Below are 139,660 nucleotides of genomic sequence, written 5' to 3' on the forward strand. Positions count from 1 at the left end.
TGCTCCAGGTGGGACAAAACTGGTAGCAAATGCTAAGGTGTTTTCTACAGTGCATTAAGACAAATGCATATGAAGGGGCTTGCATATATAAGAAATGAAATGCTGCTCCTTGGTGCCTGTCTTTTCATATTAGACACAATGTGTGCATGGAGCTCCATCACAGAGGCAAGCTGTGAGCTTTTCCCTGCTGGAAGGGACAGGTATTCTAGAATTACAATACACTTTGTACATGTACGTAATGTAATATAGAGAAACGGGCTTTATCATGGAATGAACATATGTTAGCATCACAATACAATTTTTATATGTATGTAATGTTATATAGGGAGATGAGCTTTATTATAGAATGAAAATATGTAATAGAAAAGGTTGTTTAAGTGAAAAAGTGAGATTCTTCCTATTCAACTGGCTTGGTGCTCTTGAGAGCTCACAAAAAACTATCGTTTGCTTGATACTCTTGAATTTACTTGTACTGCACGATGAATCAGCTGCAGTCAGGTATTTTGCAATGGGCACAACCTGTTGCTTTCAGCCTGTTCATTTCCCAGAGACTGTCCCTCTGGTATTAAAGGGAAAGCAGGAGGAACAGCTGCAATCTTGAATTTACTGTTTGATAACTCATTTTAAAGTATTTCTTCACTTGAGAAGATGCCTTGTATTTTTTAGAAATGTCTTGTTTGAATAAAATTTCTTAAACAACAAGTTTATTTGCAATTAACCAACATAAAAAACATATTTTATTAAGATGTTTAAACAAGTACTTTTCATTTATTTTTTGAACCTTGCAAAATGGAGATGGTTAGAACATGAAACATTAAAAAAAAAAAAAATAAAAAAAAATGAAGAGTCCCTTACACATGGTACTTGCTTTTAACTGGACAACATTTTACTCAGCTAACTCTAATGGGATCTGAGCAATTTTTCGACATCCAGAGGTGTGCTATAGCTGCGATAATCCAGAGGAGCTGAATCCCAGCCTGGGTGTCTCATGTTGCAGTGGGTTGCCTCAGCATCTCTGCCTTGCTCCTGAAGACAAGCGTTTACTACTCATTTGTATCTCAAAGCTGACTAGAGGTGTTGCCAAACAAGATCTCCAGGATCAGCTGACACACGCAATGGGGAAAAGCAAGTTTTTCTTTGAGGAAGAGCCTCATGGAGTGGGCTGTGGCTATCCCTGCTCACCTGGGACTGAGGTGCTTTGGGAACACCCAGGGAGTTCTTGGAGAGATTCTTCTCAAAAACTTGGGTGCTGTCAACGTCTGTGTGTGACAGTTCAGCTGGGAAGGCTGTACTGTCCCTGCGGGGACATGAAAGCCTGGGAAATTCCTGAATTTTGTGAAAGATCATTTCACAGTATCAGAGTATCACAGCATGTTTGGGATTGGAAGGGACCTCGGAAGATCATCTAGTCCAATCCCCCTGCTGGAGCAGGAACGCCTAGGTGAGGTCGCACAGGAACATGTCCAGGCGGGTTTTGAATGTCTCCAGAGAAGGAGACTCCACAACCTCCCTGGGCAGCCTGTTCCAGTGCTCTGTCACTGTTACTGAGAAGAAGTTTTTTCTCGCAAGTGCTGGGCAGGGACAGACCACCTGCCCTGAACCGTGGCTATTCTGGTCTCTGGCTGCAGGGAGTGCCAGAGCCTGCTGCTGCTGCCAGGGGAGGGAGGCAGCATTCCACCTGCGCGAGGTGTGAGCAGCTACAAGATCTGCTCAGCATGGTCACGAACCTTAAGGAGGAAGTTGAGACTCTGAGGTCCATCAGGGAGTGTGAAAAGGAGATAGACTGGTGGAGTAACTCCCTAGCATGCCAGTCAGAGAGGCTCCAGGGGGATTCCCCCAAAAGCTGATGGACCCCCTGCTCTGTCAGGCAGAGGGGGGAGACCCGAGACAGCCCCTGCCCTGTTGCTGTCAGGCAGAGGTTGGGGACCAAAAAGATGACGAGGGTTGGAAACGAGTTTCAGTTTGGCACCACGGGCAACCCCCCTCCCTACCTGCTTTGCTTCCCCAGGTGCCCCTCCATAATAAGTTTGAGGCCCAGGATCTTGAAGGAGAGGTAGGTGATGATGTGATGCAAGACCTACTTATAAGGTCACATAGAAAGAGGGGGTTGACTCCACACCTGAAGACTGGCTCTGATAAGAAAGAAAGAATGGTAATTGTAGCAGTCAGTTCCCTTCTGATAGGGACAGAAGGCCCAATATGCAGAGCTGGCTCTCGTCATAGGGAAATATGTAAACTACCCGGAGCCCAGATCAGGGATATCACCCGGGCACTCCCCAACCTGGTGCACCCTAGAGACTGCTACCCACTGCTGATCTTCCAGACAGGTGGAGAGGAAGCTGCATCTCACAGTCTGAGGGGAATGAAGAAAGGTTTCAAGGCATTGGGATGGATGGTGAAAAAGTCGGGGGCGCAAGTGATTTTTTCTTCCCTCCTTCGATTTTCGGGTGTTGATGTGGGACAGAATAGAAAAATTCAGTACATTAATGACTGGCTACAAGACTGGTGCTGCACGCATGCCTTTGGATTCTTTCATAGTGGTTGGTTTATAAAGCACCAATCCAGACAGTGATGTGTGTGAAAGGTTCATCTCACAGGGGCAAAAAGATGCTGGGACAGGAATTAGCAGGGCTCATTTGGAGAGCTTTAACTATATTTGAAGGGGGATGGGGTAGTATCTGGGCTTGCACCAGTGGGGCAGCACTCTAGAATTGATGAAGGCTGGGAGGCCTCCCATACCCCTAAGGAGAAATCAGTGTGCTCAGCTCGCTCTCTGAAATGCCTGTTACACCAATGCGTGCAGCATGGGGAATAAGCAGGGGGAGTTAGAAACCTGTGTTCGGGCAGGAGATTATGATCTGGTGGCAGTTACAGAGACATGGTGAGACAGCACACATGACTGGAATGTGGTCATGGATGGCTATGTCCTTTTCAGGAAAGACAGGCCAGCCAGGCAGGGTGGTGATGGAGTTGCTCTTTATGTGAGAGAGCAACTACAAGGTATTGAGTACTCTCCAGGCATGGATGAGGAGTGAGTTGAGAGTCTCTGGGTGAGAATTAAGGGGCAGGCTGGCAGGGGTGATACTGTTGTGGGTGTCTATTACAGGCCACCAGATCAGGGTGAGGAAGTTGATGAGGCCTCTACAGACAGCTGAGAGCAGCCTCACACTCACAAGCCCTGGTTGTCGAGGGGGATTTTAACTTCCCTGGTGACTGGTGGAAGGTCTACTCAGCCAGCCAGGCACAGTCCAGGAGGTTCCTCCAGTGCACTGATGATAACTTTCTGATGCAAATGGTGGAGGAGCCGACTAGAACAGGAGCACTGCTGGTTCTCATCCTCACAAGGAGGGTCTGATGAATTGGGTGGGTTGTGGCAACTAGAAATGGCGCACACCGGGATGCAGACAGAGACGCACAGGCACAGAGTTCTTGTTAGCAGCGAGAGCAGAGCCAGGCAGAGCTGAGCTCTCTTTTATTAACAGTTCTCAATTTATATATTTACAGATAAAGGGCTGGAACAAGACGTTAGACCGTTTTTTCAAAAAATGTTATTCTAAACACACCACACTCGCATTGTGACCGTTCTCAGTCATGTTCCCGTGCATATCATGCGGGCGGTGTTCCGACCCACTCGTTCACACGCCCGGGCCCAACATTCACACATCATACATATGGGGATGGTTTTCCCACCTGAGATACCATTCTCACTGGCCTGGGCTGTCACTCCTTACACTCATAAAAAACATACTTCTGTAATACCTGTCCAAGGCCCTTTACCTGGAACTGCTCCCCCTTCTTTGTCTTTGAACATCTGGCTCACAGTGAGCACAGCAAGGACCCTGGCTTTATTCTTCTTTTCATTCTGTATCATTCTCCAAATGATTCGGAAGACTACAAGTTTTTGAGTCTAATCACTTTGTGCTATTAGATGATGTTAGCAGTGTTAATTCTTGCAAATCATGCAGTGTTTTTTTTCAGACCACTGGCTAAACCCTAAATCAGGCCCTGCACATTAGCTCAGACTGTTCTTTGGATGTTTTTTTTTACTTGATTTCACTCATAAACACTATAATTAAATTTCAATGGTATTACCCATATTTAGCACTCTGATGACATAAAATACAGGTTCAGATATTGGCTAAGGAGATTATTTGAATACAATAACATAAGAATAATGAGGATACACAACGAGCCTGTAGTCACAAGAAACAAAACTAGCAGCCTCTTACTTCAGGGTACTCACAAGAAATAATCACTCGCCTAGGTTAGGTGAAGACTCATTCAGGGATACATCCAGTAAATAATCACTCACCCAGATGAAGAGGTGAGGTGTTCTTAATCCCAGGAAGTCTCCTTAGACGGTGTTCCTATCTAAGGAAAGGACTAGTCTCCTCAGATCAGATGGGATTCATCCTTCTAGGGAGAGCAAGAGGACTATAGCCCATAAGTTGGCAGGGTTGATCAGGAGGGCTTTAAACTAGGTTTGAAGGGGGAAGGGATTGAAACTGGGCTCTCCAAAGGTCAGCCTAAGGATGGAAAGCCCGAATTAAGAGTGAAATCAGCAGCCCACTTGAAGTGCATGTACACTAATGCACACAGTATGGGCAACAAACAAGAGGAGCTGGAAGCCATCGTGCAGCAGGAAAACTATGACATGATTGCCATCACAGAAACATGGTGGGATGACTCTCATGACTGGAGTGCTGCTATGTGTGGCTACAAGCTCTTCAGAAAAGATAGGCAGGGTAGGAGAGGTGGAGGGGTGGCTTTGTATGTTAGAGAGTCACTTGACTCTGTTAAACTTGAGGTCAGCAGTGACAAGGTTGAGTGCCTGTGGACCAGAATCAGAGGGAAGTCCAACAAGGCTGACATCCTCGTGGGCGTCTGTTATAGACCGCCCAACCAGGACGATGAAGGAGATGAATTATTCTACAAGCAGCTGGCAGATGTCTCAAAATCGACGGCCCTTGTTCTTGTGGGTGACTTTAACCTGACGGATATCTGCTAGGAGCTCAATACTGCACAGAAGAGGCAGTCTAGGAAGTTCCTAGAGTGTATAGAGGACAATTTCCTTCATCAGCTGGTAAATGAGCCTACCAGGGGCAAGACCCCGCTAGACCTACTGTTTACAAACAGAGAAGGGCTGGTGGGAGATGTAGTGGTTGGAGGCCACCTGGGGCATAGCGACCATGAAATAGTAGAATTTTCAATACTCAGAGATGCAGGGAGAACCATTAACAAAACCTCTACGCTGGACTTCCGGAGGGCAGATTTTTGCCTATTCAGAGGTCTAGTTCAGAGCATACCCTGGGAAACAATGCTTAAAAACAAGGGGGCGCAGGAGGGTTGGACATGCTTCAAGCGGGAGGTTTTGAGTGCACAGGAACAGGCTATACCAGTGTGCCGAAAGGCTAGCTGGTGGGGAAGACAACCGGCTTGGCTAAACAGGGAGATTCTGAATGAAATCAGAAATAAAAAGAGACTTTACCGACTGTGGAAAAAAGGGCTGGCTACTTATGAAGAATTTATGGAAATAGCTAGATCATGCAGGAAAAAAATCAGGGAAAGAAAAGTGCAATTTGAAGTTAACTTGGCCAATTCTGTCAGGGATAATAAAAAGTCCTTCTTCAAATATGTTAACAACAAAAGGAGGGGCAAGGAAAACCTCCATTCTCTGTTGGACTTTGAGGGAAATATAGTTAACAAAGATGAGGAGAAAGCTGAGGTACTTAATACCTACTTTGCCTCAGTTTTTACCAGTAAGACAGGTGGCCCTCAGGACAACTCATGTCTGGAGGTGGTCGACAGAGATAGGAAGCCAAACAGGCCCCTTGTATTCCAGGAGGAAATAGCTGGTGATTTACTGAGCCATCTGGATCCTCACAAGTCTATGGGACCAGATGGGATCCATCCTAGGGTGATGAGGGAGCTAGCAGAAGAACTTGCCAAGCCGCTCTCCATCATCTTCCAACAGTCCTGGCTCACTGGGGAGGTCCCATATGATTGGAAATTGGCCAATGTTACCCCAGTCCACAAAAAGGGCTGCAAAGCTGACCCTGGCAACTACAGGCCTGTCAGCCTGACCTCGGTGCCTGGCAGGGTTATGGAGCAGATCATCCTGAATGGAATCACACAGCACCTTCAGGATGGACAAGGGATCAGACCCAGCCAGCATGGGTTTAGGAGGGGCAGGTCCTGTCTGACCAACCTGATCTCCTTCTATGATCAGGTGGCTCACCTGGTGGATGAGGGGAAAGCCGTGGATGTGGTCTATCTAGACTTCAGCAAGGCCTTTGACACTGTCTCCCATAATATACTCCTGCAAAAGCTGGTAGCCCATGGCTTGGACAAGTGTACTCTCTGCTGGGTTAAGAACTGGCTGGATGGCCGGGCCCAGAGAGTGCTGGTGAATGGGGCTGCATCTAGCTGGCGGCCAGTCACTAGTGGTGTCCCCCAGGGGTCAGTGTTGGGTCCAGTCCTGTTTAACATCTTTATTGATGATTTAGATGAAGGGATTGAGACCATCATCAGCAAATTTGCTGATGACACCAAGTTGGGAGGGAGTGTCGACCTGCTGGAAGGCAGGAGGGCTCTGCAGAGGGATCTGGATAGACTGGAAAAATGGGCTGATTCCAATGGGATGAAGTTCAATAAGGCCAAGTGCCGGGTGCTGCACTTTGGTCACAACAACCCCCTGCAGCGCTACAGGCTGCGCGCAGAGTGGCTGGAGAGCAGTCAGACAGAAAGGGACCTGGGGGTACTAATTGACAGGAAGCTCAACATGAACCATCAGTGTGCCCAGGTGGCCAAGAAGGCCAATGGTATCCTGTCCTGTATCAAAAATAGTGTGGTCAGCAGGACAAGGGAGGTGATCCTTCCCCTGTACTCTGCATTGGTGAGGCCACACCTAGAGTATTGTGTTCAGTTCTGGGCCCCTCAGTTCAGGAAGGACATTGAAGTGCTGGAGCGGGTCCAGAGAAGAGCAACACAACTGGTGAAGGGACTTGAACATAAGATCTATGGGGAGAGGCTGAGGGAGCTGGGGTTGTTTAGTCTAGAGAAGAGGAGGCTTAGAGGTGACCTTGTCACTCTCTATAACTACCTGAAGGGAAGTTATAGCCAGGTGGGGATTGGTCTCTTCTCCCAGGCAGTTAGCAATAGGACAAGGGGGCATGGGCTTAAACTCTGCCAGGGGAAATTTAGGCTGGATGTTAGAAAGAAATTCTTTACAGAGAGAGTGGTCAGGCATTGGAATGGCCTGCCCAGGGAGGTGGTGGACTCGCCATCCCTGGAGGTTTTTAAACTCAGATTGGACATGACACTTGGTGCATTGATCTAATAAATGGACTAGAGTTGGACCAAGGGTTGGACTCAATGATCTCTGAGGTCTTTTCCAACCCAGTGGATTCTGTGATTTTGTGATTCTGTGACTACAGTTTACAGACCCGCAGCTCCAAGAAGACCATTCAAAGGGTGTCTTCGGTGGGAACCCTGCTTTATAGTGTGGTCAGATGTGGCTGCAGGCATTACAACATAGTCCAGAAGCTTCGCAGCTTCTCTGGGCACCTTCTTTGTTAAGGACTCTGTCAATTGACCGAGGGTCCCACCCCTCCTGCCCCATCAGTTGGTAGAGGTGAAGTCACCCTGACCCGAGGCAGGGGAGGATGTGACTGACAGCACCTTGGTACCACCCTATATGTGTACTTAGGGACAGGCACAGTGGGGCACAACAGGTGCTAAAGAGCCATCAACGGCCCCATTGAGGTCTCCAGATCTCAGGGGAATGTGCAACTGCCACACAATTCACCCTGTGACCACAGTCATTGACAGACTACTTTGGAGTGCTGATGGAGTCACCTCTTGCTTCCAAAGTCAAAAGTGGGCATTTTGTTGGTGAGTTTGAATCCCCACTGTGGATCATTGTACCTTATGTGTCATTTTCCTGTTATAGATTGTCATTACAAAACAACCTACAGTAGAATAGAATAATGCAAATTACAACAATTACAGTTATTAACAAATATTGGAGAAGGCTGGTTAGTCATCCTGATAAGGAAAACAAATGCTTTGAAAGTGTTTTTACCAGTTAGTCCCCAGTCCAAATAATGTAAATCTGTATCATTCTGATATGCTAGTGCCTCTTCCCTTGGTCTCTTCTGTTTCGTTGTTGCCCTCTACTACAGGGACAGACGCCGTATCTCTGGCATTAGGTCCTGCGTCGTGTTTGTCCAACTCATAGTCAGGTTTAACATTATTTTGCAGGAAGTCACTTCAGTCCTGTTGGGATAAGAACACACACATATCCCCTTCCCCAGGTAATTAACTCTACAGGCCCTTGCTATTCACTGTTGTGCAGGGGATCCTGATACATAACATTTGGTCTCTGAGATAGTGAACCTGGAACACAAAAGTGTTTTTCCACTGCTGTGGTAGAGGAGGGAGGCTTAGTACGATTCAAAAAATTTAAAGTATATATTACATTGTCTAATTGTTCTTGAGGCACCATATTGCCCCTTTTTTGTTTTAGTAACATCTGCCTCAGTGTGGAATGGACCTGTTCAATAATAGCCTGTGCAGTGGCAGAATGTGGAATACCTGTGACGTGCGAAACACTCCATTGCTGTAAAAAATGTTGCGTGGATCTAGCAGCGTATCCAGGACCATTGCCAGTTTTAATCTGTTGTGGCACTCCCAGCATTGCAAAACAGCAGGTCCAGTGACGCTGAACATCTCTGCTTTTGTCACACGTAGGAGCAGATGCACAAAGCATACCTGAAACAGTATAGAAATATATAAATATATACCGTAGTGATTAATGTGGCCACAAATAAAATTTACTCACCTGTCGGATTGTGTGGTCGCCGCCAAACGCACAGCTTGATGAAGAGCCTCCAGGGGTCACACACTCACATGGGGCACCATTTGCGGCGATTAGAAACCACGCACACCGGGACGCAGACAGAGATTCATGCACAGACAGAGATCTTGTTCAGGAAGGAGCGCAGAGCCGGGCAGAGCAGAGAGCTGAGCCAGGCTGAGGCTTTCTTTATTAGTCAGTGACAATTTATAGGATTTACAGATATGGACCTGGACTAAGATGTTATATAAGGTGTTTTTCCAATAATTGTTACTAAAAACACACCACACTGATGTTATCTTTGTTTCAGTTATGTTCCCACTCATTCACAGACCTGGTGCAAGGACATTCACACATCATAGATTGGGGGGGAGTTCTCCGACCCGAGATATCATTCTCACAAGTCTGAGCTATAACTCTCTACAATTATGAGAAACGTACTTCAACACAATCTGTCCAAGGCCCTTTCTATTTTGCTATCATCTAATTATGTTAGCATTATTTCTTTGACCGTCCAGATGGTCATGTTAGTATTGATCTTCCTTTATCATCCAGGTGGCTGGAACTGCACATCTTGCTTTCCCACAGTGCTGTGCCCAGCTCCAAGGTGCAGCACAAAAGTGCCTTTGACACAATCACAGCACTTCAGGCTCTAATACATGGGGGCTTTTAAGAGTAGATCACATGCATGTTACACAGTAAGAAGGTCTATTTTATATATATTATATATATATAGTATATATATATAGTGTTATGTTGAAATTGGACAGATTTGGGGTCCCAATGCGTTTTGAGTATAGCAAAAATTATGCATCCAGTCTGAGACACCAAAAAAACCAGCCTGATTTACAAAAGTATAGATGTTATATACCTCCTACTGTCAAGAAAATGTCAGGTACTTTTAGATACTGCTTTCGGATTCAAAAGTCAAACAATATACAGCTATTCCAGAACTTACTTTAAATTACATTTTAAAGCCTACAAATAAATAAACATAATTTTTCAAATTTCAACATCCAGATTTTGCCCTGAGGAAGCACTTACAGTTGAGTTCTGAAGGTTTTAGCTAGCTTTCCTCTGAAACAAAGCGGAATGTAGACCTAATTCAACATAATACTGATATGAGTAAAAAAACCTCACATATCGCTTGCTTCTTTCACAGAAAGTGGCAAAAAACTTTTTACACCTATTCACCAAGTAAATTCAGAACTAGGTGAACAAGAAGCAAAGTGAAAAACAAAAGAAATAAATATGTTCTGCCTAAATGTCTAAAATCTTGGCAGGCAACACGCGCGACACCGATTTCATTTCATCATTGTTGAGTTCTCCCACCATGACTCAAAGTCGACATATTAGCCTATTATTCCTGACAGTGATTAACCAAAGAAGAGACTCATCAACAGTTAAATCAATGTGTTTGGGAGTGAACCTTTTTTCAGACTCTAGTAAAATTCAGAACAACAACAACAACAAAAACAGGTAAAAACATTTTTTACCTACCAAGTGCTCGATGATATAATACAGGAAGGATGTTATATGATACATTATACATTTCAGAGACAAATTCTATCTGTATGCTTTTCAAAAAATCACATATTTATCCTCATTAGATAAAAGTAATGAAAAATAAAATTAATTCAGTTTCAGAAATAATTTCATTAGAAAAACAGGACATGAAAAATAAATACATTCCAAGAAATGCATAATATTTAAGAAGCTCTAAGAGACACAGAACACCAAAAATTTCTGGAACTACATTTTAAAAGACAGAGAAAGATAGAGAGAAGTAAAGACAGACATCCACAAGAAAGACTTAGGTACAACTGAATAAGAAAACTCCTTTAGAAAAAAAAAAAAGTTTTCCTTCCTTCTGGTGACACAGAGAAGTTGACAGCCCCAAGTTTTTGAGAATAGTCTCTCCAAGAACTTGAATATCTCCCTGGGTGTTCCCAAAGCACCTCAGTCCCAGGTGAGCAGGGACAGCCACAGCCCACTCCATGAGGCTCTTCTTCAAAGAAAAACTTCCTCTTTCTCATTGTACGTGCCAGCTGAATCCTGGAGATCTCTTTTGGGAAGACCACTAGTCAGCTTTGAGATAGAGTAGTAAGCGCTTGTCATCAGGAACAAGGCAGAGATGCTGAGGCAACCCACTCCAACATGAGACACCCGGATTGGGATTTGTCTCCTCTGGATTTACGGAGCTATAGTGCAGCTCCGGATGCTGAAAAATTGCTGAGATCCCATCAGAGATTAATGAGCAGTTAGAGATACCCCCATAAAAAATTGTCCGGTTAAAACAAGTACCACGTGTAAGGGACTCTTCTTTTTTATTTTTTTTTCTTTACTATTTCATGTTCTAACCTTCCCATTTTGAAAGGCTCAAGAAATACAAGGTGAAGTACTTCTTTAAACATTCTAATAAACGATGTGTGTCATGTTTGCTAATTGAAAATAAACACTTGTTATTTAAGAAATTCTATTAATACAAGACATTTCTAAAAAATACAAGGCATCTGCTCAAGTGAAGAGACATTTTAAAATGAGTTATCAAACAGGAAATCCAAAGATACAGCTGTTCCTTCTGCTTTCCCCTAAATTCCAGAGGGACAGTCTCTGGGAAATGAAAAAGGGTGAAAGCAACACGTTGTGCCCATTGCAAAATACCTGACTGCAGCTGATTCAGTGTGCAGCGTTAGTTTACCACTGGAGTAATTTCAAGAGCACCAAGCATACCATAGGTCTTTGTGAGCTCTCAAGAGCTCCAAGCCAGTTGAATAGGAAGAATGTCACTTTTTCACTTAAACAACTTTTCTATTACATATGTTCGTTCCATAACAAAGCCCGTCTCTCCCTATTACATTACATACATGTACAAAGTGTATTGTCATTCTAGAATACCTGTCCCGTCTAACAGGGAAAAGCTCACAGCTTGTCTGTGTGATGCAGCTGCATACACACATTCTGTCTAATAGGGAAAGACAGGAACTTGCTTGTGTGTTAATGCGATATGGAAATCACCTTAGCATTTGCTACCAGTTTTCTCCCACCTGAAGCAAATGCCTTCACAAGTCCACTTCATTGCCTACATACATAGAGCAATTGGAATGAAGTTTCTGCTCATAGTAGCCACAGCACAGAAGTTTGGACTCAACCAATTGCAGTTTGCTGACAGCCTGGGAAGAGGTGTGTTTGCAGCATGTCACCAAATGCAGTTGCCATAACCCTTGCCAGTGACAGTGAGCCTAAATCCAGCAGCACGGCTTCTTCCATCTTGCTGGATCACAGGCTGCTTGATCTGCACCTCAAAAGTGATATGTGACTCTCATGCATATGTCATGTCAAATGAGTAAGAAGCAATCACAAAGAGTCAGAACATAACATGACTTCTTTTGAAAGAATGTACACAGGATAGATTAGGTCATCTCTATCAACATTTGTCTAATTTGAGATAAAGTATCCCAGCTTCCTCTGGAAAGAAACGTGAAGAATTGTGGAGAAATGCAGCTTCTATTCAGTCTCTAGGTGACAGCGCAACAGCCATAAAGAACACTGGAAATGCCTCAGAGAATACAGATTCTGAAAATCTTTGGAGGAAAACACCACAGCGGTCATACCACACCATCGATGAAAATGAGTGAAAGGGAGTTGATTCAAGGATATCACTCCTCCAAACTCCCAGCGATGTCATGGACAGTTTGGTGATCCTTCAACTAGCTGATGATGCCAGCACAACATGACATCCCATGGACCTCCTCTATGCAGTACACAGCTACCGAGAGTAGAAATCAACTAACTAACTAACTAACTAAAGCTCTCATCACAATGCAATAAGAAAAAAATTTCTGAAAGCCACAAACACGTATGTGAAATTCATGTGTTCACTACACGGCTACATACAGTGCTACCGGGACACCCACAAAAATAGGGAGGGACCGACTGCGGATGGCAACGGTACAGGCGTGAAGCATCCCAGGACACATTCACACACACTCGTGACCCAGAGTGGAAAGCAACGTGGCACAAAAGGTCCAAGCATCCTGCTGGACAGCAAGTTGACCAGGAGCCACCAAGGTGCCCTTGCCCCCAGGTGGTGGCAAGTGGTGGCCTGGGCTGCAGAAGGCAAAGCACGGCCAGCAGCTGGAGGGATGTGACCCTTCCCCTCTGCTCAGCACTGTCAGGCCAGACCTGCAGTGCTGTGCCAAGGGCTGGGCTCCCCAGGATGAGAGAGACATGGGCAGCACGCTGAGAAGAGCCCCAGTGCACCCCCCCTGCCACCCCAGCGGTTGGAATGGTCTGTTGTGTTGACCCAGCGTTGGCCCGGCAACGCTTCTGTGCCAACACGGAGCCGCTGGAGAGACCAGCTCTTGCCCAGCAGCTCTGACCGGCACAGGGACGCCCGTTGGCAGCCTGTCTGCAGCCAACTGGGCACTATTTAGAGCAACACCCCAAAGCACGTCCCACTGCAGGTTTCTACTGCACTTGTCGAGATGGGCCAAGTCAACTGCTGCCGCAGCTTCAGGTAGGCTCCCTCTGCATCTCAGGGACACCCTGGCACAGCTGGTCCCGCAGGCAGCAGACGTTTTTTTCATCCCTGAATCCATCTGCTTGGCAGGGATGACCCTGAGCGCGCGCAGCGGTGCATGCCCATCTCGGCATTAGAAGAGCCACTGCTCCGGCAGCAGGTGCAGGTGACTCTGGGCCGTGCGACCAAGAAGAGGGACCTCCTCCTCTTCAGCCGCAGCTTGGTCATCGCCAAGCCCCAGTAAGACTCACACACCCCAGCTGCCTTTCCTCCCAAGCCCTGCCCCTGGCACCAGGGAAGGGACAGCCCAGGAGCAGCCCCAGACCCCGGCACCCTGCTGCTGGATGCACCCATGGCCGTACCCGTGGCAGGCAGACGCCAGAGGGGAGCCAGCGGGCTCGGCACCGCCAGGTCACTCCCTGCCACTCCTCTCTGCAGACGTGGCAGCGACCCGCGCCCGCAGCTCTGCCTGGCCCTGTGCCGGCTGCAGGTGCTGGGCAGCGGGAAGGGGGCAGCCGGCGATGCCGCTGAGGAGGAGGAAGGCGAGAACACCAACTCCCTCGTCCTGGTCTGGCCCTGCAGCTCCTGCATCGTCACCTTCTGGTGAGACTCTGTACCACGTTACACTGCAGGGACAAGTCCTGCCCCACAGAGCTCTGTCCTGCCTCTGTGGTCATCCCCATAGGGCAGGGCTGTGCTCGCGCCCACCTGCACCCGCAGGCTGGGGAGCAGCATCACTCAGGCTGTTTCTCCTCTCTTTCTGCAGCTGCCGGGCAGTGAAGCAGCTCTGGCTCAGCACGCTCCTTGCGTAAGTCCAGCTGTGTCCAGACAACATCTGCCCAGCCCCGCCCTCCGCACTGCCGCGGCTCTCCGCTCCGTTGCCCAGTGGTGCCCAGCTGCTTCACTGCAGCTTTGAAGTGCTGCCTGGGCTGGCAGGAGAGAGGCAAGCTGGCCTGGGTCTCACACAGCTCTTTCTTTGCCCCTTCCCTTCCACATACACAGACCACCAGAAGGAGTGGAGGGAGCCCGTGTCACCCAGCTGCCCTCCTTCACGCTGCTGCTAAAGGAGCTGAGGGGCCGCAATGCTGTGAGTGTCCCTCCTGTCTCCATTCTGTCCACAGAGGCAGCTCCAGCTCTGCAGCAGGTGCAGCACTTCTCACCCTCTGCTCTTTTCCCTTGTCCAGGCCATGACCCTTGACACCACCAGCCTGGAACAGCTCCTTGAGGACCAGGCAAAGGTCAGGATTACCAAGGGTGCAATCTAGACTGTCGCAACTTTCACACATAGCAAAGGGCCAGTGCTGCTCGTTGAGCACCCTTTCTGCTGCAGGACTGTTTGGTGAGTGCAGTGTGTTTCTTGCAGGCTGGTGCAGAGCAGCAGCCACCACCCGGCGTCCCCTCTGGCAGCCCAAGTGGAGTTGGCCACTCGGCTGGTGAGTTTAAGGAAGACAGGGGCAGGATGGCGCTTCTCTCCTCCTTTGGCAGACGGGCACTCGTGCTCCACTGGGGCTGCTGCTGCCCCTCCCGCAGGGCATGTCGATCCCCATAGCTCTGCGGAGGGAGAGAGCTGAGCCCCTGGGGTCACTCGTTCCAAAATGAATCTTCACCCACATGCTCAGTGGTGGGGGAACAGTCCTGAGGGGCTCAAGGAGATCTGGCTTGCCGATTCTCCTCCACGGCTCATTGCTCTCTTCTCCTTTGCAACAGGCAGGACAAGCACGAGGAGGAGGGGGCTGCCCAGGCCCTTCCCGCGCCGAGTGATGCCAGGCTGTGTCCACAAGGGGCTTCTCTTCGGCCGGCCCCTGGCAGCTCTGTGCAGCCAGGACGGCACGCTGCCCCAGCCCATCCAGGTAAGCAAGTCTGGCCACCTGGTCTCCATTCCATGGGCTCCTATGGAGAGGTGGTAGCCCATCAGAGAGAGCCCACATGGGTGTTGGGGACAAGGCTGGCTCCTCCACACATCACCCACCTCCAGCCACCGCTTTCCTGCCCCAGTGACAGCTGCACACCCGTCCACGCTCCATCCTGCCCTTGAGGAAGGTTCACTTATCCCAGGGCCTGTCTCCAAACCAGTAATGATCTCTTCTGTCCCCTGCAGGACCTGCTGGCTCTCCTGCACCAGCACGGGCCATCCACAGAGGGGATCTTCCTCGTGACGGCCAGCGAGCGGGCCACCCAGGAGCTCCGGGAGGCCCTGGACAGCGGCGCAGAAGTCCACCTGGAAAGCCAGCCGCTGCACCTCCTGGCCGTCATCCTGCAGGTGAAGCTGCTGACCTGGAGCCCGGCAGCTCCCGGCTCTGGCGCTGCTGATGGGCCCCTGCCAGAGCAGGAGCCCAAAGCCAGGAGCAGCTGCTCAGCCAGAGGCCTGGCCTTGCTGCCTGTGCTCCCGGCGGCACTGCTCACAGCCTCACGCGCAGCCCTTGCCATTGCAGGACTTCCTGCGCAAGATCCCCTCCCAGCTCCTCCAGGCTGAGCTCTACGAGCAGTGGATGAGCGCCGTGCTGAAGACCAGCAGGCAGGAGAGGATGGCTGGGCTCAAAGAGTAAGTGTGGACAGCAGCTCACTTGCTCTGCAGGCACTGGCAGAGCGCGGCATTTGCCTGCAAAGGCACAGCCTGCATGAAAATGCTTTCTTTTTGGCCAGCCACCACTTGCTCCTGTTGCTACTGTGAGGTCACGTTTTGGGGGAAAGTGGCACAGAAAAGCATTTCTTTCCTGGGAGCACTGCCTGCAGACACTGGGCTTGCTCCACTCTTGCCAGAAGGAGGTGGCTGCATCTCAGCCAGGGCACACATTCTGCTGTAAACCAGCCATGGCCAGGGAGCCTTCTCTCGCCTGGCCTTGGCTGAGATCAGCCTGGGACACCTGCCTTGACGACATCTCCTTTCTGAACATTGTGTTCCTCTTTCCTCAGGGTGGCCAGCAAGTTGCCCAAGGCCAACCTCCTCCTCCTCAAAGACTTGCTCAGCCTCCTGCACACCATCTCCAGCAATGCCACCACCACCAGGATGACAGCCAGGAAACTGGCTGTCTGTTTGGGGACAGTCCTCCTCAGCCCACCCGAGGAGGACATGCTTCCCGTGGATGTCCTGGTGGAGGTGATGAAGGTACGTTGCATTTACCAGCCGGCTACAGCCTTCCAGGCCCAGCCGAGGTTTGCTGTTCAGAGGTTCCAGTCTGCCTCCTCAGTTCAGCAAACGCTGCTGGGGGAGCTGCTGGCAACAGCAGCCCCATAGCTGCAGCTTCTGAGCAGAAGCCAGGGTGGGGAGTGGGAGAGGCCCTTGGACCTGGTTGCAGCCACCGGGGCAGAAACCAATGGTTTTCTGTGTGCAGGTGACAGGGCTGGTGCAGCTCCTCATTGAGCACCACGGGGAGCTCTTTGAGGAGGAGGAGGAGCAGGCTGGGCTTGACAGTGCGTCGGCTGAAGAGTTGCCAGCACCAGAGGCAGACACCAAAATTTCAGAGGTATGTGAGGTCCAGAACCAGGGTTAGATCAAAAGCCTCTGCCCTCAGAAGTTTGGACTGCTGACACAGAGACAAGCAAAGTCATCCAGCTCCCAGGCACCCAGTGACCATGCATACGAGAACGGTTCTCTTCTCCTCACCTCTCCTCTCCTGTCCTCACCTGCTCTTTCCTTTGCATTTTCTCGAGCGTGCCCCTGATTCTAAAGGCAGCAAGGTATGACTGTGAATTTGGCCTTGGCAAAATAAGTCTAAACTACCCACTGAGAAAGTGTCAGGTTTGGGGGCTGAAATGGTTTTCTGTGTGCAGGTGACAGGGCCGGGGCAGCTCTTTGAGGAGGAGGAGGGCCAGGCTGGAGAGTCGTTAACACCAGAGGCACCCGCTGAAACTTCAGAGGTATGTGAGGTCCAAAAGCAGGATGAGAACAAAAGCCTCCCCACCTTAGAAGTTGGGACTGCTGCCACAGGGACAAGCAAAGTCATCCACCAGTTGGAGCTCTGCCAGAGTGCAGAGCCTGCTCTCCATCTTTTGAATTGTAACACGGCTCTGAGTACAGGAAAGGTTTCTGAGTCGATCAGAGAGGGTCCCATAGAGGTTGCATGCACCTGCCCTTGGGAGAACATGTCTGGCAGGAGGAAAATTCTTACTGTAGCTGTATACCGGCCTGGACATTGAAGCAGAGATTTGTATAGCTTTGGGTCAAAAGCCCTTGTATACAGGGAGACCTCCCCAAACTTCCACAATCTCAATCGTTATTATAGTAACACCAAACCCTAACACCAGCTCTCAGGAGTCCTGTAGAGGAGAACTAGGAATGGATATTGGATTTCACATGAAAGCACAAGCTGCTGCTTCTCCTCTCAGCCTTGTCCCTAATGCCTGTCTTTTCCCCCATCTTTCCCCAGGCGGTCTGAAGTGATGGTTCACGATGCCTCAGATTGGACCTCATTCTTTTTGCACAACATGACCACTTAGTTAGATAGTTAACATGTTTGTTTGTTTGTTAGATAGTTAATTAGTTAGTTAGTATTTTTGTAGTTAGCTGTTTTTCTGACAAGAGTTTGAGACAGTTAGTTAGTTAGTTAGTTAGTTAGTTAGTTAGTTAGTTAGTTAGTTAGTTAGTTAGTTAGTTTCTACTGTAGGTAGCTGTGTACTGAATGCATGTTTTTCACATACATGTTTGTTACTTTCAAAAATTGTTCTTTTCAGCCAATATGGCAAGAAAGTTAGTTAGTTAGTTAGTTAGTTAGTTAGTTAGTTAGTTAGTTAGTTAGTTAGTTAGTTAGTTAGTTGATTTCTACTGTAGATTGCTGTGTACTGCACAGAGAGGTTCCATGGGTCATCATGTTGTGCTGTCACTCATCAACCAATTGAAGGATCATCAAACCATCCATGACATTGCTGGGAGTTTGGAGGACTGATATCCTTGAATTAACTCCCTTTCACTCATTTTCGTCTATGTCGTGGTTTGACCGCTGTGGCATTTTCTTCCAAAGATTTTCAGAATTTTTACCATCTGAGGCATTTCCACTGTTCTTTATGGCTGTTGCGCTGTCACTTAGATACTGAACAGAAGCTGCATTTCTCCAAGATGCTTCATGTTTCCTTTTAAACAACATGTAACTACACTGTCTGTAGGAACCTGGGATACTTTCCCTCAAAAGCTTACAATCCGTTTAATGATCACAAGTTACTCTATTGACAAGTACTGATTCAGTCACCTAATCTATCCTGTGTACATTCTTTCAAAAGAAATCATGTTATGTTCTGACTCTCTTTGATTGCTTCTTGCTCATTTGACATGACATATGCGTGAGAGTCACATATCACTTTTGAGGTGCGTATCAAATGGCCTGTGGTCCAGCAAGCTGGAAGAAGCTGTGCTGCTGGATTGATGCTCACTGTCACTGGCAAGGGTTATGGGAACCACATTTGGTGACAAGCTGCAAACACACCTTTTCCCAGGCTGTCAACCAACTGCAAGTGGTTGAATCCAAACCCCTGTGCTGTGGCTACCAAGAGCAGAAACTTCCTTCCAAAGGCTCCTGTCACTGCACTTTTCCTGTTACCCAGTTGCACGTGCTGCAAAAGGCTCGTGATGAGCTGCAAGAATTTCCTCTATGTATGTAGGTAATGAAGTGGACATGGGAAGGCATTTGCTCCAGGTTGAAGAAGACTGGTAGCAAATGCTAAGGTGATTTCCATATTGCATTAACACACAAGCATATGGATGGGCTTGCACATATAAAAACTGAAATGCTGCTCCTTGGTGTCTGTCTTCCTGTATTAGACACAATGTGTGTATGAAGCTCCACAACACAGGCAAGCTGTGAGCTTTTTCCTGTTGGACCCGACAGGTATTCTAGTATGACAATACAATTTTTATATCTATGTAATGTAATATAGAGAGATGAGCTTTATTATAGAATGAAAATATGTAATAGAAAAGGTTGTTTAAGTGAAAAAGTGACATTCTTCCTATTCAACTGGCTTGGTGCTCTTGAGAGCACACAAAGATCTATTGTTTCCTTGGCACTTTAGAAATTACTCCAGCCAGGATCTAGTACTGCACACTGAATCAGCTGCAGTCGGGTATTTTGTGATGGGCGTGACCTGTTCCTTTCAGCCTGTTAACTTCCCAGAGACTGTCCCTCTGGTATTAAAGGGAAAGCAGGAGGAACAGGTGCAACATTTTATTTCCTGTTTGATAACTCGTTCTAAGATATTTCTTCAATTGAGCAGATGCCTTGGATTATTTAGAAATGCCTTGTATTAATGCAATTTCTTAAATAACCAGTGTTTATTTGCAATTAACAAACGTGAAACACTTCCTTTATTAAAATGTCAAAACCTTGTTTAAATAAGTACTTTGCATTGTGTTTTTTGAACCTTGCAAAATGGAGATGGTTAGAACATGAAACAGTAAAAAAACAATAAAGAAACTAAACTAAAGAAAAAATAAATAAAAAAATAAAAGAAGAAGGAGAAGAAGAAGAAAAAGAAGAAGATGAAGAAGAAGAAAAGAAGAGTTCCTTACACCTTGTACTTGTTTTTAACTGGACAGCTTTTTACTCAGCTGTCTCTAACGGGATCGGAGCAATTTTTCAGAATCCTGAGGTGCACTATAGCTGTGTAAATCCAGAGGAGCTGAATCCCAAATACTTAGAATATAAAGAATTCAACAATGTGTCATCTCCTTCCAAAGGCCAAGCTGTTGTGCCGTTTTGACAGTGCAAAGCAGCAGATCTGGGGATGAGCACAGAGAAACAGGACCTGCCCGTTGACCCTATGGCAACAGAAAGCTTATCAGTTCTCACCGCCTGAGTAGGCACCCACTGTTGTATTTAACACTGCACTAAACATTTGCTTTTAATATCTGATTTGTGATACCCTTGGTAGTCCTGGCTGGATTTACTGACCCAGCTACAATGGTATGAACCACCACCACCTTCAGAGATGGCCATCCCTGCAGCCCTGAGGTCCGTAATGCAAACACACCATGACGTACTCTGGTGAAACCATCTTCCAACATTTATGGGTTTTTTTTTTCTTCCATGTGCCTTTAGTCACCACTTTTTCTAGCAGCACTCAAGTGTAATACAGGAAGTTGTTTGCACACGTGCCAAAAAAACACCACCACCACCAACAACAAAAAACACAAACAAAAAACACAAACAAAGAACACAACAAACAAACAAGAAAACAAGCAAACAAAAACCTACCAAAACCTTGGCCTCCAGTTCTTCGTCACTGACATTTGTGATTAATTAGGTTTTCATCCAAGTACCCTAAAGTACTCAGGTCCTGTGTCCTATTTCATACATTTAGATGACACCACAGAATAACATGCAGCTGAGTTTCCCTCAGCTTTTTTACCCATCGCTTTTCTTGAACCTTGCAAAATGGAGAAGGTTAGAACATGAAACAGTAAAAAAAAAAAAAAAGAAAAAAAAAAAAAAGAGAGAAGTGTCCCTTACACCTAGTACTTGCTTTCAATTGGACAACGTTTTACTGAGCTATCTCTAATAGGATCTGAGCAATTTTTCAACATCCAGAGGGGCACTATAGCTGTGTAAGTCCAGAGGAGCTGAATCCCAACCTGGGTGTCTAATGTTGGGGTGGGCTGCCTCAGCACCTCTGCTTTGCTCTTGAAGACAAGCGTTTACTATTCAATTGTATCTCAAAGCTGACTAGAGGTGTTCCCAAACTAGATCTAGGGAGTGCCAGAGCCTGCTGCTGCTGCCAGGGGAGGGAGGCAGCATTCCACCTGTGTGAGCAGCTGCAAGATCTGCTCAGTATGGTCTCGAACCTTAAGGAGGAAGTTGAGACTCTGAGGTCCATCAGGGAGTGTGAAAAGGAGATCGACTGGTGGAGTAACTCCCTAGCATGCCAGTCAGAGAGGTCCCAGGGAGATACACCCCAAAACCTGATGGAGCCCCTGCTCTGTCGGGCAGAAGGGGGAGACCCGAGACAGCCCCTGCCCTGTTGCTGTCGGGCAGAGGTTGGGGACCAAAAATATCACGAGGGTTGGAAGCTAATCCAGTTTGGCGCCGCAGGCAACCCCCCTCCCTACCTGCTTTGCTTCCCCAGGTGCCCCTCCATAATAAGTTTGAGGCCCTGGATCTTGAAGAAAAGGTAGGCGATTATGTGGTGCAAGGCCCACCTAGAAGGTCACATAGAAAGAGGGGGTTGACTCCATACCTCAAGACTGCCTCTGATAAGAAAGAAAGAAGGGTAATGGTAGCAGTCAGTTCCCTTCTGATAGGGACAGAGGGCCCAATATGCAGAGCTGGCTCTCATCATAGGGAAGTTTGTAGTCTACCTGGAGCCGGATCAGGGATATCACCCGGGCAACTCCCCAGCCTGGTGCACGCAACAGACTGCTACCCACTGCTGATCTTCCAGACAGGTGGGGAGGAAGCTGCATCCTGCGGCTGGAGGGGAATGAAGAAAGATTTCAAGGCATTTGGAAGGATGGTGAAAGAATCTGCGACGCAAGTGATTTTCTCTTCCCTCCTTCCATTTTCAGGTGTTGGTGTGGGATGGAATAGAAAAATTCAGTCCATAAACGATTGGCTACAAGACTGGTGCTGCACGCAGGGCTTTGGATTCTTTCATAGTTGCTGGTTTTACAAGACACCAGTCTGCACAGTGATATGTGGGAAAGGTTTATCTCTCAGGGGCAAAAGGATGCTGGGACACGAATTAGCAGGGCTCATTTGGAGAGCTTTAAACTAGATTTGAAGGGGGATGGGATAGTAGCTGGGCTTGTCCCAGTGGGGCAGCACTCTAGAATTGATGAAGGCTGGGAGGCCTCCCATACCCCTAGGGTGAAATCTGTGTGCTCAGCTCGCTCTCTGAAATGCCCATGCACCAATACACACAGCATGGGGAAAAAGCAGGAGAAGCTAGAAACCTGTGTTCAGTCAGGAGATTATGATCTGGTGGCAGTTACAGAGACATGGTGGGACAGCACACATGACTGGAATGTGGTCATGGATGGCTATGTCCTTTTCAGGAAAGACAGGCCAGCCAGGCATGGGGTGGAGTTGCTCTTTAGTGAGAGAGCAGCTACAATGTATTGAGTACTGTCCCGGCATGGATGAGGAGCGAGTTGAGAGTCTGTGGGTGAGATTTAAGGGGCAGGCTGGCAGGGGTGGTACTGTTGTGGGTGTCTATTACAGGCCACCAGATCAGGGTGAGGAAGTTGATGAGGGCTCTACAGACAGCTGAGAGCAGCCTCAGTCACAGGCTCTGGTTGTCGAGGGGGATTTTAACTTCCCTGGTGTTTGCTGGAAGGTCTACTCAGCCTGCCAGCCACAATCCAGGAGGTTCCTCCAGTGCATTGCGATAACTTTCTGATGCAAAGGGTGGAGGAGCCGACTAGAAGAGGTGCATTGCTGGACCTCATCCTCACTACCAAGGAGGGTCTGGTTGAAGCGGTAAAGGTTGAGGGCTGCCTTGGTTGCAGTGACCATGAGATGGTGGAGTTCACGATCTCATGTGGCAGGAGCAGGATAGCAAGCAGAACTGAAAGCCTGGATTTCAGCAAGGCAAACTTTGACCTTTTCAGACAATTGCTAGGGGAAATCCCATAGGCAAGGCTGCTTGAAGGTAAATGGGCCCAAGATAGTTGGTTAGTGTTCAGGGAATGTTTCTACCAGGCACAAGATCAGAGCATCCCGACACGTAGGAAGTCAAAGAAGGGAGCCAGGAGACCTGCGTGGTTAACCAGGGAAGTATGGGTAAGCTCAAGTGGAAGAGGAGAGTTTATAGATCATGTAAGCAGGGGCTGGCCACTTGGGTGTAGGGTGTAGGGAGGCAACTAGGAAAGCTAAGGCCTCCTTAGAATTAAACCTGGTGAGAGGGGTCAAGGACAACAGGAAGAGGTTTTTTCCATACGTGGCAGATAAAACTAACACCAGAGGCAGTGTAGGCCCACTGATGAATGAGGTGGGTGCCCTGGTGACAGAAGATACAGAGAAGGCAGAGTTACTGAATGCCTTCTTTGTCTCTGTCTACTCTGCCAGAAGCTGTCCTGAGGAGCCCTATACCGCTGAGGCCCCAGAGGAAGTCAGGACAATGGAGGAATTTGCCTCAGTTGATGAGGACTGGGTTAGGGAGCCCTTAGGCAATCTGGACATCCATAAATCCATGGGTCCAGATGGGATGCAACCGGGGGTGCTGAGGGAGCTGGCTGTGGTCATTGCTGGACCACTCTCCGTCATCTTTGCCATGTCTTGGGAAATGGGAGAGGTGCCTGAGGACTGGGGGAAAGTAAACATCACTCCAGTCTTCAAAAAGGGCAAGAAGGAGGACCCGGCTATCTATAGACCAGTCAGCTGCACCTCCATCCCTGGAAAACGGATGGAACAACTTATCCTTGGTGCCATCTCAAGGCATATCAGGGATAAGAGGGTCATTAGGGGCAGTCAACATGGCTTCACCAAGGGGAAGTCATGCTTGACCAACCTCATTGACTTTTATGAGGAGATAACAAGATGGATGGAAGATGACAGAGCGGTGGACGTGATCTACCTTGACTTAAGTAAGGCATTTGACACAGTCTCCCACAGCATCCTTATACCTAAGCTGAAGGAGCGTGGTCTGGATGACCAGGTAGTGAGGTGGACTGCGAACTGGCTGAAGGGAGTGCCTCAAGGGTCAGTACTGAGGCCTATATTATTGAATATATTCATCAATGATTTGGACGAGGGAATAGACAGTACTATCAGCAAGTTTGCTGATGATACTAAGCTGGGAGGAGTGGCTGACACGCCAGAAGGCTGTGCTGCCATCCAGCGAGACCTGGACAGGCTGGAGAGTTGGACAGGGAAAAATTTAACGAAATATAACTAGGGAAAGTGTAGAGCCTTGCATCTGGGTAGGAAGGACAGGGAACTGACGGACAGAGTCCAGCGCACGGCAACAGAGATGATGAAGGGAGTAGAGCATCTCCCCTATGAGGAAAGGCTGAGGGAGCTGAGTCTCTTTAGCTTGGAGAAGAGGAGACTGAGTGGTGACCTCATTAATGTTTACAGATATATAAAGGGTGAGTGTCACGAGGATGGAGCAAGGCTCTTCTCCGTGACAATCAATGATGGGACAAGGGGTAATGGGTTCAAACTGGAACACAAAAGGTTCCACTTAAATTTGAGAAGAAACTTCTTCTCAGTGAGGGTGACAGAACACTGGAACAGGCTGCCCAGGGAGGTTGTGGAGTCTCCTTCCCTGGAGACATTCAAAACCCGCCTGGATGCCTTCCTGTGTAACCTCACCTAGGTGTTCCTGCTCGGGCAGGGGGATTGGACTAGATGATCTTTTGAGGTCCCTTCCAATCCCTAACATTGTCTGATTCCACGATATTCAGCCAGCCAACTGGGAAAGGTGCCCTCCTAGACTTTTCATTTGTAAATAAGGGACTGGTAGGTGACATGATGGCATGTCAGGGACCATACTTTAAAGATGTCTCAAAATTAATTTGCTCCCTTCATGCCACAAGCAATGACATCACCCCCCAGGAGCCCACCCAGCAACAAACCACAGGCGTTTTCGAGCCTGCCCAGACACGAGAACTTTGCCTGGTCCTCAGGGACCCTGCCTGTTGACAGCCAATGAGACACTTGTCTGGCCAAGGACAAATCACCTGCCACCTCCAAAGCACGACTGAAGCGGCAGGGGACCGGCACGCCAGGATCAAGGGGCAGGGGGCACATGCCAAAAGTGTCAAACCAAACATTTTAAAAGGAACGCACGACACGCGTGCTGTGGCCCTTGGAGACCCCCAGCATGGACCGACACCATGTGCACATGGCCCAGGGACGTGAGGGGCTGCACCTCCTGAGCGAGGGACCAGCTGCCCTCCTGGGACGCACAGACCCGCCTGCTAGAGCAGCCCATTGGACCCTGTGTCCATGGTGGTAACTTTCCTCTCAGCAGCCTGTCCCCTCTCCATGCCAAGTTTCCTACTTTCCTGATCTTCTCGGTTCCCTCCTGTCCTATCGCTACTTTCTCTACCAACTTTCAATAAAGTTCCCCAGTTAAGGGGCCATCTGACCTTGTTTGTGTCCTAATCTCACTGTGGGCAATATCAAACAATGTCTGTGGCTTGGGGCTTCCCGGAATGGACCCTAACATGGTAGGAAGCTGTCTGGGGCACAGCGATCACCAAGAGGTTGAGATGAAAACTTGTGGTTCAATGAGAAGAAAGGTCAGCTGAACTGCTACCCTGGATATCAGGAAAGCAAACTGGAAGCTACAAAGGGAGCTACTTGGCAGTGTCCACCAGGACAAAACTACTTTTGAGGACATAGGGGTCCATGAAGGGTGATCACTTTGAAAGAGCCACCTTTGAAAAGGCCAGGAGCAAGCAATGCTCTTGTGCTGCATGTCAAGCAAGTGGGGAACAAGACCAGCTCTGCTGAACAGGGAACTCCTCTTTGAACTCAGTTGGAAAAAGAAATGGGGTGATCTCTAGAAGCAAGGTCAGGCTTTGCAGGAAGACTACACAGCTGTGGGTCATGTATGGAGGGAGAAATCACAGAAGTCCAAAGCTCAACTAGAGTTGAAACTGGCCAGTGTTCTGTCAGACAACACAAATGTCTTTTTGAAGTGTGTTAATTTTGAGTGGATATCAAAGGAAAGGATCAGCTTTATAAAGATGGTCACCTGACAAATGTGGATGAAGACAAAGGCTCAATTCTATGCCCAGTTCTGTTCCATATTTTTAATCAATGACCTGGATGCAGGAGTTGAATGCACCATTAGAAAGTGTGATGACGATACTAAACTGAGAAGTGCTGTTGACGCTCTGCAGGGACAAGAAAACTTGCAGAGAGATCAGAATTGCTTCAGACTAGATCTTAGGAAGGATTGCTATACCTGGGGAGTGGTCAAACACTGGAAGAGGCTTCCTAGAGAGCTGGTTGATGCCTCATGCCTCTCACTGTTCCAGAGGCATATGGACAGTGCCCTTAAGAATAGGCCTGACCTCTTGGTCAGCCCTGAAGCTGTCAGGCAGGTTGGACTAGATGGTCATTGTCGGTCCCTTGTGACTAACTCTTCTCATCTGTTCACACTTGATCCCACAAACAGCAAAAGCTGTGCTCATGCTATAGCCAAGCAGTCTCCTCCATATACCCACACACAATTATTATCAGAGTTAGACCAAATAGACTTGTCTTCTTAAATGGCACCTGGGAACTTCCTCACTTCAAGTCCATTCCAGGTCTTGGCCTGCTCAGGAGGGCAGCTATCAATGTCTGCACACACAGGCTACCAAGCAACAGAGACCCTGTCTAGACACAGGTGTGATCATCCTTTCACCTCTTCTATCTTCCCATCGAGCCCTCTGCTCGATGTGGAGTGACAAGAAGGTCCAGACTTGTGCCTGGGTCCTGACTGCAATGTTTCCATTAGCTTGCAGCATTGAGTGGTGACGCTTGGCTTTGAAGCACATGAAGTACATGTCACTCCAGCCTTCAAAAAGGGCAGGAGGGAGGACCCAAGTAATTATAGACCGGTCAGCCTCACCTCTGTCCCTGGGAACGTAACTGAACAGCTTATCCTTGGTGCCATCTCAAGGCATATCAAGGATAAGAGGGTTATTAGGGGCAGTCAGCATGGCTTTACCAAGGGTAAGTCATGCTTGAACAACCTCGTAGCCTTTTATGAGAATGTAAGAAGGTGGATGGATGATGGCAGAGCAGTGAATGTGGTCTACCTTGACTTCAGTGAAGCCTTTGACACACAGTCTCCCACAGCATCCTCACAGCTAAGTTGAGGAGGTGTGGTCTAGACAATGGAGTAGTGAGGTGGGTTGCAAACTGGCTTAAGGAGAGAAGCCAGAAAGTGGTAGTCAATGGTGCCGAGTCTAGTTGGAGGCCAGTATCTAGTGGAGTGCCTCCGGGGTCAGTACTGGGGCCAATATTATTCAATATATTCATTAACGATTTGGACGAGGGAATAGAGTGCACTATCAGCAAGTTTGCTGATGACACTAAGCTTAGAGGAGTGGCTGACACGCCAGAAGGCTGTGCCCCCATCCAGCGAGACCTGGACAGGCTGGAGAGTTGGGCGGGGTATAACCTGATGAAATTTAACAAGGGAAACTGTAGAGTCCTGCATCTGGGCAGGAACAACCCCAGGTTCCAGTATAGGTTGGGAAACTACATATTAGTGAGCAGTGTAGGGGAAAGGGACCTGGGGGTCCTGATGGACAGTGGGATGACCATGAGCCAGCACTGTGCCCTTGTGGCCAGGAAGGCCAATGGCATCCTGGGGTGTATTACAAGGGGGGTGGTTAGGAGGTCGAGAGAGGTCCTCCTTCCCCTCTAGTCCGCCCTGGTGAGACCTCATCTAGAATATTGTGTCCAGTTCTTGGGCCCTCAGTTCAAGAAGGACACGGAACTGCTGGAGAGGGTCCAACAAAGATGATTCAGGGAGTGGAGCACCTCCCTTATGAAGAAAGGCTGAGGGAGCTGGGTCTCTTTAGCTTGGAGAAGAGGAGACTGAGGGGTGACCTTATTAATGTTTATAAATATATAAAGGGTGAGTGCCACGAGGATGGAGCAAGGCTCTTCTTGGTGGCAAACAATGATAGGACAAGGAGTAATGGGTACAAGCTGGAACACAAGAGGTTCCACTTAAATTTGAGAAGAAACTTCTTCTCAGTGAGGGTGACAGAGCACTGGAACAGGCTGCCCAGGGGCCTTGTGGAGTCTCCTTCGCTGGATATATTCAAAACCAGCCTGGACATGTTCCTGAGCGACCTCACCTCGGTGTTCCTGCTCCAGCAGGGGGATTGGACTAGATGAGGTCCCCTCCAATCTCAATTCCCTCCCCTCCTCTCCTCTCCTCTCCTCTCCTCTCCTCTCCTCTCCTCTCCTCTCCTCTCCTCTCTCCTCCTCTCCTCTCCTCTCCTCCCTGCCTTGCCTCGCGTCGCCTATCCTTGCCTTCTTTTCTTTCTTTCCAACAAAAAGCCAAGACAAGATCACACAACAGCTTGGGGTTCACTTTTTAGCTTCTACTTTCTCTGCTAAATAGATTTCGAGCCAAAAAGACAACAGGACAGGCTAGAGCAGGCACAAGGGCAGCTGTCTTCTCTCTGCCATACACCTAAAGCACCACAGGAAGACCAGAAGGAACGCAGGACACGTTTGCAACCCCCTCGGCTGCCCTATTCTGATCTGCTATGCTTTTTGGACTTTACGCTCTCTGCATTCTTGAGAACTTGGGCTTGATCACAAACGTGGTGCTGGCATCCTGCAGGACAGCAAGTTGACCAGGAGCCAGCAAGGTGCCCTTGCCCCAAGGCGGTGGCAAGTAGTGGCCTGGGCTGCAGAAGGCAAATCACAGCCAGCAGCTGGAGGGAGGTGACCCTTCCCCTCTGCTCACCGCTCTCAGGCCAGGCCCGTGCTGCTGTGCCCAGGGCTGGGCTCCCCAGCATGAGAGAGACATGGGCAGCATGATAGGGAGAGCCCCCAGTGCACCCCCCCCGACCCCGGCGGTTGGAATGGTCTGTTGTGTTGACCCAACGTTGGCCCGGCAACGCTTCTGTGCCAATGCGGAGCCACTGGGGAGAGCCAAGATCTTGCCCAGCGGCTCTGTCCAGCACAGGGACGCCCGTTGGCACACTTTCTCCAGCCAACTGGGAGTCTTTGGAGAACCAGCAGAGAGAGTTTCCCACTGCAGTTTTCTGCTGCACTTGTCGAGATGGGCCAAGTCAACTGCTGCCGCGGATCCCGGTAGGCTTCCCCCACGTCTCAGGGACACCCTGGCACAGCTGGTCCCCCAGGCAGCAGACGTTTTTTTCATCCCTGAATCCATCTGCTTGGCAGGGATGACCCTGAGCGCGCGCAGCGGTGCATGCCCATCTCGGCATTAGGAGATCCACTGCTCCGGCAGCAGGTGCAGGTGACCCTGGGCCGTGCGACCAAGAAGAGGGACCTCCTCCTCTTCAGCCGCAGCTTGGTCATCGCCAAGCCCCAGTAAGACTCACACATCCCAGCTGCCTTTCCTCCCAAGCCCTGGCCCTGGTACCAGGGCAGGGACAGCCCGGGAGCAGCCCCAGACCCTGGCACCCTGCTGCTGGATGCACCCATGGCCGTGCCCGTGGCAGGCAGATGCCAGAGGGGAGCCAGCGGGCTCGGCACCGCCAGGTCACTCCCGGCCGCTCCTCTCTGCAGACGTGGCAGCGACCCGCTCCCGCAGCTCTGCCTGGCCCTGTGCCGGCTGCAGGTGCTGGGCAGCGGGAAGGGGGCAGCCGGCGATGCAGCTGAGGAGGAGGAAGGCGAGAACACCAACTCCCTCGTCCTGGTCTGGCCCTGCGGCTCTTGCATCGTCACCTTCTGGTGCGTCTCTGTGCCACGTTTCACTGCAGGGACAGGTCCTGCCCCACAGAGCTCTGTCCTGCCTCTGTGGTCATCCCCATAGGGTAGGGCTGTGCTTGCACGCGCCTCTGCCCGCAGGCTGGGGACCAGCAACACTCAGGCTGTTTCTCCTCTCTTTCTGCAGCTGCCGGGCAGTGAAGCAGCTCTGGCTCAGCACGCTCCTTGCGTAAGTCCAGCTGTGTCCAGACAACATCTGCCCAGTCCCAAACTCCGCACTGCCGCGGCTCTCCGCTCCGTTGCCCAGTGGTGCTCAGCTGCTTCACTGCAGCTTTGAAGTGCTGCCTGGGCTGGCAGGAGAGAGGCAAGCTGGCCTGGGTCTCACACAGCTCTTTCTTTGCCCCTTCCCTTCCACATACACAGACCACCAGAAGGAGTGGAGGGAGCCCGTGTCACCCAGCTGCCCTCCTTCACGCTGCTGCTAAAGGAGCTGAGGGGCCGCAATGCTGTGAGTGTCCCTCCTGTCTCCATTCTGTCCACAGAGGCAGCTCCAGCGCTGCAGCAGGTGCAGCACTTCTCACCCTCTGCTCTTTTCCCTTGTCCAGGCCATGACCCTGCACACCACGAGCCTGGAACAGCTCCTTGAGGACCAGGCAAAGGTCAGGATTTCCAAGGGTGCAATCTAGACCGTCCGCAACTTTCACACATAGTAAAGGGCCAGTGCAGCTCGTTGAGCACCCTTTCTGCTGCAGGACTGTTTGGTGAGTGCAGTGCATTTCTTGCAGGCTGGTGCAGAGCAGCGGCCACCACCCGGCGTCCCCTCCGGCAGCCCAAGTGGAGTTGGCCACTCGGCTGGTGAGTTTAAGGAAGACAGGGGCAGGATGGCGCTTCTCTCCTCCTTTGGCAGACGGGCACTCGTGCTGCACTGGGGCTGCTGCTGCCCCTCCCGCAGGGCATGTCCATCCCCATGGCTCTGCGGAAGGAGAGAGATGAGCCCCTGGGGTCACTCGTTCCAAAATGACTCTTCACCCACATGCTCAGTGGTGGGGGAATAGTGCTGAGGGGCTCAAGGAGAGCTGGTCTGCCGCTTCTCCTCCACAGCTCTTTGCTCTCTTCTCCTTTGCAACAGGCAGGACAAGCACGAGGAGGAGGGGGCTGCCCAGGCCCTTCCCGCGCCGAGTGATGCCAGGCTGTGTCCACAAGGGGCTTCTCTTCGGCCGGCCCCTGGCAGCTCTGTGCAGCCAGGACGGCACGCTGCCCCAGCCCATCCAGGTAAGCAAGTCTGGCCACCTGGTCTCCATTCCATGGGCTCCTCTGGAGAGGTGGTATCCCCATCAGAGAGAGCCCACATGGGTGTTGGGGACAAGGCTGGCTCCTCCACACATCACCCACCTCCAGCCACCGCTTTCCTGCCCCAGTGACAGCTGCACACCCGTCCACGCTCCATCCTGCCCTTGAGGAAGGTTCACTTATCCCAGGGCCTGTCTCCAGACCAGTAACGATCTCTTCTGTCCCCTGCAGGACCTGCTGGCTCTCCTGCACCAGCACGGGCCATCCACGGAGGGGATCTTCCTTGTGACGGCCAGCGAGCGGGCCACCCAGGAGCTCCGGGAGGCCCTGGACAGCGGCGCAGAGGTCCACCTGGAAAGCCAGCCGCTGCACCTCCTGGCCGTCATCCTGCAGGTGAAGCTGCTGACCTGGAGCCCGGCAGCTCCCGGCTCTGGCGCTGCTGATGGGCCCCTGCCAGAGCAGGAGCCCAAAGCCAGGAGCAGCTGCTCAGCCAGAGGCCTGGCCTTGCTGCCTGTGCTCCCGGCGGCGCTGCTCACAGCCTCACGCGCAGCCCTTGCCATTGCAGGACTTCCTGCGCAAGATCCCCTCCCAGCTCCTCCAGGCTGAGCTCTACGAGCAGTGGATGAGCGCCGTGCTGAAGACCAGCAGGCAGGAGAGGATGGCTGGGCTCAAAGAGTAAGTGTGGACAGCAGCCCGTCTGCTCCGCAGGCACTGGCAGAGCCCGGCATTTTTCTGCAAAGCCACAGCCTGCCTGAAATGCTGTCTTTTCCGCATGCCACCTCTTGCTTCTCCTGCTACTGTGAGGTCACGTTTTGGGAGAAAGTGGCACAGAAAACATTTCTTTCCTGGGAGCACTGCCCGCAGACACTGGGCTTGCTCCACTAAGAGACTCTTGCCAGAAAGAGATGGCTGCATCTCAGCCAGGGCACACATTCTGCTGGAAACCAGCCATGGCCGGGGAGCCTTCTCTCGCCTGGCCTTGCCTGAGATCAGCCTGGGACACCTGCCTTGACAACATCTCCTTTCTGAACATTGTGTTCCTCTTTCCTCAGGGTGGCCAGCAAGTTGCCCAAGGCCAACCTCCTCCTCCTCAAAGACTTGCTCAGCCTCCTGCACACCATCTCCAGCAATGCCACCACCACCAGGATGACAGCCAGGAAACTGGCTGTCTGTTTGGGGACAGTCCTCCTCAGCCCACCCGAGGAGGACATGCTCCCCGTGGATGTCCTGGTGGAGGTGATGAAGGTATGTTGCATTTACCAGCCGGCTACAGCCTTCCAGGCCCAGCCGAGGTTTGCTGTTCAGAGGTTCCAGTCTGCCTCCTCTGTTCAGCAAACGCTGCTGGGGGACCTGCTGGCAAGAGCAGCCCCATAGCTGCAGCTTCTGAGCAGAAGCCAGGGTGCGGAGTGAGAGAGGCCCTTGGACCTGGTTGCAGCCACCGGGGCAGAAACCAATGGTTTTCTGTGTGCAGGTGACAGGGCTGGTGCAGCTCCTCATTGAGCACCACGGGGAGCTCTTTGAGGAGGAGGAGGAGGAGCAGGCTGGGCTCGACAGTGCGTCGGCCGAAGAGTTGCCAGCGCCAGAGGCAGACACCAAAACTTCAGAGGTATGTGAGGTCCAGAACCAGGGTTAGATCAAAAGCCTCTGCCCTCAGAAGGTTGGACTTCTAACACAGAGACAAGCAAAGTCATCCAGCTCTTCTCCCAGGCACACAGTGACCATGCATACAGGAATGGTTCTCTTCTCCTCACCTCTCCTCTCCTGTCCTCACCTGCTCTTTCCTTTGCATTTTCTCGAGTGTGCCTCTGATTCTAAAGGCAGCAAGGTATGACTGTGAATTTGGCCTTGGCAAAATAAGTCTAAACTACCCACTGAGAAAGTGTCAGGTTTGGGGGCTGAAATGGTTTTCTGTGTGCAGGTGACAGGGCCGGGGCAGCTCTTTGAGGAGGAGGAGGAGGGCCAGGCTGGAGAGTCGTTAACACCAGAGGCACCCGCTGAAACTTCAGAGGTATGTGAGGTCCAAAAGCAGGATGAGAACAAAAGCCTCCCCCCCTTAGAAGCTGGGACTGCTGCCACAGGGACAAGCAAAGTCATCCACCAGTTGGAGCTCTGCCAGAGTGCAGAGCCTGCTCTCCATCTTTTGAATTGTAACACGGCTCTGAGTACAGGAAAGGTTTCTGAGTCGATCAGAGAGGGTCCCATAGAGGTTGCATGCACCTGCCCTTGGGAGAACATGTCTGGCAGGAGGAAAATTCTTACTGTAGCTGTATACCGGCCTGGACATTGAAGCAGAGATTTGTATAGCTTTGGGTCAAAAGCCCTTGTATACAGGGAGACCTCCCCAAACTTCCACAATCTCAATCATTATTATAGTAACACCAAACCCTAACACCAGCTCTCAGGAGTCCTGTAGAGGAGAACTAGGAATGGATATTGGATTTCACATGAAAGCACAAGCTGCTGCTTCTCCTCTCAGCCTTGTCCCTAATGCCTGTCTTTTCCCCCATCTTTCCCCAGGCACTCTGAAGTGATGGTTCACGATGCCTCAGATTGGACCTCATTCCTTTTGCACAACATGACCACTTAGTTAGATAGTTAACATGTTTGTTTGTTTGTTAGTTAGTTAATTAGTTAGTTAGTATTTTTGTAGTTAGCTGTTTTTCTGCCAAGAGTTTGAGACAGTTAGTTAGTTAGTTAGTTAGTTAGTTAGTTAGTTAGTTAGTTAGTTAGTTTTTACTGTAGGTAGCTGTGTACTGAATGCATGTTTTTCACATACATGTTTGTTACTTTCAAAAATTGTTCTTTTCAGCCAATATGGCAAGAGAGTTGGTTAGTTAGTTAGTTAGTTAGTTAGTTAGTTAGTTAGTTAGTTAGTTAGTTAGTTAGTTAGTTGATTTCTACTGTAGGTTGCTGTGTACTGCACAGAGAAGTTCCATGGGTCATCATGTTGTGCTGTCACTCATCAACCAATTGAAGGATCATCAAACCATCCATGACATCTCTGGGAGTTTGGAGGACTGATATCCTTGAATCAACTCCCTTGCACTCATTTTCGTCTATGTCGTGGTTTGACCGCTGTGGCATTTTCTTCCAAAGATTTTCAGAATTTGTACCATCTGAGGCATTTCCAGTGTTCTTTATGGCTGTTGCGCTGTCACTTAGATACTGAACAGAAGCTGCATTTCTCCAAGATGCTTCATGTTTCCTTTTAAACAACATGTAACTACACTGTCTGTAGGAAGCTGGGATACTTTCCCTCAAAAGCTTACAATCCGTTTAATGATCACAAGTTACTCTATTGACAAGTACTGATTCAGTCGACCTAATGTATCCTGTGTACATTCTTTCAAAAGAAATCATGTTATGTTCTGACTCTCTTTGATTGCTTCTTGCTCATTTGACATGACATATGCGTGAGAGTCACATCTCACTTTTGAGGTGCAGATCAAATGGCCTGTGATCCAGCAAGGTGGAAGAAGCTGTGCTGCTGGATTGATGCTCACTGTGAGTGGCAAGGGTTATGGGAACCACATTTGCTGACATGCTGCAAACACACCTTTTCCCAGGCTGTCAACCAACTACAAGTGGTTGAATCCAAACCCCTGTGCTGTGGCTACCAAGAGCAGAAACTTCCTTCCAAAGGCTCCTGTCACTGCACTTTTCCTGTTACCCAGTTGCACGTGCTGCAAAAGGCTCGTGTTGAGCTGCAAGAATTTCCTCTATGTATGTAGGTAATGAAGTGGACATGGGAAGGCATTTGCTCCAGGTTGAAGAAGACTGGTAGCAAATGCTAAGGTGATTTCCATATTGCATTAACACACAAGCATATGGATGGGCTTGCACATATAAAAACTGAAATGCTGCTCCTTGGTGTCTGTCTTCCTGTATTAGACACAATGTGTGTATGAAGCTCCACAACACAGGCAAGCTGTGAGCTTTTTCCTGTTGGACCCGACAGGTATTCTAGTATGACAATACAATTTTTATATCTATGTAATGTAATATAGAGAGATGAGCTTTATTATAGAATGAAAATATGTAATAGAAAAGGTTGTTTAAGTGAAAAAGTGACATTCTTCCTATTCAACTGGCTTGGTGCTCTTGAGAGCACACAAAGACCTATTGTTTCCTTGGCACTTTAGAAATTACTCCAGCCAGAATCTAGTACTGCACACTGAATCAGCTGCAGTCGGGTATTTTGTGATGGGCGTGACCTGTTCCTTTCAGCCTGTTAACTTCCCAGAGACTGTCCCTCTGGTATTAAAGGGAAAGCAGGAGGAACAGGTGCAACATTTTATTTCCTGTTTGATAACTCGTTCTAAGATATTTCTTCAATTGAGCAGATGCCTTGGATTATTTAGAAATGCCTTGTATTAATGCAATTTCTTAAATAAGCAGTGTTTATTTGCAATTAACAAACGTGAAACACTTCCTTTATTAAAATGTCAAAGCCTTGTTTAAATAAGTACTTTGCATTGTGTTTTTTGAACCTTGCAAAATGGAGATCGTTAGAACATGAAACAGTAAAAAAAAATAAAGAAACTAAACTAAAGAAAAAAAAAAAATAAAAGGAGAAGAAGAAGAAGAAAAGAAGAGTTCCTTACACCTTGTACTTGTTTTTAACTGGACAGCTTTTTACTCGGCTGTCTCTAATGGGATCTGAGCAATTTTTCAGCATCCTGAGGTGCCCTATAGCTGTGTAAATCCAGCGGAGCTGAATCCCAAATACTTAGAATATAAAGAATTCAACAATGTGTCATCTCCTTCTAAAGGCCAAGCTGTTGTGCCATTTTGACAGTGCAAAGCAGCAGATCTGGGGATGAGCACAGAGAAACAGGACCTGCCCATTGACCCTACGGCAACAGAAAGCTTATCAGTTCTTACCGCCTGAGTAGGCACCCACTGTTGTATTTAACACTGCACTAAACATTTGCTTTTAATATCTGATTTGTGATACCCTTGGTAGTCCTGGCTGGATTTACTGACCCAGCTACAATGATATGAACCACCACCACCTTCAGAGATGGCCATCCCTGCAGCCCTGAGATCCGTAATGCAAACACACCATGGCATACTCTGGTGAAACCATCTTCAACATTTATGGGTTTTTTTTTTCTTCCATGTGCCTTTAGTTACCACTTTTTCTAGCAGCACTCAAGTGTAATACAGGAAGTTGTTTGCACACGTGCCAAAAAAACACCACCACCACCACCAACAAAAAACACAAACAAAAGAACACAACAAACAAACAAGAAAACAAGCAAACAAAAACCTACCAAAACCTTGGCCTCCAGTTCTTCGTCACTGACATTTGTGATTAATTAGGTTTTCATCCAAGTACCCTAAAGTACTCAGGTCCTGTGTCCTATTTCATACATTTAGATGACACCACAGTATAACATGCAGCTGAGTTTCCCTCAGCTTTTTTACCCATCGCTTTTCTTGAACCTTGCAAAATGGATAAGGTTAGAACATGAAACAGTAAAAAAAAAAAAAAGAAAAAAAAAAAGAGAGAAGTGTCCCTTACACCTAGTACTTGCTTTCAATTGGACAACGTTTTACTGAGCTATCTCTAATGGGATCTGAGCAATTTTTCAACATCCAGAGGGGCAATATAGCTGTGTAAGTCCAGAGGAGTTGAATCCCAACCTGGCTGTCTCATGTTGCAGTGGGTTGCCTCAGCATCTCTGCTTTGCTCTTGAAGACAAGCGTTTACTATTCAATCGTATCTCAGAGCTGACTAGAGGTGTTCCCAAACTAGATCTAGGGAGTGCCAGAGCCTGCTGCTGCTGCCAGGGGAGGGAGGCAGCATTCCACCTGTGTGAGCAGCTGCAAGATCTGCTCAGCATGGTCTCGAACCTTAAGGAGGAAGTTGAGACACTGAGGTCCATCAGGGAGTGTGAAAAGGAGATCGACTGGTGGAGTAACTCCCTAGCGTGCCAGTCAGAGAGGTCCCAGGGAGATACCCCCCAAAAGCTGATGGAGCCCCTGCTCTGTCGGGCAGAGGGGGGAGACCCGAGACAGGCCCTGCCCTGTTGCTGTCGGGCAGAGGTTGGGGACCAAAAATATCACGAGGGTTGGAAGCGAATCCAGTTTGGCACCGCAGGCAACCCCCCTCCCTACCTGCTTTGCTTTCCCAGGTGCTCCTCCATAATAAGTTTGAGGCCCTAGATCTTGAAGAAAAGGTAGGCGATTATGTGGTGCAAGGCCCACCTAGAAGGTCACATAGAAAGAGAGGGTTTACTCCATACCTCAAGACTGCCTCTGATAAGAAAGAAAGAAGGGTAATTGTAGCAGTCAGTTCCCTTCTGATAGGGACAGAGGGCCCAATATGCAGAGCTGGCTCTCATCATAGGGAAGTTTGTAGTCTACCTGGAGCCAGATCAGGGATATCACCGGGGCACTCCCCAACCTGGTGCACGCAACAGACTGCTACCCACTGCTGATCTTCCAGACAGGTGGAGAGGAAGCTGCATCCTGCAGCTGGAGGGGAATGAAGAAAGATTTCAAGGCATTTGGAAGGATGGTGAAAGAGTCTGCGACGCAAGTGATTTTCTCTTCCCTCCTTCCATTTTTGGGTGTTGGTGTGGGATGGAATAGAAAAATTCAGTCCATAAACGATTGGCTACAAGACTGGTGCTGCACGCAGGGCTTTGGATTCTTTCATAGTTGTTGGTTTTACAAGACACCAGTCTGCACAGTGATATGTGGGAAAGGTTTATCTCTCAGGGGCAAAAGGATGCTGGGACACGAATTAGCAGGGCTCATGTGGAGAGCTTTAAACTAGATTTGAAGGGGGATGGGGTAGTAGCTGGGCTTGCACCAGTGGGGCAGCACTCTAGAATTGATGAAGGCTGGGAGGCCTCCCATACCCCTAGGGTGAAATGGGTGTGCTCAGCTCGCTCTCTGTAATGCCTGTACACCAATGCGTGCAGCATGGGGAAAAAGCAGGAGAAGCTAGAAACCTGTGTTCAGTCAGGAGATTATGATCTGGTGGCAGTGACAGAGACATGGTGGGACAGCACACATGACTGGAATGTGGTCATGGATGGCTATGTCCTTTTCAGGAAAGACAGGCCAGCCAGGCAGGGTGGCAGAGTTGCTCTTTAGTGAGAGAGCAGCTACAATGTATTGAGTACTGTCCCGGCATGGATGAGGAGCGAGTTGAGAGTCTGTGGGTGAGATTTAAGGGGCAGGCTGGCAGGGGTGGTACTGTTGTGGGTGTCTATTACAGGCCACCAGATCAGGGTGAGGAAGTTGATGAGGCCTCTACAGACAGCTGAGAGCAACCTCAGTCACAGGCCCTGGTTGTTGAGGGGGATTTTAACTTCCGTGGTGTTTGCTGAAATGTCTACTCAGCCAGCCGGCCACAGTCCAGGAGGTTCCTCCAGTGCATTGACATAACTTACTGATGCAAAGGGTGGAGGAGCCGACTAGAAGAGGTGCATTGCTGGACCTCTTCCTCACTAACAAGGAGGGTCTGGTTGAAGTGGTAAAGGTTGAGGGCTGCCTTAGTTGCAGCGACCATGAGATGGTGGAGTTCACGATCTCATGTGGCAGGAGCAGGATAGCAAGTAGAACTGAAAGCCTGGATTTCAGCAAGGCAAACTTTGGCCTTTTCAGACAATTGGTGGGGGAAATCCCATGGGCAAGGCTGCTTGAAGGTAAAGGCGCCCAAGATAGTTGATTAGTGTTCAGGGACTGTTTCTACCAGGCACAAGATCAGAGCATCCTGACACATACGAAGTCAAAGAAGGGAGCCAGGAGACCTGCGTGGTTAAACAGGGAAGTATGGGTAAGCTCAAGTGGAAGAGGAGAGTTTATAGATCATGTAAGCAGGGGCTGGCCACTTTGGGGAGAATATAAGGCTGTTGTCAGGGGATGTAGGGAGGCAACTAGGAAAGCTAAGGCCTCCTTAGAATTACACCTGGCAAGAGGGGTCAAGGACAACAGGAGGAGCTTTTTTCAATACGTGGCAGGTAAAAATAACACCAGAGGCAATGTAGGCCTACTGATGAATGAGGTGGGTGCCCTGGTGACAGAAGATACAGAGAAGGCAGAGTTACTGAATGCTTTCTTTGTCTCTGTCTACTCTGACAGAAGCTGTCCTGAGGAGCCCTATACTGCTGAGGCCCCAGAGGAAGTCAGGACAATGGAGGAATTTGCCTCAGTTGATGAGGACTGGGTTAGGGAGCCCTTAGGCAATCTGGACATCCATAAATCCATGAGTCCAGATGGGATGTAACTGGGGGTGCTGAGGGAGCTGGCTGAGGTCATTGCTGGACCACTCTCCGTCATCTTTGCCAAGTCTTGGGAAATGGGAGAGGTGCCTGAGGACTGGAGGAAAGTAAACGTCACTCCAGTCTTCAAAAAAGGGCAAGAAGGAGGACCCAGCTATCTATAGACCGGTCAGCTTCACCTCCATCCCTGGAAACCGGATGGAACAACTTATCCTTGGTGCCATCTCAAGGCATATCAGGGATAAGAGGGTCATTAGGGGCAGTCAACATGGCTTCACCAAGGGGAAGTGATGCTTGACCAACCTCATTGACTTTTATGAGGACATAACAAGATGGATGGAAGATGGCCAAGCGGTGGACGTGATCTACCTTGACTTAAGGCATTTGACACAGTCTCCCAAAGCATCCTTATAGCTAAGCTGAGGGAGTGTGGTCTGGATGACCAGGTAGTGAGGTGGACTGCGAACTGGCTAAAGGGTAGAAGCCAGAGAGTCATGGTCAATGGGGCAGAGCCTAGTTGGAGACCTGTATCTAATGGAGTGCCTCAAGGGTCAGTACTGGGGCCTATATTATTCAATATATTCATCAATGATTTGGACGAGGGAATAGACTGTACTATCAGCAAGTTTGCTGATGACACCAAGCTGGGAGGAGTGGCTGACACGCCAGAAGGCTGTGCTGCCATCCAGCGAGACCTGGACAGGCTGGAGAGTTGGACAGGGAAAAATTTAACGAAATATAACTAGGGAAAGTGTAGAGTCTTGATTCTGGGTAGGAATGACCCCAGGTTCCAGTATAGGTTGGGGAATGACCTGGGGGTCCTGGTGGACAATGGGATGACCATGAGCCAGCACTGTGCCCTTGTGGCCAGGAAGGCCAATGGCATCCTGGGGTGTATTAGAATGGGGGTGGTTAGTAGGTCCAGAGAGGTTCTCCTTCCCCTCTACTCTGCCCTGTGAGACCACATCTAGAATATTGTGTCCAGTTCTGGGCCTCTCAGCTCAAGAAGGACAGGGAACTGCTGGAGAGAGTCCAGCGCAGGGCAAGAAAGATGATGAAAGGAGTGGAGCATCTCCCTTATGAGGAAAGGCTGAGGGAGCTGGGTCTCTTTAGCTTGGAGAAGAGGAGACTGAGGGGTGACCTCATTAATGTTTACAGATATATAAAGGGTGAGTGTCACAAGGATGGACCCAGGCTCTCCTCGGTGACAACCAATGATAGGACAAGGGGTAATGGGTTCAAGCTGGAACACAAGAGGTTCCACTTAAATTTGAGAAGAAACTTCTTCTCAGTAAGGGTGACAGAGCACTGGAACAGGCTGCCCAGGGAAGTGGTGGAGTCTCCTTCTCTGGAGACATTCAAAACCCGCCTGGACATGTTCCTGTGCGACCTCACCTAGGTGTTCCTGCTCCAGCAGGGGGATTGGACTAGATGATCTTTTGAGGTCCCTTCCAATCCCAAACATACTGTGATACTGTGATACTGTGATCCTGCAGGACAGCAAGTTGACCAGGAGCCAGCAAGGTGCCATTGCTCCAAGGCAGTGGCAAGTGGTGGCCTGGGCTGCAGAAGCCAGCAGCTGGAGGGAGGTGACCCTTCCCCTCTGCTCCGCACTGTCAGGCCAGGCCCGTGCTGCTCTGCCCAGGGCTGGGCTCCCCAGCATGAGACAGACATGGGCAGCATGATGGGGAGAGCCCCCAGTGCACCCCCCCCGACCCCGGCGGTTGGAATGGTCTGTTGTGTTGACCCAGCGTTGGCCCGGCAACGCTTCTGTGCCAATGCGGAGCCACTGGGGAGAGCCAAGATCTTGCCCAGCGGCTCTGTCCGGCACAGGGACGCCCGTTGGCACACTTTCTCCAGCCAACTGGGAGTCTTTGGAGAACCAGCACGGAGAGCGTCCCACTGCAGTTTTCTGCTGCACTTGTCGAGATGGGCCAAGTCAACTGCTGCCGCAGCTCCAGGTAGGCTCCCTCTACGTCTCAGGGACACCCTGGCACAGCTGGTCCCGCAGGCAGCAGACTTTTTTTCATCCCTGAATCCATCTGCTTGGCAGGGATGACCCTGAGCGCGCGCAGCGGTGCATGCCCATCTCGGCATTAGGAGAGCCACTGCTCCGGCAGCAGGTGCAGGTGACCCTGGGCCGTGCGACCAAGAAGAGGGACCTCCTCCTCTTCAGCCGCAGCTTGGTCATCGCCAAGCCCCAGTAAGACTCACACACCCCAGCTGCCTTTCCTCCCAAGCCCTGGCCCTGGTACCAGGGCAGGGACAGCCCGGGAGCAGCCCCAGACCCTGGCACCCTGCTGCTGGATGCACCCATGGCCGTGCCCGTGGCAGGCAGACGCCAGAGGGGAGCCAGCGGGCTCGGCACCGCCAGGTCACTCCCTGCCGCTCCTCTCTGCAGACGTGGCAGCGACCCGCGCCCGCAGCTCTGCCTGGCCCTGTGCCGGCTGCAGGTGCTGGGCAGCGGGAAGGGGGCAGCCGGCGATGCAGCTGAGGAGGAGGAAGGCGAGAACACCAACTCCCTCGTCCTGGTCTGGCCCTGCGGCTCTTGCATCGTCACCTTCTGGTGAGTCTGTTTGCCACGTTTCACTGCAGGGACAAGTCCTGCCCCACAGAGCTCTGTCCTGCCTCTGTGGTCATCCCCATAGGGCAGGGCTGTGCTTGCACGCGCCTCTGCCCGCAGGCTGGGGACCAGCAACACTCAGGCAGTTTCTCCTCTCTTTCTGCAGCTGCCGGGCAGTGAAGCAGCTCTGGCTCAGCACGCTCCTTGCGTAAGTCCAGCTGTCTCCACGCAACATCTGCCCAGCCCCGGCCTCCGCACTGCCGCTGCTCTCCGCTGCGCTGCCGAATGGTGCTCAGCTGCTTCACTGCAGCTTTGAAGTGCTGCCTGGGCTGGCAGGAGAGAGGCAAGCTGGCCTGGGTCTCACACAGCTCTTTCTTTGCCCCTTCCCTTCCACATACACAGACCACCAGAAGGAGTGGAGGGAGCCCGTGTCACCCAGCTGCCCTCCTTCACGCTGCTGCTAAAGGAGCTGAGGGGCCGCAATGCTGTGAGTGTCCCTCCTGTCTCCATTCTCTCCCCAGAGGCAGCTCCAGCTCTGCAGCAGGTGCAGCACTTCTCACCCTCTGCTCTTTTCCCTTGTCCAGGCCATGACCCTTGACACCACCAGCCTGGAACAGCTCCTTGAGGACCAGGCAAAGGTCAGGATTACCAAGAGTGCAATCTAGACTGTCGCAACTTTCACACATAGCAAAGGGCCAGTGCCACTCGTTGAGCACCCTTTCTGCTGCAGGACTGTTTGGTGAGTGCAGTGTGTTTCTTGCAGGCTGGTGCAGAGCAGCAGCCACCACCCGGCGTCCCCTCCGGCAGCCCAAGTGGAGTTGGCCACTCGGCTGGTGAGTTTGGGGAAGACAGGGGCAGGATGGCGCTTCTCTCCTCCTTTGGCAGACGGGCACTCGTGCTCCACTGGGGCTGCTGCTGCCCCTCCCGCAGGGCATGTCGATCCCCATAACTCTGCGGAGGGAGAGAGCTGAGCCCCTGGGGTCACTCGTTCCAAAATGACTCTTCACCTACATGCTCAGTGGTGGGGGAACAGTCCTGAGGGGCTCAAGGAGATCTGGCTTGCCGATTCTCCTCCACAGCTCATTGCTCTCTTCTCCTTTGCAACAGGCAGGACAAGCACGAGGAGGAGGGGGCTGCCCAGGCCCTTCCCGCGCCGAGTGATGCCAGGCTGTGTCCACAAGGGGCTTCTCTTCGGCCGGCCCCTGGCAGCTCTGTGCAGCCAGGACGGCACGCTGCCCCAGCCCATCCAGGTAAGCAAGTCTGGCCACCTGGTCTCCATTCCATGGGCTCCTCTGGAGAGGTGGTATCCCCATCAGAGAGAGCCCACATGGGTGTTGGGGACAAGGCTGGCTCCTCCACACATCACCCACCTCCAGCCACCGCTTTCCTGCCCCAGTGACAGCTGCACACCCGTCCACGCTCCATCCTGCCCTTGAGGAAGGTTCACTTATCCCAGGGCCTGTCTCCAGACCAGTAACGATCTCTTCTGTCCCCTGCAGGACCTGCTGGCTCTCCTGCACCAGCACGGGCCATCCACGGAGGGGATCTTCCTTGTGACGGCCAGTGAGCGGGCCACCCAGGAGCTCCGGGAGGCCCTGGACAGCGGCGCAGAGGTCCACCTGGAAAGCCAGCCGCTGCACCTCCTGGCCGTCATCCTGCAGGTGAAGCCTGCTGACCTGGAGCCCGGCAGCTCCCGGCTCTGGCGCTGCTGATGGGCCCCTGCCAGAACAGGAGCCCAAAGCCAGGAGCAGCTGCTCAGCCAGAGGCCTGGCCTTGCTGCCTGTGCTCCCGGCGGCGCTGCTCACAGCCTCACGTGCAGCCCTTGCCATTGCAGGACTTCCTGCGCAAGATCCCCTCCCAGCTCCTCCAGGCTGAGCTCTACGAGCAGTGGATGAGCGCCGTGCTGAAGACCAGCAGGCAGGAGAGGATGGCTGGGCTCAAAGAGTAAGTGTGGACAGCAGCCCGTCTGCTCCGCAGGCACTGGCAGAGCCTGGCATTTTTCTGCAAAGCCACAGCCTGCCTGAAATGCTGTCTTTTCCGCCTGCCACCTCTTGCTTCTCCTGCTACTGTGAGGTCACGTTTTGGGAGAAAGTGGCACAGAAAACATTTCTTTCCTGGGAGCACTGCCCGCAGACACTGGGCTTGCTCCACTAAGAGACTCTTGCCAGAAAGAGATGGCTGCATCTCAGCCAGGGCACACATTCTGCTGTAAACCAGCCATGGCCAGGGAGCCTTCTCTAGCGTGGCCTTGGCTGAGATCAGCCTGGGACACCTGCCTTGACGACATCTCCTTTCTGAACATTGTGTTCCTCTTTCCTCAGGGTGGCCAGCAAGTTGCCCAAGGCCAACCTCCTCCTCCTCAAAGACTTGCTCAGCCTCCTGCACACCATCTCCAGCAATGCCACCACCACCAGGATGACAGCCAGGAAACTGGCTGTCTGTTTGGGGACAGTCCTCCTCAGCCCACCCGAGGAGGACATGCTCCCCGTGGATGTCCTGGTGGAGGTGATGAAGGTATGTTGCATTTACCAGCCGGCTACAGCCTTCCAGGCCCAGCCGAGGTTTGCTGTTCAGAGGTTCCAGTCTGCCTCCTCAGTTCAGCAAATGCTGCTGGGGGAGCTGCTGGCAACAGCAGCCCCATAGCTGCAGCTTCTGAGCAGAAGCCAGGGTGAGGAGTGGGAGAGGCCCTTGGACCTGGTTGCAGCCACCGGGGCAGAAACCAATGGTTTTCTGTGTGCAGGTGACAGGGCTGGTGCAGCTCCTCATTGAGCACCACGGGGAGCTCTTTGAGGAGGAGGAGGAGCAGGCTGGGCTTGACAGTGCGTCGGCTGAAGAGTTGCCAGCACCAGAGGCAGACACCAAAATTTCAGAGGTATGTGAGGTCCAGAACCAGGGTTAGATCAAAAGCCTCTGCCCTCAGAAGTTTGGACTGCTGACACAGAGAAAAGCAAAGTCATCCAGCTCCCAGGCACCCAGTGACCATGCATACGAGAACGGTTCTCTTCTCCTCACCTCTCCTCTCCTGTCCTCACCTGCTCTTTCCTTTGCATTTTCTCGAGCGTGCCCCTGATTCTAAAGGCAGCAAGGTATGACTGTGAATTTGGCCTTGGCAAAAGAAGTCTAAACTACCCACTCAGAAAGTGTCAGGTTTGGGGGCTGAAATTTCTATTGACATGGAGAAAATAAATTATTGGCACGGTTTGAAATCTTAAACATTTTCAGGAAGAAATTAGTTGTGAGTATACACACTGGTTGATTCCGATGGCGGTTCTTCCCTTTGCTTGACTCCTGTTCAGTTTTACTCTCCATTCTTACTGCAGCTGTACCCAGGCCTGGGGCAGAAACCAATGGTTTTCTGTGTGCAGGTGTCAGGGCCGGGGCAGCTCTTTGAGGAGGAGGAGGAGGGCCAGGCTGAAGAGTCGTTAACACCAGAGGCACCCGCTGAAACTTCAGAGGTATGTGGGGTCCAAAAGCAGGATGAGAATAAAAGCGTCCACCCCTTAGAAGCTGGGACTGCTTGCCACAGGGACAAGCAAAGTCATCCACCAGCTGGAGCTCTGCCAGAGTTCAGAGCCTGCTCTCCATCTTTTGAATTGTAACACGGCTCTGAGTACAGGAAAGGTTTCTGAGTCTCCCAGAGAGGGTCCCATAGAGGTTGCACGCACCTGCCCTTGGGAGAACATGTCTGGCAGGGGGAAAATTCTTATTGCAGCTGTACCCCGGCCTGGCCAAAAACGCAGAGATTTGTACAGCACTTGCGTCAAAAGCCCTTGTATTCAGGGAAACCTCCCCAAACTTCCACAATCTCAATCATTAATATAGTAACACCAAACCCTAACACCAGCTCTCAGGAGTCCTGCAGAGGAGAACTAGGAATGGATATTGGATTTCACATGAAAGCACAAGCTGCTGCTTCTTCTCTCAGCCGTGTCCCTAATGCCTGTCTTTTCCCCCTTCTTTCCCCAGGCGGTCTGAAGTGATGGTTCACGATGCCTCAGACTGGACCTCATACCTTTTGCACAACCTTGACCACTTAGTTAGATAGTTAACATGTTCGTTTGTTTGTTAGTTAGTTAATTAGTTAGTTAGTTAGTGAGTATTTTTGTAGTTAGCTGTTTTTCTGCCAAGAGTTTGAGACAGTTAGTTAGTTAGTTAGTTAGTTAGTTAGTTAGTTAGTTAGTTAGTTAGTTAGTTAGTTAGTTAGTTAGTTAGTTAGTTAGTTTTTACTGTAGGTAGCTGTGTACTGAATGCATGTTTTTCACATACATGTTTGTTACTTTCAAAAATTGTTCTTTTCAGCCAATATGGCAAGAGAGTTGGTTAGTAAGTTAGTTAGTTAGTTAGTTAGTTAGTTAGTTAGTTAGTTAGTTAGTTGATTTCTACTGTAGGTTGCTGTGTACTGCATAAAGAAGGTCCATGGGTCGTCACGTTGTGCTGTCACTCATCAACCAATTGAAGGATCATCAAACCATCCATGACATCCCTGGGAGTTTGGAGGACTGATACCCTTGAATCACCTCCCTTTCACTCATTTTCGTCTATGTCGTGGTATGACCGCTGTGGCATTTTCTTCCAAAGATTTTCAGAATTTGTACCATCTGAGGTATTTCCGGTGTTGTTTATGGCTGTTGTGCTGTCACTTAGAGACTGAACAGAAGCTGCATTTCTCCAAGATGCTTCACGTTTCCTTTTAAACAACATGTAACTACACTGTCTGTAGGAAGCTGGGATACTTTCCCTCAAAAGCTTACAATCCATTTAATGATCACAAGTTACTCTATTGACAAGTACTGATTCAGCCAACCTAATCTATCCTGTGTACATTCTTTCAAAAGAAATCATGTTATGTTCTGACTCTCTTTGATGGCTTCTTGCTCATTTGACATGACATATGCATGAGAGTCACATCTCACTTTTGAGGTGCGTATCAAATGGCCTGTGATCCAGCAAGCTGGAAGAAGCTGTGCTGCTGGATTGATGCTCACTGTCACTGGCAAGGGTTATGGGAACCACATTTGGTGACATGCTGCAAACACACCTTTTCCCAGGCTGTCAGCCAACTGCAAGTGGTTGAATCCAAACCCCTGTGCTGTGGCTACCAAGAGCAGAAACTTCCTTCCAAAGGCTCCTGTCACTGCACTTTTCCTGTTACCCAGTTGCACGTGCTGCAGAAGGCTCGTGTGTAGCTGCAAGAATTTCCTCTATGTATGTAGGTAATGAAGTGGACATGGGAAGGCATTTGCTCCAGGTTGAAGAAGACTGGTAGCAAATGCTAAGGTGATTTCCATGTTGCATTGACACACAAGCACATGGATGTGCTTGCACATATAAAAACTGAAATGCTGCTCCTTGGTGTCTGTCTTCCTGTATTAGACACAATGTGTGTATGAAACTCCATCCCACAGGCAAGCTGTGAGCTTTTTCCTGTTGGACCCAACAGGTATTCTAGCATGACAATACAATTTTTATGTCTATGTAATGTAATATAGAGAGATGAGCTTTATTATAGAATGAAAATATGTAATAGAAAAGGTTGTTAAAGTGAAAAAGTGACATTCTTCCTATTCAACTGGCTTGGTGCTCTTGATAGCACACAAAGACCTATTGTTTCCTTGGCACTTTAGAAATTACTCCAGCCAGAATCTAGTACTGCACACTGAATCAGCTGCAGTCGGGTATTTTGTGATGGGCGTGACCTGTTCCTTTCAGCCTGTTAACTTCCCAGAGACTGTCCCTCTGGTATTAATGGAATTTCTTAAATAACCAGTGTTTATTTGCAATTAACAAACATGAAACACATTCTTTATTAAAATGTCAAAACCTTGTTTAAATACGCACTTTGCATTGTGTTTTTTGAACCTTGCAAAATGGAGATGGTTAGAACATGAAACAGTAAAAAAAAATAAAGAAACTAAACTAAAGAAAAAAAAATTAAAAAAATAAAAGAAGAAGGAGAAGAAGAAGAAAAAGAAGAAGATGAAGAAGAAGAAAAGAAGAGTTCCTTACACCTTGTACTTGTTTTTAACTGGACAGCTTTTTACTCAGCTGTCTCTAACGGGATCGGAGCAATTTTTCTGCATCCTGAGGTACACTATAGCTGTGTAAATCCGGAGGAGCTGAATCCCAAATACTTAGAATATAAAGAATTCAACAATGTGTCATCTCCTTCCAAAGGCCAAGCTGTTGTGCCGTTTTGACAGTGCAAAGCAGCAGATCTGGGGATGAGCACAGAGAAACAGGACCTGCCCGTTGACCCTATGGCAACAGAAAGCTTATCAGTTCTCACCGCCTGAGTAGGCACCCACTGTTGTATTTAACACTGCACTAAACATTTGCTTTTAATATCTGATTTGTGATACCCTTGGTAGTCCTGGCTGGATTTACTGACCCAGCTACAATGGTATGAACCACCACCACCTTCAGAGATGGCCATCCCTGCAGCCCTGAGGTCCGTAATGCAAACACACCATGACGTACTCTGGTGAAACCATCTTCCAACATTTATGGGTTTTGTTTTTCTTCCATGTGCCTTTACTTAACACTTTTTCTAGCAGCACTCAAGTGCAATACAGGAAGTTTTTTACACACATGCCAAAAAAAACACCAACAACAATAAAAAACACAAACAAAAGAACACAACAAACAAAAAAGAAAACAAGCAAACAAAATCCTACCAAAACCTTGGCCTCCAGTTCTTTGTCACTCACATTTGTGATTAATTAGGTTTTCATCCAAGTACCCTGAAGTACTCAGGTCCTGTGTCCTATTTCATACATTTAGATTACACCACAGAATAACATGCAGCTGAGTTTCCCTCAGCTTTTTTACCCATCGCTTTTCTTGAACCTTGCAAAATGGAGAAGGTTAGAACATGAAACAGTAAAAAAAAAAAAAGAAAAAAAAAAGAGAAGTGAGAGAAGTGTCCCTTACACCTAGTACTTGCTTTCAATTGGACAACATTTTACTGAGCTATCTCTAATGGGATCTGAGCAATTTTTCAACATCCAGAGGGGCACTATAGCTGTGTAAATCCAGAGGAGCTGAATCCCAACCTGGCTGTCTCATGTTGCAGTGGGTTGCCTCAGCATCTCTGCTTTGCTCTTGAAGACAAGCGTTTACTACTCAATTGTATCTCAAAGCTGACTAGAGGTGTTCCCAAACTAGATCTAGGGAGTGCCAGAGCCTGCTGCTGCTGCCAGGGGAGGGAGGCAGCATTCCACCTGTGTGAGCAGCTGCAAGATCTGCTCAGCATGGTCTCGAACCTTAAGGAGGAAGTTGAGACACTGAGGTCCATCAGGGAGTGTGAAAAGGAGATCGACTGCTGGAGTAACTCCCTAGCATGCCAGTCAGAGAGGCTCCAGGGAGATACCCCCCAAAAGCTGATGGAGCCCCTGCTCTGTCGGGCAGAGGGGGGAGACCCGAGACAGCCCCTGCCCTGTTGCTGTCGGGCAGAGGTTGGGGACCAAAAAGATGACGAGGGTTGGAAGCGAATCCAGTTTGGCGCCGCGGGCAACCCCCCTCCCTACCTGCTTTGCTTCCCCAGGTGCCCCTCCATAATAAGTTTGAGGCCCTGGATCTTGAAGAAAAGGTAGGCGATTATGTGGTGCAAGGCCCACCTAGAAGGTCACATAGAAAGAGGGGGTTGACTCCATACCTCAAGACTGCCTCTGATAAGAAAGAAAGAAGGGTAATGGTAGCAGTCAGTTCCCTTCTGATAGGGACAGAGGGCCCAATATGCAGAGCTGGCTCTCATCATAGGGAATTTTGTAGTCTACCCGGAGCCTGGATCAGGGATATCACCCGGGCACTCCCCAACCTGGTGCACGCAACAGACTGCTACCCACTGCTGATCTTCCAGACAGGTGGGGAGGAAGCTGCATCCTGCAGCTGGAGGGGAATGAAGAAAGATTTCAAGGCATTTGGAAGGATGGCGAAAGAGTCTGGAACGCAAGTGATTTTCTCTTCCCTCCTTCCATTTTCCGGTGTTGGTGTGGGATGGAATAGAAAAATTCAGTCCATAAACGATTGGCTACAAGACTGGTGCTGCACGCAGGGCTTTGGATTCTTTCATAGTTGCTGGTTTTACAAGACACCAGTCTGCACAGTGATATGTGGGAAAGGTTTATCTCTCAGGGGCAAAAGGATGCTGGGACAGGAATTAGCAGGGCTCATGTGGAGAGCTCTAAACTAGATTTGAAGGGGGATGGGGTAGTAGCTGGGCTTGTCCCAGTGGGGCAGCCCTCTAGAATTGATGAAGGCTGGGAGGCCTCCCATACCCCTAGGGTGAAATCTGCGTGCTCAGCTCGCTCTCTGAAATGCCTGTACACCAATGCGTGAGGCATGGGGAAAAAGCAGGAGGAGCTAGAAACCTGTGTTCAGTCAGGAGATTATGATCTGGTGGCAGTGACAGAGACATGGTGGGACAGCACACATGACTGGAATGTGGTCATGGATGGCTATGTCCTTTTCAGGAAAGACAGGCCAGCCAGGCAGGGTGGCAGAGTTGCTCTTTAGTGAGAGAGCAGCTACAATGTATTGAGTACTGTCCCGGCATGGATGAGGAGCGAGTTGAGAGTCTGTGGGTGAGATTTAAGGGGCAGGCTGGCAGGGGTGATACTGTTGTGGGTGTCTATTACAGGCCACCAGATCAGGGTGAGGAAGTTGATGAGGCCTCTACAGACAGCTGAGAGCAGCCTCAATCACAGGCCCTGGTTGTCGAGGGGGATTGTAACTTCCGTGGTGTTTGCTGGAAGGTCTACTCAGCCAGCCAGGCACAGTCCAGGAGGTTCCTCCAGTGCATTGACGATAACTTACTGATGCAAAGGATGGAGGAGCTAACTAGAAGAGGCACACTGCTGGACCTCATCCTCACTAACAAGGAGGGTCTGGTTGAAGCGGTAAAGGTTGAGGGCTGCCTTAGTTGCAGCGACCATGAGATGGTGGAGTTCACGATCTCATGTGGCAGGAGCAGGATAGCAAGTAGAACTGAAACCCTGGATTTCAGCAAGGCAAACTTTGGCCTTTTCAGACAATTGCTAGGGGAAATCCCATGGGCAAGGCTGCTTGAAGGTAAAGGCGCCCAAGATAGTTGGTTAGTGTTCAGGGACTGTTTCTACCAGGCGCAAGATCAGAGCATCCTGACACATACGAAGTCAAAGAAGGGAGCCAGGAGACCTGCGTGGTTAAACAGGGAACTGCTGGGTAAGCTCAGGTGGAAGAGGAGAGTTTATAGATCATGGAAGGAGGGGCTGGCCACTTTGGGGAGAATATAAGGCTGTTGTCAGAGGGTGTAGGGAGGCAACTAGGAAAGCTAAGGCCTCCTTAGAATTACACCTGGCAAGAGGGGTCAAGGACAACAGGAGGAGCTTTTTTCAATACGTGGCAGGTAAAACTAACACCAGAGGCAATGTAGGCCTACTGATGAATGAGGACGGTGCCCTGGTGACAGAAGATACAGAGAAGGCAGAGTTACTGAATGCCTTCTTTGTCTCTGTCTACTCTGCCAGAAGCTGTCCTGAGGAGCTTCATACCGCTGAGGCCCCAGAGGAATTCAGGACAATGGAGGAATTTGCCTCAGTTGATGAGGACTGGGTTAGGGAGCCCTTAGGCAATCTGAATATCCATAAATCCAGTGGTCCAGATGGGATGCAACTGGGGGTGCTGAGGGAGCTGGCTGCGGTCATTCCTGGACCACTATCCGTCACCTTTACCAAGTCTTGGCAAAGGTGCCTGAGGACTGGAGGAAAGTAAACGTCACTCCAGTCTTCAAAAAAGGCAAGAAGGAGGACCCAGCTATCTATAGACCGGTCAGCTTCACCTCCATCCCAGGAAAACGGATGGAACAACTGGGGGTCCTGGTGGACAGCAGGATGACCATGAGCCAGCACTGTGCCCTTCGGCCAGGAGGGCCAATGGCGTCCTGGGGTGTATTAGAAGGGGGGTGGTTAGTAGGTCCAGAGAGGTTCTCCTTCCCCTCTACTCTGCCCTGTGAGTCCACATCTAGAATATTGTGTCCAGTTCTGGGCCCCTCAGTTCAAGGAGGACAGGGAACTGCTGGACAGAGTCCAGCGCAGGGCAACAAAGGTGATGAAGGGAGTAGAGCATCTCCCTTATGAGGAAAGGCTGAGGGAGCTGGATCTCTTTAGCTTGGAGAAGAGGAGACTGAGGGGTGACCTCATCAATGTTTATAGATATATAAAGGGTGAGTGCCACGAGGATGGAGCAAGGCTCTTCTCGGTGACAACCAACAATAGGACAAGGGGTAATGGGTTCAAACTGGAACACAAAAGTTTCCACTTAAATTTGAGAAGAAACTTCTTCTCAGTAAGGGTGACAGAGCACTGGAACAGACTGCCCAGGGAGGTTGTGGAGTCTCCTTCTCTGGAGACATTCAAAACCCGCCTGGATGCCTTCCCGTGTAACCTCACCTCGGTGTTCCTGCTCGGGCAGGGGGATTGGACTAGATGATCTTTCAAGGTCCCTTCCAATCCCTGACATTGTCTGATTCTACGATATTCAGCCAGCCAACTAGGAAAGGTGCCCTCCTAGGCTATTCATTTGTAAATAAGGGACTCGTAGGCGACATGATGGCGTGTCAGGGACCATACTTTAAAGCTGTCTCAAAATTCATTTGCTCCCTTCATGCCACAAGCAATGACATCACCCCCCAGGAGACGGCCCAGCAGCAAACCACAGGCGTTTTCGAGCCTGCCCAGACACGAGAACTTTGCCTGGTCCTCAGGGACCCTGCCTGTTGACAGCCAATGAGACACTTGTGTGGCCAAGGACAAATCACCTGCCACCTCCAAAGCACGACTGAAGCGGCAGGGGACCGGCACGCCAGGACCAAGGGGCAGGGGGCACATGCCAAAAGTGTCAAACCAAACATTTTAAAAGGAACGCACGACACGCGTGCTGTGGCCCCTGGAGACCCCCAGCATGGACCGACACCATGTGCACATGGCCCAGGGACGCGAGGGGCTGCACCTCCTGAGCGAGGGACCAGCTGCCCTCCTGGGACGCACAGACCCGCCTGCTAGAGCAGCCCATTGGACCCTGTGTCCATGGTGGTAACTTTCCTCTCACCAGCCTGTCCCCTCTCCATGCCAAGTTTCCTGCTTTCCTGATCTTCTCAGTTCCCTCCTGTCCTATCGCTACTTTCTCTATCAACTTTCAATAAAGTTCCCCAGTTAAGGGGCCATCTGACCTTGTTTGTGTCCTAATCTCACTGTGGGCAATATCCAACAATGTCTGTGGCTAGGGGCTTCCAGGAATGGAGCCTAACATGGTAGGAAGCTGTCTGGGGCACAGTGATCACCAAGAGGTTGAGATGAAAACTTCTGGTTCAATGAGCAGAAAGGTCAGCTGAACTGCTACCCTGGATATCAGGAAAGCAAACTGGAAGCTACAAAGGGAGCTACTTGGCAGTGTCCACCAGGACAAAACTACTTTTGAGGACATAGGGGTCCATGAAAGATGGACACTTTGAAATAACCACCTTTGAAAAGGCCAGGAGCAAGCAATGCTCTTGTGCTGGATGTCAAGCAAGTGGGGAACAAGACCAGCTCTGCTGAACAGGGAACTCCTCTTTGAACTCAGTTGGAAAAAGAAATGGTGTGATCTCTAGCAACAAGGTCAGGCTTTGCAGGAAGACTACACAGCTGTGGGTCATGTATGGAGGGAGAAATCACAGAAGTCCAAAGTTCAACTAGAGTTGAAACTGGCCAGTGTTCTGTCAGACAACACAAAAGTCTTTTTGAAGTGTGTTACTTTTGAGTGGATATCAAAGGAAAGGATCAGTTTTATAAAGATGGTCACCTGACAAATGTGGATGAAGACAAAGGCTCAATTCTAGGCCCAGTTCTGTTCCATATTTTTAATCAATGACCTGGATGCAGGAGTTGAATGTACCATTAGCAGGTGTGATGACGATACCAAACTGAGAAGTGCTGTTGACTCTCTGGAGGGACAAGAAAACTTGCAGAGAGATCAGAATTGCTTCAGACTACATCTTAGGAAGCATTGGTATACCTGGAGAGTGGTTAAACGCTGGAAGAGGCTTCCTAGAGAGCTGGTTGATGCCTCATGCCTCTCACTGTTCCAGAGGCATATGGACAGTGGCCTTAAGAATAGGCCTGACCTCTTGGTCAGCCCTGAAGCTGTCAGGCAGGTTGGACTAGATGGTCATTGTCGGTCCCTTCTGACTAACTCTTCTCATCTGTTCACACTTGATCCCACAAACAGCAAAAGCTGTGCTCATGCTATAACCAAGCAGTCTCCTCCGTATTCCCACATACAATTACTATCAGAGTTAGACCAAGTAGACTTGTCTTCTTAAATGGCACCTGGGAACTTCCTCACTTCAAGTCCATTCCAGGTCTTGGCTTGCTCAGCAGGGCAGCTATCAATGTCTGCACACACAGGCTACCGAGCAACAGAGACCCTGTCTAGACACAGGTGTGATCATCCTTTCACCTCTTCTATCTTCCCATCGAGCCCTCTGCTCGATGTGGAGTGACAAGAAGGTCCAGACTTGTGCCTGGGTCCTGACTGCAATCTTTCCATTAGCTTGCAGCATTGAGTGGTGACGCTTTGCTTTGAAGCACAGTACATGTCACTCCAGTTCTTCAAAAATGGCAGGAGGGAGGACCCGGGTGATTATAGACCAGTCAGCCTCACCTCTGTCCCTGGGAAAGTAATGGAACAGCTTATCCTTGGTGCCATCTCAAGGCATATCAAGGATAAGAGGGTTATTAGGGGCAGTCAGCATGGCTTTACCAAGGGTAAGTCATGCTTGACCAACCTCATAGGATTTTATGAGAATGTAACAAGGTGGATGGATGATGGCAGAGCCGTGGATGTGGTCTACCTTGACTTCAGTAAAGCCTTTGACACAGTCTCCCACAGCATCCTCACAGCTAAGTTGAGGAGGTGTGGTCTAGACAATGGAGTAGTGAGGTGGGTTGCAAACTGGCTTAAGGAGAGAAGCCAGAGAGTGGTAGTCAATGGTGTGGAGTCTGGTTGGAGGCCAGTATCTAGTGGAGTGCCTCAGGGGTAAGATCTGGGGCCTATATTATTCAATATACTCATTAACGATTTGGACGAGGGAACAGAGTATACTATCAGCAAGTTTGCTGATGACACTAAGCTGGGAGGAGTGGCTGACACGCCAGAAGGCTGTGCTGCCATGCAGCGAGACCTGGATAGGCTGGAGAGATGGGCAGGGAATAACCTGATGAAATTTAACAAGGGAAACTGTAGAGTCCTGCATCTGGGCAGGAACAACCTCAGTTTCCAGTATGGGTTGGGAAATTACATATTAGAGAGCAGTGTAGGGGAAAGGGACCTGGGGGTCCTGGTGGACAACAGGACAACCATGAGCCAGCACTGTGCCCTTGTGGCCAGGAAGGCCAATGGCAAACTGGGGTGTATTAGAAGGGGGGTGGTTAGTCGGTCGAGAGAGGTTCTCCTTCCCCTCTACTCCGCTCTGGTGAGACCCCATCTAGAATATTGTGTCCAGTTCTGGGCCTCTCAGTTCAAGAAGGACAGGGAACTGCTGGACAGAGTCCAGCGCAGGGCAACAAAGATGATGAAGGGAGTAGAGCATCTCCCTTATGAGGAAAGGCTGAGGGAGCTGGATCTCTTTAGCTTGGAGAAGAGGAGACTGAGGGGTGACCTCATCAATGTTTACAGATATATAAAGGGTGAGTGTCACGAGGATGGACCCAGGCTCTTCTCCGTGACAACCAATGATAGGACAAGGGGTAATGGGTTCAAACTGGAACAGAAAAGGTTCCACTTAAATTTGAGAAGAATCTTCTTCTCAGTAAGGGTGACAGAACACTGGAACAGGCTGCCCAGGGAAGTTGTGGAGTCTCCTTCTCTGGAGACATTCAAAACCCGCCTGGACATGTTCCTGAGCGACCGCACCTCAGCGTTCCTGCTCCAGCAGGGGGATTGGACTAGATGATCTTTTGAGGTCCCTTCCAATCCCAAACACACTGTGATACTGTGATACATGCCAAGGACTGATGGGAAGGAGGAGTCAGTAAAGCTGGGTTCAATGCTGCCCAGAAACCCTTGTTAACTGCCAGTGGCAGATGCTAAAACAAAAGAGGTGTGGGCTTCCCTGTCGCACTCTTGAGCCATCCAGTATTTCCTTCTTGAAACATGGACCTTTTCAAATCAATATTACAAGAGGAGGAGGTATGGCAGTCCTGGAAATTCTTGCCTACCACTGCTCCTAGAGGGCTTACAGAAAGTGCTGTTCACTATCATTTGTCCTTCCTTCCTTCCTTCCTTCCTTCCTTCCTTCCTTCCTTCCTTCCTTCCTTCCTTCCCTCCTTCCTTCCTTCCTTCCTCCCTTCCTAATTACCTTCCTTCCTCCCTCCCCACTACCCTTCTCCTTTCCTTTCCTTTCCTTTCCTTTCCTTTCCTTTCCTTTCCTTTCCTTTCCTTTCCTTTCCTTTCCTTTCCTTTCCTTTCCTTTCCTTTCCTTTCCTTTCCTTTCCTTTCCTTTCCTTTCCTTTCCTTTCCTTTCCTTTCCTTTCCTTCTTTGCCCTGCCTTTCCCTTCCCCTCCTCTCCTCTCCTCTCCTCTCCTCTCCTCTCCTCTCCTCTCCTCTCCTCTCCTCTCCTCTCCTCTCCTCTCCTCTCCTCTCCTCTCCTCTCCTCTCCTCTCCTCTCCTCTCCTCTCCTCTCCTCTCCTCTCCTCTCCTCTCTCTCCTCTCCTCTCCTCTCCTCTCCTCTCCTCTCCTCTCCTCCTCTCCTCCCTTGCATTGCCTTGCCTTGCCTTGCCTTCTTTTCTTTCTTTCCAACAAAAAGACAAGACAAGATCACACAACAGCTTGGGGTTCACTTTTTAGCTTCTACTTTCTCTGCTAAATAGATTTCCAGCCAAGGAGACGACAGGACAGGCTAGAGCAGACACAAAAACAGCTGTCTTCTCTCTGCCAAACACCTAAAGCACCCCAGGAAGACCGGAAAGAACTCAGGACATGTTTGCAACCCCCTCGGCTGCCCTATTCTGATCTGCTATGCTTTTTGGACTTTACGCTCTCTGCATTCTTGAGAACTTGGGCTTGATCACAAACGTGGTGCTGGCATCCTGCAGGACAGCAAGTTGACCAGGAGCCAGCAAGGTACCCTTGCCCTTGCTCCAAGGCGGCGGCAAGTGGTGGCCTGGGCTGCAGAAGGCACATCACAGCCAGCAGCTGGAGGGAGGTGACCCTTCCCCTCTGCTCCGCACTGTCAGGCCAGGCCCGTGCTGCTCTGCCCAGGGCTGGGCTCCCCAGCATGAGACGGACATGGGCAGCATGATGGGGAGAGCCCCCAGTGCACCCCCCCCGACCCGGCGGTTGGAATGGTCTGTTGTGTTGACCCAGCGTTGGCCCGGCAACGCTTCTGTGCCAATGCGGAGCCACTGGGGAGAGCCAAGATCTTGCCCAGCGGCTCTGTCCGGCACAAGGACGCCCGTTGGCACACTTTCTCCAGCCAACTGGGAGTCTTTGGAGAACCAGCACGGAGAGCGTCCCACTGCAGTTTTCTGCTGCACTTGTCGAGATGGGCCAAGTCAACTGCTGCCGCAGCTCCAGGTAGGCTCCCTCTACGTCTCAGGGACACCCTGGCACAGCTGGTCCCGCAGGCAGCAGACGTTTTTTTCATCCCTGAATCCATCTGCTTGGCAGGGATGACCCTGAGCGCGCGCAGCGGTGCATGCCCATCTCGGCATTAGGAGAGCCACTGCTCCGGCAGCAGGTGCAGGTGACCCTGGGCCGTGCGACCAAGAAGAGGGACCTCCTCCTCTTCAGCCGCAGCTTGGTCATCGCCAAGCCCCAGTAAGACTCACACACCCCAGCTGCCTTTCCTCCCAAGCCCTGGCCATGGCACCAGGGCAGGGACAGCCCGGGAGCAGCCCCAGACCCCGGCACCCTGCTGCTGGATGCACCCATGGCCGTGCCCGTGGCAGGCAGACGCCAGAGGGGAGCCAGCGGGCTCGGCACCGCCAGGTCACTCCCTGCCGCTCCTCTCTGCAGACGTGGCAGCGACCCGCGCCCGCAGCTCTGCCTGGCCCTGTGCCGGCTGCAGGTGCTGGGCAGCGGGAAGGGGGCATCCGGTGATGCCGCTGAGGAGGAGGAAGGGGAGAACACCAACTCCCTCGTCCTTGTCTGGCCCTGCGGCTCCTGCATTGTCACCTTCTGGTGAGTCTCTGTGCCACGTTTCACTGCAGGAACAAGTCCTGCCCCACAGAGCTCTGTCCTGCCTCTGTGGTCATCCCCATAGGGCAGGGCTGTGCTTGCACGTGCCTCTGCCCGCAGGCTGGGGACCAGCAACACTCAGGCAGTTTCTCCTCTCTTTCTGCAGCTGCCGGGCAGTGAAGCATCTCTGGCTCAGCACGCTCCTTGCGTAAGTCCAGCTGTGTCCAGACAACATCTGCCCAGCCCCGACCTCCGCACTGCCGCGGCTCTCCGCTCCGTTGCCCAGTGGTGCCCAGCTGCTTCACTGCAGCTTTGAAGTGCTGCCTGGGCTGGCAGGAGAGAGGCAAGCTGGCCTGGGTCTCACACAGCTCTTTCTTTGCCCCTTCCCTTCCACATACACAGACCACCAGAAGGAGTGGAGGGAGCCCGTGTCACCCAGCTGCCCTCCTTCACGCTGCTGCTAAAGGAGCTGAGGGGCCGCAATGCTGTGAGTGTCCCTCCTGTCTCCATTCTGTCCACAGAGGCAGCTCCAGCTCTGCAGCAGGTGCAGCACTTCTCACCCTCTGCTCTTTTCCCCTTGCCCAGGCCATGACCCTTGACACCACCAGCCTGGAACAGCTCCTTGAGGACCAGGCAAAGGTCAGGATTACCAACGGTGCAATCTAGACTGTCCGCAACTTTCACACATAGCAAAGGGCCAGTGCCGCTCGTTGAGCACCCTTTCTGCTGCAGGACTGTTTGGTGAGTGCAGTGTGTTTCTTGCAGGCTGGTGCAGAGCAGCAGCCACCACCCGGCGTCCCCTCCGGCAGCCCAAGTGGAGTTGGCCACTCGGCTGGTGAGTTTGGGGAAGACAGGGGCAGGATGGCGCTTCTCTCCTCCTTTCGCAGACGGGCACTCGTGCTGCACTGGGGCTGCTGCTGCCCCTCCCGCAGGGCATGTCGATCCCCATAGCTCTGCGGAGGGAGAGAGCTGAGCCCCTGGGGTCACTCGTTCCAAAATGACTCTTCACCCACATGCTCAGTGGTGGGGGAACAGTGCTGAGGGGCTCCAGGAGATCTGGCTTGCTGCTTCTCCTCCACAGCTCTTTGCTCTCTTCTCCTTTGCAACAGGCAGGACAAGCACGAGGAGGAGGGGGCTGCCCAGGCCCTTCCCGCGCCGAGTGATGCCAGGCTGTGTCCACAAGGGGCTTCTCTTCGGCCGGCCCCTGGCAGCTCTGTGCAGCCAGGACGGCACGCTGCCCCAGCCCATCCAGGTAAGCAAGTCTGGCCACCTGGTCTCCATTCCGTGGGCTCCTCTGGAGAGGTGGTATCCCCATCAGAGAGAGCCCACATGGGTGTTGGGGACAAGGCTGGCTCCTCCACACATCACCCACCTCCAGCCACTGCTTTCCTGCCCCAGTGACAGCTGCACACCCGTCCATGCTCCATCCTGCCCTTGAGGAAGGTTCAGTAATCCCAGGACCTGTCTCCAGACCAGTAATGATCTCTTCTGTTCCCTGCAGGACCTGCTGGCTCTCCTGCACCAGCACGGGCCATCCACGGAGGGGATCTTCCTCGTGACAGCCAGCGAGCGGGCCACCCAGGAGCTCCGGGAGGCCCTGGACAGCGGCGCAGAGGTCCACCTGGAAAGCCAGCCGCTGCACCTCCTGGCCGTCATCCTGCAGGTGAAGCTGCTGACCTGGAGCTCGGCAGCTCCCGGCTCTGGCGCTGCTGATGGGCCCCTGCCAGAACAGGAGCCCAAAGCCAGGAGCAGCTGCTCAGCCAGAGGCCTGGCCTTGCTGCCTGTGCTCCCGGCGGCGCTGCTCACAGCCTCACGCGCAGCCCTTGCCATTGCAGGACTTCCTGCGCAAGATCCCCTCCCAGCTCCTCCAGGCTGAGCTCTACGAGCAGTGGATGAGCGCCGTGCTGAAGACCAGCAGGCAGGAGAGGATGGCTGGGCTCAAAGAGTAAGTGTGGACAGCAGCCCGTCTGCTCCGCAGGCACTGGCAGAGCCCGGCATTTTTCTGCAAAGCCACAGCCTGCCTGAAATGCTGTCTTTTCCGCCTGCCACCTCTTGCTTCTCCTGCTACTGTGAGGTCACGTTTTGGGGGAAAGTGGCACAGAAAACTTTTCTTTCCTGGGAGCGCTGCCTGTAGACGCTGGGCTTGCTCCACCAAGAGACTCTTGCCAGAAAGAGATGGCTGCATCTCAGCCAGGGCACACATTCTGCTGGAAACCAGCCATGGCCAGGGAGCCTTCTCTAGCGTGGCCTTGCCTGAGATCAGCCTGGGACACCTGCCTTGACAACATCTCCTTTCTGAACATTGTGTTCCTCTTTCCTCAGGGTGGCCAGCAAGTTGCCCAAGGCCAACCTCCTCCTCCTCAAAGAGTTGCTCAGCCTCCTGCACACCATCTCCAGCAATGCCACCACCACCAGGATGACAGCCAGGAAACTGGCTGTCTGTTTGGGGACAGTCCTCCTCAGCCCACCCGAGGAGGACATGCTCCCCGTGGATGTCCTGGTGGAGGTGATGAAGGTACGTTGCATTTACCAGCCAGCTACAGCCTTCCAGGCCCAGCCGAGGTTTGCTGTTCAGAGGTTCCAGGCTGCCTCCTCAGTTCAGCAAATGCTGCTGGGGGAGCTGCTGGCAACAGCAGCCCCACAGCTGCAGCTTCTGAGCAGAATCCAGGGTAGGGAGTGGGAGAGGCCCTTGGACCTGGTTGCAGCCACCGGGGCAGAAACCAATGGTTTTCTGTGTGCAGGTGACAGGGCTGGTGCAGCTCCTCATTGAGCACCACGGGGAGCTCTTTGAGGAGGAGGAGGAGCAGGCTGGGCTTGACAGTGCGTCGGCCGAAGAGTTGCCAGTGCCAGAGGCAGACACCAAAACTTCAGAGGTATGTGAGGTCCGGAACCAGGGTTAGATCAAAAGCCTCTGCCCTCAGAAGTTTGGACTGCTGACACAGAGACAAGCAAAGTCATCCAGCTCCCAGGCACCCAGTGACCGTGCATACGGGAACGGTTCTCTTCTCCTCACCTCTCCTCTCCTGTCCTCACCTGCTCTTTCCTTTGCATTTTCTCGAGTGTGCCCCTGATTCTAAAGGCAGCAAGGTTTGACTGTGAATTTGGCCTTGGCAAAAGAAGTCTAAACTACCCATTCAGAAAGTGTCAGGTTTGGGGGCTGAAATTTCTATTGACATGGAGAAAATAAATTATTGGCACGGTCTGAAATCTTAAACATTTTCAGGAAGAAATTATTTGTGATTATACACACTGGTTGATTCCTATGGCGGTTCTTTCCTTTGCTTGACTCCTGTTCAGTTTTACTCTCCATTCTTACTGCAGCTGTACCCAGGCCTGGGGCAGAAACCAATGGTTTTCTGTGTGCAGGTGTCAAGGCCGGGGCAGCTCTTTGAGGAGGAGGAGGAGGGCCAGGCTGAAGAGTTGTTAACACCAGAGGCACCCGCTGAAACTTCAGGGGTATGTGGGGTCCAAAAGCAGAATGAGAATAAAAGCGTCCCCCCCTTAGAAGCTGGGACTGCTGCCACAGGGACAAGCAAAGTCATCCACCAGCTGGAGCTCTGCCAGAGTTCAGAGCCTGCTCTCCATCTTTTGAATTGTAACACGGCTCTGAGTACAGGAAAGGTTTCTGAGGTTCCCAGAGAGGGTCCCATAGAGGTTGCACACACCTGCCCTTGGGAGAACATGTCTGGCAGGGGGAAAATTCTTACTGCAGCTGTACCCCGGCCTGGCCATCAACGCAGAGATTTGTACAGCACTTGTGTCAAAGGCCCTTGTATACAGGGAAACCTCCCCAAACTTCCACAATCTCCATCATTAATATAGTAACACCAAACCCTAACACCAGCTCTCAGGAGTCCTGCAGAGGAGAACTAGGAATGGATATTGGATTTCACATGAAAGCACAAGCTGCTGCTTCTCCTCTCAGCCGTGTCCCTAATGCCTGTCTTTTCCCCCTTCTTTCCCCAGGCGGTCTGAAGTTCACGATGCCTCAGATTGGACCTCATTCCTTTTGCACAACCTTGACCACTTAGTTAGATAGTTAACATGTTCGTTTGTTTGTTAGTTAGTTAATTAGTTAGTTAGTTAGTGAGTATTTTTGTAGTTAGCTGTTTTTCTGCCAAGAGTTTGAGACAATTAGTTAGTTAGTTAGTTAGTTAGTTAGTTAGTTAGTTAGTTAGTTAGTTAGTTAGTCAGTTTCTACTGTAGGTAGCTGTGTACTGAATGCATGTTTTTCACATACATGTTTGTTACTTTCAAAAATTGTTCTTTTCAGCCAATATGGCAAGAGAGTTGGTTAGTTAGTTAGTTAGTTAGTTAGTTAGTTAGTTAGTTAGTTAGTTAGTTAGTTAGTTAGTTAGTTAGTTGATTTCTACTGTAGGTTGCTGTGTACTGCATAAAGAAGGTCCATGGGTCGTCACGTTGTGCTGTCACTCATCAACTAATTGATGGATCATCAAACCATCCATGACATCCCTGGGAGTTTGGAGGACTGATACCCTTGAATCACCTCCCTTTCACTCATTTTCGTCTATGTCGTGGTATGACCGCTGTGGCATTTTCTTCCAAAGATTTTCAGAATTTGTACCATCTGAGGTATTTCCACTGTTCTTTATGGCTGTTGCGCTGTCACTTAGAGACTGAACAGAAGCTGCATTTCTCCAAGATGCTTCACGTTTCCTTTTAAACAACATGTAACTACACTGTCTGTAGGAAGCTGGGATACTTTCCCTCAAAAGCTTACAATCCATTTAATGATCACAAGTTACTCTATTGACAAGTACTGATTCAGCCAACCTAATCTATCCTGTGTATATTCTTTCAAAAGAAATCATGTTATGTTCTGACTCTCTTTGATGGCTTCTTGCTCATTTGACATGACATATGCATGAGAGTCACATCTCACTTTTGAGGTGCGTATCAAATGGCCTGTGATCCAGCAAGGTGGAAGAAGCTGTGCTGCTGGATTGATGCTCACTGTCACTGGCAAGGGTTATGGGAACCACATTTGCTGACATGCTGCAAACACACCTTTTCCCAGGCTGTCAGCCCACTGCAAGTGGTTGAATCCAAACCCCTGTGCTGTGGCTACCAAGAGCAGAAACTTCCTTCCAAAGACTCGTGTCACTGCACTTTTCCTGTTACCCAGTTGCATGTGCTGCAAAAGGCTCGTGTTGAGCTGCAAGAATTTCCTCTATGTATGTAGGTAATGAAGTGGATATGGGAAAGCATTTGCTCCAGGTTGGAGAAAACAGGTAGCAAATGCTAAGGTGATTTCCATATTGCATTAACACACAAGCATATATAAAAACTGAAATGCTGCTCCTTGGTGTCTGTCTTCCTGTATTAGACACAATGTGTGTATGAAGCTCCACAACACAGCAAGCTGTGAGCTTTTTCCTGTTGGACCCAACAGGTATTCTAGCATGACAATACAATTTTTACGTCTATGTAATGTAATATAGAGAGATGAGCTTTATTATAGAATGAAAATACGTACTAGAAAAGGTTGTTTAAGTGAAAAAGTGACATTCTTCCTATTCAACTGGCTTGGTGCTCTTGAGAGCACACAAAGACCTATTGTTTCCTTGGCACTTTAGAAATTACTCCAGCCAGAATCTAGTACTGCACACTGAATCAGCTGCAGTCGGGTATTTTGTGATGGGCGTGACCTGTTCCTTTCAGCCTGTTAACTTCCCAGAGACTGTCCCTCTGGTATTAAAGGGAAAGCAGGAGGAACAGGTGCAACATTTTATTTCCTGTTTGATAACTCACTTTAAAATGTCTCTTCAATTGAGCAGATGCCTTGGATTATTTAGAAATGCCTTGTATTAACGCAATTTCTTAGATAACCAGTGTTTATTTGCAATTAACACACATGAAACACATCCTTTATTAAAATGTCAAAACCTTGTTTAAATACGCACTTTGCATTGTGTTTTTTGAACCTTGCAAAATGGAGATGGTTAGAACATGAAACAGTAAAAAAAAAAAAACCTAAAGAAACTAAACTAAGGAAAAGAAATTTAAAAATAAAAGAAGAAGAAGAAAATAAGAGTTTCTTACACCTAGTACTTGTTTTTAACTGGACAGCTTTTTACTCGGCTGTCTCTAATGGGATCTGAGCAATTTTTCAGCATCCTGAGGTACACTATAGCTGTGTAAATCCAGCAGAGCTGAATCCCAAATACTTAGAATATAAAGAATTCAACAATGTGTCATCTCCTTCCAAAGGCCAAGCTGTTGTGCCGTTTTGACAGTGCAAAGCAGCAGATCTGGGGATGAGCACAGAGAAACAGGACCTGCCCGTTGACCCTATGGCAACAGAAAGCTTATCAGTTCTCACCGCCTGAGTAGGCACCCACTGTTGTATTTAACACTGCACTAAACATTTGCTTTTAATATCTGATTTGTGATACCCTTGGTAGTCCTGGCTGGATTTACTGACCCAGCTACAATGGTATGAACCACCACCACCTTCAGAGATGGCCATCCTTGCAGCCCTGAGGTCCATAATGCAAACACACCATGACGTACTCTGGTGAAACCATCTTCCAACATTTATGGGGTTTTTTTTTCTTCCATGTGCCTTTACTTAACACTTTTTCTAGCAGCACTCAAGTGTAATACAGGAAGTTGTTTACACACATGCCAAAAAAACACCACCACCAACAACAACAACAAAAAACACAAACAAAAGAACACAACAAACAAGCAAACAAGCAAACAAAAACCTACCAAAACTTTGGCCTCCAGTTCTTCGTCACTGACATTTGTGATTAATTAGGTTTTCATCCAAGTACCCTAAAGTACTCAGGTCCTGTGTTCTATTTCATACATTTAGATGACACCAAAGAATAACATGCAGCTGAGTTTACCCTCAGCAAACCTCCTTCCTTCTCCTAAAGTATGAAATCAGATTAAATGTACTCCAGCTATAGTGTTTTATATGACCATACATCACAAATCTCAAGGGTTCAAAGTCTAGGGTTCTGAGCAAGGTCTAGGGCTCTGAGCCCAAATATTACAGCTCTGCAAATCTGTACAATAAATCTTCATGGATCCCTGCCTGAAACACAGCCACAAGCACTACCCAGATGCACTTTTCCACCACTTGCTACTTCCAACTTTTGGTGGTAAAAGTCGGTCACAGGTTTTTGCAATGTGCTGGCCTCTGATGTATGGTTGGTAGAAATCAGGTCAAGCCCTAGAAAGTATTGAAATGAAGATTTCCATAAGATTGTGGAGACACAGAAATCAGTCAAATGTCAGGATCCCCAAGCTTTCACTAGTCCATGGTTGGTTCTCTGAATTCAGTACTTTATCCCACATCTTTCAATAACCCATTTTGATGAAATATGGTGTAGAATCAATTAATTGGAGCATCTTCTGTCATCTCAGCTACTTGATTTCTCAGAGTTCGTATATTAGATCCAGACAAGATCCAAATTGGCCAAAGGCTCCTTGGACATTTAAATTTTATAGGACACCTTATGGCCTTGTCATTCACATTGCTGCTCTCTCCATCAGTATGGCTTTTGTGTCAGTGGGAATCTCCCATAGTTGGGCTTCCCAACTTGCTCATGTCTTTCATGGATATTGTTCCAAGGGAAGCTTCTTCTTCATATCAGTTTTCAGACAGATTCACTCTCTGTTTTCTGAAAAGCTTAGATGTGAAACCATTCTTTCCCACCCATCAGAGATTTTCAGGCTTGTGTATATAAATGTAAGCAAAATTGTGATTTCAAGTAAATAATTCAGCTGTATCTTGCCATCTACATTTTTCTAATAATACATTTCAGCTGATTTCACTGTCTTTCCTTTTTGCTTTTGTTTTCCTTTCCCCTGGCTTTTATATGGCACAGACAGATATTGGAATGGAACTCCTTTTTTCCACCTGGGACATTAATAGCTGTTTCACTGGAAAAACAGTGAAAGCAGAGGGACAATCTTCCCATCACCTAAACCCCTAAAACCTGTCATTAACAGTGATAGTGTATCTATCTAAGACAATGCGACATTTGTTACCCAGCAAATTAAACCCATATACCTTAACGCTTCTTCGGTGACTTTACAGGTAACTTTTCTGGACATATAAACCTTAAAAAAACTATGTATGTCTCCCTAGGTTGGTTCTCTATAACATTTTATTTGTAAGGCTGAGTAAGTCTGTGCTTTTGTAGCACCATTTGAGCTTTCAGTCTTTTTTATTTCATTACATTATATATAAAGCCAGCTGGATTTAAGTCACATAATTTTGGGCATTATTTGGGATGCATACAAGTTCTATGTATTCTAAACAGACTTGAAATGTCCATGGACAGGAATCAGTCAACCAGAAATAGTATGTTAAACTATTTTAAGCCTAACAGGTATTAAAAATCTTGCAAAATTGATTTTATCTTGGATTATGCTGATTCAATAGAAAATGCAAATCATGCTGACATTTCCCTGTTTGAATTACAAGCTTTCAGAAAAGCCTTGGTTACTAGAATTCATGGCTTAGCTATAAAGTACATAGGTATTGCTTTATCCATATATAAACATATCAGATGTTCTAACTGTGAAACTCTGAGCTGAGATCCAGAGAGGTCAGGGGGAGAAGGATATGATTAGAAAGAAGTTAATATCTGGAAGAAGTCAGTGTTAGCCAAAGGGTTCAAGCTGAATATACATTAATTAATATTTATTAATATGTTAGCAAGCAGGAAAATAAATTTAAAGGGTACATTAAAACAGAAGCTATTAGATTTCCTGGAATTTAGGACTGTTGAACAGAAGCTGCTTAAGAACTGGGGACCTCTACCCTACATGGAGAGACTTTCAAAGTATCCTTATAGCCAACACTGTATGAAACACATTTAAAACCCCAGCTCAGATCAAACCTCTCTGACTTAGCTCCCTGGCTTGCAAATCTAATTGTACGGGCATGATGGAACAGTTTTCCAAATATGAGCCTAAATACTTTAATTGATGGAGAGGCAGGTGCTGTTGAAGGGTTCCAGAGAAATCTTGTGCTGGCTTAAGCGCAGCTATCAGGTGCAGAAGGTCCTGCCTCTGGCAGTTTTGAAGATCATGAGTTTGCTCCACTGACAACATACAAACTAAAGCATTTGCTTCAAGAGTGATACCTCAGATGTCACTTGCGAGCTCTGACTGGCTCTGACTTCCTGAGCTTCTGTCTCAGATCTTTTTATCAGAACCCTAATCAACCTAAGGCATTCATAATAACAAGATATGTATTCTGTTGTGGTAGGCAAGGAGCTATAGCCACAGGACAGAACCACTCTGTGCAAACAAGACAAAACACAAAAAAATACCGCAGTCTGTATAGCAACAGGCTGCATCTCCTCATCACTTGTTTCCACAATGGAAAACAACCCCTCTGGCAGCATTTCCAAACTCATGATTTCTTGGTGATTTTTCCACTTATCTCTGTGGGGAGACATGTGACCCCTCAAAAAGGGGTGCTAGGTGGGCGTTGCAGGTTAGAAAAGGGAGAAAGCCACCAGCATAACATTGTCCAGAAGTAAAACACATGTGAGCCTCTGGACAGCATGGCAGAGGAAGGAATCACAAGACAGTCCAGTGAGGAGACCCCAGGAAAAAGCTGTGTGAGCAAGGAGGAAGATGGTCACAGGGGGAATCGGCTAATACAGAACTGTGTGTCAGGAGCGAAAAGGAGATGAAAGAATGGGTGAAGGGAAAATAATAAAATTAACAACTTTTTTACCTTACAATGAAACAATGAGCAATATAATGTTGATTTATAACTGTATCTAAAAATTGTGTGGGCTGTACTTGTCATCAGAGGCATTAGGTTTGGAAAGGGAAGTGAGTTTCTTCAAGAGACAATGTTCCTGTCAAAATGCAGTGTGCCTAATGAAAATGTATGAAACCCCCAGCCTAGAAATGAGAGAGTACCTCATATGTTCTTTTTGCAAATTCAGTGCAAATTGGCATAGGAAGCAGGATAATCTGAAGAGCTGTCAACGCAAGGTAATCAAAAACATATAGAGAGTTTCCATTCAACAATCTAAGCTTATTTTTCATTTCTGGCCTGTGTAATTACAGAGCCAAAATAACTCCATGTTTTATTTCTCTTTAATGAAGTCCATTTCTTGCTATATCTGGCCAATAGTTTTGTGATACACATGGGAAGATACCTAAAAAAAAAATGCATGAACAAATATAGCTAAGGAGCTATCAATATGTGTTTTCCAGTGCTGGAAACAAATTAGTTCTTTCCCTTTCACCTTCTTTCCACTTCTTATTCCCAGTCTTAAAAAAAAAGACGTTTGTTTCATTTTTAAAACTTGTGAGCTGAGCCACCTGACATGTTTTCTTTTCTTTTCTCTCTCATCTGCAGAGATAAGAGCCCACTGGAGAAGGCTGGTGTTGTGCAGCCGTGCCAGGTGTAAACAGTAGAAAAGGTTATTGGATCTGAGAGGCTTTTCATCTGGGCCAGCAGTGTGCTCATTTTCTGCAAACAACACTTCTGAAAAGATCGTGGGACAGGACAACTAATTACTTGTAGGATTAATATTTCCAAAACCAAGTTTTATAAACAAGTGAAAAAAAAAATAGTGTTGAAATTGAAATTGTGGAGTTTTTACTGCCAGAAGGGAAAAAAAAAAAAAAAGCGATTTATGTAAATTTTATATTGACTACTAGAATAAATTTAAAAATACCCACAGAGGACTTTGTAAAGCAATAGATGAGGATGCTTTTAGAGAACTTGTGGTAATGAGGAAGACCTGTGTGCATTCTTGTTCTCTATACAGAATATGTCAAAAAGAAAGCATGCCAAAAAGAATTATGTCAAAATTTTTTAAAACCACTAATGATTTTGGCTCCTATGTTTTCAGATGTCCTATGACAGGTGGATTTGCAGGTAAGACGGTGTGAATTTGGAAGATACTTAATGATTTACAACGACTACATTCATTTCTGGAAAAGCATTAGCTACACATGGTCTGCAATGCCCATGCAAGTCCATTAAGACAATTTTAGGATATTTTAAAACCTTGTGCAAAGCCTGTCTACAGTATGAACTTATCACATGCCTTAGAAAGGTACACCGAATCCCCAGAGGACACACACATAGAAGTGGGAGCAGACAGACCACTGAGATTTCAGTGTTGGTCCAGGGCTTGCAGAGACTCATAAGGGTAAGAAACACAGAAACTGTCCAGAAAATACATTGGGTAAAGCAGGAAAGAGCCTGCTGATCCACAGAGGCTTGCAGCACACAGGGCTGCAAATAAACAGAGAAAGACTTATTAAATGTGGAACAGGTCATAAATCTTATTATTTTATTCCCATGGAAAATTTATCAGTTTGAATGCTGTATGACCTTCTACAATATTCATTGTATTAAAAAATGAGCAATTATTTGTTTTACGGAAATGGCATTAACTAGTTTAAAATAGTGTGGGAATTACCTCTGTAATGCAACGCACTTAATAATACCTCAGGAAAGCTATGATGGGATTTAATCAGCATAGAAAGTCATTACCATCCCACTATGTTCTTAAATCAACTAGACTGAGAACTAAGTAATTATAATATTCCTTCTCTTTAAAGTGAAGTCTTCCTTTCTGACGTAGAACATCACTCCCCAGAGCCTTCTATTGCATCTGGGCCCTTCACTCAATAGATAAAAACATAGGAATTAAAGCTTTTTTGTCTTAGAACTGTTAGTGGGAAGAAACATGTAGATCCAAGCCAAGTAGTTTGTTAATAAACTAGTTTTCCTTTGTCTAAGCTGGTAATGCAACACGGAAAACAACATGGCTCTAACATGTTATGGTAACATGGTGTGATATCTAATTTAAGCCCTGTATCACAGTAGCTTAAACAATGTCCTAATGTCCTAAATGCTTCTGAGAGAAAGAAGAGGAACGCTTCTCTGGTGTCAGCAGGTTATCTGGTCTGCAGTAAGATATGTCACAAAGGCAGAGACCTCAGCGCTGTCTCAGCACAAACCAATTTGGGATGACAAGACTTGTGGCCTGCTTTATTAGGCTCCATGCTGTGCAAATAGCTATAATCCCCTCAAGGTCACCACATGCCTGCTTTCTGCCATCCTTTGCTGACTACTAAGTGCCCAAGACTTACATCTGCTGCTCTATGGGAGTCTGCTGTCTCTTGCCAAAAATTGCCACGATTTAGTCAAAAGACAGAAAACACAGGAGTGAAACACAGGAAGACAAAGGTTACATCGGAAAGAACCGATTTACTTTGGCTGGATTGGAGGATTTCCTAGCCCCTGCTTACATTTAAGGAATAAATGTTTTCTTCTTCCATGAGTGAGGGCAGGAGAAAAGAGAGTGAAACAAAGAATCTGGAGGGCTGAGGACAATAGCAATTGTCTGAGGAGTAGGGAAACACCAGGACAATTCCTGAACTGAACCATGCCTTGAAAATAGTTCCCAAATGCCCTCAAAGGCTGCACTAGGAAGACAGAGATGAAAGACATTGGCAGCAGTTGGGTTGCAGCCTGGGCACCACAGGATTTGCTGACAGTGTTATGCCCCCAAGATGAAAGTTCTTTCATGAGTCAAGGGCACTTCTCCAAGATGCTGAGTGACACTGTCCCCAGGCTGCCGCTGCTGGCAGCTCTGCGCAGGATGTGCTCTGAGGGACATCCCTCAACTCCCGTCCCCACCCCGGAGCAGCCTGGGGATGGCCCACTGCCAGAAGGTCCTCCTGAGCCAGGGAGGAGGTCCAGGCTTGATCCTCCCACAAGCTCTCCCATGCACTGGCAGGAGCTGCTCAGAGTAGCTGCAATACCCTATTCCATCCCAAACTTCCCTGCAAGACTGGAGGCTCTTGCCAGTCTGTGTTTGATAGTAAAACACCAAAGGCAACAGATTATTTCCATCAGCACAGCACTTGAATAACGATACAGAAGTACCCACTCAGCAATATGCACAAGTCTTTTACTCCACAGCTGTGGTGGCACTGACCTGGGGTGAGGTGTGCAGGGTGGGGTGACACCCATACTTTAGGAGGGAACAGCAAGGAACTCTCCACATATGCTCCCATGGCTGCTGTTCACTCTGGTTCATTTCAGTGTACTTTCCTTTACACCAGTGTTTTCTCATGTCTTGTACATAGACTGTGAGCTCTTCAAGGCAAAAAGTACATCTTCATCCACAGTTTATCCCTGGCAGGTTTATCCATTGTTGTCCTGTAATGCACTTCTGTCCATACCAGGGCCTGCACTGGGCTGCCGGTTTCCCCTCTAGCATGCTGAGTTTAGCCTTCTGCTCCATGCTAAGTCTTCAAATTAGGAATTTAAAACTGCCAGTGTAGGGCAGGAGGCCCAGCACACCACAGAGAGAAAGGTAGGCAGCAATCTTGCTCTGGTCTTCACATCTTCCTCTGCAGGGTTACGGTGCTCAGGCTCAGCCAGGAGAGCCTTTCTCAGTCATGGTTGCAACACGTCTTCTTCATTCTAAGAAGGAGCAAATCCTAGGAGACACAGAGGAGTCCGGTGAGGCCATTTTCATCTCTGCTTCTGAGTGTCGAGCAGCTTGGTCAGGTACCTCACTTCCACAGGGCTGCTCCACCACTGCACCTTCTCCCCTCAGACCATCTCTAACACACACAGACCCAGGTACTTCGGCACCCCAACTTGGGGTTCAAATACTCACTTGTAACACATGCAGGCAGGAACTGTGAAAGGAGGGAAGCTGTTGATTTGGGTCCAAACAACTATTTTGTTCAACGATGTTAATATCACACTTCTTAAAATAAAGAATTTTTAAATAATTATAATCAAATAATATTAATAAAAATAATTATTAGAGCAATAGTCAACCATGAATGACAAGAAATGTTCGCATGTACTTCTGATTAACTATTTTTGACATATCAAAAGTCAGTCTATTTTCTTTGTCGTTTCAGGTTCCTAAGTTGTGAAATTCTCTTGAAGAATAAGAAGAGACAATGAAAAAACTTGATTTTGTTGGCTCAAAGTTCAGAGCAATCCAGTTCTTAAATTTCATGTTCCTATTTATATTTGCATATTACTTGGGTGATGAACGTGCAAACATGAAGGGAAAAATAGGCCACAATCATTAAAAGCAAGGGTGTGACATCCTTCATCACTTCAGCCTACAGCAAAACCGGCACTTCCTCTGTTACCCAAGGCAGCAGATGTTCTTAAGGAAAAAAAGATATAAGTTACAAAATTGAAGAAGGTGGTGAACACCCGTAGTGTGCCAAGAAGCAATTGAATTACTCAGATTGTTCATGTGTTCTGAGGTTAGATCTACAGATAAATGTTGCTCATGTTTTTAAGGAAAAAATAAATGCAGTAGTCTTTTTTTTTTGTCTCTTCCTTTAACAGACTTGTGTAGTTTTCTTTGGTTAAATATATATATATATATACATATATATATATGAATAAATAAAGCTTAAAATAGTAATCCAAAACTGCAGAACCAGACATCTCCTGCTTCCATGTGCTTTGAAGTTCAGCATTTGGACATGATCATTTATTTTCTATAAAATGATGCTGATCTATCAGTGTCTGGCATGGGAATGAACACCTGTATCTACATGAAATTCAGGACAAGATAGAAAACCACGGCTTGAACCTGCATATCTAGAGCCAGTGAGAAGATTTCTGGGTTTAAAAGTGTTGCTACACTGAGGCCCTTCGAGATATCTTCAGATATTCTAATGCAAAGCATAACACATAGCACGGATGATCAAGAGCACCTACTTCTCTTCCGTGTTTCTGAAAGCTTCTTAGCAGTTTTATGCTTTCTACCTATTGCAATAAATTTTTAAAATATTTTCTTAAAATAATCGCATTTCAAATGCTATTATAAAAAGAAGTTTGTGTCATTTTTTCCTGTTTACAAAATACTTGGCAGTTTTTCTCTGGGACACCTCTTCCTGCAAGTTATCTGGCTCTCCTAAAACATAACTTTGCAAGAAGCATGGGAAACATCTCCATACCAAGAACACCAATATAGAGTCCAGATGACAGTGTCATGCTAGAGCTTGTCGTGGGATAGCAGCTTGCCTGGGGAGATACTTTGGCTCAGGATGTGCTTACAGATCTTCTCAAGTCATCTGTCATTCATTACTGCCTCATCTGCCAGAGGTCACCAGGCCCAAAAGCCACCCATTTGTAACTGCTCCACAGCAAGACTCGCCCTAAGATAGAATCAATATGCAAGAGAAGCCTCTTTTGGGTAAGTGGTGTGCTGGGCAGATCAGAGCAGACACTGCCAAGTCCTGAAGTCAGAGAAAGTTTTTTCTTAAGTGACACAACACTCTTACATATACTAAAATCATTTGGATACATCTGGGTGAATTGGGGGCACTGGCATGGAAGGACGTCTGATTCTCTTCCTTAGAACTGCTTTTTGCTCCAGATTAAATAAATAAACCCTTGTGCAACATGTAAAGACAATATGGTGGACTGAAGTGACCTGGTGCTTTCTAATGCAAACCAGACTCTACAAGCTGTTGAATTTCTCCTCACAACTGCTTCTCTTTAGTCCTCTGCTGCAGAAGTGGCAAATATGTAACATTAGGGTTTGGGTTTAGTTTTATTTTTCTCCTGGCTCTCAACCATGGCACTCACATTGCTACTTCTACATTTGAAAAAAATCATAATTTTCAACATCTCTTCCATCACATCTACTTAAAAAGAAAAAAATTCTATGTTCATATTTTCCATGTTCTCAGTAATCAACGGCTTGGATTGTAGCACTTTTTTTCTCTTTTTTATTATTAAGCTAAAGAGAAAAAAGAGGCATAACGAGCTACTTGTCTCCAAAATCTCTTTCTGTTGCATATAGAGAGCAAACAAGGCCAGGCACTCAGAAGGGCTGGGGAGGCTGTCTGGGATAGATGATGTTGTCATTAGTGAACATGTCCTGTTTCCAATAAGAAGGTGGTTTTCATGTTCAGACTCACTGTCAGCCCTTACAATTCACCATGGACTACTATATTCATCTTTGTGACAAACCAAGCTGTAAACTACTTTGGCATGAACTTACAGACATGAAGGCCATATCCTGAGACTCTGAGGCCACAGTTTTGAGACCCAAAAATGAAGATGTGTAGACCCAGCAGGTTTAGTTCATCTTTCACTCCCAAGCTAACCTGTCTCTGCAGTGACACCGCAGACCCTGTGCACTTTTGAACCCATGGGAAGATTAATCTTGATGGTGCCCTCAGTTCATCTCTTTGTTATCTGTGAGGAACTGTAATAAAATAAATGATCACAACAGCTCTCTCCAGTTACCACGAGCAAAAAGCAGGACATTGTGTTACCTCATTCCTGCATGTTGTTTCAGGTCCTAATGGCAGCTTTGCTTTGAAACTCATCATGCTTGTTAACAACATTTTAAGGGGTGACAGAAGTAAAAGAGAGAGTGCCAGAAGGCCCCATGAGTTTCAAATGGCTGCTACGGAGCCTGTGTAACTCCAAGGATATCCTCACCAACCCTGACAACCCAGGAAAACACTGTGCATGCCTGGAAGGGGTTCCAACAAGCAAGTTGATCATTATACGAAAGCCAGCCAGACAAATAAACTACAGATTCAAGGAGATCTTTCACCCACACTCAGCAGTGTCAGGCAGAGAAATTCAAACAGCACTCAGTGCACCTCATGAGGATGGAGGTGCAGAAGACGAGGGAAACTCTGAGGAACTGATGAAAAACTTGAAAGGTCATAATTTCTAGACAGTTTATTGTCTTTAAGGAAAAACAAAAAAACAAACAAAAAAAAAAGGCTCTGTTTGGGATAAAAGTAGAGGAGAAGGCATAAATACGATGTGAGTTTTTCAGAGGCCTGCATCTAAAAAGCCAGTTCTGTGAATAAGGAATATTAAAAGGCTCTGTAGATGACAGATTATCCCGGCTCTTAACAAAAACGTTCCTGTAAGATTACCAAGGAATAACATTCAGTACTAAAAAATAGCCAATTACATGAACATGCATAAAAGACAAAAAGCAGCATCAGACTACAACATCTTGTCTACCTAGGCTGGTTGAAGGTGTTGTGTATGTGTTGAAATATTTGTTCAGAACAAGCAGTGTGGTAAGAGAAATTTAAACAGCCAACATAGCACTGATGACTGTTGTCGCAAGACCACTTAGTGAATGTCTCCATAACAGACATACAAATGCTTGACAACAAGAAACAGGATGCCCCATAAAGGATCTCTTTAAAAGGTGGTATTGCAAGAAAAAGACTATAAAGTCAAACTTCAACATGGAAGAAATGAGGTAGCTTCCATCACTACACCACAAGAATTCACTGAGAATTTGGGGGATCGGCACTGGTCAGTCAAAACTTCCTTGAACTGAAAATAATCCAGTCATTTATGGCTGGGGACCCCAGAAGAAAGTCAAATGCTAGGAAGAAACATCGAACACCAACTCGGGACACCCGGTAATTTGGCAGACAGAAACCAAAAATGATTCACAAGCTGTTCCTGCTCTGGTGAGTAAGATCAAACTGTTTGTGGCCAGTAACAATTTTCCTAATGATGCTTCTCACTATAAAACAGTTGCCGAAGTAGCCAAGATATAGATGAAGACAGAGACAGACACAGGCTGTGTTAGAGCAGCTTAAAGGGTTGCTCTCTTACATTTGTTATAATTTCTGAGTCTAATCTAAGCATGTGCCAGTTCTTTCAAAATCAAGTCGTGTTTCCCTGCATGAAGCTTTCCCCACGTTTCCAGTGACACACTGATGCTAAACAAAAACATGTGGAGCAGTAACTAGGTGCAGGCTACAGCCAGTGAACAGCAACAAGTTCTTGTTACCTTATTTCATCATATAATTTCATTTCTTCTGGATTGGGATCAATGTTAGCTAGCAGGACAGTTTGCCTTCATTTCCTGAGAACATTTGAAAAGCTAGGCTTGCCCTACAACTGTCCTCAAGCTGTGGGACCCGACCTCCACCACTGCATCAAGAGACGGAGAGTGCACCTCTGTCAGAGAGAGTATGTGTGTATGTATTCCTGTCAGTGGGAAGCATCCTCTAGCAATGTTATACATCAGATTTAGCACTATCAAGCTTTTCTGGTGATGCTGTACTAAGCAATGGGATCAAGAGGCAATGGACATAATGGTCAGATTCTGGTAGGAGCTTACGGAGGGAGAGACATGCAAAAAGAAGAGGGAAAGTCCCCAAGACAGCATAGAGAAGTGGAATGAGGCTATGCTTGGGATGGGGTGGAGATGAAGAAGGAAAGCTGAGACAATGCAGAGATGCTCACTAAGTGCCAAAGGATACACTGAACTGAGGGGAAACACTAATGCAGTTCCTATGCATCACATTATTAAGAAATATTCATAAATATCTAGCAAGGTAATTACAATATACAGTTATCCTCATACCATGTATGAAGCCAAATGACCTCACACTTAGTGAATTAACTATGGCTAACATTTTTTTTCTTAAAAACACTATGAAAATGAGCTCTGGCCACTCCCAGGACAAAAAAGTAGTGTATCACTCAGAAAACTGGAAAATGTAGTAATAATACATACTATAGCACCCCCATTTGCATTATGTCATGTTTGACAGGCAAGTCATCTTCTGGATAAAATGGAGAATGAGATAAATATTTCTTCCACTATAACAACCACAACAATATGACCGGGCAAACTTTAGCCAACAGAACTCTTAGGGAGCTGAATTTTGCACATGTGAAGCTCACTAGGGTGCGATGAAAAGACAAATGCAATATTTTGCAGGGTCAGACCCAGGCACACACTATCAGCACTTTGGGGTAGCAGCTGTCTTTCTGTAACACCAGCGAGGGCTCATACCAGGCAGGATGAAGCGGTTCCTCCTCCCCCAGCACCACCTGCGCTGCTGCTCGCGTGCGGGACCGAGGGCTCGGCTCTCTCCATCCATCCCTCCAGGACACGCTCACCCACCGCACGCCGGGTCAGCCCTGTTTGTACAGTTCCCAGCACAGTGACTCACTGCTGTGAGAGGGCTCCAAATCATTAATCATCGAGGAATTAGGACTCATACTGGCACCCTCTTACAGCATAACTGCCAGCAGTGGTTGTGTTCTCAGATTATAATACTATGACCTTAAGTGTTCATAGCATTATATCTTTCCCCTGTGCTTTACAAGACTTAGCATAAGCTTCTAAAGCTTTTCTTTCCAGTTTCAGTAAGGACTGTGATTATTAGAAAATTCTTCAGTATCCCTGTTTACCCTTCATTCTTGCGATGCTTTTGAAATGGTGTAGCTGTTACAGGCTTCAGAGCTTTGGACTCATTTAATAATAGACTCTGATTACAGGAATCTTTTCTGTCTTTCTGCAGAAGATTTACAATTTTTTTCTTTAAAGTATTTCTCTCGAGTGCTAACTCTCCATAACCCCTCCATTATCCTGAAGTAAAGACAGGATGGAGGCTGTGGAAGTGGTCTTATGTAACTACTTTAGGAACCTTTAAAAACTTAAGTGCAAGCCAGAGGACCAAAATGAGGAGCTTGTATCCCCAGGAAAACACAGAAGAGAGGGAAGTCATCCTGGCAGGGAACAGGAAATAAGGAGCATCTATGTGAGATACCTACACCGATCATAATATCTCGCCCCCCACACGCATTCCATCAACCATTTTTCGTCCCGGATTTTCATAGGTGGTGTCTGTCTTGCATTTCTTTTTGCTTATGTATATATCACCGATATTCATTGCTCTCTGTCACACAGAGCAACCTCTTTTATAAGCTGTTTTGCTGTGACTGTCACTAAGAGTAAAATTCGAAGTCCTTCTCTCTCAAGGAAACACTGGCATTTCTCTAGCTTGTTCAAATGCCCAGAAGCCAGCACAGCATAACTCCACTTTGTCAAAGAAATACTATAAGGATTGGTCGCTAATAATGCTCATAGTATCTTGACCTCGCAAGCTGTATCAGTGAGCACTGACTGATTTAATTAGAAAAAAAAAAAAAAAAACAAAAAACAAACCTTATTCTTCAGGTAAATGAGGGGATACATGAATGCATGCATTCATTACCATGTTTTGGCAAAGAGAAATATCCTGCGAGAACTGGAGCCTTTTACCATCACATGCTTTTGCTTTGCAAAGCATTTTTCAGGGACTGTATCTCATAAATGTATTTTAACAACTTCATGCTTCAGCAAACAAAACTTACTGCTGATGATTGAGTGGGATCTGGATGCTTTTGATGTGGTGTCAATAATGGGTGTTTCCCCTTGGGAAGTTTCCAAGAGAACATATTTTTGGTGGAGTTTGCTGGTTCATCATGATCTGATGGCAACAGTCCCATTTCAACAAGACCTGTCAGGTACATCTTGCTCACTCTCCCCTGGCAGATTGCTGCACTCCTGCACAGGCAGTGTGCAGCCCCAGGGCAGGCAGCAGCCAGCTCTACCTCTGTCCATCAACAATTCTCCATGGAGGACTTTGAAAACAGGAAAGCCCATTTTGGGATTGCTGGAATTCAAGTAAAAAACAGTTCTGAAGTTTGAAAGAACTCCATGCAAAGTACACCTATAAGGCACAGGGCAATTTCCAGATTCTCAATTAAAACATTAAAATATAAGTTATAATTTTGGATGGTAGATTCAAACATAACAGATGCACATCTGAATCTGTTTGTTCATCCCTGCCAGCACTAAAGCAGTAAAGACAGACAGAAACACCCTTAAAGATAGCCCAAATATCATACAGTCTTTTTAAAACCCTGTATTTCCCCAATTCTGCTTCATTCTGCTTCTTCTCAGAGACATCCTATCTCACCCATTAGTTATCCCATTTACTCTTTGCTCTGAACTTTTATTTCACTCCAGGTTTTTCTTGTGTAACAGTTTTTGATGATGTTTCATGCTGCAGTTTTCAAAGCCATTTAAATGGAATCCCGCATAATTACTGTGGTTCTTGATGGCTTTGCTGTCTCTGCTGGTTCTTCCACACATACCACTTGTGGGAATTAGAAACTGCTCAGATGGGGAAGCCAGTAGGAGGGAGCGAGATACCTGCACCTGTTGTGCTGTAGCTAACTCTCTCCCCGGCAAAGTTTGAGTATGGCTCTGGGGATAGTTCACTCCAGGGACCCTTTCAAATGACAATATGGATAACATCACATCAGATTTTTCTCCTGTCCTTCAATGTACTCAGATTTTGCACTCTGAAACACACTCCACACACTCCACAGCTCCCCCTTCCCAGGACTTTCAACACATAATCTCCATTTCAGGTTGGGCTCCAATACAGACCCTGTACTGTGTAGATACCATGAAATGAACTACAACAAACACCCATTTAATCTTAGGTTCACCACACAGGACCTGGGGAAACCCAAGACGAAGATTTGCTTGTGATATTACTGCAATGTCTTGCCCAAACTTACACAGAAAATCTGCAGCAGACCAGAGAATTAAACCCAGCTCTCCCAAGGTACAGATTGTAGAGTCTAACTGCAAAATCATCCTTCCTTACTTAGATATAAACTTGATCTTCCAACCTCCCTTTTGCTCTTTTTTGCTGGTCCCATAGCTTTCAGCTGACACTAACTTTTATGTTAACTTTCCCGGAGTATGGCCCAATGCAGTGAGATTGCAGATATCAGAGACAAACTTCCTCCTCTATCTTTTTTAATCTCTCTCTGATGTTCCTTTTCTTAGTGACAGGGCACTCATCCACCGCCCACCCACTGCTTTGCACGTGTCTGCATTCACCCTCAGGAAGGAACCAAGCTATTGAACTGTTACGACTGCAGCTCCAGCAGCCTGGTGACCCCTCCTAGCAGCTCATGTGCAAACCTCATCTCCAGCATTGTTAGAATATGCCAGACATGAGGTGTCTCATTATATCTCACTCCCGGTATCCAGCAGCAGCTGGCACACCCTGCTGACATTTAAGCCTCAGATGTCAGATGTCATTGTGTGATGGTTCCAGACACATCTCTCTGGCCTCATCCAGTGCCTCTGCTCCTTGTCAGACCTTTCCTCACTGATTCCCATTCTTCACTTGGCAAACACCCCTGCAGTATTGCTTTCACTTGATTTTCCAGTGAATTCTCAGCTCTGTAATACTGAGTTGGCCTGGCTTCTTAAGTAGATGTCTCCAAAGTATTTTTTAAAATAAAGAAAAAAAAAAAACAACCTCTGGATATCTCTCTGAGGTACCTCTTCTCAGCCTGATTGATGAAAGGGTTTTTCTTCCACCTCACCAGCCATTGCAGATGTCTGCTCATTGATACATACTGTCACTGGACTGTCTGCTTGCAGACTTTCTCCACCTTGAGCTCACTGAATTTTTCCATATGTAGCTAAGTTTCACCTGGGAACCACTGTTTATAAATCTTTTGCCTTTTCAGTGAAGATGATAAGTTTTGCCATGTTGATGACTATACATCTTACCTCAAGCAACAGTTGTTTTGTCAAATTTCTTCCTTATACTAATTGACTACGGGCCCCGCTATTGTACCTCAGCTTGTAGATGGGTATCAACACCTGCTATGTTACTCTCACCATCAGAGACAAAGTTTTAAATAGTAACTTTGCACCTGGTGACCAAAGTATTAGCACTTGCTAATGTTTTAAAAGTAAAGAAATTAGATTTGTATCTTTATAACTTGATTTTTTTCAATATCTGAAAAAAAACAGAAGATATGTGGTATCAGCATACTTTGCAAGCCCTACAGCCTTAAATATTATTTATTGGTCAACATGCTTCAGTCACAAACTAACCTACAAAAATTTCTTTTTTATTAAAACCATCATTTTCATTTATCCATCATCCATTCCTGGCTGAAGTGTACTAGCAACTCCACCCAGTTTCAATGCTGGATATGAAAAAGTAGGAAAAGTACGTCAAAATTTGACCAAAACACAAGTAACTGTTCCTGTCTTGTGGCAGCATGGTGGGACCTTGAATGCATGCTGCTGCTGAGACCTGCGCTAGCAAAGCACAGGGGATGCTTAGGCCACCAAGCCCCATCACCCACAGGCATCCTGGTGGCAGGAGCACACGTGTAGCTCACAGGTAGAGGCGGGACAGGAAGAGTTCAAAGAGGGTCCAAGGTGCTGGGTATGTACCACATGTGCTGAAGTCCTGTGCTTCCAACCAAGAGTTGGAACTGAAGCCCTCTCTTCACACCAGTTGTCCTAGCAGGAGTTTGTACAGTGTTCAGTGCCATGATTTACTGCCATTCTCAACTATATCTTATGTTTTTCATATAAGCTGAAAGCACCGGTCCTCCTATAGTAGGAACGGGTTATTTTTTTGAAGAATTGAAAGGTGCCATGCTACTATCTGCAGTGTGTCCCTCAAGGATCTTCTGTCCAAGATAAGAGCACGTTCAGCCTTCCGAGAAGATGACATCATGGGAGATGACAGGAAGCACATTTCTTATGCTGAACCTGCTAAGCCAAAACTCTTGTCACAAGAATAATGTAGATGTTCTTATGACATCTGATGTTCCTTGAACAGAAGCAAAAGGTCTGAGCGTTCTTTGGGATACACAAAGCTTGGTTTTCCTAAGTAGGTGTCATCAGTGGTCTTATGTGGAACATTAAAATTAATCCAAAACCAAACCAAGATTTATCTTAACAGTTTCCCCTTAAGTTATTAAACATCTACCATATACTATATTTTGCATAATATATTTTGCATAACTATTTTGCATAGAAAAATAAGGAAGAAGAAAACTATTAGTATGCTGACTCTTTGAGACAGAAGTTGTTTTGCTCTCTTTGTCCTCTCATATTGAAGCTGGACAAAAACCAGAAAAGCTTGATAAAGGGTTAATAAATCCTTTAGGTCCATTTAAATAATAAGTTGAGACTGCACTGTAGGGAACCAGGATCAGTCAGTCGAAAGCATTTTAAAATTATTTCTTCATTCTTAACCTCAGTTTTCTTTTTAGTCCCCTGATCCTCATTAGTTAGCTTGACTTCTATGCACTGCCACTCACAGTGAAACAAATTAATGTGGTGATGATGAGATGTAAATACCAGTCCCTGCAGCTGAACCCCTGACTTCATTAGGATGTAGCTGGAGAGCAGAATTGGTCTGAACTGCTCAGAAACACTCAGATTTTTTTCTTACTCATGTGAGTCAATTATCAGTGAATTTACTCCATAATGAGTATGGCCCTGGAGAACAATTTAATATGGTGCTAAATGTCACAAAAATGAATCTTTCACATGCAGTTGTTAAAAACAAATGGATGGGCTTGTACTGTATCTGAAAAACAAGTGTGTTTTTCATAAAAGCAAGAGTCTTTGCCTTGCACTGAGTTGCTCCTCCCTTTGCTCCTGAACAGATCATTTTCCAAAACAAAATTCAATTCTTTCATCAGATTTTTCCTGAGATGACTAAAATGCTTATTCTGAAACAATAGGATTTCAATAAATACGTCAGAAAAGCCTGGAAGAAGTCATTGTTGCAGTAAAGTAGATGAAAACACAATTAGCACATATGTCCCCATGAAGCTGATAAGTTGATACTCATTTAAACAGCAATTGAATAGCACATGTATTGCAAAATTTTCTTTCTTTGATTTTCTCTTTATTTCTGGAAATAAAGAGCAACTGCCTTTCTAATGTTAGATGCAATCTCCCTGATGTCCCACAGGAACCACTTCAGAATGCATCACTGTAAAATCCACCTTTCTATTGAGACATCCAAAGTTATATCAAAAGGAAAAACACCTCCCTAAAAAAAAATAATTAAAAAAATCTGCTTTCTAGCCACTAAGTCCCATTGAAAAATGGCTAAATAAAATGGATTCTTATATCAAGGAGAACAAGAAACATTAGTGAAATCAATAAGTTCTAAGCAATATTATCAACCACACTACTTAAAATATCTATGTTGATAAATGTTATGAAACTAAAGCAATTAGAGCCAGAAGGTCATTAGAGATCTCAATAGACAGCAATATCTGGGATTGTTCTTATTCTGATACGAGGAAGGGAAAAAAAAAAAAAAGACCATCCAAGCTACATTTGCAAGTTTTTAAGCATTTATAATTTGAACAGGGGGAATGTTAATAACTAGGATGCTGGAAGAAAACTGAGAGTTATGATCAGTGATTACAAGGCTATCCCTTCCTGCTCAAGACCTATCAGAGGTCCAAATCATGACTCGTGTTTTTTTCTATCTATGAGCACTCACCCAAGAGGAGAAATAGGCTGAGCATCTGTTCCTGGAGGCATTTCCACAGCATCACGTCATGGTATATGCTCTGTCACATGTTATCTGCCAAACCCAGGGTGCTTTTAGTTTTATGGTAACTTCTGATGTTTCTCACTCAGGGCTGCAGAATGTCCCTTTCAAATATGTGCTGTCTCACTGAAGGTATGATTGATGCACTGTGCATTCTGTTCAAACATACTGCTGCCCTAAGGAGCTTCCACCTCTTATTCCCACCACTCCATCACAGTTCACTGTCCCTCTTTTGTGCCAATAAAGTCACTTCTGCACCCACTTTACAGTGGGGTCCCTAAGCATGTCCACACTGGAACAGCTGATATCGGAGAACTGCAGAGCAGAGGAAGCAATGACCAACCTGGGAAAGACACAGACAAGCGCCTTCTAAAGCTCTTCAGTACTAGAGAAAGCATGACATCAAGTGAGTGCTCCACCTCAGAGAAAGAGCAGGTGGAATTTGGTTTCATGTGAGTATAATATCAGTGAACTCAAGTTAACTAGAGTGACATCTGATGTGACAAGAGTGAGCCGTCAAAATGAAGGCAAGTAGTTTTAGGACCATCTTTACCTCAGTGAATCCGTGGTTCTGGAGTCTAAAAAAAAAACGTGATGAATGGTTCAAATGGTTAATGACTTCATGGCTAATGATTTGGGGATAAACATTCAGCTGCTCAGAATGAAGATGTCATTTCTCTTACTGACCCTTGCTTCTTAAATGCACAGCAAAGTCCTTAATGATACGAAGTCAGAGACAGAATTTAAAAATATTTTGAAAGCAATAATGAAAAATATCTCCAAAATAGAATAATCTAAGGTGGGTTTCACTTTTACTAGTCTGCCCTGCCCATACTTAGTTCTTCTCTGTTAATGCTATTGCACATCCTGTGGCAGCAGGTGATAATTGATACACATAAATCACCCATTCATGACTATCATTAGCCAGGAAATTTCTCCTTTGCACATCAAAAAAGTGGAGATTACTTGATGGATAGCAGGGGTCACTGAACTACTTATACCTGTTGATCATAGCAACCACAAAAAAGCATCAAGTTACTATTTCAAAATTAAGCTCTAAATAACTTGCCTAAAGCCAAAGACAGAAACCCCCACACACAAAAGAAAATCAAACAAACAAATAAACAAACAAAAACCCAACAAACAAAACAAACAAACAAACAATCTCCAAATGCAAGGCTCTCTTTCCTTGGGGTAACATATCTTACAGATAGAGAAGTATGTACAGCACATTCCCTTTTGTGTCTGTAAAGATAACAGCAATACCTTCACCAATGTGAAGTACAGAGTGTTGGGGTTTCTTTCTGGGTATGCAATGACGTACACTAGGAAACCACTGTTTGTTCATAAGAACAGAAGGAGTTGCCAGGGGAAAAAAAATAAAAAAGGCAATCCAAATCCCATACTATCTGTCATTGCAATCTGTGACAGCGGCAGAAAGCCTGTAGCCCAGGTGTATCTGAGGTTGCTTGAAGCAGTACAGATCTCAGAACAGGTTCCTTGCCTGGTTTCTCAGAAGGATCTTGCAACCCATCTGGAGCTCCATGTTTCCTCAGATAGTCAGCCAGCCACACTTCATATAGTGAATTAAAAGCTGCTCAGTGACTGTAAACACAATGGAGATCTACTCCAAAGCTGTGACTTAAAAAGCAAGGAATAATAAAAACAAATACACCACTTCATTTTTTGGACACACTATTGTAAAAACAGTACAGTTTCAGTAAAGTCATCATTTCATACAGCCATTCCTTGGTCTAGTGTAGGCTCTATAGCTCCTTATGTCCAAGAAAGGCACATATGTTTGTCTCAGCCAGAAATCCAGCCCAAGAAACTTTCTGTCACTGAAACTGCAATTCTGGATCAATCACTGAAACCCGGACAGTTATTCCAAGTTCATGTCAGCAGAACAGAGATTAGAATCTGACCCAAATATTAATTGACTTTTGGAGTCTCTGTGTCTGGCCGTCAAGAAACGCCAGCTGGATGCTAACTCTGCAGCTTGCACGCACAACACAAGAAGACATGTGAAGAAACAGCCGTGGATGGTATTTTCTGACATGGAGTTGTTGAGCAATGAGTGGCAAGTGTTGTGCATGTTAGGCACAGAGAAATGGAACATTGCAGAATTAAATCACTCGCTGTACCAGAGACTACATCCCAACATAGGAATGATTTGTAAGAATTTGTTTGCTGTTATGTCTTAATGTAGGTGTCCTTTTGCCTTTAACAGATCAGCCTGTGGTGGGTTGCAGTGGAGAGTCACCTCTGTGCCCTTGCTGCCCAACAACTGTGCTAGACAGACCTGTGGTGTCTGTCTTCTCTTTGGAGTATCTCTTGCCTCTGTAGGCATCTTCACATTGTGCAAGAGAGTATGGTGATTCTGAAACTAGAACCGACAGGGTAGAAATGTCCATGAAACACTACGGAGATAATATCCCAGAGCAGTACAGCCGCACTGACAGTTTTGTACATGAGCTAATGAGGGCTTTAATTAATGCTTGCCATCTTAGCTGCAGCATTTTACTGACCAGATGACCTGCTTCTAGATGCGGAGTGATCTCTGGTACTGTGAGCTTCAGCATCTCTGCACCATCCTCTACTGCATGTTGTTGAGTACCCAAAATCATGTCTTTAGCACAAGGGCTGAGTTTGTGTCTCACCATGAGAAACCCTGTGAGAGATGAGTGTTGGCAAGTTAAATACTCTTGGTGAACCCAGGAAAAGCTGATTCCCATCAAAAGCCAGTAATGTAATCCAGCCCAAGTATTTAGGCTATTTCCTCTGCCAAACAGTGGCTAAGAGCTAAATTTTTCTGAAACCCAGTTTTCTCTACTTATCCATAAGGTTCACATTCATCAGCATTTCCAAATAAGTTGATTGTTTTTATGTACATAGTCGGTAAACCACTCCAGAAATCCAATATGCAACATCCTTCTGAAACTCATTTGGAGTTACACTGACAGCTGAGTTGGGAAATGTTACAGAGAAAAGACTTTTTCTTCCTTGTAAAATGATAGAAATAAAAACTTATTCTGAAGTGTAACTGTTCATGAGATGGAGCACAACTATAGTCTGCCACTTTAACAGGCAGAGAAGAAAAGAGAGAGTCCTGAGCTGTGCTCCTTTCCTCCCTCCCTCTAAAATTTATTTTGCATATTATAAGATATAATGTGTAAAAAAAGCCTAAGAGAAACAACCAAAAGTTAAAACCTCCTTCTTAATTCAGTGTTCCAACCAGTACACTGCTGTCCTTCCCTGTATTGTTCTCATTCCCTTTCTACATCAAAGAATCACAATTTTTTGCAGCACTATTCCTACATGGGGCACGGGAATAACTGGTCCACAAACCCATGCATTGCTATTTATGTCTGCATGCTCAGAAGAGGCCAGAGCCTGCTGGCTTGAGCACAGTTATGGGAGGTGGAAAACACAGGTTTGAAGCCCATGAAGATGAGACCAGGTGAAGCTGCACTTCATGAGACTCTGATCTGACAATGTTCAGGCACTGGAATGAGCATAGAGACAGGAACATGACAGACAGGAGCATGTGAGGCATGTCAGGCAATGTCGAGAGCATGACGCCTTGCTCAGACCATGTCTACATGGGTTGGTTTTGTCATTGAGCCTCAGCAGAGAAAGGCCTGAGGCAGGGCTGGGCTCAGGTTAGAAGACAAGTTGCAGAGCACCCAGGCATGGACACTGATCCCAAAGCCACAGTGACCTGATGAACAGGAGATTAAGAAGTTTATGCAGTAGCATACTACATACTTTATTTCATCTAAGCATTCTGGCAAGGCCTTCCATCCACCCTGAAGACTGGGAAGGAGACCTTTGTGTTTATCCTCCAACAGGTTCATTTTTAAGTCTAGTGAAGAGCAAAACAAAATACCGGTGCCTTGGACAATATTCAAAAATCAAATCAGTGGTTTATTTTCAGGCTTCATCTTTGCTTGCAGGGACAATTTGCATGTTTCCAGCCCAGTCACCTCTGTGTCATCACATTTACCAGCAATGCTGCCAACAGCTCTTGCCAGCCACACTCATAGATACAGGAGCTCCTTGACCATGCACTTCAGAGGCCTCCTGTATATTTTATTTCTGAAACTATGCTGTCAGCATCACTGCAGTACAGTGAAAGGGACCTGAAGGTGTCTGGGATGCGAACTGAGGAAAAGGCCAGCAGGACCAGCAGGGGTGACAGAAGGAAATCACCCACACAGACAAGACACTCATCCAGCCTGCACTGCTCCAGCGACATAACGAACCTGTGGGAAAAGAAAACTCTCACAGGAATAAGCATAATCTCATCATCAGGAGAAGGAATTAGCACTTCTTATTCAATTTATTTATACAGGCTATACATGCCTACAAGAAGAAAAATTTTAAAAGATGCTGACACTTGTTACATACTGGTCTTTAGACAGCTACAGCACAGGGACATATCTGAGGTATCCAAGATCTTTTTTTTTAAATTGAATATTTCCAGTAACAGGCAGTTTATGCTTTGTTGGGAGAGACCTGATATGCTTCATGTTGCAGCCACAAATTAGCCTTTCATGAGGCATCATTCTGTGAGCCAACAGATAGTACTTGTGCTTTCTCATGATTTATGGCCAGGCATTCCTGCAGGCAGAAAAAAAAACACATTTCAAGCCAACAGGACAAGCAAAACCATGAAAAAGAAGCAACAACACATTCAAAATGGGTTTTTTTTTCAATTTTTTATTTTCTTTCTTAAGGAAGCAGTGGAGGATATAAAGTCAGGAGTTTACATTCTATTCACAACTTCCAAAATACAGAAATTAGAAAGTGGATTCATACTAATCCTGTAAAGGAACAGCAATCCTTCCCAAAGGAAAAAGCGACTTGTTTGTCTTACACTGGTTCTGACCAACACTTCACTATAGAAAGCTATCAAAACCCCAAATAAGCAAGAATCCTTGTCATCCTCAGAATTATTGCCAGGAGACAACTCTTGCCAAATAAATAAATTCAAATCAACAAAGATCATATAAAATTGTCTCCCTCAAGAAAGCCCTATTTTTATATGTCAAATGCAGATATCAAAGATAAGTAATTGACAGAGGAGCCCTCGCCTTGTGTAAATAAACACCACCACTCTCTCCAGACTGAAACTTCTGAAGACAGTTAACACAAAGACCTACCAAACAGTATTTGTTATCCTCATAACTGATAGCAAGATAAAAGTCTATTGATGAGCTCGTCCCATCATTTCTGGTTTTCAGATACCAACTTTGATGGTGGGAACTGAAGTGAACTCAGGAGCCCTCTGACAAAGAGAATAGGCAAGAAAGGGCAGAAAGGCACCATGGGGTTGACATCTGGGTTATCATAACAGGAGCTAGCAATGTGTCTCCACAAAGAATGGTGAAGGATGAAGATTACAATATGTAGTTTCCACTAACTTCCAAATAGACAATTTTTCTCTGTGGAAGCAAGTTGAAAGTATTTCCAAAGTGGTTTTTATTGTTCAATGCTTTTCTTGCATTCAGAAGATTTTAATACACCTTTTAAGGATAAGAAATTTAAGGATGGGACCAAGGCAGTTTTTATTTCTAAACACCTTTGCCAGAATTGGTCCTGTGTCTTACAGCCCAGGGTTATATGCCAAGCAGTGCTCAGTCTGCTGAGAGAACAAGCTGTGTGTCACATCTGTTGCTTTTGCAATGGCAGGCACCCATTACTGGTTCCTAAAATCCTGTGGTCCCACGAGGATGGCAGAGACCAATGGATGGGGAAGGGGTATAGAAAGCCTCAGGCAGTAATAAAGAGCAATGTGCCAGCAGCAGGATCATTCACCCACCCCACAGCCTGCTCCTTATGCAGGTTTTGGGAAGCCCCAACCTCCAGGTCACGTCTCCCCAGGGATCCACACAAAGGGCAGGCAGGAGGATGCCAGGAGCCTGGCCATACCATGAACATACTGTGTCTCCAGGGCATCTGGCAGCAGTTGACCTACAGAGCAAGTGGGTTATACCTGACGTGTACAGGTGAGCTGTGACACTCACGCAGTGTAGGTGCAGACTCATGGTGGGGCTGGTGGCATTATCTTGCCTGCTACAGGAGGCAGCTCAGCAGCCTAAAGTGCTGGGCACATTCTTAAAAGGTGGAAACTGCAGTCAGGTTATCCTCTTCTTCTTCTGTACACACAACCTCAGCAAATCTCCGTATGGATTTGTGCTGGAGTACTGGAGTCTAAAAGGTGATTCCTGAAAAGCAACAAATTGGCACACAGGAGCTTTGCTCAGAGGTTTGGTTTAGCTAATACATTCTTCTTACTGCCTCTGTGTTTACAGTTTCAAAACTGGGGTTGCGACATAATCTGTCACTCTTGTCTAGGAAAAATTACCCACAAAGCAATGCTATAGAAATCCAGCTGCTGGAGTCTGTCCCTTGAGCCTGATCGGCTTCAAAACTGAGCTCTTCAATACCGAATCATGGTGACAGCTCACCTGCCCCTGCAAGGACCCTCTCTTGACAATTTCCAGGGTGCCATTAAAACACCAAAGACTGGGTGTCCATGTATGAGCCTTCTACAGCACTTCTCTCTGTCTTCTACAGAAGGACATGGGTTGTGTCTGCAGTCCATTGCAGGTGTTCTCCATACCCTAGAGCATCCTAAAAAGTCTTTGTGTGGGCTGCCGAATCCATAGTCAATGGAGTACAGAGCAATTCACCTCACCCGGCACAGGAAATCTTAAGCAAAATCCTCATATAGTTTTAGGATCACACGTAGATTATTTCTATACCAACTTTAGTAAAAGGTTTCACTGCAAATCTCATTTTTCCCTAGAAATATTAAGCTATAGATAAAACTTTCCTTGCAGAATCATCCATTTTCCAGTTCTTTGTAGCATCACTCTTAATAACTTTCTAGAGACAATTTATTCACCCATGAAGGCTGAAACTTTTTCCAAAAAGTTTTCCCTCTTGCTTGTGGTAAAAATTTCAGCACAAATAAAGTAATACTAGAAGTTCTTCAGATGCAAATCCCTGACATCTCACTCTGGTTGGCACCACAAAGTGGGTCCTGAGTTAACCAAGCATTGCTCTCATGAAATCGAGCACTTTATTTGTAGACCTCCCATTGCTGATTCATCCATTTCGTATAGACTAAACCCATTAGTAATCATGCAGATCAGTATTGTTTTCTTCAATCAGCTCATCTGCAGCATTAAAAAACTAGCAAAAGTTGCAATATCTCCTTTTGATTAACCTGCCTATTGTTTCCCCATTCAATACCCTAGAAGTGCAAACCTTGCACCGGGATCCAGTTCTAGGTAGTCACTGCTCTCTAAAGTATGACAGTGATCTCTATCAACAGAAACTCAGTCCAGGGCAGAGAGATTAAAATATCTTTAATTAGCATTTCTCAAAGTATTTTCTCCCCAAAAGGAATGTGTTGAAGCCACAGCAACACTTTGCTTTCTGGTCCTTAAAAAATAATGCTAAATACAAACACCAGAACTGGTGCTTCTCTTCTGGCACTGATAGTACAATGAAATTCTCCCTGTGGCTTGTTTAGAGGAAAATTTCAAGCCTCAAGGTACTTGTTCCATGTGTATCCCAAAACAACTATTTCAAGTAAAGCTCAAAGTATGTGTTATTACTAAAAACAAGAATGGGAAAAAAAAAAAAAGGGGCAAACCTAATAGCAGTAATAATAATAACCCTATGTTGGAGAATGAAATGTTATTTTTTTCTCTGAATACACGATCAAACCAATAACCAAGACAACTTTCTGTAATATTCAGAATCACAAAATAAGGAATGAAAAACTATAAAATCAGAAGATATTTTAATATAGAAATTTGGAGTAAACACTGAAATTAATATTTTCCTCTTGTGTTTTTTTTTTCTATCTCCTTTATTTCCTTTTAAATTCTTACATCTTCTGACTTGAAAACCCAGTAGATCCTATTAATTTTAAGTGGTTTTGCATAGTCTCCTTTTTTAATAAAACTGCTTTATAGCATATTTTATTCTGAAAGAGTACAAACCAGTTATGTGTCAAAAATAGGTAAAATTTTATATAACACAATAACTAGTTGTCCATATTTCCTCAAAATACTTTGAAAATTTGTTTATGCAGCTGTGATTTGATATGGCCATGCACTGAACATCCAGTTCCTTGCTGGTGTTTCTGTTCCTTGCTTTCTGTTTCCAGCAGCTAACAGGATCTTGTCTATTCTCCCCTCCTCATCCCAGAAAATAGTCCAGGACCATAAAGCTCTCTGCTCTGATGGGTTTTTCCAGGTTGACTCTGGGTACTGTGAACTTTTCGTGCAACTCCCTATGGTTGCACAACTTGACCTTGAAATATCTGCTGGGCTTAGTCAGAAGGATAAACCTGCGCCACACACCTCCAGTCTTCTGCCGCTTTCCCACAGCATGCTGAGGTATCACCTGCTTTCTACATTTCACACCTGAAAACAAGAAGGCATACACAGCACTCCCAGAACTCCCTATTTGTGGTTGCCAGACCTTTCGTGAGGTGCTACGGGGCAAAACGGGGAGCAGGGGTAAGAAAAAGTGGGTTCACGTGCCTCAGGATAGGTAAGAGATATCTCATAATTGATCCACTCTACTATTGCAGACATTTGTAAATATTGAAATACACTTTCTCACAACTACTACCTTGATTTCATCTTGCATGGCAAATGCAGTCCCTTTTTTTGTGTTTTTATACACACTAACACTAAACAAGCAGCAGTAAGCAGATGTCCTCTGCTGAGTGTTCTCCGTCATAAAAATTTCCAAGCTAACAGACACAATATGCTATTTCCACAGGGCTAATTATAATAGGTCAAAGGAAAACATCCTCTGAGCAACTGTGTAATTTCTAAGGAAATCTTTCTTACTCCGTGGAAGTGAAGATTACTCATAGCATGACAAATCTGGAAGGACTATTAAAGGTTTCACTCCCACTTGTCACCAATACTTTAAACCTGACATCCAGCTTCCAAAAATATTAATCATTTACCTAACATTTCCTTGGAAATACTTTGCCAAAAATGAGAAACTTATTCCCATCCTTTAGGGAACAGCAGATACTAAGAAATCGGTCCAATTCTTCATTAGCAATCTTTTGCCCTGATATCAAAGGAATTGGACTGTTGCTACAAGGACATTGATCTAATAAAGCACTTATGCACATGCACAAGTTCAATGGGATTAATCATATGCTTAAGATAAACATATCCCTAAGTACTATTTACAGATAAGAACACATTTATTCAAGTCCATTTCCCAAGTAACACAACGTAACACAGCAGCATAGAGCAGCAATATTCCAATTGCTGATAATTTAAATCAAAGAAACACTAATTCCATGTAATCAGGTTTATAAGGAAAAATACTCAGAAACTACCCACAGAGGAATAAGCCTAAGAAGAGGAAACAGAAGAAATAAAATGAGCAGAATAACACTGAGATTTTTCAAAGGAGCTACATTACTTCATTGCCTCACATAAGATGAAATCCTATACTCTTGGGGAAATTCACCAAGTCTTTCCCTCCACGGGTGTACAAACAGGAGAGGAATACAGCTGATCTCTTGACTGCAGAAACAATAAAACTAAGGAGGTGATAGAAAGCAGATGGGATACAAAAAGAGAGTTGGTCTGTGACAGCCTCATTCCCTATGAATGTCTGTGAGGTTTTGAATCACAGCTGTGGAAACAAGCTGCTGAATTTCCTCCCCTAATCCTCCTGGTAATTTTGTAATTTAAGTATAAATGCTTTGGAAGTCAGCATTAACAGCACACTGCTGAGTGTCTTTTGTGAGCAGAGGATTCTAGTAGGAGACAAGCTGTGACTTAAAGCCATGTTGTCATACAACTGAGAAGGTGAGGAAAAGTGCCAGGCAAACAATCCCCAGACTGTTTTTTCCTGAGCAGGAGATGATCCACCTTGTCTGGACTTTATAGCAAAAGTGACTCCATTGATTAAATATTTTTAACATTGCTGATTAAGGACTCTGTCACAGTGCTCTGTCTGAATTAGAATAAAATGTTTGCTATAAAAGGGAAGATGAAAATGTGCTTATCATTTAACAAGAGTCAATCTGGAAAAAAATTTAAATAGTTCAGTGTGTTCTTGGTGCATTAACAAATGTCTCCTGGACAGGTTTCCTTGGACCCTAACTAGGAATAGAGTATTCATTCTCTGTAAGAAAAAAAAATTAAAGTAGCACATCGTAAAACCACTATGGTGACAGAAAGCAGTGAAAATCAAAGAGTTAACACCACTTCTACCACTTATTGTCAAAGCAATATTATTCTCAAGTTATTGCATTATGCTCAGTGCTATTCTTTTCTACAATGGAGAATTCAGAGGTACTTCGCTGTTGTGAAATAAAAGTCTTTCTAACTTTATCCTTGACCCTGTAATTGAACATGCCTGAAAGGTCCCCTAGGCCTTCCTAAAGCCTACTGCAGAATTAGATCCATCCTTATTCCTCACAGTCCATTGTTCTAAGGTGCCTTTGTCATTTTGTTTATTCCTAAGGCATAAGATTTGGTATATCTAAACCAAAACTGGTTTGCTCCAGGAGGTGCTGGTCCACTGCATTATAAGAAAGGCACTCAGACTCTGTAAAGCATCATGTAAAATACTTTTTATTAGAGCTAACTATAAAGAGAGAGAGGGTAGTATAGATAACCTCATGCCCCTTTAGATGCTGTGAACCCTGAGTTATGCAGGATCAACAGGGCTCCAATCTGCATGTAGCATCCCATCTATGGAGGTTTTGCCCCATTTGGGTCATTCAAGCTACTACAGTGTTTTCGTACAAGAATACAACTGTATTCATCATTTATGCTGCCAAACAGAGAGGGTGTCTGCTGAAGAACTTCTTGCTGCACTGTTAGATAAAGACAATGCAACACCAGTACTGAGTGGGAGCTGCATCACTTCCACTGGAAGTTTTCAACATTGCCTACCTCTCTCCATAAACAGATATTCAATGTAGGCACTTATTTTAGGATGTCTGTTTTGTTTAGCACTAAAATCTAAGCGAAGTCTGTAACCCAAGTTAGGCAGAATATATCCTACTATCTTTTCTTACTGTCCACAAATTCACACTGTCTTGGATTGCCTTGACTTTTCCCACAGCCGTATCTTGAAAACCTCTTATCTACAATCCTTAAGTAATATGATTTTTTTTCTTAGGCCGTTTCTCCTCATCCTCGTATAGAAAGCTCTCAAATTACTTCAGCCATACTTCTGGCTCTGGCACTTTGTTCTGCTGGGTGGGATGGGAAAGAGAAGTAATGCTGAAGTTTAGATGTAATTAATTAATGAACTGTGAATGCAGAGAAGAGAGGGGGAACCTAAGGCCTTAAAAATATCAGTTGAAGAGGTTAAGCTGCGGCAGCTCAAGAAAACGCCGCTTCTCTCTGCCCAACTCACCATCACAGAGGCTGTAGCAGGTGCAGAAGGAAACAGTAACTGACTGCTCAGCCCCTGTCTCATGTGGGGTTTACCTCAAACCATAAAACCTTCACTGGCTCTGGCACACTTTCAGGACTGCTGGAGGTTATATAGAGCACTCCAAAATGGCAGGAAGTCCTCCAGGGAAAAAGGTACTGCAATTTTTCATTTTTGAGTGTCAGTAGTTCTTTGCTGGTTTTATAGCCACGCACCCCAGCAGTCTGTAAGTGCCTCCAGCAGAAGAGTCAGGAAGATGACTACAAAACCTGTATGGCTTTCTCTGGAGTATCTCTCCACTTCTCCATTTGATGGTGAGTGCATGACCTAAAGAAAGATTATTCTTTTTTCCTCTCTGCTTTTGGTAAGGGAAAAGGGAACCAAGGGAAAGCTCTGAGGACTTTAGTCACACTTTTTAGCCAACAGCATTTTTATTTCTAGGTATGTCTGCCATATAATTGTTTCAGAGCACTAATCTCCTGAACCCACTAGGAGGCATGAAACAGACAACAAAGGACTGATTTACTTCAGCTTTCTAAGAAAGAGGCTTATTTCTCTATAGTTTATCATAATCCAATGCTGGCATGCAACCAGGAGAGTTCTGACATACAGCAGTCTTTTATGCGGTCATACTTGAACATGAATAAAGAATGAAAAGAAAGAATGAAAAGGAGAGCAAGACAAAAACTGCTAAAGGATGGTGTCTTTGATTCTCCTTTCAAAAAAGTTCTCTGGCAACAACGTAAGAAAAGCCTGTGCCTGGATCACCACCTGCAGACTCTGACTCATTCTTCATAGCTGAAAAAGTCAAAGGCGGGTCAGAGTGGAGCAAGAGTCACATTTCATCAGAGGAAGACCTCCCACACCCAACTGCAAGAAAATACCTGAAACAGTCAAAAATGCCTGAATCAGACAACCAGAGACATGATTTCGCTGGTTCCCTGGCCTGTCTGGGGAAACTGTACCTGTTGGGGCCTCTGCAAAAGCCAGCTGACCTGCACTGGTGTGGGACTTCAATGTTCCTGTGTTGTGGGGTCACAAGGAGAATCTCATACAGACCTGAGTGTAACCAGCCGCTGCTGGCTACAGAATGAGGTATGCATGGTCCATCAACTGTAATACACCGACATTAAACATTTGGAAGTGCTCTCCAGCCATGCCTAACCCCACAGCAGGAGAGAAACAGATGCTTCTCTTCCTGTTCTCCTTCCAACTCTCCTTGCGCTGATAAGAAACTTGGACACATTTCCCCAGAAAGAGCTACAAGGTCTTCCAACAGATGAGTGTGGGTGTGAACTATAGTATGTACGCCTCTGTTTGAAGCATCCAGCAATGATGTGTCCTGTTTATGCTCTAACTGGAAGGATGATAGAGAAAAGCCAAACCTAGCTCTAGGTTTGATTTTAGTGAAGGGAAGATGCAGAGAGCACGCTTTAATCATAAGTATGAAAAGTTTTTGTGTACAGCAGGTATATTGTTTAACATAATGGATGTGAATATAGATGACAGGAGAAGAGAAAAAAAAAAAAAACAAAAACATGAGGTGAACAGTGGAAAGGCTTTTAGCTACTAAATATTTTAGAATCTTTGCATTTGGCATGACTTCGTTTAATAAAATCTGCAGTGTGCAACGTAACATTGAAAAGGTCATAAAAACGAAGTCAAGCCACCTCAAAAATGGCCAAAACCAATCTATTACCATAACTTCATCTAATCTCCGGCCAAGTTCAGAGTAACTAGTGAAAAATGACCGCTCATGACAAAAAGAACAGAAAGTCTGACCAGTGTACGCACCTCACACCGCTTGGCAGGTCCCCAGCAACCTGGAGACATGATGTACCAAGTTAATGCAAAGTACTGTTCATTGTTTTCAATGAACACATTGCAAAAGTCAGAACCAGCTCTCATAACCAAGAGGCAGGGTATCTCCTGTACTTCTCTAAAAGCACGTTATCACCTATGAGGCCACACTGTGTTCACAGCAGAACACTCTCAGTGACAGCAGCATTTGTAATATGAGTAACTGTGTCCGTGATCGTAGGCAGAACCAGCAACAGGGGGGATTATTTTTTAACCAGTCTGCAATAGAGCAAGAAAAGAAATTTTGATCCCTGGAAATCACTTATTTAAATAGGAGTAGGACCAAATTCTGACACCTTCCTTTTTCACCTGCCTACACCAGAGCTCATACTGAGTAAAACAGAACTGAGCACCAAACCTCAAGGGACCTTGAAATCATTATTTCTTTTAGGATATAACGTATCCCAGAGATAGTTTCAAAACATGGCTCTTTGAACTTAAATTAAAAAAAAAAAAAAAAAAGAAAAAAAAGGGTTGCTAAAGCCAGTTCTTGGAAACTGATAAACTAGAGGACCCTAGAGCCTACATCTGCTGTCTGTACAAATCAGGAGTTACTAAATCACTGAAAATGAGATCATCAGGCTAGCAGAGGTGAAAAAGGACCTATGTTATCCATTGTCTCTCTCTTCTTTTCCTAAATCAAACCTATACTGAGGATAGGAGAAGCATGTAAAAACAAACTTACTTCTTCATAATGACTTTTCAAGGAAACATGACTTTCCAACTAAATACTTTTTTTCATTTATTTAATTTTTTTCCCTCTATGTGCCTGCTTATTTTTCTCCTTTTTTTTTTTTTGTTTGTTTGTTCGGCTCAGTCATAATCCTGTATTTGCCTAATAGTATGCAAGTTTGATAAACCGTACAATACATAGCCAGATGTTTTCAGAGGCAGTTTGTTTTTAAGATCAGAGGATAAAGTGGTGGAACTGTGGTGGGATAAAAGATCTGGTAGTGGTTTTGACAGGAGCTGAAGTCTAACAGGAGTGAGGGACATTCCTGAAAATACCGGGGAAAAGACAATAATTATGAGGACTCTCTATTATCAACTCGTTTTGAATTACTAAGAAAAGATGTGAGACAAGGGAAAATACAGGAGGTCTTCCCCTGGCATTTTCCCAGATGATCAGTCAGGCTGTGCCAGGAGGACTCTCACAATCAGTTTCAACTCACCAGCTCTTCCTGAAAATACCTTTATTTACCCAGGCATGATCACAACTGTGTGTGTGGCTAGAACCAAGAAGCACTTCTTCCCACTGTTAGTCAGACCAATCCACACACTAATTTCACGTTTGGCTTATCATGTAATTATAGTGGCTATTGTAGTTTTTCTCTCAACTGCTTTTTTTTTTTTTTCTCCAAGATCTCCAGGACTTATTAGAACCCTTGCATTTCTGGTTTGCTATATTAACTAAGGCTCTGTGGCCTCATGCCAGTATCCATTTCCTTCAGCTCTACAGAATTTGGCCAAGGATGTCTATAGACAGAAGAATAAATCATAAACTGCATTTCATTTCATACGGTAGAGTTAAATTATTTAAAGAATCCTTGCACTGCTACCAGGAGTATTAGTATTATTGTTTTAAACAAGCAAAGAAGCAGAATTTACAAATAAAGCCATTTAGTTTCTCTTAAAATTTTGATATTGACATACAACACACTCTTGGGCACCTCATTCATTCACATCTTAAATTCAATTGCCTATAAATTCTGTCTTTTTTACTTATTTACCTGCACTTGGAAGGGAAACGCCTTTGATTGTTGCGTCCTCGTGACCCATTCAAGTGATTTTTCCAACTCTTGAGTTTTTATATTGCAGTCTCAAGCTTGTCATGGCACACTGAAAAATGTTCCCTGTCCCTGTGTCAGTCAACATCTATTGCAGACCTATACATAGATAATAGCATAAAACCATCCCTTTGCTCACAACTACTCCATCTCTTCAGCTGGTATGGTGTCTCACTGAATAGCTGAGACGCAGCAGTGGCACTCAGCACTGAAGAGCATATCACGAAGGGAAAGGATTTGGGACGATATTGTGATGGGAATAGATGCTCATTGGAAAAGATGGAAGTGTAATAAAGGAAAATTGCAGAGGTAGGGCTCCTGAGGCATGGAAAGAGAAGGCTGGTGGAGGATGGAAAAGAAATTGCCTACTACATACCTGTCTGTATTTTCATAGTATTGAAGGAAGTATAGTTTTGGAGCCCCTATAGAGTGTAATACTGATAGAAGAAATAATAGACGATATACTTCACAAAGACAAAATGTAAGTATTAGAATTATTCGAAATCATATGGTTTCCATTATGGTTTCATACAAAATCATCATAGTTTCCATTAGTGAAGCATGAGGTGGAAATGCACCATATTTCCAATCTGCCCTTCTAACCCTGTCAGCAGAAAACCCCGCCAGGGCTTTAGCTCAAAGTCAGTGAACTAAGTTCACACTCATTCAACTGCCACAGAAGACTTCTGAGTTTTGACAGTGTTGGTATGCCTTTTTGTTCCTCCTTGTTTCACTGTTTTTCAGCATAACTACATCCTTCAGGCAACTGCTATTGTGCAGACAGAATACAGTTCAAAAAGCTTCAGAGGAACTGTAAGGAGAAAAAAGGGCTGAATACCTTTAGCTTCAACAGAAATCCATCGCAATGTTTTGGGGTTTGTACATGGTGAACAGCACGTATTAAATGCATATGTGCCATGGATGACGGTAGCTCACTCACTTTTTTCAGGCACAGACATTCACTCATGCTTGTAACAAGTATAACTTGAAAACTTTTGCCAGATCCCCTCAAATGCATTCCTGCTTTTCCCCAACAACATATGGTGGACCACATCTCCAGCTGGTCTAAATCAGAAGAGTTTCACTGAAGAATATGTAATTCTACAATAAATTAACTACACAAGTTCCAAATAGCACATAAAATTTTAAAGGCACTTTCCCATTTTTCCATGACATTTAATCTGCTAGAAACTGTATCTGTACTGTACACTGTATTACTCAAATCTGCTGCATTAGATTTTTGACCATTTTTGTGTCCTTACCTCAGGGAAATTTTCACTTTCTGATGATACTGTACTACTGATTAAATTAGTCTTTCTATAAAGTTTCAACAAGCTCTTAAAAATAACTTATTCATGGATTTTCTCCAATTCTGAAAAGCCAATCAGTCTATAAAAAGCCCTTCCAGAACCTGCTACAGTCAATGAAGAACCTTTTCGTTGAGTCAAGAAACTCAGGTAGGCTTGTCTGTGTGTACCAGTCACTTTACCAGCTACTGGGAGCTCCTGTGAAGATGGCTCCTACCAAGCAGAAGAAAGGTGATTTTGAGGGACTCTTGAGGAATTTGAAGAATGCAATCTTCCTCTAAGAATGAGGAAAACATTTTGTATGAGAAAACAGAGAAAATCCACCCCTCTGATGAGAAATAGAAACCATCCTCTTGTTAAATTGTGTAGGTACTTTTGTGGCAGTTCTTGTGAATTTTCCTGGTTGTGTTCACACACACACAATATGGAGGCCACGAGGACAGAGGCAGGACCAATTGCGCAGCGTAGCCAAGCACATGAGCTCAATAGTTACTGTAAAGGAGTGTCAACTTCCTAACTATTTCAGAAAGTCTAGGAAGCTCAAAGTCTGTAAAAGCTTTGTTTATATCAAATAATAAAATACAGTATCATAGAATCATTTGGGTTGGAAAAGATCATGGAGTCCAGCCATAAACTTAGAACTGCCAAGTCCAAGACTAAACCATGTCCCTAAGTGCCACATCTACAGGTCTTTTAAACACCTCCAGGAATGGTGACTCAACCACTTCCCTGGGCAGCCTGTTCCAGTGCTTGACAACCCTTTCAATGAAGAAATTTTTCCTAATATCCAAGCTAAACCTCCCCTGGAGGAACTTGAGGCAATTACCTCTGGTCCTGTTGAAAATAAAAGCAACTTCTCTGAGCCCAAATCAATCAGATAAGCAAATATAAAAGCAAACAAAATGGAAACAAAACCTAAGATCTCCCCAAGTCAACAGATTATGCATTAGTTAAAAGGACCTGTTGATACTCCTTGCATTTTCTTTCCTCTCCCTGTAGTTGGAACAGAAATCCATAATGCACATATTTGTACTCCACGTGACATTTCTCATGTAAGGTTAATGCTTCCAAATTTCATTATTGTAGAATGATAACCAGGACTTTTGTGTGAAAATGGGTTCTTTCTAGGGGGTAAGTTTAGAAAGAAATCCCATGTAAAGAACTCTTCTATACAAAGAGGAAAGGCACAACTAGTGCCCTTTACTTGACACATCATTAAGCTGTGTGGGTCATTGCTATGAGATGCATTCAGGCATTGGTCAGCAATGAAAGTAGAATTAGATCTCCATATAGATAATCAGAACGTCCAAGACTCCTTTTGAAAAGGTAAATTTTAAAGACATAATATTCTTACCTTAGCTCACAAACTAATGAAACATCCGGGAGGATGAAGAACCTTCTGAAATGCAGGTTTTGCCCTCTGCTGTCTGATCGTGCATCTATCTTTCTCAGATGCTGGCTCTGCCTAGGACCGGATGCTGAACTGAATAAGCAATTCTTCTTAGCTATTACCTCTGGTGTTGTCAGGTATTTTCCAGAGGCCAGTTGCATAGATGTTACATACCATTACTTATTGCTGCCCCACACCATTGCCTGTGACTCCTGAAAACATCCAGCTTCCAAGGCTTTCTCAATCTATCAGCTCACCCTGAAGACTGCAGTGAGGGGTCCACAACACAGAGCCACACCAGTTGTAACGAACTCAGTCTGCAAGAGCTCAGCCCATTTGTCCCCCAAGGACTTGGAGAGAAGCACCCAGCAGAGCAGGGTCTGCAGCTCTTCTCGGCATGGACAGAACTGAGCCGCGCAACTGCTCAGAGGAGCTTCCCAAGACCTGATGGACACTGGAGCACACTGCAGAGCAGCAGTCTGCCAGAATACATAATCACACACAAAGGGTCACATCCATGTTAAGGAAATGGGCCGAAACCAAAGCCTATTTGCAAACCAGCAGTTACGGAAAACTAAGCTTAAGTGCAAATGACTCATCTTTTCACCCCAGGCTGAACCCAAGTCTCAGCCATAAGCACCTCTAAAAGTGGAAATTGTTCAAATTGGGATCTGAACCAAAAGTTGTGGCCTGGGTTTATGTTTAAGGTTTAGTCATATTATACTTCTTGTATCACAGATCGAAGGTCAATGCTACCTTAGGGAGCTGCTTTTTTTCAATTGGTCAGCATCAGGTTGTTGGATGGGAATTAATATTTCTATGGCATTGAGATCTCCAGCTTCCAAAATAGATATTTTCTCTCTTCTTTTTATTTGGAAAACTCAGAATAAGCAGGCAATAGGTAAGACAATGCTTTCATTAAGCAAACAATCAAAATACTAAGTTTTTATTTCCTAGAGGAATAAGAGACTGAAAGCCTGAAAGATGCAGTCACTGGTAACTTAAGCTGCTACAACTCTAGAGAGTACAGAGTTTTCCATCAAGGGAAGCATTAGGCCTCTCTGTACAGGCATAGGCCATATCCTCCAGAGGAGCTCAAGCTGCAAATGCCAACAAGACCTTCCCAGAAACAAACTGTGCTTCACAGCAGCATTCCAGACTACAGGAGGGACAACACCAGAAGGCCAAAGGAAAATAAGCATAATGACCAAGTGATTTATGGCATCCATCGAAGGCAGTGTTATTACAACATGAGGAAAATGTCTCTTCTTTCAGCACTCCAGTCACTTGGTGCGATGTAGGTGCCAAAACCTCACACCTTTTGTGTGCAGACCGATAATTATGAGACATAAAGCAGAAGAGACTAATGACTGGGCTATGATGAATGATAATAGTTACAACATCAAACAAAAATCTCTCACTAGGTATTTTAAAGAATCAGGTTAGGGAACAAAGTAAACTCATTCTCAATTTGCAGTTTTCACCCTGCTGTGGTATTCAGCAACACAAATTTCTCTCTCCTACTGGCACAGGCAAGTAGCCATGCAATAGTATTGAAAGGAGCATTGAGATTGGCAAACACTCTGATTTCCACCTCACTGCTTTTTCTCTACTGAGCCTCTCCTGGTAGCTGAAGGATCCTTATCTATGAAACCTGTTAATGCTGTGAGGTTTATACTTTTCTTTTTAATTGCTTTCAATGCCAATTCAGTAACTCTACAAAAGTGCATTATGAAAAAGCTCCTAGAAACATGCCTCTTAATCAAGGAACTGTGCTGCTCCCTCAAGTGTTCCCTCAAGAAGAATACCCACTCTCTCTAAGTAGAAATACACCTGCTGTCTACATCGAGTTAATTACTTAGGGCTGAATGCACTTGAAGTAGATCTTCTTGCTTACCTGAGGGTTGGGTAAACAAGAAAGTAATTCACTGCCAATGCTCAAAATGGGCAATAGATAAAATTAGCTCAGACACAGAGGACAAAGAAAAATTTGCCAGCCCTGGACTTGCAAAGCTGCAGAATCGACAGACCCACACCTGAAAAACTGGACAAGCCATGAAAAAAAGGAAGATTATTGGTATATGAATGCATGGCCTTCACATTAAAATTTTAATAAACCACTTTATTTTCCAACCTCTTCCTTTGGTAGTGGAAAGGTCACTCTTGGCTGTGTGTGCTGCTGTTCAGACCCCTGGCTGAAACTAAAAACGTGGATGGGGAGGATCAGAGCTCACCCGTGGAAATGCCACTTTGTGCTTCCAGGCCTGTTCTGCATTTGATGCTTAAAACATAAAAAGAAAGGGATTGCCATATCAGAACAGACTGCTTATCCATCTGTCCAGTAAAACCTTGTGGGATAACCTATCCAGAGAAGGAATGTCTTGTTCACTCCAAACAGACAGTTGTTAAACTATATTCTGAAGTCCAGGTTCTTATCCAAAACTAATTCAACATTCCCAATATATAAACATGCCTAATCTCTTGATGTCTGCCAAATTTTGTTCAAACAGCTCATACTGAAATCACCTAAAGTAAGAACTTCACCATAAATTTAGATGTTTCAGATCCTGATGGGTTATCCAGACTCATCTCTTGTTGAAAAGGTCTATGAATAATTAGTTCCAAAACATGATTTAGAAGGTTAATTGACAACAGCAGCATCAGTAAGCCTTGAAAAGAGTCAATAGATAGAGCATTAACTTTTAATCAAATAGATGTATCTCAGTGAAACTGAGTGTCAATGAAGTTCAGAAAGAACAAGGCCTGTTCTGCACTTTGCTTCCAGCAGGAAATGGGTTACTACAATTACAAATGTGTTTCAGAGATCTGGTGTCACTGATGGAAAATTATATAATAAGAACTAGCAAGATAGCTTGGATTTCAAACTCTGCAGTTCTGTCAAGATTTGTATATTGCTATATATTAATGTTTATGTTAACTTACATATATATAAAAGATAATAGAGCTAATCAGAGAGTGGTAGTCAATGGTGCGGAGTCTAGTTGGAGGCCAGTATCTAGTGGAGTGCCCTAGGGGTCAGTGCTGGGGCCAATATTATTCAATATATTCATTAACGACTTGGACGAGGGAATTGAGTGCACTATCAGCAAGTTTGCTGATGACACTAAGCTGGGAGGAGTGGCTGACACGCCGGAGGGCTGTGCTGCCATCCAGCGGGACCTGGACAGGCTGGAGAGTTGGGCGGGGAATAACCTAATGAAATTTAACAAGGGCAAGTGTAGAGTCCTGCATCTGGGCAGGAACAACCCCAGGTTCCAGTATAGGTTGGGAGATTACATATTAGAGAGCAGTGTAGGGGAAAGGGACCTGGGGGTCCTGGTGGACAACAGGATGACCATGAGCCAGCACTGTGCCCTTGTGGCCAGGAAGGCCAATGGCATCCTGGGGTGTATTAGAAGGGGGGTGGTTAGTAGATCGAGAGAGGTCCTCCTTCCCCTCTACTCCGCCCTGGTGAGACCACATCTGGAATATTGTGTCCAGTTCTGGGCCCCTCAGTTCAAGAAGGACAGGGAACTGCTGGAGAGGGTCCAGCGTAGGGCAACAAAGATGATTAAGGGAGTGGAGCACCTCCCTTATGAAGAAAGGCTGAGGGAGCTGGGTCTCTTTAGTTTGGAGAAGAGGAGACTAAGGGGGGACCTTATTAATGTTTATAAATATATAAAGGGTGAGTGCCATGAGGATGGAGCCAGGCTCTTCTCGGTGGCAAACAATGATAGGACAAGGGGTAATGGGATCAAGCTGGAACACAAGAGGTTCCACTTAAATTTGAGAAGAAACTTCTTCTCAGTGAGGGTGACAGAACACTGGAACAGGCTGCCCAGGGAAGTTGTGGAGTCTCCTTCTCTGGAGACATTCAAAACCCGCCTGGACATGTTCCTGTGCGACCTCACCTAGGTGTTCCTGCTCCAGCAGGGGGATTGGACTAGATGATCTTTTGAGGTCCCTTCCAATCCCAAACATACTGTGATACTGTGATACTGTGATCACCTCTCACTCATTAGTCCAAGTCCTGCTCAAATGTGTTGTCAGACAAAGTTGGCTATTAATTATAAAAAATAGAATAGTTCAGTTGGAAGAGACCTACAGTGATCATCTAGTCCAATTGCCTGACCAATTCAATTCTGACCAAAAGTAAAAGCACGTTGTTAAGGGCATTGTCCAAATGCCTCTTAAACCCTGACAGGCTTGGGTCATCGACCACCTCTCTAGGAAGCCTGTTCCAGTGTATGACCACCCTCTCAGTAAAGAAATGCTTCCTCATGTCCAGTCTTATCCTAATGCCAAGTCAATATGATACGACAGATGTAATCAGACATCTCAGATCATTCTGCAAAAGATAAGTTTTCACACTACGTTTAACTTGGTGCTATATGTCAGTACTGTGTTAAGCAGAGGGCTCCATCAAATCATGCACATAGCAAGAGCAAACACATAGCTCAGCTGCCTTTGTAGAAGAATACCTGCTCTCTCTAGGTCCCTAGGAAGCTCTCTCTGAGGCCGGGATTTACACAATGGAAAAGGAATAGGATCCATTTCAACCTTCCACTATTTTGCAAAAGGAAACAACACTCCAGGCTTTCCTAGAGACCTTTTCTATCCATAAAGCATGCTTTTAAAGGGCAGAAGACGCCAAAGAAAGTCTCTGAGGTGCAGATACAATGTCAAAGTGCTGCTAAATATCTGTGGGGTGAAATTACTCAAAAGTCAAAGAGTGAACAAGTATAGCTTGCTGTGTAGTTGATTCCAGCTGATCTACTTTGTGTTTACTAGCAAAAGCATGTTGGTTTTTTTTCAGAGAGACCAGTTTTGCTTCCCCCCCCACCCCCCCCCCAAAAAAAAAGGAAAAGTTTTAGAGAGGTCCATCCCTTCCAGTTTCTACCCCAGGAACATTTTTGCAGGAGAGGTGATATTTTATGCCAAGAAAACAAAATATCTAATTAGCACTTCTTCTGGCATGTGAAGCAAAGAGGCCAGCTGCTGATCAACCACCACATCTCTCCATGCTCCAGGCAGAGCATCCGCACAGAGAACAGAGCACCTCTTGGGGGAAGAGACACCCATTCTCCCTGGAGCTGCCAGCCCTGAACCTGGTCGGACATTCAAGTCCCACCATCAGTGATTAGTCTTCTCCATTTATTTTGCATCTTCAGCCTCTCTTTAGCAATTTGCCCAAAGGAACTACAGAGCTCTGTAATTTAAGCCCACAGCACACATTTTCTATGGGTTTTCTCAGAAACAACTCACAAATCCCAAAGAGCTGTGGAACAGAGGTGAAAAACACGAGGATACACTTACAAATAAGTAAGTAGATAATGGCTATGCTTTCCTGTAAGGAAAGCTTAACATGAAGTTATTGCATTAATCCAAAGACCCTTTACAGAAGAGATATCTTTCAGAGCCCTAGTGGGCAGGCTTTATTGGGGGAACTCTCCCAGCCATGACAGATAGAAATTAATTAATTAATTATTTTTTAAAAAAAGTTTTATCTGTCACTTATAACAAGATATTTTAACTGCCTTTTCCAAAAGCTTCCTTCAGGCGTGTATACAGGAAAGAGATTAATGGTGTGCTGTTTAGCACCACCTTGTGCTGACTTGCCCATTGCAAAGGAATGCAGTCAAGGGAGAGAAAGACATTCAGTCTTAGCAAATAAATGCATAAGATACCGAGTAAAACACTTTGGTGTTTGGGCTGTGTTTGTTAGATCATTTTCTTCACACCAGCCCACTTCAAAGCATAATCACTAAGAGCAGAAATTGCAAGAATATGCCATTCATTCCTATTATAGGATTTAAAAATTAAACCATGGAAACCAAAAAGAAAACCAAACTGTATAGGCAAGAGTACATTTAAGTGTGTTGATCTGAAATAAGAGAATTTATTTTTTTTTTTAAAAGGTTATAATTAATTGTTACATATTAACAAAGCAAACAAGTTATTATATTTACTATACTACAGATAACCTTGCAAAGCTATCTCGAGCCTGAACCTTTACCAGGAGCAACTAGCAAAATTAGAAATATTAGCTGTTTAGAAAATCATCTGAGTTTATTTAAATTAACCGCATTTGGCAAAATATAAGAGGGAAAAATCTGGTTTTGAAGTCTGCACACCACAGGGTTAATTCATCAGGGCTGTAGGGGATCTTTCTGTGGCCATGAGGTTACAGAGTCTCCCCCACTTTAACCTCAGCCCTCCGGGGTTTTAACAGTGGTGCTCACAGCCCTGCTCACAGGTAGACATCGCTCACAGCCGCGTGTCTGGTTATCCTCGGAGTACCTCCTTGGAGTAGGAAAGTGCTGCTATCTCTCCCTACTCCAAAGAGAGACCTCTGCTTTACTTATTTCCTGAATTTGTGCAGCACAGGGGCTTTATACCCTGACCCTGCTGTGTTTAGATACTTCCAACTCAGGGCAAAAGGCCCAGCTCAACAAAACTGAAGCAACATTTTCCAATTGTTTTCTGTGGTTCTTGGATTAGATGCTATGAGAACAGGTGAGAGCTTGGATTTTCTAATACTTTTAATGTGCAATCTTTCAAAGCCTCTGAGTAGTTGTGAACCGCAGCAAAAAGAAATATTTTCCTCATTTTTGCTGCAGAGAGTCAGCACATGGCAAGTCGTCCCTCCACAGCGAGTCCTCACCCTGCATCAGCCCCACCACAGCACCTCCCTGCTCCCCAGTCCTAGCTGGGAAGGGCCAAGCAGTGATTTGAAGGGAGTCCAGTGGCAGACTACTAAAATGATTAAGGGCCAAGGGCACCTTGAGGAGACACTGAGAGAGCTGGGTCTGTTCAGCCTGGAGAAGAGAAGGCTCAGAGGGGATCTTGTCAATCTTTACAAATATCTTAAGGGTGGATGTCAAAAGGATGGGACCTGACTCCTTTCACTGGTGCCCAACAATAGGATGAGGGCCAACGAGCACAGAACAGGCTGCCCAGAGATGTTGTGGAGTCTCCTTGTTTGGAGACATTCAAGACCTGTTTGGACACATTCCTGTGTGATCTGCTCTGGGTGAACCTGTTTTAGCAGGTGTATTGGACTAGATGATCTTCAGAGGTCCCTTCCAACCCCAACCATTGTGTGATTCCATGATTTGCCAGATAAACTGTGGCCCAGTCCATAAACAAGTGTGTAGATAACATGTAGGTTAAGGGCTGACAGCTGAAGCAACTTGCAACTTCTGTGCTTACAGCCTGGACGATGTGCCCAGGGATCCTGAACCCCACTTCTGTATTCATAGAAACTGATACCTAAATAGGACTTGGTGATCACATCTCCCACTTTCTGTGGAGTAACTTACTAAAAAGAGCACTTGGGATTAATTGGCTTCCTGCAGTCAGAAACAGCTCAAACCCAAACCTTCCCCAAGACAGCCCTGGGCAGGTCATTCAGGAGAGGTGATCCGCTCCAGCCACATTGGGTCACTGTGTGGTCAGACATACAAGGGTCATCAGATCAGAAGGAGAGCAGATCAGGGGATTGCGATTATAGGCTAGTGGTGAGGACACTCAGCTGGGAGATAATGAGTATGGAAAACTCTTCTGAGGATCTGCAACAGAACTTTTAGATTAGATTCCCTTCTTGAACTTTTTATCACAGGTTGCCTACTGTACATTGGTGAACAAATTTCTCATGGTAACATCTTTGCTTTCAAAAGCATCAAGTATCATTGCTGATATAGAGGTTTTAAAATTCTTAATATGAACAAGGGATTTTTGCTTCGAAGATCAGAAAAGGATTTGGTTTTGTTGCTCCTGCACTTCCTGAAAGCATAATGCCCTTAGAAATCAGCGCCAGGCCACTACAAGGTGCCAAGCCAAGTACATCTGATTTAGAAAAGATGGGTCTTCATGCCACCAGTTATCCTTCTTGTGTGTTTGCATAATGACTAATGTAATCAGAGCTAGATCCTAACATAGGACCACAGGCAGTTAAGGAAAATGTGTGATAAAAAATTACTATTAAGTCATTATTAAATTGCTTCCTCTGGTCTTTCTCTTTAGCTCAAATCCTTCTCAGGTTTCCCCAAAGGAAAGCTGAAGTCTGTCTAGCATGAAGTGTGTATTATTCCACCATAAGGCTTCAGCTGATTTTGGAATTATGAGTTTTATTGCAGTTGTTTTGCTTCTGTGTGATAAACTGAGTTGAAACAAAAGGTAGTTCTCTCTTCTTCAGATACAACCTTTGTTTGTAAAGAAATTGAATTGCATCATCTGGATCTTGAATTTAAATTGGAATCAGCAGATTGGGGAGTATGGGGAGGAATAGTTTATTTTTGTTTTGAAAAATGTGTTTGTGAATAGAAATGTTTTTATGCATGAAAATGTTCTTCTGCAAGGTGTAAAACCCACCATTTTTTCTATAAAATTGTCACAACTATAGTGTTCTTACCAGATACAGAAATTATATGTTACATGATGAATAATAAGAGTTCATTTCGTGTCCATAAATGCAGTTCAGATCTACCAGTCACCAGCAGTGGTAAGACTGCCAGATCACCAGCAGAGCTGTGAAAACTACCATACTTGAGAATTTTCCATTATTAATTTCTCCTGAGGCAGCTGGATGAGGGCTGTTGATTCAGCATCCCTCCTGCTCCACCTGGGCAGATTTCAAGCTTCCCTTAGCCAAAAACCTAGTACTTTTTGTTAGATCATGTCTAGACGTAGTTCAGACCATGCCCAGTCCCCACAGACAGGTACACATCCCAGTTCTCAAGCCCAGCTGTCCATATCCCAGCCTCTCATCCGGGTGTGTGCACTCCTGCCTACACCCCTCATCCTCCCACGTGCCCTGTTTCACTCAGGAAACCCACACGCCTGCCCTGGACAGGGACCATGCAGCCTCCACCAGCTGCTGAAGCTGCATGACTGACCAGACAGGACTCTGGGGAGACCTGATGTGGTCAAGGCCCATGTTACCAAAGCAGGTTCATGTGATGCAGGGAAAAAGCAAGCCAAGCTGATTCAGTTGTCTGAACACTGGTATCTAGTATTACTTTCAGTTATTTACACTATTGAAGACACAGGGCTGGCAGGTATGACAAGAAGTTGTGGATGACCCATGCACCTGAGGAAAGGCAGCTGGAGCCCAAGCAACATACATTAAGGCCTCTGACACGTTACCAGAAACCCCAACTAGGTCCCTTAGACTCACATCATAAATGGAGGAAGGTGAAATGCCACTTGTTTTCAGTTTGATTGGGTTTTGTTTTGGTTTTTTTTGAGACTAGCTGAAATGTTTGCAAAATAGATATGGAGTGCAGAAGGCGTCTCTGAATAGTTTATCTATCTCTTCTAGCTTGAGTTGACTTTCACAGCTTATTCTTGGTTCCTCCAATAAACATACCTCAAACTCATCACTAAAATTTTCCTCCCATATTTCACCATAACTAGGGTGCACATAATGTGCAATGCATACACTTTTTTCATTTGGTAAGTCCATAAATATCCATGATCTCTCAGTTATTTATCTCCAGCTCTACACACACAAAGAGCAAAGCAACCAGCATCACACATACTCACTTCCAGTAAAAATTACTAAGCATCAATGTCCAGCTTAACTGTGCTAAGATATATATAAAGCATAGCATTTATGGCAAGTAAAACAAAATTGTGTTCTTCTAACATGTAACAAGAAGCCTTATCATTTTTCAGAGTTGTGTGCAAAAATAGAGCTAAATTCACAAATCAACTCCAGTTATTTTCTGCTAACCCACTGAAATAAAGAGACCAAAAATTGTCTTAGCTGTCAATTACCTGCACTAGATCAGACCAATCAAACATTACTAATCAGAGCATGATGGGGTCTGGCACAAAGTGTGCAGTGAGGTTACAGACTTTTAACATTAGGCTTCTTCTGTGTGACCCAGACATCTGCTCTTCTTCTTTCATATTGACAGAGCATGAGGGCTTCAGTTCATTCCTTGCTGTTGATCACTTATGCCTTGGGAGTATGTAATGCCTTAGCAAAATATATACCATTTTCAACCAAAGTTTGAAATGGCTGAATCCCAACCTGAGGTTACACTGCAGATATTTAGAGCAGGGTGCTGTTTATTTTAATAAACTGTGTCTCGGCTTTTTTCAACATAAAACCGGAATTCAAAAACCTACAAAATTTATACTGTTCACTTTATCTTATAAAAGGTAAATTTTATGGGAAATGTTTTCTACCTGAAATACATACAGAGAAGCAAACAGAGGAATTCTCCAGGCAAAAGCAATCTTTCAAAATTACATCTCATTGCCACACAACCCTGAAATTTTTATTGACTTCTTAAAGATGAAAAAATTAAAGCCAAGGAGTAAATAGTATCAATGAAATGTGGTCTGAGTATCAATATGAATCAGAAGGTTAAATCCAATTCCAAATACCTTATGTCAAGAATGCTCGGTATTAGACCCAATTCAACATGGTCCCACCAGCCTCAGCAGATTCATAACTAAGCATCTGGAGACCCAAATCATCTACATTATTTCATTAGTCCCATGCAGTGGTGACGAGATGTCACATGAAGGCCCACATCTCACATCCCCACATCAGGCCACATATTACAATTCAGCTCCTATTTGCTTCCCCAAACAGAGTCTAACATTATGGCTGTGAGCACAGACTCAAGCTACAGACAAGTTAACTTTTTCCATCCACTCCAGAGACCTATTGCTTCTTTCTGGTGTAGGACAAGCAGGAGAGACACTATGATGGCACACAGCTGTTAGGAGACTGTGAATTGCCAACAAAGCAGCATGAGAGGTGGAGACATCTTACACCTGTGGCAGACCCATGTCTGTTTCCAGGGTTTTTAATAAATGCAGAGTTTAGTTCAAGGTTTTGAGGTCAGATCGCCATCATAAAGTCACTGTAAGGATCACAGGACTTTGTCTGAGAGGTGGCAATGGTGAAGAGAAGGTACAGACGTTCTGCCGTAGTGTTCCAGCATAAACCCTTTCTGTTGCAAACTATCCATGAGGCAGCAAGAGATAAGGTGTTAAATGGACTTCAACTGACCATTTACTGTTCTGAAAATGTGACTAACCTCTGTGAAAGTGATTATAAAATAGCATCACCTGGTTCAGGCACATTGGGCCAAGCACATTGACTGGACACTGAATGCATGTATTTTCTTCCTATCACAAATGCTGTGCAACTGTTGCCCAGGCTGGATTAATTCAGGTTCGTGTAGAATGGCTGGAAATTATGCAGCTAGAAGGAACTTAGTAATTCTGTGGTTAGTTCTTGAGCTACTGAAGGCTCCAGCTTTCCCTCCAAGAGACATCAGTCATTTAGTGCTAGAGAGAGTCAAATCTAAGGAAAATGTATCCTCAGGGGTAGTTGACATGATGCAGATTGATGCATTTCTTTTCATGTTCCAGTAATGGACTATATACTTATATCTTCAGGGTCAATTTATTTCACATCATGTCATTTCATTTTACTTGACTGTCTGGCCAGATAACGTTAAGACCATTCTTTCTACAAACAGAACTCAAAAAGTAAAATGGGTTCTGTATTTATTTTGCAATACAAAATCTTGATATATATACTCACAAACAACATTGTAAGAATGTAAAGACAGCTCATGAGTTCCCATAAATAAAACTAAAATGGCATGAAGTATTACTGCATTTGCATCTTGGGTCTACAGTGGACTTCCAAATCTCTCTGCTTATTCTTGCTTGGAAGGGTAGGAAGGAGAAACAGTTATCATTCTGTTCCACTGATTGAACATGGTGTAATATGGCTTTTTCTGGCATAAACTGTGGCATCTGTCCTCTTTTATATTTGTTCTACACGATTATTACAGTACAATCTGAGCTACTTTCATTTGGACAAAAAGGGAAGCATAAGAATATGCACTGTTGTATATTTTTCTCGTAAGTTCTCCAGAAGCAGAAAAGAGCAAAGAGCCAGAAAAGGACAGCTTTGTCCTGTTGCATTTCAGGTTTCACTTGGTTTGACATTTTCGTTTTCTGAGGGGATTGTTTATTTTCACATTGTATTAGGTTATTCTGTAAAATACCTTATGATGTGTATTTATCTTAGAAAAAGTCAGTCTGAAAGAACAAAATATGCTGAGATTTGTAATGAACCTTAGTTCTCCAATGACTTCTTTCCAAATACTCAGACTTTGCCAGGAAAACTTTATGAGTATTGCATTGTACAGGAAAGAAAATCATCAACCTAGAGATTTAGGACAGCTTTTAGATATCCCTGGCCTGAGTCACTGAGTATTTTGATGAGCTCTTGAAACTGGTGAAAAGTGCCATAGGAAGCCAGACTTTGTCTGAAGGACAAGTTTGATGTCGGCACCTGTATGCGCAAGAAGACATGGTGTAGTAAACTGTATTATTTCAAACAACTTCAGAGCTAAAAGGCTCATGCCCAGCTAAATCACATTACTGTAGTGAATACAAAATATAATGAAGACATTATTAACTACCTTAACATTCAACTACTTTACTTACTACCTTAATTATTGCACTATGTAACAAATACATCTGATGCAGGGGTTTGCTTTTTTTCCCCTGGCACATCTTTACAGTTACTGAACTTGCTGAACCAAAAGCCACATCTAGGTTGTGAAGTTTACTTGTCACCTGTGTATTTATCCTCTACAAATCAGCTGAACTATTTTTGTCTATGACTGACTTAGGCTTCTGCTGCCACAAAAGTTTAATGATTTAGCTGTTCATTGCGTAAAAGGTACTTCCTTCTGTTTATCTTATCTTCAGTTTATCAGCAACTATCTCCTTGAAAAAAACAACTGATTAATTTAATTAATTGTGAGTAGTTGTTAATAATCATTCTTTATTTGCCTTTAACAGTCAGTCTGCAGATTGCTATCAAATTCTTCTAGGTATATCCTTTCCAACATTAAGAGTTGTAGGCTTCTGTCTTTGCATGGATGCAGTTTCATATCTTTCATCTTCATTCTTCTCTGTAATTTTCCCTGTTATAGTTGATAGGATGACCTATCTTAACATGACAGAAGAAACCATGGCTATTTCTAACCTACAGAGTAAACTGACCAACTGAGGGTGCATAACTTCAGACACCTTCCATTCATCCCTGACTTGCTCTTCCACACCTTCAATCTGCTGAGGAACCAAGAGGTTCTGCAGCCTCATCCCTCCTTCAGCTTTGGGTGTGAGTGCTCAAGATCAGCTGTGGCATGGTACAGCTGTAATCTCTAGTGCAGATGCTGGGAAAGATCTGTGAGAAAGAGCCAGGAGAAGACTCATTGCCCGCAACCCCCAGTTGACCCCCAGACAGTCTTTGAGCTGCATTGTAGGGATGCCTGTGCCCAGCCTTTCACTGAGCTCACCTGCTGACTTGCCTTCCCAGCTTGGCTTTGGATCAAGTCCATCACCACAGACTATTCTGGCAACCGGAGCCATTGGTTGCCCTGGTTACACTCTGGACCTGCTCTGCTCCTCTTGTTTGGGTACAATGAGATGGGGCTCTTGTCTGAGGGTCTTTGCCCATCGCTCCAGGCTCACCTTCCCTTGCAGAGCAGCCACATGGCCACTGCTCCCTGACAGGCATGAGAATGTTGAGAGGGAAAAGACAACTGATTCATAGGGAACACCACAAGTGCAAGATCAAATGTTGGAGCTGCAGGTCTCTTTCAACTACTCAGAAGATATATCCCTCAGGGAATTATTTCAGTACACTACCCTGGATATTACTTCTCTTTCAGGCAAGACACCTAATCATCCATACTGTTGAAAGCTTCTGGGAGACTTGACAGACTAGCGTGGATATCTGTCCACTGCTCATTGTTAGGAAAACTTATCCTGATTTTAATGACACAAAGAGGGAATCAATTCCATTAGCCAAACTGACAATGGAGTAAAATATAAGCCAATATTACATGGACATGTAAATGTCATTTAGCCAGCTACTCTATAAAGCTACTGAATAACAAAGGTTGTTATGAGGGTTGTTAGATGGCTAGAATTTATGTAACTAAGATAGGTTTCCACTGTGTTTTTTAGAAAATTCCTAGTCTGCCACTTTTTAATCTTTCAGCAGGGAATCTTGCTAGTGGAAGAGCTTTAGAAAGAGTTTTCATTTGAAGTTAAAGGAAAACCTCTTGCTGGAGTAGCTAAATCATCAAAAATTCAAGACTGTCCCTCTTGATATGGAGCCTTATTTAAATGAATAGTTCCAAAAATTATAAAATCCCATATAAGACCAGGAGAATTGTCTTTCTTTTCTGGTAACCCATCTAGAATCCAGGTGGAATATAGCAAATGCAAAACAAGACCTAAATATTCTAGGTCCCTCAAGAATCAATCTAAATATATACAGTTTATCACATATTCTAAGCAAGGAAGAAAGGACTGTTTTCAAATTGAAATATATCGTCTCAATACCCAAAGAGGCACTCTCCACAGTACATCATGCAAAAGTAAGAATGGGGCGTGGGTCTGTCTTTTTTGACAGCAAGTTTCCATTATTATTCTTAGCATCACAGAAGCAGAAAAAGAACATTGTTCTGGGGGGAAAATCCCAGAGGGAAAAATCACATGAAAATATTCCCATTCACGTTGGCTTGGATGTCTAGACAGAAAATGTGATAAGTTATCGGCAGCATATTAACTTAACACATGGCCTTTAAAGATTCATATGCAAGGAATGACTTTGTTTTATATTTGTCCCTGGCATCATCCACTACCATTCTAAGCCAATAGCTGTAGATAGACATCAGGTTTGCAAACATCTTTAGCTTTTTTATTTTACTTTTACTGCTTATCTGCTTTTTATCCTGTTTCTCCCTCCAGATTTTTTTTATGCTTGTGGAAACTGAGAACTTTCTCCATTAATTCATGCCTTAATGAAGATTCTGAACCAGATATAATTTAAGAAGCTACAGACTATACTTTTCAGGTTAGACTTAGTGGAGAATGTACAGCTCCTGAGGACCTAAAATAACAGGAAGCTTGCCTAGATTTGGCCTTAGAGATTTTCTGTTGGAAAACTGGTGATTGACAGAACTTATGTATTGTAACTTCCCTAGGTCCAGAATAGATAAACTGGGGAAAAATTACCCAGAAGGAATTGTATGTATAAATGAGACAGAGTATGCTGAGCTGGAAATAGTTGTCATAGTGACAGGGGGTAAGTACGGTCCTTCCATCACATGGACACACACAGTGTATATGACTATGCAAAAAAATAAGGAAGTAGGTCCTTTATAATAAAGCTAAAACTTTACATAGAACTACACAGAATATAGTAGGGATAAAGGATACAAATTCCTGTGCTTTAGGTGTGGGACAGGACATTAAAGGTCGTGCTTCTGACTTTATTTGACTTCAAGACAAGATATTTAAATCCATACACATGGACTTACAGACACATCTTCTTTTACAAGGAAGCTGAAAAGCGGCTATTCATTTAAAGATTTACTCAAATTTCAGCACTCAAACAGGTTTTCATTTAGTCACACACACACACGCACAAAATTAAAACATACTTGAGTTGGTAAAAAATCAAAGTTTTATTTTAAGTGAAGAATATCAAGTTTTACTATTACATATTCTCTCAGAATATTTTCCAAGGCTTTATATTGGAGTATCTTAACGGTGTTTTAAATGTCTTAAGTGAAGTGGTAGTCCAGATGACTTAGTAAATCCTTAACTGCTTTTGGATTCACTGCTATTGTCTGGCTAGGCCCCAAAGTAGTTTATGTAATACCAAAGGAGACAGGCAATAACTTGATAATTAGGAAATAAACTTCTTAGAGCTTCATGTTTCACTGGAAAATGTGGTTTCCAGTTCATAAGAACCAGAATCTGGACCAATTCTGACATCTAACAAACAATGACCAATTCTCATGAAAGTACTTCACTCCCACCTTCCTTCCGCATCTCGCTGCCTCTCTGTTACCTGAATGAGTCATGCAGTCAGACTGATGTCTCATCACCACAAAATAGCTGTAAAAAAAAAGAAAACTTGAAATTATATCTGCTGATTATCTTTCTTTTTTTTCCCCTAGAGTTTACCTAGGAAGATAAATATTTTAAGAATGCAAACATATGCTGAGATTATATTCAAAGTAATGGAACACAAAAGAAATCATGCAAGAAAATAAATACACAAGAAGGATGACTCACGTGAATTTGGAAATGTCTAGAAAGTCATCAAACCTCACCATTCCCTACTGATAAATATTTTGTGGTCTACTTCACACTAGTCTGTCATACTAAAGTCAAAACATGTATCTATGATCCACGATCATTTCTTTTTTACAATTTATTTGACTTGGAATTACTCAGGATTTGAGAACAATTACTTGCTGAAAATGTCCCTTAAACTTTTATGAAACTAATATTTTCTTCTCTGTTGAGAGGATAAACATAAATCCTTCAAACAGAAGCACAGTGGTAGACTGCCAGAAAAAGCAGAACACAGCATATACAGCCTTTGCACAATGAAAGTGAACCGGAATAGGAAGCTCATAAATTAAAGCTCCTGTTCATATTGATGCTTATGCTTGGTATACTGTTCCCACTGCATGACACACACATGTGCAGCTGTATTCACTCCCTCTTTAACATCACTTTTCCCACAAAAGTAGGTTAGCACCTCACAATGGGTCTTCAGGGGATGACCAAAACAGGGTCATATTGTCTACAATGGGCCATATCCAAAGTCACATAGTTATGCTCTGTCCACAACTGTAGCATGAGCATTTGGAAGACCTCCTGTCTTTAGGGCATAAACCCAGCTCAAATTTTGACAGTGAACGTACTTACATGTGAGTCAGCTTCGCAGAGCAGGGACACTCCCAAAACCTGCACTTCTGTTGTTCTGAAAATAGACTTATGAAATCTCTTAACAGCCACCCAGGCACATATTGTTGTTTCATAATCATGTGCAGATGTTCATGAGCTTGTTATGATTTCTGTTATCATAGTGATTGGAAGTCCTAGGCAACATGAAGGGCCTCTCATGGTAGATGACACACTAAAATGCATTATGAGTCAAAATCCCAGCTCTGAAGAGCTATATTAGTATTGAAATGTTCTGGTTCTTGAATGAAGATATCACAAAACAGGGTTGTTGACAAAACTTCCACCCCAGAAGTCCACCTTATCTCCAGTGGAGGGAAAAAAGAAAGTGCTAAACCACTTACAAATAACCCTCTGAACTGCTCTAGTAAAGACTGGTGTATTTGTTGCAGGCAAAAACTACTAGCAGTTAACTTTAAATCATGACACTGCAATTTTGCCACTACATCACTTGATAAACAGCAAGTTCAGCTGTCCTCACATGAGAGAGGGTGAAAGGAGAGGGAAGGCAACCTCAATAGTCAGATTGCTTTCTGCTCCTTTCCTCATTAATTGAAGACCAAAGCAGAATAGACTGACGAGCAATGGGAAGGTGGTTTTCCTGCAGACTCACAGTGATTGAACCCAGACTTTTAGATTGACATCTCAGCTGTGTAACAAAGAATCCTCCTAGAGCACATGGTATCCTCATAAATCACCTGATGGAAATCTAAATTCTCCTCTGGTTAGAATTATAAATAAAAGGAGGAATTGTTATGCATTGTTTCAAGTTACTGAATATGCTTGTATTGGATTTGGTGGAAGAGAGTCAATTTTCTTCCTAGTAGCCCCTATGGGGCACTGTTTTGGATTTGTGCTGTAAACAGTGCTGATATCACAGCGATGTTTTAGTTACTGCTCAGCAGCCTTGCATAGAGTCAAGGGCTTTTGTGCTCCTCACCCCATCCGACCAGCAAGTGGGCTGGGGGTGCACAGGAAGCTGGGAGGGGACACAGCTGGTACAGCTGACCCCAACTGACCAAAGGGATATTCCACACCATATGACGCCATGCTCAGTATAAAAGCTGGGGGACGAAGAAGGAAGGGAGGCACATTCAGAGTGATGGCTTCTGTCTTCCCAAGTAACTATTATGTGTGGTGAAGCCCTGCTGTTCTGGAGATGGTTGAACACCTGCCTGCCCATGGGAACTAGTCTAAAAATGCTTGACTTCGCTTTGCTTGTGTGTGAAGCTTTTGCTTTATCTATTAAACTTTCTTTATCTCATCCCACAAGTTTTCTCACTTTTACCCATCTGATTCTCTCCCTCAACCCACCAAGAAGGGAGTGAGTGAGGGTGCTAAGCTGGTGCTTAGCTGCCTGCCAGTGTAAACCACAAAATACTGTAACTACACTCTTCAACTCAATGTTACATTGCCTTTTCCTTAGAAAACCATACCAAAACAAAACAAAACAAAAACAAACAAACAAATGATAAAAAAACAAACAACACAAAAAACAACAACCAAACAAACAAACAAAACCACCATAACCAAACCCTGACAAACTAAATGAGCAGTAGGAGAAAACCTGGTGGGTTAAAGAAAGCACTGCATCTCAGGAAGCGATATCACTGTGTTTACAACAGTTTAAAAGACTTTAATGTTCTAAATGTTTAAGGTTAAGTGCAAAGTTCTACACTTGAGAAGGAGCGACCCAGACACTAGTATATGCTGGGGGCCATCCAGGTGAAAAGCAACTTGGCAGAAAATGACCTGAGTGTCCTGATGGACAACAAGTTGAACACGAGCCAGCAATGTGGCCTTGCTGCAAAGAAGGACAGTGTTATCCCGGGCTGCATTAAACAAAGTATTTCCAGCAGGTCAAGGGAAGCGATCCTTCTTCTCTGCTCAGCACTGGTGAGGCCACATCTACATGCTGTGTCCAGTTCTGGGCTCCTCAATACAAGAGAGACATGGACATACTGGAGGCACTCCAATAAAGGGCAGCGAAGATGATGAAGGGCCTCGAGCATCTTTCCTATGAAGAGAGGCTGAGACAGCTGGGACTGTCCAAGCTTCAGAAGAGAAGGCTGAAGGGGGATTTTATCCATGTGTATAAACACCTGAAGGGAGAGTTTAAAGAGTACAGATCCAGGCGCTTTTCAGTGGTGCCCAGTGACAGGACCAGAGGCAATGGGCACAAACTGAGACACAAAAGATGTCATCTGAACATCAGGAAAAGCTTTTTCTGCTGTGAGGGTGAGCAAGCACTGGCACAATTTGCCCAGGAAGGTTGTGGAGCCCCCATCCTCATAGATATTCAAAACCCAGTCAGACACAGTCCTGATCAACTGGATCTAGATGGCCCTGCTTGAACAGGGGATTAGACCAGATGACCTCTAGAGGTCCCTTCCAACCTCAAGCATTCTGTGATTCTGTGAAAATAAGCAATTATATCAATATTTACAAATGCATGCACATCTGTCACTTTTTTCATCTTATTTCATATTTTATGAAGTAGCTGTAAAGAATGAAATGCAGAAGAGACTTATCATACCACACTATCACACCAGCCTGTCATGTAGATACTTAACTGTTTCATTTTAGTTGACCATAAGTCTTTAGTACGCTAAGATCATGTTTCACCTTACTTAACTCTATTTCCCTAGGTAAATAGGTAAATTATTTGTCTGGGCTCCTTCTATAGGCAGTACAGTTCATTCCATACATTGTTAACTGCATTAAAACAGATGCTTTTGTGCAATAGAAACCTGAACTGCCATCAAAAGGGATGTTTCCACATTCCTGCATGATCCTGCATCCCTCCATGGAGACAGGCAGTATGCTGGGCCCTCATCCTGCTCATTCCAGTGGCTGCTGAAAGAGACATGGTGAGAGCAATAGGATGATGGGATGTGAAGGGACACCTCCTTCAGTAGCAGCCCAGAGGTGTGTTATCATACAGTGAGCCTCTGACCTCAGTCTACTTCTCTCCATTGGCTGCAGAGGAAGTTTAAAAACATAGCTTGGATTAACCTGTCTGCTAGACAGAAATGAATCTCTTCTGCTGTAATTAAATGAATTTCATATCAAATCTGATCAACCCATCTGTGTCCCAGCCAGTAGCAAAACCTTGCAACCTACAGTGATTCAAAATCAAGCCTTGTGTATCTGCATGCAGTCCCTAGTGATGAAAACATGTACACAAAAGAAAAACATAATTTTATTTTTGTGGCTTTGATTAGATACTTTTGGGTCAATTGTTGGTATTTTAAATTTACTGGGAGTGAGAATCAAAACTGTTACTGAGATCTACCTTGTGCTATATCCAAATAAAATGTGAATGATAAATCTTCAGAAAGTACCTGTCTAAATGTCCCTCTTAAGCACAGAAAAATACATTCATGCAGAGCATGATAGTAACAACAAAGAATGTGTAAATTATGAGGAATTATACTAAAACAGAAACATGTTGTCTTTGTTATAATAATGTGATTCACAAAAACTCTCCCAGAAGGAATGACATCAGGTTCCAGTCATTTTTAGCATGGTCATTTTTCATCTGTTCATTAATCTAATTCATCATCTACAATTACATTTACATTAAAGATTTGCATATTTAACTCATTGGACATCTGTCTGTTGCTTTCAGTCTGGCTTGTCTGATACAATCATCTGAATGTTTCCATATGTCAATGACTTCATTCTAGTAAACACAGAGAAGGGACAAGGGTGCCAATTAATATTGCTAAGTTTCTTCCATAACTGAATCATCGTGGCATAAAAAATCAAATACTACAAAAGAATTACTAGGAATCAGTCATGAGAAACAGCTGCGTAGTTCCCCAGACCAGACTGAAGCAACATAGATAATGTTGGAACCTCTGGGGCTATGACTCAAAGGAGAAACAGACTGTTTGTGAATATTCAGGCTACTTCTCAGTCTTTGCTCTCAGTGTTACACAGCAATACCTTGCCACCCAACTTCTCCAAGCAATGATCTACTGACTGTTGTAAGTCCAGAAATCCTAGAGAAGTGTCAGCTCCACGTGTGCAAATCTGTCACACAGTCTGTCTAATGCAAGGGGACACAGGAAACTATTAAGCATCTCCAGGTTTCTAAAACTTTCTATCCAAAGTCCATTCCTGTTCAAAGAGTGGGCAAAAAAGTGAGTGTAAAACAATCCCCCCAGAAATGTTAACACTTACCTGCCAGAAATATAAACAGCTGCAGTCATGTAAGTAAAGGAAGCTGCAGAAGCTATGTAATACCTTTTTGAATACCAAAATCACCAAGGCATTAAAATATTTGGCCATGTTCTCAAACTCTCTAAGACTCTATAGATTTTGGTGTTGCCAGCTTACTCTAGTTTTCCTTATTCAATGTTGATTTTGTAACAAATATGACCACCAGAAACAGAGACTAAACATGGGATCCATCTCACCTGACTTTAGACCTCTATACAGAAACATTATCGTTATGGTTAAAAAGGATACTTCTATGGCATGGTTTATCTGCTCCATCATTGAGGAACGCTCCAAGGTAAAACACTTGAAGCCTTTTAGGACTGATTGTTTCATACATCTGAGCAGAGATTCATCTCGTTGTCTTTCAGCTACTCAAAAATTTACAAACCTGAATTGAACAGCAAGGCCTCTTTGACAGTCACTGTGGAAAGACGGGAATATCCAGAGGGTGATTCCATCCTGATATGGACAATGCCAGGCCATGGAAGAAAGTTACATCATTTCTTAGCTTCATCATTCCTCCTAAGGGCACAGCAGCCTAGTAGGGGAACATCTTTCCATAATTATATACCAAGTCAGATCAAGAAGCAAATTATCTGACTGTTTATATCAAAAGAGAGCAGGTCTGTCTCCTAGGGGTTTTTCTCTAAACATAAAGAGATAAACATGAATATCCAATTAATTTATACAAGCAATGAAAGAAAATAAGAATAAAATTTTACTAACTTGAAAAGAGTGGTTTGTTCTTTGAGCAGCTTTTTTTTTTTTTTACTATAACACATTAGACCATCATCCATACACACCACTGCTGAGCAATCTGTGGTAATAATGTTCAGAAATGTTAATGTTAACTCCATCATCCTTCATGTCAGTCCTATGGGTGCTATTACCTTCCTCCTCTAAAACCTCTCAGTCCCAGAAATGCACACTGAGCAGAAGCACCAACCCACCACAGTTTCCACAGGCAGGCCCAGGAGGCTCAGTACTTGTTCTCCCCTTCACACAATAATTTAAGGCTGATTAAAGAATCTCTGAGATCCAAAATGGTCAAAAAATTGAAATAATATTCAAATATATGTCTCTTGCTTAAATGACAGAGGTTCATCCATCACCCATGTGTCTCAGTTCCTGGAGAAAATAACAAATGGATGGAAATAAGCTGCCTTGAATATAAACCAGGAAAAAGATGTCTGATAGTGATATACAAAAATAATTACTTCCACTACCTTGTGACTACAGCAGTCTCAACCTCAATGGATGGACCATAATTTTGTATAAGCAATGCAGAAGAAAACCCAGGACTGACGCAGATTATTCACTACTACAACATCTATAAAGCCACAAGGAAAGTCTTTTCCTTCTGTGGCTCATCAAATGAATTCAGTTACGTTCAAGAAATCTGTGACAAAGTGACTCATTCTGCAACCTCTGCCTTTCTGTTATGCTGCTTTCAGTCACTGAACCTACAGTTATGTGGCTACTGTGCAAACAGCCCATTCAAGGTGCTGGAGTCAGCTTAATTAATGACAAAACTAAGCACTGATAACCCACCTCCATGCAGACAGCTTCCCTACCTTCCTGTTTGCTTCTGCCCCTAAGCCAAAGCAGTAATGTTAACTTAAGGCCCTTGGAATGCTAGTGCCTGATAGACTCAGGTAGTTTGGCAGCTACTTAGATAATTTGCAGAACCACTGCAAACAGAAAAATGCCTGCAGGTAGGCTGCAGGGCAGTGGATTCTCAGTAAAAGACTATCAAGTATTAATACAATACTCCCCAATTTTCAAATGCTTTGCTAAGAATACAAAGCCCTTTCATTTGCTTAGAACTTTTCCCAGAATGAAAAAGAAGAGACAGTGGAACAACTCAGATACTGAACTGGAAAGACTGGAAGTGCAAGGAAGGACGAATGATGGTTTGTTCTGTAAGTCTGTAACATTTCCCTCACAACAAAAGAACAAGCACACTGCCACCAACAGAAAATTAGGCCCCAGTTTTAAACCTATTTAATCTTCATTAACTTTAAGCCTTTGTACTATTATTCAAGCAGTGCCAACATATGCTGAGTCATCTGCATGAAAAGAAAAATGTCTGTCCTTTAAATTTTATATGGACTGATTTAATTTCTCCATTCAACTTAGGTGAGTTATACCAGCAGACCATCTTAGACATGCAACTGTGAAGAAGGTGGGAGCAGAGGGAAACCACCAAAACATTTTTGTCTAAGTGCAATCCATATTTGCTACATAAAGTTTTTTATCTCAGCAACACTTAGTTTGCCATCTGGGTTTTTAGCTGGCAGATTTGGTGCACATATTCTTGGATATACAGGGGTTGGAGAGTTACGAGTACAGACCTCACAGCTCCATTTGTTCCCTGTAAAACAGTGTGGCCAGTGTGGGGATCTCCTCTGTCCAAATGACAACCCGCAGATTGACTTCCCTGGTCACTTGCTTCCAGCTGCTACAACATGTGCCTTGTCAATAACAAGAAAACCAGTTTACAGTTTTACCTTTAAAGGAATAGTTTGTTTCATTCAATAAAAATTTTCTTTTTGTGATCATCCCGGGGCTGGTTTTGCCTGTTTTTCAGATCATGTTTCTTCATCATACATAATACATACAGAAAAGTACGGCCTGCTGCCAAAATAGTTTCCCACTCAAACATGAAAACACTAAGACATGAAAAGTCTGTGAGAAAGCCATTCAGTGACTCAGCAGGAAACATGTAAGACACAGATGAATGTGACTCAGAGACACAGAGTGTTTATTGACAGGACTGACTGCTACGCCTCTCTCTGCAATGTCAAACCTGAACCATCCTACTCCCAAAATGAAAATCCAAAGTGAAGAACAATGTTTCATTCCTAAGAAAATCTGCATGGATTTGAAAATGAAGGTGTAATGTTAGTTAAAGCAGGTTTTAACACCTAAAGTACTCTAAAAGTGAGGACGCTGTGGGAACCCAAGAACGTAAAAAATGCCCTTCCAGCTACAAAACCAGGTTCATTTGATTCCATCAGTGGCCACTAGCTCCTGATTTAACAAAAAGAGCATGAAAATCTAAGTATAGAGGGATCTTCTTTTAATAATATTTGCTTTGGTCCCCACAGTCATCAGTCCAGAGATGCACTGAGCCAGAGTTTGTATCTGTATCACCATTTCTACCAGATAGGCAGAGCATCTTTCATCCATCTGACTAATCAGAAGTGCCTATTTTTGCTCTTTTTGTGTGAAATTGTGCAAGGTCATTCTCTTACTCAATTTCTCTACTAAATGGTAAACAGAAAACATGAAAATTAATCACTGGAAATGCCTTTTCCTCTTTTCACCACCGAATAAATAAAGTTAATAAAGTCCAGAAGTTTCTCACTATGTATGGGCATATTTTATCTTTCTTCCTTTTCTTTTTTTCCATTTGAGCATTTTTCCAATGAAGAAGTTCTAAAAACTACAGAGGAGTAGAAAGGAGTGGAAGGGGCGTGAAGGGTTGGAATCAAAGAAAATAACATCTTAAATGTGATTCTATTTCATTCTAAGACCAAAAGGAACAAAGAAAAAGTAGTAAAGAAAAGAAAAAAAAAAAAAAAAAGGGAGAGAAAAAGATCCCTAAACCATTTGGTCTCCCTCTTTTGGGGTTTGCAAGATAATTCCAGTTGGAAGCCCCAGCTACACTATATTATACACTATGTGGTTTTATCATTTATCTGTCTGAAGTATATCTACTATATCTGCTGTGCAAGCCACATGCAATTTGCACAGTGCACAGGATAGGAAAGGAAAATCTATCAGCAGCAAATCAGACATTCCCACAATGACAGAACAACAGAATTTGTTGGGGGGGTTTGGGGTTTTTTTGTTTTGTTTTGTTTTTTACTGAAACCTCTCCCCTTCTTTCAGACAATTTTGAGCTTTCCATTTAAGTGTTTGGCTAACTTTTCCCAGAAATTGCTCTTTTTATTAAAGTGGAAATGATTGGAAAGGGATTTTTGTCTAAAATCACAACTGGAAATAGGAAACAATTATTCCTTCCTGGGTACATTTTCAACTGTTTTCTCTTTGGATAATTAGAACAACTCGGAAGTAACAAAATTCAGAAATAAAGTTTACTGGCCAGTTCAATTTAATTATGTGTTTTAGGTACCATCCATCAGTTGTAGTAATCATATTTCTTTTATCTTGTATTTCAGTGCACCTGCAAAAATGAAATACTTTAAGCTATTAGAAAAAGCTCCTCTCTATGCAACCTTTTTGTTACACAAGACTTGCTAAGTCAGGACTAGATGGACAGCCTATGTGAGGAGCAACATGTGACACTGACCCAAAGGAGACAAAGGAAAAATTATCATAAGGACTCCCAAAGAGGGAAAGAAATACTAATGTTAGCTAAACAACTTTTTCTCATACAGTTCCATGGGCAGATTTTCCTGACTGTACTGATTAATACTGATAAAATTAATAGAGTACCAAATTGATGAAAGTAGTCAGAAATCTGGAAACAAAACATGCAATATTCACCGAACAATAAAATAGGTAGCACTTTCCAAAAAACTTCTGCAGAAAAACATCTGTATGAAAAAGTGCAGTGGATACACAAGAGAAGCCTGGTGCTTGTGTGATACGGGTTTGCTGACATCTGCAGAGCAGATATTCCTCAGCCAGAACTGCCTTGTTGCAGGAGCATCCCCTTGATATAAAAACCACAGTTGGCATGGCAGTGGAGGTGACCTCAGCTACAACACAATTTCTGATTACCAGACCATGTAACCATTCATTTTCTACCAAATCCTTTGTCACGGTCTCCACATACAGACCACCGATGTGCCAACAACCAACGGTTTAATGTGTTGTTTACTCTGTGGTCACTCTCATGTATTATTCATTGTAGGCTATTCAACAGTGCTCTCAAGATAAAACTCTACATGTCTGGATAATTTTTCATGGTTATTTACAGTACCTGAAATTGCATCTTTCCCCTTACTGTATTGAGCATTACCTGACACTTCAAAGGAAAAGCTACCATGGACTTCCACTCAGCTGTGAGTCCTTAACACTTCTACAAATGTAACCATCAGGTCTCAGACTGAGCAGCCATTTGTTGACCATTTATTGGGCACCAGAAAATTATTTTTCCAGTGATGCAGCACAGCCATGACAGAAACAGGAATTCCTCCAGGGCTGCAGTCATGAATATAACTAATAAAACCATCTTTCTTCTTGCAAATATTTACTAATAGAAGCCTTCCTATTTCAATAACAAGTTTTGGGTCCTGCATGCTCCAGCAGATAAAGTGGACAGGCAGGGCCTGTTTCAATAGGACAAGGGGTAATGGTTTTAAACTAAAACAGGGGAGGAGATTCATGCTAGACATGAGGAAGAATTTTTTTACAATGAGGGTGGTAAAATACTGGGACAGGTTTCCCAAAGAGGTGGTAGATACCCCATCCCTGGAGACATTCAAGGCCAGGCTGGAGGGGGCTCTGAGCAACCTGATCTAGTTGAAAATGTCCCTGCACATTGCAGGGACATCGGACTAGATGACTTTTGAAGGTCCCTTCCAACCCAAGCCATTCTATGATGCTAATTCATTTCCAAAGTAGGACAGAAAAGCATTGGAAGATTAGTGGTATACAGCATGTAAAGTCTGTCCCACAGCTTGTAAGCAAACCTTTATTTCTTGTGACTTAGACACACAAGAAGGCTCTTTCTGTAAGCACAGCATCTCTTCGGTCTTCCTGATTGCCCTGTCGGGAGTCTTCCTACAACATCTTGGACTGTGAGTGATACAGCCTTTACACATTATTTGAGTGTTACCTGATATGGGTCAATCAGTATTGAATTAAATCTTCAGCAAGACATTAAAATAAAACCTGAATCTAAAGATGTCTTTATAAAGAAACACAAACTTAGGTCCCACATACTCTGACCACTTGTTGTAAGTCTCTGAAGTCCAGGGAGGCAACCCTAATACCTGGACAAACTCCAACTGAGGCATTTTTATTGCTTCCTCACACTGCATTCTCAGTCATTTATTGCCATGAAATGTTGTATACTTTTTAATATATTATACAGCAAACAGTGCATTTGAAAGAAGTAGCTGTCTGAAATGATATAAAATTTGTAGAAGGTATTAGTTTCAGACAGACATAGCAAAAGGCAAAGCCAGAGACTTCTTCAGCTCACAGCTGGACTGACTTCAAAAACTGATTTTTTTGTCTAGCAATTCAGAAGATTCTTTGCTGAGGAGAAGAGTGAGGTTTTATAATTAAGCCTGTTCATAGCATCTGCAGGACTGGATAGCTGTCATCTACATCAGAATAATGCTGGAGTCACTTAAAAGATTAGGTTATGGAGTCAAGAGAAAGGACATCCAGTATTTATAACCCACATGATTAGACAAATTGTATTGGTGGTAAAACCCTTATTTAGAGCAAATAAGAATGACACAGATGATGCTAAATCAGAAAGATCCCAAAATGTTAGTTAAGAATCACTTCACAAATAACTGAAATACAGCTTAGAATTATAGTTGAAAAATTCTGTTATACTACTCATAAGGCATTTTCCAAAGGAGAACATACAGTTATAATATCTCTGATGCAAATTTCTAAATAAAAATTTTAACAGTATGCTTAACTGCCTGAGTATCACCATGAACTTAACACAGGACTATTTACATGATATAAACTAAAGTTTAAAACATCCATGCAGGACCAGTGCCCAGCACTCTGGGTATGGTACAAAAATCTGAGGTAGATTGACAGAGATTAGCGAGACAATGAAGGACAAAGGCTGTAATCAGTTTTGGATTTTGAAGATGACATTTTGATGTTCACTTCCAAGTTCTAGAGTGGGATTCAGTGGCTTAAAGAGAGATTTCCAGTGTCATGGACAATCCAAAACATCTGCACAGAGCCAGCAGCCATGTCACAGGACTTGCAGGAAAAACAGAGAGTAGCATCTGAAGTCCAGAAATGTACCACTACCACCAAAAAGGACATTAAACTCATATGCTTAGGAAACTAAATCTTCCTCCAACCTATATAATCCATCGAGCTTGTAAAGTGACCCAATTTATCTTAAAAGAAACACCTAAAAGTGATCAGCTAAATAATCTTCTTAGACACTTGCACTTGATTTAGACAGCTGAATCTCACCCTATTTGCTATATTGATCTCTCGTTACTGTATTGGTATGTGAGAAAACTCACATGTATGTGGAAACTTCCATTGAGACACAAAAGTGAAGGTATCTACAGCCTGCACAAGACTCCCATCTTAGGTTCTTGAAGAAACAAATACTTGAATGATACATGCAGATATGTATGAGATCTTAAAATACAAATAACTTCTACTGTCTGGAGCTCCCCAGAGATTACAAATGTACAAAACCATAGGAAGAGATAAGATGTCCACTTTGTATCAAGTCCATTTTCCCATAGAATCACAGAATGGTTGAGGTTGGAAGGGATCTCTGGAGATCATCTAGTCCAACCCACCTGCTAAAGCAGGTTCACCCAGAGCAGATCACACAGGAATGTGTCCAAGCAGGTCTTGAATGTCTCCAGAGAGACTCCAAAACTTCTCCACAACTGTTCCAGGGCTCTGCCATTCTCAAGGTAAAGAAGTTTCTCCTCACATTCAGATGGAACTTCTTATGTTTCAGTCTGTACCCATTGCCCCTCATTCTATTGTTGGGCACCACTAAGAAGAGTTTGGTCCCATCCTCTTGACACCCACCCTTGAGATATTTATAAGCACAAATAAGTTCCCCATAGCTGTAAATAACAAGTCCTAAGCAATAAATGTCCACTCCTTGCCCTTACAAACACCAGAAGCCATGATACACTTCTTATTTTCCATACTAAATGTGATACACTTAATACAAAGGACCAGAAGCACCAAAAAATAGAATTTCCTTCATGATATATCAAGGGCTTAGATAATAATTAAAAGTAGCATCGAGTTGAGAATATACAAACATGTATGATCTACAAAGTCAAAAAGTATGTTTTTCCCTGGGCAGTTGTTTGTCCTGGGCATAGTAATTAACATTTCTAGCAAAACAAAAGAGAAACAAAACAAGAGACCTCAGATTGCGGAGGGACCCAGGTTAGAAAAGGTATACTATGCTTCTTGTAGGGCCACAGGCCTTTGGCTGGTCAGTCTCTTCAATTAGTCTTCCTGGTTACACAGTCTTCCAGGACTCCATAGGAAAAAGTTCTCAGAATCATGAGGAGTAGGTGTGAGTATTGATAAGATGTTTATTTTAGCACATAAACAAAATTACAACTTGTCATGACCATAATGGAACAAATTGGCTTTGTACATGTAAGAAAGGGCCAAATACTCTTCATTTAAGTATCAGTTGAAGGTTTTGGATGTATTTAGCATTTACAGCATGCTGTAGAACAATAATAACACATGAAAGAAAGAAACAATATAAAAAGCCAAAATGAAAAGGAAGCAAATTCCAATTAGAAAGATTTCTGGATTCTCTACACACAAAAAAGATGCAGTGACTCTATCCTATCTGGAAAGCAACAAAAAGAAAATGGCCTTGAGTCAAATTTCTTCTTAACAGACACACTTGAGGCTCATAAAGCTGAAAAGCAGAGTCTGCCAATAGCTGGAAAGAAACATATACTCTCAAACCTGATACATCATAAGGATACTTGGCCTTCTCGTCAGGTGATTTTTTCCATGCTATGTCAATTGAGCAATATTTAATCTGACTTCTTTTTAGAACTACTTCTTCATAAAAATAGCATTGTTTATGCTGAATAGCACGTTAAATTGACTTAAACCACAAGCACATATTGAAAATTTAAAAATTTTGAGGCATGCAAGGGGAAGCAAAATGTAATGGCATTCTTTCTGGGCTTGAGAAAAAAAAATGAAGGGCCTTGATTCCACCTATTTCAGTGATCAGTTATTAATTTTACTGTAGCTAAAATTAGTATTAAATAACTTCATCCAGATTTCCTTTAAGTGCCTGAGTCTTGCCGTAGGCGAGTCTCATCGGCCATGTTAGGTGTGCTAATTGAAACTGTAGAAAACTTGAGCTATTTTTTATATTAATAGGTCCATTCAAATGGGGCAGTTTAATGGATAAGAAAATGTTCTTCAAACCAGATAGGAGGAAAGAACATGGAAGAAGGTGGGGAAAAATTCCAGAGAAAGGATTGATAAAATATGGATCTCTCTGCCATGGTCCCTTCAGCTTGTGTTTTTGCAAATTCACTGCTCTAGAGCCCCACATGTCACATGTCAACCTAATCTGGGATTTTCTGACTACTCGTTGGGCAAAGTGGCTACTGGGCTGGCAGAATGGCAGCAAAGCCAGGAGCGTGATCCCACTACCTGGCTCTCTAGAGCAGCCACTCTGCACTATGAGCCCTTCCCTGTGACACCCCCAGCACACACACCACAGAGCCACCTCCTCCAGATGCAGGCGAGCATCCCTCCCGTGATGCTACATGCACAGCAAGGAGCTGGTGCTGCTGTCACCTGCCCCGACTTGCAGGCATAGATCCATCATACAAGCAGACATCAATCTGACAAATGAATCCTTTGTGTCTGAAGTCTGGTCGCTTGAGAGAGATGTTTTAGGTATTTTAGACACTGATCTCATAATAAACAATGCCAAAGGAACAAGTGTCACTACTAGTCTCAGGATGAATACTAAATTTCTCATCTGTTCAGGTTTTGTTTTCTTGTCACAAGGTGGAGCTAGCTATCTTGGGCTTATAGGCAATATAGCAGGAAAAGAATGTCTCATTTCTTACACCAGAAGCGATACCAAGCTCTCCTGTCTCCCTCCCCTTGGCTTTGATTTATACTGATGCCTTCTCACAATCACGTGGACAAAATAATTAATCATTTGTATAGTTTTGCCATGAGCCTTTTGCTTCCCTTTTACTTTAGCATGTATGAATTATACAAAAAGGACACTATTAAAGAGCAGAATAAAACATCATTAACAAAGTACTGATCATATGCTATGTTTAAGTCATTCATAACCAGTTATAAATTCTTATAACCAGCAAGTAAAGAGCAAAAGTTCCTGGACTGGGTGTCAGGCTATGAAATGTCAAAGACCTTGCCCATCCTTTGGATTACAAACTATTTCTATTGTAACCCATTCCTTCAAAACGCAGCTGAGAAGGTTACATGACTGGAATTAACCCTTGTTCTACAGAACTAAGAAATGTCCCTTACACCTGTCTCTGATCTTCTTTAAGTAGACACTTAAATAACCAGCATATAAAATGCAATCACAAAGCTGGAAATAAAGCTTCAACAGTAATCAAACAGAAATTTAGAGATCAAAGGATTTTTAAAAATTAGGTTTTTTTTTTGTCACTGCTATATCAAGCTATATAATTTTATAATAACCATGGATCTGTCAAATGAGTCTGCTTCATCAGTATTAGACACAATGGGTTATTTAATATTAACTGAATAATATATACAACATCTTTTTAATTTCTAAAATTTAGAAGCCAAATTTTCACTTCTGGCAACATACTAAGAGAGACTTCTTTCTATCTGATTTTTAACCACCTACCTTAGCAGTACAGCCCTGACCTCTAGTGGGTTGAGTGAAACAGTCACTGCAGGCAGGATAACATGGTAATTTGGTTCCATAAATAGTTTAATTCAAAGCTGGGAAATGTAGAGGTTCCAGCAAAGCCATACAATAAGGCAAGGAGTAGTTATTTTATTAAAGAAATTAAAATTAATTACAGGCCAACAGCAGTAGTGTGTTTGCCTTATGTCAACATCCATCTGATTGATGTGGTGTTTATGACACTCAGCAGATGAATGCTCATCCCTGTTGGGAGCTCTGTATTGAATAAATCCCATTATTAGTCTCTTAGCTATCTGCATAGTTTGGTCAACTTATCTTTTTTCTTTTTTGTTAACTTACCATTTGCCCAAGAAATATCTATCATTGGATTCAGAAAAAAAAAAAAAAAAAGTCAAGTTAGGGATAAGTACATTGCCATTTTTTTTATAATCTAAGCATATCTGATTGCTGTGAAGACTTATGAAACCCTATCACATTCAGCGAAAACTTAACAGTTCCATGATACACTCCAGACATCAAAGATTAAGGATCTTAGGTTTCCTGTTATTTTTGTCCTATGGTGAAAATTAAATCCAGAGCTCTGAAAAGACTGCTGCAATGATTTTCCAGTGAAATATGGGAGGCTTCTATATGAAGAATGCAGAAAACATGCAAGACACGACATTAAATTCAGCTGTCTTCATCCAGAAGGACAAAGAAAGACACAAAGTCATGGAAATGAGGGCTGTCTGTTTCAAATTCCTGACATACAATAAATGATGTAAGGACAGTCTTAACCCGATAGCCATACTCTACTATGCTCCTCTCTATATATCCTACAGTTTCTAGCACAGAAGTGCTGATGAAAGCACTCATACAGTTCATTCTCTTAGTCACATTATGTACCTACATTGTTGTAAATAATGTTGTTCTGATTTACCATGAAATAAGCAAAAGGGAATCAGACCAAGCTAGACAGGCTGACCATAACAAGGGCATCATTATTGGAATAAAAATAATTTAAAAATAACCCAAATATACCTCTTGCAAAGAGTCACAAATGTGCTGCACATTAACATCACCTGTATATGTTCAAAATACAAATAAGAAGAAATGCTTTCCAGACTCTGAGAACTGCAGGAGAAGTCCAACAAATCTGTTGCTTATGAAGTCTGGAAAACTCAGCCAAAGCAGCTCATCCAAAAATTAATTATGTAGAAATGGCACATTTATTTGCTTATTTATTACAGAAGCCGCTCAATAAAAGATGCATTTTTTAATCTTGAAGAAGAAAACAGCTTTTTTTCTATCATTATTATAGATCAGTTAACTCAACATTCACATTAACTTTGTTCACAACAGAAGTATGTACATGTATTTTGCCAAATGAAGAATAATTTGACAAAAATTTATAGGGATTTCTCAGGCTGTCCTAAATTTTGTTATGTTGAGATTCTTGTATTTAGACATCATTTTATTTTTCCAGTATGGTTTGCCATGGCAACTTCACTGTTTAGTAAAGCCAAGTTGACTACTATGTTCTGTTGTGTTGTACCAACTGGTACTGCAGTGATTCTTTCCCCTGAAATACTGAACGTGTTAGAGGTGGTTTAAAGGTAATCCTCCCTTTATATGCTAGCATGCTGCAGTCCATTACATAAGCGAGGCATCATAGATTAACACTTAAATTTTCAGCTGTACCTATATTGCCTTAAGTTGTCCTCGGAGTGCCCTCAGTGTCAAACTCCTCTGACCACTGGTTCCCTGGCTTTTGGAAAGAGAATGACAGCTACCCCAACACCAAACACAAGCAAAGGATTAACCTAGCATCATGCCAGAATCCTGCAATGATATCAATTATTAAAAGCATGCTTTAGCCTTCTCATAAATGTTTTTATGTAAGCACAGGGCAGGAAAAGACCAGCCAGAGTGGTCTTTTTACATAGAGTATAACTTGGACAGCACAGCCTCCTCTGGCCCTAGCTAACCATGACTGCCTGCCTCCAGATCATCAGGGAGCTGATCTACTCTGACCATTCTCCACCTCCCCAGTCCTCACTTCCTTCTCCCTCCCTGTCTCAAAGAAACAGAAAAATCCAAAAATCACCCCTAGCGATCTCAACCTCTGGCTTACACTCTGTGGCTCACGACATTTCCAAATTACCATTGGTCTGCTATTAAATCTTCTTGCTTTATTTGCTATCCTGAGGAGGATGTTAGCTCCTCAATTCAGTCTCCGATCTCCATATTTCTGTGCACAGAAATCCCAGCAAGTCTCACCCCATTTCATCTCATATTGACCAGTTTGTGCTGTGCCTAGTAGCAGCTGTCATGTTGAAGCAAGGTGGAAGCAATGAAGAAGGCTGAAGAAGCCAGGCTGCCCATCCTGCTCCTCCTTTGTGTCTGTGAGATGCTGGCAGGAGTAAGACAGTCTTTTATGTAGTCTTTTATGTTTCCCACCTGGACACATTCCTATGCAATCTGCTCTAGATATACCTGCCTTAGCAAGTGCGTTGGACTAGATGATGTCTAGAGGTCCCTTCCAACCCTAACCATTCTGTGATTCCGTGACTGGGAAGTGTTAGAGGTGCAAATAAGTTCATGGAAGAGCAAGATGGAGATGTTGAAAAAGCTGAACTGGACTGTGGAACAGACATTGTCTCTGGGTGTCCCATACATTCGTGACGTGAATGCCCTGTTCATCCCCCTAAGGCTACATAATGTCCTACAAAGTGGACAAGGTTGTCCAGCTCTAGGTAACCTCACTGCAACTGCAAGAAGAAGAGAAAATTAAAAATAATACATGTGATTGGCACTGAGTAGCTCTGACTGTTATATTTTTCTGATAGAAATCATAAATAATTTGCAATGATAAATCAATTTCTTTAGCCATTAAACCAGAAACCCAACAAAGAGGAACATAAGTCAGAACATTCTGAAATTCAAGGCTGTTTATAAGGTGTCTCTGGATCAATATGCCAAAACTGAAGCAGGAGAGCTCTTGCAGAAAGACTCAGTTTGAGATGGAGATACCTAATTTTAGTTGTCTACAAGTGTTAATGCTCCCATAGTCAGAGGACATTATCAGCACAGCCAGGGAGTCCAGGAGAGTGACTCAGCTGGCTGCCTACTGGTTGACTAAAGACAGGCTTGTAGTGCCATTTTAGACTCTGTTAGCTAACCTCTCCAGCTGAAGAGTACAGATCTCCCTCAAGTTCCATGTCATATTTGTCAGTCCTGAAAAAGTGTCTAAGATACCCCAGGGGAATCACAAAAGGAAGGAGACACTTATCTTCAAGCAACCAAAACTACTTATCCAAAGTACCTACTTTTGAGTAACGTGAATTGATTGTCTTCGGTATGTTAGGCAGGAGAGAAAGTTATGAGGTTTGGTTATGTTGGAGTGCTACAGGACATGGGACAGTACGGTGTGACTCACTGCCATTCTGACCACTGATGAATATGAACTATATACCTATGAGTGTTGTGAAGGGTGAACTATCTTAGTGCGCTCTTCCTTCCTTCCCATTTCTCTTGACCAAACGAGATACTCATATTGCCTCATGGCAAATGCTACAGGTTAGATTGCATGGGCACTAGGGAATCTGTCCCCAAAGGTGCCAAGGTGAGCTAACATGACTCATGTAGATTTAGCTTTTAAGATGTAGGCAATCACAGCACCAACTGATGGACTCAAAGAAGTAATGTCATGTATGAATTTGTTTGATGAGCAATCTTATATCTGGGAAAAGAATGAGAAGAAAACATAATTTCCAGTTTCTTATAGGTTTGTTAGAACTTGTAAAATTTAAAGATAATGTCTTACTATAAAATAGTTGAAGGTGCAGGAGGCATGGGTTTGTTTATTTTTATTTTATTTACAACACCTGCTGAGGGTGAGGGGGCATCAGCAGGGGGTGTCAGCAGGTTTCCCCAAATACTTCCAAACTCCATATTGAATACAACAAACACCTGTGCTACTAGCTCATTTACTTTATGTGTCTTAATTATGCACTGAATCCTACTCCAAGTCATTTCAAAACATTTACTCCACAGTATTTCATGTTTTCTTGACTCCTGTTGCCTGAGAATAAATGAAGGGGTTTCTCTGTAACCTTCTGTGTGAGCATTTATGATGGAAAAACAAATGTTCAGACAACAAATTGAATATAAATTGAATAAGAATGCTGTTCATCTCTATTAACAAATTGTAAAATTCTATTTAACGTCAGATTAGAAATATGTGCCTACAAAAGAATGCGTGGTTGTACTGGACAAGTTGTATCTGATCTTAAAAAGAAAAAGAAGCTTTGTGTCTTCAGCGTGTCTGCAAATCATCTAAGTCCTAAATATGGATGTACATACCCAGGGTAGGAAATGTTAGTCACAGGGATTTATGAGTACCCACACAGAAAGAAAATGACATAACTGAGTTAAAATTCAGGAGTTCATGGCTCTTTGCCCTAAGTTTCATTCACATGCCCACAGCCTGTCTGACTTGAACAAACAATTTCCTACTCATAGCATGTCGTCATTTCTTTTTTCATCCGTACTCAAATGAGAGGGACCATACTTGAGTCACTGCCTCAGCCTGAGCATAGAAATCCGACTCAGATTCATATGTGTCATTGGCTATATTAACTAGGCCTTCAGATAGGTGATCTTACGAAATGTGTAGTTGTTCTACAGCTACTTGTGTTGCCATTTCTCTGCAGTGAATCCCTGTGGGACTTCATGGCATTTGGCACAGAGCTGCTCTCAAAGGCAGCACCACACAAGCCAAAGAAAGGCCTGTGCAGATGGGCACTGGGCAGGGACAGAATGTGCAGTCAACAAATGGTTGGCATCATGGTCACCAAGCCAGACTGTAGCAACAAGAATATGTTAGTGTGTGGGTCCCTCAAAGAGGATGAAGATATTGCTGGGCAGAAAGAGGCTGTCTGGTTATCCCAAGTAAAATATAACAGAGTTCAAAAACACAGGAACATTGCATATATTGCCACTCTGGTGGCAAGCCAGTGCTCCACACGATGCTCTGGGCATCCGATTAAGCTGAGATTAAATGATATTTTATGCCTGTATTTCACCATGTGCAACTCTTACTAACCATATTAAAATATTGAAAGTTACAGACATAAACAGAAATATTTTAAAAATATAAGTGATCCTTTTGAAACAAAGCCTAGCCAACAATTCAGCACTCTCACATTCCCAGCATTCTCCAGTTTGCAGAAAAAAGTGATTGAAAATGGCTTTCATAATGACAATTATGTTCTGATAATTGTTATAGTTACTGCGTAATGTAAAGCAGATGGCATACAGTACAGAACTACAGAAAAATCAGGTTGAAAGGTAGTCCAACTGCCTGCTCAGAGGTGGGGTAGCTTCAAAGTTGGATCAAATGCAGCTGCGGAACTGCTGTACAACACATCTATCAGGTGCCTGGATGAGACCAGGAAGAACTGCCACCTGCTTCTGGACCACTGTGACATCCTGGTTATCTCTTCTCTGGTGTTCAGGAACAATGTGGGCTCCTGACAAAACATTTTTACATGCAGAAATTAGGTGCCCATCTTGTTTATCTGCACATCTAAAGAATGCTGATCACATCAGAGGTATTTACTGTATGTGCTGAGAACATCTGAGAGACTGCAGGCAGCATCAGCAATTACGACTTCGAAATTTTGGCTCTGCTTTGAGTGTGAGACACAGAAAGGCTAAGAAGAATTTGGTATTGAAACAAAATCAGTGTCACCACCAACAAAACATAACACCTGGGTGGTCCTACAGGAAACTCTCCAGCATTACTCTGTGTCCAGAGCTCCCTGGAGCTCCTTTTGTCTAAATTTCACTGAGTTTTCAAGTCACCCCTCATTAGGACACGTCAGCATTGCAAGGTTAGCAAAGGCACTGAAGGGCAGTGCTAGGCGTGGTGTTTCACATCAGACTGGCTGCTGGCTACAGGTATTATTTAACCTCTCTGGAGGGAGAGGTGACAGTAAATTTCTTCTCAAGCTGCCTCGAATCCCTTTGTTTTTTACTCTGTAATTCAAAGAAATTTCCAATATGTACATGATCCTATATATACCCAATCTGTTATGCAGTTCTGCTTTATTTTGTCTTATTTTACAGAAAATTGAGCATTCCAGAAAAACAAATAAACCCCCCAAAACAGGCAGCCATTTTTGATACATCAGACTTTTAGTGCAATTTTAAAATCAGCTTTCGTCACTTCAAACTGACGGTTGTTTGCATATTGATCTGATGAACCACCTAGCAGCTCTAGCAAGTTACCCAGAAGCAGCTGCTAAAACACGCACAACAATCTATTACAGAGAAAAGAGGCTTAAATGTTCCCATAATCATTCTTTAGAATAATTCCAGTATACCTCAAATGGGAATTACTTAAACAGAGAGCATTATGATTGAGCAAAAATTACATTCCGGTACTGAGCTTACCCTAAGCAAAGCTTCCTCAGCCATGTGTCCACTATACATTTCCTAAGTAATCCTTCTTGGACCTCAAATTGTCCTCGCACCACCAAGCACCCAACCTTCCCTCTCTGCCCTCACAGAATCACAGAATGTTTGGGATTGGAAGGGACCTCAAAAGATCATCTAGTCCAACCCCCCTGCTGGAGCAGGAACACCCAGATGAGGTTACACAGGAATGTGTCCAGGCGGGTTTTGAATGTCTCCAGAGAAGAAGACTCCACAACCTCCCTGGGCAGCCTGTTCCAGTGTTCTGTCACCCTCACCATGAAGAAATTTCTTCTTAAATTTAAATGGAACCTCCTGTGTTCCAGTTTGTACTCACTGCCCCTTGTCTTATCATTGGTTGTCACCAAAAAGAGCCTGACTCCATCCTTGTGACACTCACCCTTTACATATGTATAAACATTAATGAGGTCACCCCTCAGTCTCCTCTTCTCTGAGCTCAAGAGACCCAGCTCCCTCAGCCTTTCCTCATAAGGAATGCTCCACTCCATCATCTTTGTGGCTCAGTCAAAGCAGTTTCCACAATGCGCTGCTGCCTGGGAGTCACGCAACAAAAATCTACAAATATCCTTACGGCCCCCCTGA

The 139,660-nt window shown here is 44.8% G+C and overlaps 1 long non-coding RNA gene across 1 annotated transcript; it reads right to left on the minus strand.

Annotated features, from left to right (window-relative positions):
- Window positions 1-3,900: 3,900 nt before the first annotated feature.
- On the minus strand, window positions 3,901-101,378 carry LOC309436969. Its single transcript, XR_014183442.1, has 3 exons — window positions 100,921-101,378; window positions 70,924-71,431; window positions 3,901-4,367 (listed from the first exon to the last, which is right to left on the minus strand). It is a non-coding gene; the product is annotated as an uncharacterized lncRNA (long non-coding RNA).
- Between the last annotated feature and the right edge of the window lie 38,282 nt (window positions 101,379-139,660).

The sequence above is a fragment of the Streptopelia decaocto genome (genome assembly GCF_964273445.1).
Source record: "Streptopelia decaocto genome assembly, chromosome: 1".
Taxonomy (NCBI): Eukaryota; Metazoa; Chordata; class Aves; order Columbiformes; family Columbidae; genus Streptopelia; species Streptopelia decaocto.